At 42.7% G+C, this 141,337-nt stretch overlaps 1 protein-coding gene across 9 annotated transcripts; it reads left to right on the top strand.

Annotated features, from left to right (window-relative positions):
• The first annotated feature begins 96,832 nt into the window (after positions 1-96,832).
• NPL (N-acetylneuraminate pyruvate lyase) lies at positions 96,833-140,336 on the top strand. 9 transcript variants are annotated; one of them, XM_081492542.1, is made up of 12 exons: positions 96,833-96,863; positions 101,522-101,605; positions 107,902-107,975; positions 109,084-109,171; positions 112,911-112,968; positions 124,511-124,586; positions 126,073-126,165; positions 127,110-127,258; positions 127,895-127,941; positions 130,802-130,886; positions 135,105-135,144; positions 138,428-140,336. In XM_081492542.1, the coding sequence occupies exons 2-12, from the start codon at positions 101,538-101,540 to the stop codon at positions 138,610-138,612; spliced, it is 963 nt and encodes a 320-aa protein (XP_081348668.1). In that variant the 5' UTR covers positions 96,833-96,863; positions 101,522-101,537; the 3' UTR covers positions 138,613-140,336. The 9 variants fall into 9 exon arrangements, with proteins under 9 accessions (XP_081348668.1, XP_081348671.1, XP_081348667.1 ...); XM_081492545.1 differs by having other exon boundaries at positions 108,996-109,171; XM_081492541.1 differs by having other exon boundaries at positions 101,499-101,605.
• The last annotated feature ends 1,001 nt before the right edge of the window (positions 140,337-141,337 follow it).

Raw genomic sequence — 141,337 nt, 5'->3', positions numbered from 1 at the left:
CAAATTCTTCCTCGAGGCCCTGCCTCCCCACTTAACCCTGCTTGATCAACTCTCTATCTTTATTCTTTCTCTCTCCCATTACACTTACAAATAAAAGTCCTCTTTCATTTTAAAAAAATCCCCCTTGGGCACTCCTCTCTTTGTCAGCAAAGCTGTCTGACTGCATCTCCCGTTTCCCCACTTCCTATCCCATCCTCAGTCCTTCACAATTGGCTTCCATGCCCACCACTGCCCTGAAACAGGGACTCCCACTCTGTGAAGTCCAACGACTCTTGTCTTTAAGGACCTCTTCACTGCCTCCGCCACGGTGACCCTTCACTTCTAGCATCCCTACTCCCTTAGCCTCCTCGGCCTGACACTGTCCTAACTGCCCTTCCCCTTGGTCTTCTTTGCTAGCTCCTCCTCTTCGCAAAGCATACATGTTGATATTCTCCTGCTTTCTAACCTTGGCTTCCTGTTCTCCTCTCCTTAAATGCTTCTTGGGCAATCTTATCCTTGTCCACACTCCTAACTACACAGGTATACTGACCATTTCCAAATACTTTCCTCTAATTCTGGCCCTTTTCCCAACATGTAAACATTCTTATAGCCCATGGGTTGCTGAATATACCCCTCAGATATTCCCCAGGCACAACATATGCAGATCTATCTAAAAATTGAGCACATCATACCTATTTCTTCTCCTGACCCATTTCCCCCCACCCTTTCCCCCATATACCTACAAATCTTGGCTTTCTCCGCCATCCTTGGTTGCAGCTTCTGGCACCAACATCCACTGAGTAACTCGAGCCAAAAATAGGGAAGCAATTAGGGATGACACCTTTCCTTTCATCTCCTATAGTCAAGCAGTTACCAAACCATACTGATTAAGTCTCCTTCACAGTTTTTACACTTGCCTCCTCTCTTTCCTTACTACCATTGCTCTGGTTCACCTCCTGCTCTTGTTCCTGATTCTTGTTCTCTTGCTCTGTGATCCAGCCTACCTCCTTAAATTCAACTCCAGTCTGCAGCCATAATCACCTATTTAAATCACAAACATGATTATGGTCCCTTCGCCTCACAACCTGTAAGCCCGAGCCTCGGGATAAAGTTCAAGCTTTAGTAAAGATTCTGACACATAAACTCCTCAGGAGCTGGGTCCCACCTACCTGAGAGTTGCCCACCACCCCAGCGGCTGATGCTTCATGCTCTAGTAACTCCAAATTGCTCACAGTCTTGAGCACACATCACGGTTCCAAGTCTCTAGGCCTCGTTTCTGCAGTGTGTTCCGCCTCCTCACCCTTCTAGCTGCACTCAGGACCACTTCCTCCAAGCAGGTTCCCCGGCACAGCCAGGTTTGCAAGTGTCCTACTCTGTGCTCCCGGACATACTTCTCTACCTCAGCACTTGGCACGATTAAGTGCCTACAAGTCTCGGCTCCTACCCAGTCTCTTCAATTCATCAAGGACAGGAAATTGTATCCATTCTTTCATTCATTTATTCAACTAACCCTTAGGTATCTCCTATGCGCCAAGCTATGTACCAGGTGGCATAAGTCCATTTCATGACCTATACAGACAACACAGGTAAAAGATTTTTCCTCTCTACATCTCTAACACCTAGCCCAGCGCCTGGCACCAAGAAGATGCTCAGTAAATGTTTGTTGAACTTAACTGAACCAGACAACAGGTGGGTGAGTGAGGCTATTTGGAGCAAGGATGCTGACTGGAAGAGGCAGCACGGAATTACAGAAATGGTATGAGCTCTCAGGTCTGGTAAAAAGGGTTCAAACTCCAACTCATCCCCTTTGTTATCTTGGCTCAAGACCTTACTTTCTCCTCTCTGAAATCAGAATACCAAAGCAATGCCAACTTCCTGAGCTACTGTAAGGATTCAGTAGATATCTACGCAAACATGGATTATAAATTCTTCAGTCTTATTAAAACATGAAGTCACACTGAGCATCAGAGTCATAGAAGACGGAGGCCCAACACCACACAGGGGTAGAGGGGAGGCTGCAGAGCAGGAGATGGAGAAGCAGCGGGACCTAGTTTTCAAGGCCCGGGGCTGAGATGCGAGTGCACGAGGCCCTGCCACAACAGAAGTGTGGCTCTCCTCCTGTCTCGCAGTGCCAGGGTGCTGGTTATCAATCTCTTCCCCTTGGTAGACAGTAACAAAAGCTTTACCGTTTGCCATCAGGGTCTACAGCTGTGGGCAGAAAGCAGCTTCAGCACTCTCCCCCTCCTCTGAATATAAAATCAGCTCTCCCTAATCCTCCATTTTTAATGACTTCAGCCAATGGCTTTTATGTCCTCTCTGCCAGGTCCAGTCCAGCCAGCAAGCCAGATTCATGCAAAAAGGAAGCTCCACAGCCATCAGACCCGGGCATGGGGGCTGGCCACACCAACAGTGGCAGGAAATGGTGGTGTGGAGACTGGGGACAGCTCTCCCACTGGGATCTATTCCTACCTTCACAGATCCCCCTGGAAAATGAAATGCTTTGCTTTCAGGCCTGTGCTGGGTGCACATGAATGTCTGCACTGGGGGCGGGAGGAGGGACCAGGGCTGTGTGGGTGCGCTCTGATGCACAAAGATGCTGAGCAAATTATGACACTTTTCCTTGAGAGACAAGGCCCTGGTAGGAATCTATCTTAACCCGTTCAGCTTTTCTGAGATCCTCTTCTTTTTAGGACCTTTTATTGAAGGATTCAAAAGCTTTTAGGAAATTCCAAACAGAGAACCCTGATAAAGGTTCTGATGAGAATGTTGATGCTTCTTGACAAGTGAAAAATATTCTAATTTTCAAGACAGAGGAAAAGCAAGGAGCATTTCTAGTGGCTCTAGAGCTGTAAGTATTTGGACAGAAATGAAGTGAGCAAGCACATGGGACAGGAGAGCCTGGGAAAGGATCAGCAGGATAAATATCCTAAGCCATGAAGTCATGATACGCAACAAAACTTGTATTTGTATGGCACCACCAAAACCTAAAAATTGCTTTCACTTCTTTAGCTGATCAAGTTTCTTAAGCTCCTGGAGACTACATTTTATGGACGTTGGAAGGATTAAACAGCATCATGTAAGGAAAGTACCTAGTAAAGTTGCCCAGCACATCTTGATAACTGGCAGCTATCATCATTTTTTAGCTGATCCTCATAAAAGCTTTTGGAGGTAAGTTGGGCCCTTGTTATTGTACCCATTTTACAGATGATAAAAGCAAAACTGTACAGGATCCCTGAGTGAAGGACACAGGGTAATCCAATTAATGACCCTAGGGGAGACTCGAACCCAGGACCACCAGGACTTTTTCCACTCTATAAAACATTGTATCACATTCAGTACTGCTGCTGCTGACCCATCCCTGAGACCCACATTTGGAGGATTTTTAAAACGGTAATATGATGGATTTTGTGCAGCCAACCATCTACCTCTTACTCAATCCCTTGGGAGTCCCTGGCATTTGTGAAATGACTCTTGTGGTTGAAGCTCACTGACCCATAGGAGAAAGACCTTGGCTTCAAGGGAAAGTCTAATTCAACTGGACAAGAATATGAGAACTTTTTAAGATTCCTCTGTGCATAAAGCACTGTGTGAGGAAAAAATTTTAATGCCAAAATAACAGGGTTTCCAGGAGCAGCTTACCTCAGCCAGGCCACGGTGGACTAGGGGCCACCCAACACTCTCCACTCCCCATTCACCCCACTCCCATCAATCTTCTACTAGGACACCTATTCTAAGGACTGAGCAGAGAGCAAATGGTTAATAAAAACAGTTTGCCAGACTGATTGAGTGCTCCTAGAGATACCATTCCCAAACTAAAACTAAAAGCCATCATCAGCATAATAACACATTGCCAGTTAGAGCTTTGAACTTTCTCCCAAGCACTTAGATGCTCTCATGATAACCGTTATCTCACTCCCCCACTTTCCAGCACCTCCTGCATCTTCCCAAAAAAACCTGGAGTTCTCCAAAACTGTAGGAACAAACAATCCAAAAATAACCCAAGTTGCAAGAAGGGGTAGGCCTTCCTTCCCATTTCATTAGTTTGAAAGCATCCCAAGATAAACACCTATGAGGACCTTCAGCCAGGTTTTAAGTATGGAGTAAAACAATAGACTGAGATGGAATGACTCTAGCACAGAGAAAAGCCACTCTCCTCCAGGCCCCCCTGGACAGCTCTGAGAAGCTGATGCCAAGGACTCATCACCTCCTATATGTGTTTACTGTGTCTTCAACTCACTGCTTAGAAATTGGTGACCTGCCCTCCCCTAAAAAAACCAATTGCAGCTACATGTGGTGATGGAAATTAACTGGACTTATTGTGGTGATCTTTTCATAATACATACATATATCAAATCATTACACTGTAACCTGAACCAAAACAATGTTATAGGTCACTTGTATCAGTTTTAAAAAAAAACACCATCCCAGCAAGTCTCATTTTAAGACTATGTCTAAGAAAACGATCCAGAACGTGAACAAAACTTTATGATATTCTTTCAACATTATATTCAATAATAAAAATGTGGGAAAATATTTGAAACTAGAAGTTGGTGACCTGCCAGTGGATGTGTTGATTAACTCGATGGTAGGAGTCCTTTCAGAATGCATACATGTATCAAATCATCCCATTAGGCACTTTAAACATATTACAATGTTATCTGTCACTGCATCTCAATAAAGCTGAAAAAACAAAAATACATCAGCGACCTCCCATGTATTTTGATCTCCCTTGAACCCACTGTGATCGTGAGTTCTCCTGCATTGGAATGTGTCACCAGTGTTAGTCACCACCAGCACAGGAGACCTGCACGCTGTCTGGAAACAAAACAGATGCTGTGGGCAGCCAGACTGCTGTGCTGGCGATCCGCTTAACACAACAGCAAAGAAGACATGAATGAAAGGAACAGAGACAGTGTCACAGTCCAGGCAGCAATCTACCACAATCACAGAGCCCCCAAAGGGATCTGCGGGGAGATACTGCACCCCCTTGGACAAGAAAGGAGGTTTCAGGGAAGGAGAAAGAACAAAAACAGGATATTGACAGCTTAGTGCCCACTGACCAGGAAGAATGGACATGTTCCTGCACCCTTGCTCCTGGCAAGAGTGACCGGCTTAATCCAGTCTGTCTAAGGAGCTCTATTAGAGATTGGGAGGGTAGGGTTATGACAGGCAGACAGTGCCTTTTCTGCGCTGGGGTGTCCTGCACTTCCCAGCAAGACTCGTGGCTCAGGATGGCCGGCTGGGGAGGGCCAGTTCGGGGCCCTCTTGGGCCCTGCTAGAAGACCAGCTCTCTCTTACCTGTCTGGCGGAGGGCAGTGCAGCTGGGAAGGTTTGGCTGGCGCCGGCCCCAGCTGTGCATGGCTCGGTGAAGCCCTGAGGGACCGAGTCAGCCACTTCCTGGTACATGGGAGAGGGCGGCCGAGGGGCGAGGGGCGGCTCACCTCACCTTGCGGGGTAGGGGTGGGGGGGTGCCCCTAGCAGGGCGGCTGTAACATGCCGCTCCCGCTGGCTCCTCACCCGCCTGCCGGGCTTTGCATCTCATGAACCGGGAAGGCAGCGAGCGCCTGGGGAAGGGGGTGGGGAAGCGGAGGGAGGGGAGGGGGCACTCTGACAGATGATGCGCGCTGCCACGCAGAGTCGGGGGAGGATCGCAGACTCGAGCAGGATGGCACTGCCTATGAGGCTTTCCCGCTGACAGCGAGCCCACTGGCAGCTGCCTCCGAGGGGCCAGTGCGCTGGAGAAGGCAGGGAGAAGCAGAGCCCACAGGGGTCTGAGGGTGGAAGTGGGGACGGTGGAGGTCCCCTGGGGTTGCACAGCGGGGGAAGGAGGTGAAACAGGGTAACTGGCCTCGGGAGAGAGAGGAGAACCTGCCTTGGCTCAAAAACAGACCGGAATGGACGCAAAAGACAAAGGCTCAGCCTCAAAGAGGTCTCTCCTGCCCTAGCCAACAAGCAAGGACACTCTAGCTTGAGGAATTTGGAATGGCTGCGCAAGGTAGAGGAAGCCCAGTTCTAACTTTCTCGATGAGGATTAAAAATCAGCCAGGGAAGAGTGTAATGCATGCAACGTTTCGTGTTATTTGCCACTCCACACCACAGGCCAGCCTGGGTGTCCCCTCGGTCAGCTGCCCAACCTGTGATGGGGGTGTGGTGGCAAGAACAAGGAGCAAAAGAGAGGGTCAGGAGGGGACAGAGAGAGCATGTTGTGTGATGCTTCTGTCTGTAAAGTTCCATTTGGATGATCAGGAGAAAAACCTTTTGGACAGCTCGGGCCAGTGCCTGGAGCAGCTTCTGAGCATCAGGGATAAATAACCCTTGGCATCAGATTCTAGAGTCTTTGAGACCTGCCGCCCCCACGTGGGCGGCAGGTTCACCACACAGGCCCCGGAGCTGACAGGCATCGGCTCTATTTACAAGCACAGCCAGAGAAAGAGGCTGACAGGGAAACAAACAAACAGCGAAGCCAGAAAAGACCAGAGGAAGTGCAGCTGGGGAGACTTGACAAACACAGCTAATGAAGGGAAAGAGGTCTCAGATGAGGAGGGCCTTCTCTGGAGGGAGGGGTGGGGGATGCAGGGGCCAAGAACTGCGACGGATTTCCAGGGACCGGTCCTCCTGCTACAAGCTAGTTCCTTTCCTTCAGGCCTGCCTCCACATGCCCTGACAAGCGCTGCCCCAGATGACCCTCAGGAGACGGCTGCTCTGGTTAGGACAGTGTCGCTGTGACCGGTCATGATCACCGACCAGTTCACTGCAGCATCAGACATTGCCCCAATTCAACAAAATCAGGTCAATTCAGCCAACCATCCTTGGAGCCGACTGTGCGCCTTGGGGGTTGCAAACATGACTGAGACATCCTTGTCACATCTCAGGTGATCCAGAGGAGAGAGAGCTTTAAGTAAGTGATGCTAACTCATAGATAAGGGGACTAAAGACTCAAAGGGTGACACACAAACACTGGAGTGGGGAGAGACCAAGCCCACCAGCTCCTCTCTCAGGAAGCCTCATCTGACCTGCATGTTGAAGGTGATGGGTGGATTTTGACCCATGGAGTTTAGTGAGAGGAGAATTCAAGGCTGAGGAACAGCCTGGGCAAAGGCAAAGAGTCTAGAGGTGCCCGCAGGGGACTGGGGAACAGTGAGAACTCTTTCAAGGGAGGCTGGAGTAGAAAGTAGAGTGTGATAGGAGGCCGCAGAGGAGGATGTAAATTAATGGGTACATTACAACCAGATAGTGAAAAAAAAAAAAAGTTTAAACAAAGGAATGTTGGTCAAATCATTTGCATTATCATATCCAGATTTGAGGAAATGCTGAGCAGGGAAGGAATGGAGGAAAAAAGCATCCGTTGCCAACACAGGAGATGTAGTTTATATCCCTGGGTCAGGAGGATCCCCTAGAGAAGGAAACGGCAGCTGACTGCAATATTCTTGCCTGGAGAATCCCATGGACAGAGGAGCCTGGTGGGCTACAGTCCATGGGGTGGCAAAGAGTCGGACAGGACTTAGTGACTAAAAAACAACTAGGTGAAAGAGGATGAATAAATCACAGAGATCAGAAACAGTGAAACAATGGGTGTTAGGCTAAGTGAAATCAGTCAGATGGAGAAAAATAAATACCATATAATCTTATATGGAAACTGAAAAAACAAAAAAACAAACTCATAGATACAGAGAATAGATTGGTGGTTATCAGATGGGGGTTGAGTGAAATGGGTAAAGGGAGTCAAAATGTACAAATTTCTAGATATAATATAAACAAGTCATGGGATATAATACATACCATACACCATGGTGACAGTAGATCCATATTTTTAAAAATTTCATCGCAATCTAATTGACATGTAACACTAGTTTCAAGTGTACAACATACTGATTCGATATTTGTACGTATATTGAATGCACCGAGTCCATGACTTGATGGACATGAGGTGAGTAATTGAAATATCGATTTGATATTTGTATGTATATCGAATCCATCAAGTCCACCGACTCGATGGACATGAGTTTGAGTAAGCTCTGGGAGCTGGTGATGGACAGGGAAGCCTGGTGGGCTGCATGCAGTCCGTGGGGTCACAAAGAGTCAGACACGAAATAGTTAATGATACTGTGTTGTATATTTGAAAGTTGCTAAGAGAGTAAGCCTTAAACATTCTACTCACAAGAAAAAAAAAAATGACTGTGTGATGATAGATTTAAACTAGACTTACTGTGCTAATCAACTCACAATTCACAACTCACAAATATCGAATCAGTATGTTGTACACTTGAAACTAGTGTTACATGTCAATTATATTGCAATGAAATTTTTTAAAATACGGATCTATTTAGCAAAAAGATCAATAAGAGTTCATAACCTTCTCAAGACTTTTTTCCTTCTGAATCTCAGATTTTGCATGACTGAATAGCAATTTATGAGAACAATGAATCATATTTGCATTCAAAATATAACCCTTTTCTCTTGGGTGTCCTTTCTGCAAAGTTCTGATAGCATCTCCAACCTGTAAAAAATTTCTTCTTTGATTGTGTTACACTGATTAATTTCTGTAGGTTGTTTGATATAAATATATTTACGTTGGTTGTAAAAAATAAATTTTTTATGGAACACTGGAGAATGTGGGGTTCCAGCCCTGCCTCACTGCCCAAATGCTGAGGGAAGGAATATTTGAGCACATCGAAGTATACACTAGGCAAACAAGTTGGGAAGCTTTTGCTTAGAGGATGAAACAAACAGGATGCAAATAGAGGTTTCAAAAGCACTTGCAAACTGGGGTTTGCTCTCTCTCGCTACTTTGGAATCCTATGGTCTTCATGTGAAGAGCTTACTGGATGAATAGAAACATGTGATCCAGTCACTACTACTGGCCCAGTCAACTATCAGTCAGGTGAGGTCATAGTAGATAGTAGGTAATCCATAGTAGATAATTCAGCCATCATCCAACCCACAGCTGACTTGATACGTGAACAAGCCCAACCAAGGTTGACTAAACTGCACAGACCTGAAGGATTGTCCAGCTGATCCATGTAATTCAGTTCAGTTCAGCTCAGTCGCTCACTCATGTCCGACTCCTTGCGACCCCATGAACCGCAGCACGCCAGGCCTCCCTGTCTACCACCAACTCCCAGAGTCTACCCAAACTCATGTCCATTGAGTCAGTGATGCCATCCAACCATCTCATCCTCTGTCGTCACCTTCTCCTCCTGCCCTCAATCTTTCCCAGCATCAGGGTCTTTTCAAATGAGTCAGCTCTTTGCATCAGGTGGCCAAAGTATTGAAGTTTCAGCTTCAATATCAGTCCTTCCAATGAATAAATGATTGTTGTTTTAAGCCATTTAGCTTTAGTTTTAGGATATTATGTTACACAGCAAAAGCTCACTCATGCATGGAGTAGCCCAGATATCAAACCCATTCTGGGTATTTCCAGCTCCTTTCCTCGCACATCAGCCAATTTTAATGTATATACTGCCCCAACTTCATTTCTAATATTAATGAGTAAAATTGACGTTGGCAACTAATGAAACCCAGGTTTTATGAGAAAGGTGATTTGTGCTGGTTTCTTCTGAAACCTTCATCAACCATTTTTTACCTCAGATCAGGTATTTTTTTCTTGAATATAATAAGTATGTTAATTTACTCACCTATCATGACATAGTCTATTTACTGAGCGTAGCTTTGGAAGTTAACCTCTTGCCAGCTATTCAATATTTTGTCCCAATGTCTAATTGTCTCACAGGGATTGCTTGCTCTTAGAGAGCAAGGAGGGGCTTCCCACGTGGCAGTAAAGAACCCACCTGCCAATGCAGGAGACATAAAGAGCGGCGGGTTCAATCCCTGAGTCGGGAAGATCCCCTGGATGAGGGCATGGCAACCTACTCCAGTATTCTTGCCTGGAGAACCCCTTAAAGGAACCTGGTGGGGTACAGTCCACAGGGTCGCAATGAGTCAGACGTGACCGAAGTGACTTAGCCCAAACGCACAGAGAGCAAGGAGGCGTCCTTCTGTGTCTTTCACACTGCCTAGTGCAGACTTTAAGTGATTTCCAGACCGGTAAATCATGGTCCTGGCAAATTTATAAAATTCCCAGGCAGCAACCACAGGGTCATCAATCTTTATTTTTCCAAAGAAGAACATTAAAAGTGGCTATCTGCTATTACCATTATTTTAAAAAATAATCTTACTGCCAAAAAAGTATGAAGGACATCATCTTAGAATGAAGGATAATTCTTCCCATGAAAGCCCAATTGGAAACTTTTAATCCACTTTTAGGTACTTAGAAACTGATATAAAGAAATATATACACACATACACATGTATACACACAAGTACGCATGCATGCATACACACACTGGATCATTAGTTTTTCCTCTCATTTTTTTGTGATGAGTGATAACTGTACCATTGACTGGATACAGTCAAAGATGGATTGGGCTTTTTAAGTGGTAAAGAATCTGCCTGCCAATGCAGGAGATGCAGGAGACACAGGTTCAGTCCCTGGGTTGGGAAGATCCCCTGCATGAGGAAATGGCAAACTGTTCTAGTATTTTTGCCTGAAAAATTCCATGGACAGAGGAGCCTGGCAGGCTACAGTCCATGAGGTCACAAGAGTTGGACACAGCTGAGCAACTGAACACACATGCATGCATAGATGGGTTTTATTTGAAACCTACAGATGGGCTGCATCATTGCATACATGAAACAAATAGTAGAATAATAAAAGACCATAATCAGAGAAGGTGTTTGATAAGAACACTTAGGAGCTATCTCAGCATTCATTGTTCTTGTTGTTGTTCAGTCACTCAGTCGTGTCTGACTCTTTGAGACCCCATGGACTGCAGCACACCAGGCTTCCCTGTCCTTCACCATCTCCCGGAGCTTGCTCAAACTCATGTCCATTGAGTCAGTGATGCCATCCAATCATCTCATCCTCTGTCATCCCCTTCTCCTCCTGCCTTCAATCTTTCAATCTTTTCCAGCATCAGGGTCTTTTCCAATGAGTCAGCTCTTCGAATCAGGTGGCCAAAGTATTGGAGCTTCAGCATCAGCATCAGTCCCTCCAATGAATATTCAAGGACTGATTTCCTTTAGGATTGACTGATTTGATCTCCTTGCTGTCCAAGGGACTCTCAAGAGTCTTCTCCAACACCACAGTTCAAAAGCATCAAGTCTTCAGCATCCATTACCTTTGCTAAAAGGATTAGTCTTTTTCCATATTGACTCTGGAAACCTGCCAGGAGCAGGTCCCAACCCCTCCCATCACTGCAGTAGATCCCAGTGAGATACATTTGCAGCATCACAAAAATAAACATGCAATAACTAGCCACAATTCACATTTTACAGAACACTTTGAAGGCAAACAAACTTTCCTACATTTCAGCTCACTCAGCACTGTATAGCTCTTGGAGCTCAGGAATCCTATCTGAATTTTGAGCAACTGCGAAACTACCTACAATCATTCTTGAACAGCCATTTAAGAAAGCATTTGCTACATCCCAGACTAATATATGACATGAGTATCCTGGGACCCAGATATGGTCCATAGACTTTGCAGAAGTCGAAGAAAGAATAAGACAGCCTAGACTGAACAGAGAGGCTTCCCCCATGGCTCAGTGGTAAGGAATCCACCTGCCAGTACAGGAGATGCGGGTTCGATCCCTGGGTTGGGGAGATCCCCTGGAGAAGGAAATGGGAGCCCACTCCAGTATTCTTGCCTGGGAAATCCCATGGACAGAGGAACCTGGTGGGCTACTGTGCATGGGGTTACAAAGAGTCAGACACAACTGAGCAATGAAACAACAGTCTGAACAGAAGAGACATTTCCTAGTCTACACCCAGCCCTTTCGGAGGTAAATATCAGAACCCACCACTGCTTGATGTACATGTGCACATGCTTAAGATGAATGCTTAGTAAATTGTTTACATACATTTTGTGGTAGATATAAAACTTATATAGGATCATGCCCATATGTCTGCCCACTTATGAGCATGTACACCCATATATAGTGCTTAATATAAAATCTGTTGAAAGGATGAATGAAAGAACAAGTGAAATTTCTACTAGAAAGAGGATTTACTTATTAATTTAATCAATATATATTTATTTAGCACTTGCTAGGATCAGGCATTATGCTAAGGATACCAATGTTAGGCATACTTCTATAAACAAAGCAATCTTGGTTTCTTGTCTAGGTTTCATTCTCCCTACCCTGCCTCTGTCCTTGTATCAAAATTTATCTAATTTAAGCATCTATCTGCTATTTATGAAGTTAAGTCGTATATATTGCAAGGCTGTTCTCAACAATGGCCCTCTAAGCCCATCTTTTGTTTTTGAACAGCTGTTGCTCCAAACCTAGTCTCTGTTATTATTCTAGGTACCCTTAGGTCTGATGCCCTAATTTCAATCCTGTATTTGGCCTTTGTTGTCAGTTATTTATTGCTGTGTAACAAGCCACTCAATATCTTAGCAACTTAATGACCATTGTTTATTGATTATGGATCTCTGAGTCATCTGGCTGGTTCTGATGATTTGGGCCAGGCTTGGCTGATCTTGGTTAGGCTGGCTAATAAATCCAAAGTCAACTGGTGGGTCAGCAGGGCCTGGTTGGTCTAGGATGGTCTCACCAGCATGCCTGGCACTTGAAGGTCTGTTGGCTAGGGTGAAGGACACGTGTCGCTCGTCAACCGTGTGGCTAGCCAAGCTTTTCTTGGCAGAGGTAGGGTCCCAAGGAAAAGACAAGAAGTGTAAAGACCTCCTGAAGCCCAGGCTTGGCGCTGGCACCTTACTCTGCCATACTTTATTTACCACACCAAGCCATAAGGCCAGAAGAGATTCAAGACTCGATAAACAGATACCACACTTGATGAGAAGGGCTGCAAAGTCACATCATAACGGCACGAGAATAGTGAAAGGCTGAGGAATGGGGCCGTTTTTATGACAAATCTACCACAATCTTGATACTTGAATTTATTTCTGGAATTTGAATCTTGTTTTCCCTGATCTCAAACCTGGCTCACCTCTCTGCTATTTTCAATTCTTCGGCTTCAGATAAGACTCTCCACTTAACTTCTAGCCCATTAGGAAGGCAACCCCTGAAGGAGAGAAACTCAGACCCCTTCCGTGAGTCAGTTCTCTTATTCTTAAGTAATCCTCCTCTTGTCATGAAAAAAAAAAGAAAAAAACCCTTCAGCTATTGCTAAAAATAGATATCTGAACCAGGCTGAACTCCAGCTGAAAACTGTAATCAAAATTCTGATACCCAGAGAGGGCAGACCACATAAGAAGAACCTTTACAAAATGCTACCTTAACAAGGTTTATTCCTTGTTGAACGATAAGAATAAAATACTCTATTTTCTCAATTCTAAAACACATTCTTGCTCACATTTTAACATTTCTGCAGCTAAGATGTCTTACAATCAGCAAGTATGTCTAATGTGATAAGACTGGTAACCCCCACTCCCACCAACGCCCCTCAAAAAATAGATATATTGAAACATGTTTCCTTTTTCAATTGATGGGTGGAAACTTATAACTGAGAAAGCATTGTTGTGGGTCACCACCTTGTTTATGAAAATGATCCAAATGAAATCAGAGAAAAGTAAGGCCTGAGAACTGGTATGGTTTCCAAAAAGTTCAGCGTGCTGTTGTCTCTAATTAAGGGAATTAGACATACTACTGAAAAGGATGACACAAATTAACCAATTGTTTTCCTCACTTGACATTTGCTAGAATGACTAATGATCACTGAAAGTGATGGATTTGAGTTCCCTGTCTCTCCTTTGCCCTGCCACCCTCTGGTACAGGGGCTGCTCGACAATAGACAGGAGAAAAATATAAAATCAAGGAGAAGAAGCCAAACCCATGAAAATCTACACATGGGTGGATAGCCTTTGAATAAGGAGCTGCATCATCTGATCATTACACGGTTTGTTTTTTGTTTGTTTGTTTAATTGTATTCATTATAGGAGTTAAGAGGGCAGACTCTGGAGCCAGACTGCTTTGGTTTGCATCCCAGCTCTACCAATTCAAAGCTGTGTGACTTTAGGCAGGTGACTTAACCCTGCTGTGCCTAACTTGTTTTTGTTTTTAAATATTTATTTATTTGGCTGCGCTGGGTCTTAGTTGAGGCACTCAGGATTGTCACAGCATTAGAACACTTAGTCGTTGCACACAGGATCTAGTTCCCTGACCAGGAATCAAACCTGGGCCCCCTGTATTGAGAGAGCAGAGTCTTAGCCACTGGACTGCCAGAGAAGTCCCCGTGCCTCATTTTTTTTATCCATATAACAGCTCTCACAAGTGGTTACACTTGCAGTAATGCCTGCCAAACATAAATGTTCAATAAAGTTATTATTGTTATTATTACAATCTCCTTGAATTTTCCTGGAAGAGCAAATGATCCCTTCTCTCTGGAAAGCCAAAAAATATTTCCATAAAGTTCAAGAAGAAACCTAAGTCCTTCCCTGATGTGTAATTATTTTCCCCCTAAAATTAAAGCCATATATACCTTTCCCCAAGATATCTCCTTTTTGTAGATGTAAAGAATCAGCAGTATTATTTAGGTGAGGGTGAATTTACTAACTGAGCAGACTCTTTCTCCAGTGTTCAAAGTTGCACCAGTCCTGAAAAAGAAAAGGGCAGAGTCGTCCTGGCACTTGCCACAGGGAAAGGAAAAACCTTTTACAAAACAAGGCTAGATCCCCGCCATGCGCTATGCGGCTGTGTCCACAGAAACTCCCATACAGATCCCTGTGGGAGGTCCTTCTCCCTGGGCTGCCACTTCCCAAAGCCCAGCTTCCTTGCTGCGAGGACCCTGAGAATCAGAAGGGGATTCACAGAACCTGGGGATGGGGACGCGGGGACAGTCTCCGGAGCGGCCTGCAGTGTGCTGCCGACTTGGGGCCTTCCTGGCAGCACAGATATCTCTATTCCCAGAGCCAAGAGGTCTGGAATCTAGAGAAATGGATCCCTTGGGGACTATAATGAATGCTGTGCTCCAGCAGTGCCGGCTCGGTTCAGCAGCTTGATTGATGACACGTGAGAGGACTCGAGGCAAATGTAATGGGAGAGCAAACCTTTGCAGGGGGCCTGCCCTGGATAAGATCCGGCGCCTCACACCCACTGAGGAAACAGCAGAGGGGCTTAGGAGAAACTCCTCCTGGAGCTGTGGGCCAACGGCAAGAATCTGCTCTGGTCTGAGCTTCTGAGCCCTGAGTGCCTGCATGCCCTGAGAGCCAGCCAAGGGGAGGAAGGCCTCCATCTGCTCCTACCCAAGTCTCCGCTCCAGCGAGGGGGTCCCTCAGCTGCCAGGCCAGTCCTGACCGCCTATTGGCTGACATATTTTTCAAAGCTGTTCTCAAAGGCTTTGATGAACCGGCTGTTACTGGGCAGCAGCTGAAGTCATTTGCCCTGGAAAATGAAGGAAGCAGGTGTAACCACTCACCCCAACCCAACCCTCCAAAACACCCTCCCCACAAACACTCTACAAATCATCGTGTCACTTTGTCCCTGTGTATTTTAATGAGCACGCTAATCTCTGACCCCTTGGCATTTCTGCCCTAAAATGTAACCAAGAGCATCACTCTTTTCAGCTTCCCCTTTGAGAGAAAGATGTGCCAGTCCTGGGCGGTATTCTAGCCGAGACTCCAGGTCCCTCTTCAGGTGGACTCTGCCTACAGAAGATGCAAGATGCCTCTCTCACCCTCTAATTTCCATGTGTGTATGTATGTTTGGTCACTCAGTCATGTCCAACTCCTTGGGAACCCCATGAACTGTAGCCCACCAGGCTCCTCTGTCTACGGGATTCTCCAGGCAAGCATACTGGAGTCGGTAGCCATTCCTTTCTCCAGGGGATCTGCCCAACCCAGGGATCGAACCTATGTCTCCTTCACTGGAGGCAGATTCTTTACCGTCTGAGCCACCCTCCTCCACAAAGTAGCAGCATTCCTGGATCCAGAGATGTCTCAGGAAGACCGAATACTTTTTATTCGATTTCTCATTTTATCAAGTACGAAAAAACTGAAATAGAACTTCACATAAAAAATTAGTGAAATCTTCTAATTTTTGTTAACTGATGTAATTTTGTGTTTGAAAGTATTTTGAATTGAAATTTTATCACTTGAAAGGACTGTTTTGCACTCATCTGTTTTGATCACCACAACAATCCAGCAGGCTAAGTAAATACCTTTGAGGAAATTAAGACACCAGAAGATAATGAAATTATCTAAGAATTTATTGTGAGTAATACAGCAGAGTTGGGATTCATATTCAAGTTTTCCCAATCCTAGTCAAATATTCTTTCCAAGCTTCTCCATTCTAATAAATAAATTAATAAATATTGTGAATGTCAGAACTTTGTCAAGTACATGTACTCAATGTGCTTGTCATCTTTTCTTGACAATCTATTAAATATATCCCACATGACTTTCAGGCCTCTTCTTCCCCCTACCTGTTGCTCTGACCCAAATAAGATGACAAGTAAGTTTGACATTAGAGGCATAGAGTAGAAGAGGGAGCTCGAGCCGATTGACAAAAACAAACATTGGGTGTCTTTGAGCAGAATTATGTTATGTCTTCGAGCTGTTATGTTATAATATTATAACAGTTGCATTTAGGAACTTCACCCAGGTGTCAGAAGAAAAGGCAGAGTTGAGTTGTCACTTCTCTCGGGCCATATTCCAATCTTCCCTTGTGACAAATGCAACTTTTTGCCCCTCTGGGTGTACCATAAAAGAGGTTCCTGCCATGCTTACATTGGAGGGAGTGACTGCTCTTCAGAGGAGCTAAGATTACAGGGTTGACCTCAAGAATACTCTTAGATGCATTCCTCCTGTCCAGCAGCCTGGAAAATTGAATGTTACTTACAAAGGATCTTGACTTCCAGCTGGGGAGTGGGCAAAGTCTGGGTAAAATCAGAAAGCAGGACCCTCTATCTAAAGAGGCAAAGGCAAAGGTCGCCCCTTCAGTGTCCAGTCAACCTTTGAGCCGAAACCCTTGAGCTGTCTCTGTCCTCACATCCTTCCTGATCACTGCTGGTTTCTCTGCTTTTAAAGCTTTTGCCTTACATTTCATGTACTTGTTAACAAAGCGATCAACCAGCTAACCTGGGAGAGAGTTAAAAGTCCAATCCTAAGTGAAATATTTACATTATCTGTGTCTTCCTAAATAAATAAATGTTACAGTTTTCCAGTGACTTCCTAAAGAAATTCAACTCTTCAGCTTTGTTACCTAACCCCTTTGATGATCATAATGGGAATTTCAGACCAGGTCAAAGGAATGGATCAGTGGGAGATGACCCAATACTTTGAAGGAGATTAAAAACTTTTGTCCCTTGATTTACACCAAATAGACACCCAGCTAACATTAGAGCACATCCAGTAAGTGCAAGTACATGGCCAGTAAGTTAGCTCTGCTAAACGGGATGCACTGGGTCGCTGGAATGTGCAGGCCCATGACAAAGAGCAGGAGCACTTTGTTTCCAGCAAGTTCATTCATGCACTCACCTGTTCATTCATTCATTGTCAGTACCTGTCAAGTGCCATGAACTCTGCAAGGCTGGACAAGATAGAGGGGTTCTGAATGGTCCAGACTGAGTATCCAATTCCCAATCAGAGCCCTGACCTTGCCCTCCGGGCTTCAACCTCTACAGATGGTCCTCTGAAGGGGAAGGGACACTTTGTCCTACAACCCAAATTTCTGTGAGAGATGCTTGGGTGGTAGCAAAGGCATAAACCAGAACTGCTCCCTGGAGGCTGGCGAAGATTTATCGTCCCCAGAGGAGATTACACTAGTCTGGATAACAAACTGCTCTGGTCTCACAAACCCTACCTGCCAACCATGCCCCCTGCCCCAACCCTGAGTGAACCCGCTAAGACAGAAAATAGAATTAGAGTTTGTGACCGGGAAGATGAACATAAATTGGCATAGACTTCAGCTAAGAAAAATGCTATCCCTTTCGTTTTTGTGTCTTTGACTCCACACAACTCCGGGGTTTTTCTAACTTTATTTTCTCCTGATCCATGCTCACAGCATCCTCCTACCTTCCCCCTCTGTTCTGAAGTGGAAATACAGAACCAATATCAGCTCTAACCTGATTATCTGTAAAAATTGGGCCAGCGCAGGGTCAGGGATAATAAACGCAGGCAATTTGGAAAAACCGTTTAAATTTGCTTTTGGCCTACATTTGTTTGTGTGTGTGCAACTTTGCAGTAGATTTACCTTCCTAATTACGTTTTGTTTGCATTTCCTCGGCACACATTGACTGGGAAGTCAGGGCGGGGTTCAGAGAGTGGGCTGAGTGTTGAGAACAGCAGACTTGAGATTAAAATCTGTAGGAGTTAAGCCACAAATTGCATCATTCATTTAACACATATTTATTGAGCAGCAACAAATGGTGGCACACAGCTCTTGGTTTTGCAGGAGTTAGAAAGTAAGTATGAGAAACAGGGTCTGCCTTAAAGAAGCTTGCCATCTTCTCAGGAAGGGTATATACACATTTTGGTATTCATACAATTGAGATTTCACTACAGCTTTAAATATGAGCCTAAATAGCACTGATTTTAACCCAAATTATCAGCAGAACCTAAATGGCTTTTGATCTAACATGACTCAGATAAATAAGGATTCCTCCAGGAACTATACTATGATTTTCTTTGTTTCTCTGGTTGCATAAAACACACATTTTTCAGCCTGCAGAAGACAGCACAGGAATCACTTCCCAGGGTACACGGGCGTTCACAATAATGGGTTGGAGAGGTTTCCCCTTGAGACGGGGTGTCTGAATTTACTGATGAGTTAATCACTGAGGAAGCAAACATTCGATGTGTCACATGTCCTCAGTTCAGGCGCTTCCTGGCAAGCCCATCACAGTCACAGCCTTCCTTTGGGTGTACATTCCTAGGCCTGAAATCTATGACACTGTTCCTCAAAGGACAGGCACGCATGCTCAGTCACTAAGTCATGTCTGACTCTTAGCGACCCTATGGACTATATAGCCCAACAGGCCCCTCTGTCTATGGGAATTTCCAGGCAAAAATACTGGAATGAGTTGCCATTTCCTTCTCCAGGGCATCTTCCTGACCCAGGGGTCAAACCTGCCTCTCCCGCATTGGCCGGCAGGTTCTTTACCGCTGAGACCCCTGAGAAACCTTCAGGGGGCAGGAGCCTTGCAGGGAAGAAAAGTGTGCCAACGTGGGAAAAGCAGTGAGGGGCAAGAGCCATGTTGGACCCATATGCAAAGTGGGACAAAACTGTGGCTCCATAACACCAGCCCTTCACCCAGATTCTCCTAGTAAAACAGATTCCTTTCTACTCCCTTGCTGCCGTTTCCATGATGGCCAGAGGAACTGGTAAGGTGGATTGTGTGTGCGTGTCACTTGCTGGGTGGGAATCCCAGACCCATCCTCGCTGCCCCCACTCCTGGGAAACCACCCTGGCTGCCATGGTCTGTTGTGGGAGAGACGGGAGCCCGCTGTTAGGAATGAGCGAGGGACTCTCAGAAGGCACCTCTGGCCAAGGTTACCTGGTCAGGATCAGCTGCGAGGTCCGAGGCACCCAGCACACAGGCTCACTTGTACACGTGCCAGCCAGGTGCCTCCTCACTGCAGGTGACCTAGGGAGCCACTAAGCTCGGTTCAGAGGTCAAACAACATCTTTTACACATAGTAGAAGTAAGTGTTGTTATCTGAAATGACACATATGTTAGGTATATTAGTACTTTGTGTCACAATTAAAAAAAAAAGACTACTTTAGGACGTTCTGCATTCATGTGGACGGACTTGAAGCCAAACCCTTATAAATTATCCCCTAGTATTCATGAAATCAATTCTAAGGTAAGAGTCAATGTTTGCATTGTGAGCAGGCAAGTGACAACATAAATAAAAGGACCAGAGATGTGGAGAGTGAAGTCCCTTCTAAAACAAGGCGATATCTAGGAGGCCTGGCAAACCCTTCTAGTTCCTATATGAGTTTCAAGTTCCCAGAAATGCCTCTTGTAAAGCATCACTTAGCAAGGGAAAAGCCAACAACTACTTTATAGCTTCTCCTATAACTGAAGAGTTTTGGGAGCAAGGGAGGGAGAGAGGATAGGCAATTCGGTGCCCCAGGGTCCCTGAGAAACTTTTCAAAAGTGCATCTTATAAAGACTGATTCCTCTTTACAACTGGTGCTAACCATGCCACCTGCTAAGCTGAGCAGGTGGAGATTTGAACACCAAGATCGAGCAGGTAATTAACAATCTAAGTAGGAAGACCTGATATCCCCAGAAATGCCTTCTCTACCCTTAAAATTAATGTGGGAATATTTTATTTCCAAAACCAAATTCCCCTGAAGGGGTAACACTTTAGACTGTCATTTACATCTCAGTGTGAATTTGTTTCAGGTCCCATTCTAAAACTAAGTATTGGTAAGAACAGGAAAAGAACATGACAACCCCACATGGCTTGGAGCATGGGCCCCTAATCTTTCTGGCACCAAGGATGGGTTTCATGGAAGACAATCTTTCCATGGACCGGGGCGAGGGGTGGGGGATGATTGGGGGTTGATTCAAGCACATTAGATTTACTGTGCACTTTATTTCTGTCGTTCGTGTGTCTTCACTCCGGCCTCTTCCCTAAACAATGCAACCTGACCACAGAGTTTCTGCCCACACCACCTCCCAGGAAGTGGTGGAAAGGAAACCCTGGCCTGGGCCCCACAGTGCCCTTCAAGCAGAGGCACACAGGAGAGACTGACATGTCAGCTGTCAGCCCTGAGCCAAAGAGCTGCCATCTCCACGGAGGCATGCCTGGGCTCCCCCACCCTAGGATGAAATCAGGGCTCAGACAAGGGGTTTGAAGCCATCCATGGACTGACAGCATAATACCCATGACTTTCACAGTATGTGTCTTTCAGTTGCAGAAATAAGGGCAGGGTAATTTTAGCTCCGCATGTGTTAGCACGACTCCGTCTCTCCTACCACCAGACTGGCTCCAGAGACCCATGGTGTTCTTCTGCATCAAGGCACTCAGACGCTGAAGAATCACAGGCTGGGGACTTCCCTGGTGACCTAGTGGCTCAGACTCCATGTTCCCAATGCAGGGGGCCCAGGTTCAATCCCTGGTCAGGGAACTAGACCCCACGTGCTGCATCGAAGATCAAAGATCCCACGTGCTGCAGCTAAGACCTGGCATGGCCAAATAAATGTTAAAAAGAAAAGAAAGAACTACAGACTGCAAACCCTGGGGAGTCAATTGGGGCTCAGGTGGAGAACAAGGCTCAAGGATACCAGTGGTTCTCAGCTCACACCCCAGAGCTATGTGTCCCTGAAGTGATGACCTCTGAACATCCAAGGGGACATGGTGCTCCCAGCATCTGCTGGCTGACGCACAGCTCCCCTAAAAGCAGCTCTATGCAAACAGAGTGCAGTGGAAAGAGGACTCTCCTGTGCGGAACGCTGGGCTGGCCAGCATCCTGTGACCTAGAAAGGAAGAGTGACCTAACCGCCCTCCTTCTCCTCCTTTTTCTTTCTTTGGTTTGAGAGACAATTCTTTTTCCTGATTTTCTTCCTACTTCTGCAGATGTGCTTTTCTGTATAAGTTGGGTTTGTTTTTTTGTTTTTTTGTTTTTTTATTCTTTACAGGATATTGTCTACTCTCACTTTCCTAATTTTATAGGTCTTATATTTTAGTGGAAAAACCTAGGATCTCATCATTTCCACTCTAACCAATTTTGCCCTCCTCAGCTGTTCTCTCTTTGCACACCAAAAACCAGGCACAAGTGCTTAATGAAGGAAAAGATTCAAGAATCTGAACTATGAAGTATGTACGAGTGCACATGCACAACTGCACACACACACACACACACTCATGCACACCTGCACACATACTCATGCACACCTGCACACACACACACACATGCACACCCTTGCCACTTGGGTCAGAATGTACGCCTGGCTCAAACGCATCTGAGCCAGTTGAAGACAAAGACCTTTCCTCTCTCTAATTACAGTCTTCACATCTATGTGGCACCTCACATCTGATCACCTTTGGGATCCAAGGACTGCATCTCCTTAGCTCTTGGTGAACTGTAGGTTACTCCCAAGGGCCAAAGACTGTATGACATACCATGGGATGACCAGGCTTTGGCCCTGGATAACACTCACTGGCACTCCCCTGTCTACTTGGGACAAGCTACCTATTCCCTGACTTTAAGAAAAAGATAGAGTTGAAAACTATTGTCAAGTTAATTCTTATTTTTTCAAATCTCACCCCTGCCCCTTAATTGCTCTGTGAGCTCAAGCAACTTTGATATTTCTTTGCCTCAGTTTTCTCCTCTTTAAAATAGAGATAACAAATATCATGTGTCCCTTAAGGGTCATGGTATCCAATCAGCATGAAACACCTACAGCAACAGACTCCAACTCTGGACAGTGTATCCAACAAGATAGCACATAGGCTGATGGGAAAAAACTAGATGCTGAGGTCCTAGAAAAGGCTGGAAAACACCAAGATTCCAGGTTACAGAAATGAACAATGTCCTCAGAGCAGCCCTGTTGAGATTCATCAGCTCCATTCATTGTTCCCATTTTGTTTCACTCAACTCGGGTCTTGTATTTGCAAGAGAGAAAGCCTGATCGGTCCAGGACAGATCACACACCTGTCCTTGTTAGAGGTGGAGGACATAGAAATTACAGGTGTGGTATAAAGCCTAAAATTAAGATCCATGGATTTCCCCTGGCAGTCCAGTGGTTAAGTCTCCATTCGTCTAATACAGGGGTCACAAGTTCGATCCTTGGTCAGGGAACTGAGATCCCACATGCCATGCAGTGCAGCCAAAAAAAAGAATTTAAAATTAAGACCCAATATTTTATGTGCCTTGACATCTGGGGAAAATTGGAGGGCTTTGACTAATCTAACCACAATTCTCCTCCCTTTCTGCTCCTGCAAATAGGGCCCCCTAGCCAAATGACTTTTCATGCAAAGATGGGCATAATAAAGGACAGAAATGGTATGGACTGAACAGAAGCAGAAGATATTAAGAGGTGGCAAGAAAACACAGAAGAACTATACAAAAAAGATCTTCATGACCCATATAACCACAATGGTATGATCACTCACCTAGAGCCAGACATCCTGGAATGCGAAGTCAAGTGGGCCTTAGGAAGTGTCATACGAACAAAGCTAGTGGAGGTGATGGAATTCCAGTTGAGCTATTTCAAATCCTAAAAGATGATGCTGTGAAAGTGCTGCACTCAATATGCCAGCAAATTTGGAAAATTCAGCAGTGGCCACAGGACTGGAAAAGGTCAGTTTTCATTCCAATCCCAAAGAAGGGCAATGCCAAAGAACATTCAAACTACTGCACAATTGCACTCATTTCACACGCTAGTAAAGTAATGCTCAAAATTCTCCAAGAGAGGCTTCAATAGTATGTGAACTGTGAACTTCCAGATGTTCAAGCTGGTTTTAGAAAAGGCAGAGGAACCAGAGATCAAATTGCAAACATCTGTTGGATCATCAAGAAAGCAAGAGAGTTCCAAAAAAACATCTGCTTTATTGACTATGCCAAAGCCTTTGACTGTGTGGATCACAACAAACTGTGGAAAATTCTTCAAGAGATGGGAATACCAGACCACCTGACCTGCCTCCTGAGAAATTTGTGTGCAGGTCAAGAAGCAACAGTTAGAACTGGACACGGAACAACAGACTGTTTCCAAATCGGGAAAGGAGTACGTCAAGGCTGCATATTGTCACCCTGCTTATTTAACTTATATGCAGAGTACATCATATGAAATGCCAGGCTGAATGAAACACAAGCTGGAATCAAGATTGCTGGGAGAAATATCAATAACCTCAGATTTGCAGATGACACCACCCTTGTGGCAGAAAGTGAAGAGGAACTAAAGAGACTCTCGATGAAAGTGAAAGAGGCGAGTGAAAAAGCTGGCTTAAAGCTCAACATTCAGAAAACTAAGATCATGGCATCTGGTCCCATCACTCCATGGCAAATAGATGGAAAAACAATGGAAACAGTGACAGACTTTATTTTCTTGGACTCCAAAATCACTGCAGATGGTGACTGCAGCCATGAAACTAAAAGATGCTTGCTCCTTGGAAGAAAAGCTATGACCAACCTAGACAGCATATTAAAAAGCAGAGACATTACTTTGCCAACAAAGGTCTGTCTAGTCAAAGCTATGGTTTTTCCGGTAATCATGTATGGATGTTAGAGCTGGACTATAAAGAAAGCTGAGCACTGAAGAATTGATTCTTTTGAACTGTGGTGTTGGAGAAGACTTGAGAGTCCCTTGAACTGCAAGAAGATTCAACCAGTCAATCCTAAAGGAAATCAGTCCTGAATATTCACTGGAAGGACTGATGCTGAAGCTGAATACTTTGGCCACCTGATGTGAAGAACTGACTCATCGGAAAAGACCCTGATGCTGGGAAAGATTGAAGGTGGGAGGAGAAGAGGATGACGGAGGATGAGATGGTTGGATGGCATCACTGACTCAATGGACATGAGTTTGAGCAAACTATGGGAATTGGTGAGGGACAGGGAAGCCTGGTGTGCTACAGTCCATAGGGTCACAAAGAGTCAGACATGACTGAGCGACTGAACTGAACTGAACTGATCCAAATGACTGACTCTCCTTATCAAACAGACCAAATGCAATTCCTGCCTATCCCTGAGTTACTGATTTCAGTTCTCTGCCAGCTTATGGAATTACTCAAACAACCCCATCATATCCTCACATGGGAATCAGCGGGTACCTCATCCTCTTGAAATTATAAAGTGTGCCTCCCACAGCCCCTGCTGGATCACTCTCTTCCTGTGTGCAGCCCCTGTGTCACTCTGTGTGGCCTGTGCTGTCCTCCTCCCTCAGCCCATGAGCCCATGTTACCAATAAACTTCTGTCAGTCTCTCCTGTCTGGTATCAGACATCCTGTGTCCAGCCACCCCCATAACCCCGTGGAGGGAATTCCTGCTTCACCAATGGAGTGAAGAGGAGCCCCCTTGAGTACATGTTCCAGGAGCTGGGTGGGTCCCAAGAGGAAAATCAAGAGCTGTAACCAGAGACCAGGAGGAATGCAGGTCCAGCAAGAACAACAGGTGCCCAGTACATCATGAAAAGTGCTTAACACAGGGCTCGAAAACCAGAAAATGGTTCCAAAAATGTAGGCAGTGGTAATATTATTTCCCAAATTGTCCTGGAAATCGACAAAGTCTCTGAAAATAAACCTCCCATTGTAGCGTCTTCCACGTTTGTAGAGTACTCTCTGCCCCTCCTCTCCAGACCCAGCACTTCATGTCAGTACAGAGCATCAGGCATCAAAAAGCCAAAGGTAGGACTTCCCTGGTGGTCCAGGGGCTAGGACTCTGAGCTCCCAGTGCAGGGGGCCTGGTTTTGATCCCTGGTCAGGGAGCTAGATCTGGCATGCCTCAACTAAGACCCAGCGCAGCCAAAATAAATAAACATTAAAAAAAAAAAAAGCCAGAGACATCTTTAGAGCAACCACAGCTGTGGGTCCCAAAGCAGGAAGTGCAGACACTGGCAGCCACCACCTTGCATGGGATTCCTGACTTGAGGAGACAGACGAGGCAGTAGCACATCACACGAGCACCTTGCTCCTGCAAGTAACATCACTGCGTCAGATTGGAAGGGAACAGGTGATGAACCAATGCCCCCCTGCACAGAGCCACGTCCCTGATCATCTACCTCCTCCAGGTAAGAGAAACACAATTAAAAACACTACATTTGGTGAGCACTGGCCTTCTGAGCAGAAGGTGTAGCTAATGCCTGTTGGTTTATCCCAATCACAAACGCCACAGAGCACCTGACCCAAATACCAACCTGTTGCCTATCATTCTGCCACCAAAATGTCATTCTCCCAGTTTCTGAGAGTCTTTTTCAAAATAACACAGGTCCCACCTTTTTAGCAAGTACCTTACGTTTGCAGAGGTTTGCTCTCCTTAAGCTGAGAAATGAAATAGGACGCAGGCTGGGTACCTGACTGGAAGCAGAACACCTGACTAGGACAAGACCCAGGAGGGAGGAAAGGAGGCCTGAGCAGTGGCTGGGGACACACACCAGTGACAAATATCAAGACAGCTACTCAGTGGACCAGGGTCAGCCAGCATTGACCCCACCTTGAGCTCTGGGACCATCCAGCTAAGTGATGCTTCAGCCTGGCTTCGCCCTAAACTCTGTGCCAAGCACTTGGCCTCTGCCTCAACAGTCAGGAGTATGCTGGCCCCATATGTTGGCCAAATTCCCGAAGTCCCCAGACGCTGCACAGGACCTGGGATCTCAGCTCTCTGAGCATCAGAATCCTAAAGTGGACTTTTCACCATGCCAATCCCTATTCTCCTCCTTTGCTTCCCCCCATCCCAGAGATTTTCAATTGTGTTAGGTTTAGAAATCAAAATTCTTCAGTAGCTGCAAGCACAGCTCTCTGCTGTTTAAGAGTGGTAAGGATAATAATTAAATGCTTATTAAATGCTTATTAAATGCCAGGCACTTTATAAATATTATCTTCTTCTATAATAACCTTCAAGGTGGGCTTTGTTACTCCCACTAAACAGATGAGTCTGGCATGTTAAGGGACTTGTCCAAGGTCACACAAATAGTCAATGACAGAGCTGGAACTCAAATCTAATTGCAAAGCCTCAAATACACTCATTGCCTCTTGAAAACATTTTTCAAGGACATCATCACGCCATAATCATGATGGGAAACTTAACCATACACCCATAAAGAATCCATGAAAACATGACAAATTTTTCTGAAATTTTTACTCAGGCGTTCAGGATGTAAACTTCTTGGACATCCATTCCTGGCCAAAGTTGATCATATTACTCAGGTCTCAGAGAGCCAGACCCTGTCCTAGAAGCTAAATAAATAAATGTACCTTGTTACATCTGAATTCTACCATAAAATCCTGCTATCTTTTTGTCTGTTTCTAGAGTCCTTATTGATAAATCTTTTCAATGTGTTCACATATCACCCACAGCTAGAACATAAACATGTCCCTGGCTTGGAGCACCACATGAACAGCATTTACACCTTTTTAAAATGTGGGCATCCTTGAAAATATTCACATTTTACCAGAAACAATACCATTTAGGATGTTCCAACAGAAAAGCATTCTTTTCCTTCTGTTCTTCTATTGTAGTCATGGAGACTTCAAATTTGGTTGAAATGCACAGACAAAATTAAAACCTGCACAAAAAGCCGATATCAGAGCAAATAACAATGACAGTTTATATTTCAGGGGTTTTTGTGTGTGAGGAAATCAATCATTCTACAGACGTTACCTCTTGCTGGTCTCTCACTAAGGTAAGGAAAGGACAGGTATTCTTGCCCCCATGAGACCCCCACGGGAGCCACTGGTGAAGACCATGGTAAAGGGAGACTGGGTCTGTGCCTCGGGGAAACACACAGCTGCAACAGACACTTGCTCCCACCCAGTTATTTGGCATCAGACTGGTCAAATTAATCATCTGAAGTTAATGTTTTCATCAGTCAACTCAGCCACATTGATCTATACAGATGAGAATTGCCAGATTTATTAATAAACCATGTACTCATTCTCCCCCAAACCCCTCTCCCATCCGGGCTGGCACATAACATTGAGCGGAGTTCCATGTGCTATACAATAGGTTTTTGTATGGCTGAGTCCCTTCACTGTTCACCTGAAACTATCACATTGTTAATCGACTATACCCCAATATAAAATGTTTTTGGTGTGAAAAAAATAAATAAATAAAAATAAAATTAAAAAACAAACCATGGAGAAGAGCTAAGAATAAACCTCTGGTCGTTCCATCGAATGTGGGGCTTTAAAACACCTCCCTGCCCTGCCAGACATTGCTCACCTTGATGGCTGCAGTGTCCTACATGTCTCCACACTGTCACCCGGGGTGGTGGTGGGGTCACTAAAACACAGATCTGATCACCTTACTCCCTCCAGTGACTAGGGGATGGACTTGAAACTCTCCCTGGTGACACGGTCCCTCCTGATCTGACCTTGTGCCTAGCGTTCTGTCCCCTCGCACTTCCCATCCCCACTGCCATGTCGTAGTTGTAAGAAGCTATTGGCAACTAGCAGTCATTTATATATTCCAGACTGTTGCCTGGCCATACGACCTCTCAACATCAGATACATACACCCCAATCTTGACCCACCATCGCCTGTATGAGAACAACCATTTATCCCTCTTTTGTTACCTTTTTAAAACATTTTTATTGTGGCATAGTTGCTTTACAATGTTGTCCTTACTTTTTTAAAGTAACATCTTATTATTTTAGAAAAAAAAGCACATGGAAAATATGGTAAATGAAGAAAACTAGAAACGAGGAAACTAAAAGAATATATAATCCCATAGTGCACAGATAACATCTTGTTAGTGTTTTGGGTATATTCCTTACAATCTTCTTTGTATGCACAAGTGGAGACATTTTCTACCACACCAATTTGAACTTCTGAGACTCAGCTTTAGTGCCACTTCCTGTAAGATGATTTTTCTAACCTTTTCTCCCCCTCATCTTCCCAAACTTAATCATGCTCTCTCCCACTCACCCTTCAGGTCTCAGTTTAAATGTCATATCCTCAGACAGTCCTTTCCTGACCCTCCCCCAACTTACATCACCCCATTTACTCTCTCTCTGATAACACAGTCTTACTCTTTCATCACTTTGTCTGAATTTATAATTGTATATTTGTTTGTGTGTTTACACATTCACATCTTTCCCATTAGATTGATAACCCCATGAACGTTGGGAACGTATCTCGTCATGCTTATGACTGCACCCCAAAACCTGAAACGGCATCCAGTGTCATCAAATACACAATGAATATGTGTTTAATAACTCATGAATGGCAGCTCCCTTCTCCATACCCCCACGAACATCTCACCAATCTCTGCCATGTCTCTCCTTACGTATTTTATGATACCAGTTGCTCACCACTTAACTGAATGCTCCTGGAAGAAAAAGAGTGTGTTTAAGTCCATGACTTCATTCTTAACACATGACCTCATTACATCCATATCATACAATGCCCTGCTCATGTCACGTGTTCAGTTCTTTTGAATGATTTAAAATGAATGAATGAATTGCTATATAGGCAGGACAGCTTGCCAGTGCTGCTCTTGGGTGGTCCCATTCCTTATGTAAATTCTTTATTCCTGGTTTTGCTTAGTAACAGTTTCCACATAATACCAAAATATTGCTGAAAAGTGAAAACATTGCTTCTTGCTCCAGATGTTTCATTTTCAGAAGCCAAACATCCAGATCATCGCGCACATACGAGAAATTGAGTGTGTTTTCATCCAGGTGTTTGGCATCTTCTTGGACCATTCAGAGGCTCAGGGGGAAAAAGAAAAATAACAGATGCTTTGCCCCTCCACCACCAACAAAACTAAATAAATATAAATAGGTGTAGAGACAACTAAAATAATAATTTCTGTGATTAAAGCTCGCATTTTCAGTGCACCATAATCTTTCTACATTTAAAGAGCACTGGTTTACATAAGAGACAACTGTTATGTGGGAATATCAGTGAGTTTTCTTTCAGCCATAAATGAAAAAGCCCAACTGAAAATGACTTAAATATCAATAATTTTAGTACAGCACATAAGAGGACATTTGGAGGTTGGCTAATGCAACACTTCAGCAGCACCAACAAAGATCCCAGCACTTTCCATCCTTCTGCTCCACCTTTCTTAGAAAACATCTTCCTCGCGGTTTCAAAGTGGCAGGAATAGGACCAGGTGTCACAGACACAACAAGCGACTTCCTCCAAAGAAGGCCATCACTGTGACGTCCCTGAAAGTCCAGTGGTTAAGACTCTGCACTTCCAGTGCAGAGGGTGTGGGTTTGATCCCTGGTCAGGGGCTTCCCAGGTGGCGCTAGTGGTAAAGAACCTGCCTGCCAATGCAGGTAGACATTAAGAGATGCAGGTTCGATCCCTGGGTCGGAAAGATCCCCTGGAGAAGGGCATGACAACGCACTCCAGTATTCTTGCCTGGAGAATCCCATGGACAGAGGAGCCTGGCGGGCTGTAGTCCATGGGGTTGCACAGAGTCAGACAGGACTGAAGGACTGAGCACTCACGCACAGGGAACTAAGATGCCACAGGGGACAGTCAAAACAATAAAATAAAAAGGAAGGCAGTTATTCCCATGCACCTCTTTACACTGGAAAAGCAAACTTTAGTCCCTTCCCCTCCCCATCTCACTTCTAGCCCTAGAGATCAAGATTGAGTCAAATGTCCATCTCAACCTAGTTACTGGAAAGAGGAGTAAGATTAACACAATTGCTTTAGATCAACAGTTTTCAAGCTTTAGCCCAGATGGGAGTCATTCAGAGGGTTTGTTAAAACAGACTGCTGGACTCTACCCTAAGCTTTTGATTCAATAGATCCGTGGTGGGGCCTGAAATTCTGCATTTATAGTTAAGTTCCCAGATGAAGCTGATGCTGCTCAGCCTGGACCACATTTGAAAGCCTCTGGCAGAGAACAGACATGAACTATCTTCCAGGGATGGGGAGAAGGACAACCTGCCAAGTACCTTGGTTGCCTGAGAGCTATACAGATTCATGATGTTCTTTGCATGGAAGAGAGGAGTGGCTGTAGGCTGGCAATATTAGGGTCTACCACAGTGAAATAGAATAATAATAGCTAGAATGTATTCATTGTTGAGTCCTGCCCCAAAGTCACAGGTGTGAGGCCTTGCACCAAAACTGCAGAAGCGGAGCCCAGAACCAAGGTCACCTCCAAAGCTGACTGAGCCCCTTTGTAACCATTGCCAAAAGCCCCCGGATAATCCCTAACAAGCTTCCTAACTCCTGATTAAGCAAAGATGCCCACTCCAGCAAACACCTTATAGCGCCCCCACCAATCACCTAACACAACCTTCTAGCAGGAATTTTCTTTGTCTTGAGGCTATAAAAATTGGCTATTAACTCACAAAAACACTCGACTCTCAGGAGTTGTTGGCCCACTGTGCTCGCAGGGCCCACTTTATCTCTGCTCTTTGTTCTTGATAAACTCCCTCCTTTCTGAAATGCTCTGTGTCTAGAAATTCTTCTACAACCCATGCTCAGACTGCCTCTACATTCATTATTGTTGTTGTTCAGTCACTCTGGGTAACTCTCTTTACTACAACTAGCTTTCTGACCAGGACACTCATCTGTACAGAATTAGGGAGATGATATAAGCACCGAGAAAATGTCCACTGCATTTTTGTATTTGAAGAAATATATTTAGTTGTGTCTACATAGTTAGATGAGGGCCACATGATATCCTGTAATAAGAAAGTGAAAGTCGTGCTCAAGTTCAGCCTCAACTGAAGGAGAAAGCTGAGGCTATTTGGAGAGAGAATAGGTGGATGTAGAAGAGGCTACTGGAAACATCAGTAACTTCCCTATGGAAAAGAATCCGGCTCATCTTTCCTCCTAGAACCAACAGCGTCTCCTTCCCTTTATCTGCCAATGACTTGAACTGAAACTGGTGAAATAAAATGATGACTCTGACCTCAGCACACAGACAGAATCAGCTCTCTAGCTTATTTCACTGACAACACCCCAGATACAGGGTGTTTAGCCATTAAAAGGATTAAAAGTCTCATGTTTCAGCAGCTCTGAGAGAGAGATCTACCCTGATGGACCACCCAATCTCAAACAGTGCCCCCCAACCCACTGTTACTCTTTCTCTTAATTAATTTATTTATTTGGCTGTGTTAGTTTTTAGTTTCAACACGTGGGCTCCATCCGGGAGCACTCAGGCTCAGCAGTTCTCACACGGTGACGTGTGGGATCTTAGTTCCCCGACCAGGGATCAAACCCACATCCCCTGCGTTGCAAGGCAGATTCTCAACCACTGGGCCACCAGGGAAGCCCCTCCCACTGTTACTCTGGAGTTCCTTTCCTGTTGTACTTTCCTCTGAGAACTTACCAGGATCTGAAATTACATTGCTGCTTGACTTGTTTATTGTCTGCCTCACACATGAGAAAGAAAGTTCCAGGAAGGGAGGAATGTTGTCTGTCTTGATCGCTGGTAGGTCCTCAATTCCTAGATGTATAGTAATTGCTAACTAAATATGTGTTGAATGAACAAATAAACAAATACATAAGTGGAAATTTAAATAGCAGAGGCAAACCATCTCTGTCTCAAAACTGGAAATTTTATCAGTGATGAGACAGAAACCTATTATCCTAACAGTATATTCATTAACATTTCATCAAATAAGAGAAGAGAGATGAAAGGACTGTGAAAACTGTCATCCATGAAGCTGGGATGAGGGCCTAAACTGCATACTGAGATTTAGACAAGTCTAAGCATGACTAGAACTGTGACAAGCTTCACATGAGGGGCTAAAGCACCACTGGGGACAGAATATGTCCTAAGGTTAGGCAGAGTTGACCCCAGGACAGAGCAGCGTTGAAGGAGCATTTTTGAGGCTGGTCAGGGTTCTGCTTCTCAGGGTTCTCAGGTTCTCCTACAATCATGTTCTCATATCTGAGTCCTAGAGAGCGGGGGCTAAGGTAAAAACCTAAAGGGAACAGAATGGATTCAACAGCTAGTGCAGTGGACAACCAACAACTGCATCTGGAATGGGAAAGGCTGGAGATATCAAGGACAGGCAGCACCATGGTCCCTTCAGAGACATCACAGACATCTTCATAAGGTAATAGGGGCAAAGCCTTCACTTGATATTAGCAACATTTTCCAAGTCAGCCACACCTTGGATGCTGCTACTGCTAAGTCGCTTCAGTCGTGTCCGACCCTGTGCGACCCCATAGATGGCAGCCCACCAGGCTCCGCCGTCCCTGGGATTCTCCAGGCAAGAATACTGGAGTGGGTTGCCATTTCCTTCTCCAGTGCATGAAAGGGAAAAGTGAAAGTGAAGTCGCTCAGTCGTGTCCGACTCTTAGCGACCCCATGGACTGCAGCCTACCAGGCTTCTCCGTCCATGGGAGTTTCCAGGCAAGAGTACTGGAGTGGGGTGCCATTGCCTTCTCCGACACCTTGGTTGGATATCAGCAATGGAGCCTTGAGCAGACATCCTTGGCATGATGGTGGCCATAATACCTCAGTGGCTGGAGACATCACCTAAACTGATCAGAAAGGAGAAAATCAGTGCAGACAGCTGAGAGGACTAGCTCATGAGTACATGTTAAATAACACAGAATCCAGAACCCTAGAACAATATGAGAGGAACTAAAGAATAAAAACACAGTTCAATACCTATTATCACAACTCTCTTTTACAGAAAGTCTTTCTACAGTTTTAATCGTCATAGTAGGGTGTACTTATCAAAATAAAGTGACCCAGATAAAACTGGGCCATCTTAAGGAACTCTCCCCTCACCTGAATCCAGGTGACAAATTAGACAAATCCATTGATAAATTAGAAAGACACAGGCGCATTCACAAATCTGACTGTAAGAGCATCAGATGAAAACGAGATGTTGTTATGGGAAAGTGCAAGAGATTCAGAGGTAGGTTTGACAGCTTTTATCCCACATCAAAACTTTCTTAAAATTAGTTTTAAAAATCATTTTCCCACTCCAATTCCCTCCAGCAGTGACTAAAATGTTCCCACATGCGCCCCCAACCCAGGCTCTCTCGTGTCTCAGCAGCTCCTCACTTCCCATCCGTCCCTGGTGTCTCATTATTATTCCCAGCCCTTTGTTCTCTCTGTCTGCATCCTTTCCTGCCCTCACCACCACCAAGGGCAGGAGCTGAACAACATTGAGCAGCCTTCCTCCTGGGGAGAGAGTATTAACACTTATGGTCATTTTTCCTCTATCGCAGAAATCAAACCCAGAGAAAATTTCCTCTGACAAGAGAATTAAACATTAGATCCTTTCTAATAATTCATTTATTTAAAGGAAATGTACTTTTATAAGTGATACCAAAAAGAAGAAAATTGATGTAGGAGAAATAGGATACCTTGAAGCCAAAAATATAAAGCTTCTGGAAATTCTCAAAATTCAAAGGAAAAGGCTCTATTTCATTTATACAGATTGGGGAAAGAGGAAAAAATGTAAAGCAGAGAAATCAATATTAATGCAATATGTTTCTATAATTTACAGCTACTGCTGTTAATAGCAAAGGATATAAAATATGCTACATGCTCTAACTGGATTGCTCACAAAATTGTCTTTTTCCTCTAATCTCTCTGTCTAATTTGACCATACCACGCCCCCCATTCTTTCCAGTCTAATTTATTCCACTTACCCCAGGATCCAATCAGAGTAGGCATAATTGGTCTTAGTTTCTGTGCTATTCATACAGTTTCTGCTTCCTCAGATGTTTCTCTTTTAAATCATCTGATAGTTTTATCATTGTTATCAAAAATTTATCTTAAATATTTTATTCATCATTTTAAATTTTTTCCAAAAGATAAAGGAGATTTGAAGAGGAAAAAAGTCTTTTTTCACTTTCTTTGTTTTTCTTTCCTTTTTCTCCCTTTGAGCCTTTATAATTTCTATTTCAGCATCCCAAAAGTTGCAAATGGGTTTTTGAAAAATGACTGAATTTAACCTCAGATTATTATAGGAAAATGACTAGTCATAAGAGAGCAGTGGACCTACATGGTGTAATTTGAGACTGTTGAAAGCTCTTTCACAAATATCTTCACTAACCTGCTCTATGACCCTAAATTCCTATTATGTAAGAGTATAAATCTTTTTAAAGCATTAGGTTTTCTCCTAAAATGAAACTATCCGTGGAAAGGATAATGTCTCATTTCTCTGCTCAAAAATCACCCATTGATACCCCACTAGCTACTAAATAAATTCAAAGTTCTTCAACTGATCATTCAGGGCTCTCAGAGGTGCACTAACCCTGCCTTTTCAGCATCATCCTCACTCCCCTGCCAACCCCACTCAGAAACTCAACATCCAACAGAGTAGCTACACTGCCTCCATCATCACATGGCCTTCTTGCTTGTATCTCTGTATATCCTCTCCTCTGCTTATAAAGATACCACTCACTGGCTTAACGACTCATCCTACCCTGGTATGACCTCATCTTAACTAATTACATTTGCAAAGGGCCTATTTTCAAATAAGGTCACATTCTGAGGTTCTGAGTGGGCATGATTTGGGGCAAACACAGTTTTACCAATTACATGCTCCAAAACTTAATCAATATGTGTGATTTCACCTCATGGTTTCATGAGGCTCAGGAATCCAGGAGTGCTTTATCTGGATGGTTCTGACTCAGGTTCTTACAAATTCACTGTCCAGTTGTCGGTCCTCAGGCCTCAGTTTCTCACCACCTGGGCTTGGTTCCATTGGCTGCCTGAGTTTCTTCCTGACAAGGAAGCTGACTTCCCCCAAAGTAGTGATTCAAGAGAGACTGAGAGAAAGAGAGACAGAGACAGAAAGATAGAATATGAGTAAAGGAGTAAGAGAGTGCCCAAGGCAGAAACGGTGAGCTTTTATAACCTAAAGTCAAAAGAGACATACCACTACTAAGCTGGATTCTTCTGGTCCCACAGCCCGTCCCTCATCGTGGGAGGAGACGACACAGGATGTGGAAACCGGGAGGCTGGGATCCTGGGAGGCCATGTTGGAGGCTACCAGCCACAACAGTAATGAAACCCAATGTATCATGAGAGCAATTTTTAAATGTATGTAAAATTCCTTTATATAACGTGATTTCAGATTAATTTTGCATTATATATTCAGAACTATTGACGATTCTAAATTTTTAAAGTATTATAGAAGACTTCCCTGGCAGCCCAGTGGTGAGGCTTCACCTTCCAATGCAGGGGATGCAGATTCAATCCCTGGTGAAGGTGCTAAGATCCCATACGCTTTGCGGCCCACAAGCCAAAACAAAACAGAAGCAATAGGATAACAAATTCAATAAAGACTTTAAAAATGGTCCACCTCAAAAAAAATCTTAAAAAATAATAAAAGTATTATAGAAATATGTCCCGAAGTTAATGACTAAAACAGACCCCAAAACATGGCAGATGCTCACTATACTATCCCTACAGGGCCGTTGCTAACTTCTCTGGACTCAGACCCAATGTGTCTTAACACTTCTTTGTACACTTCTTGGACCAAGAAGAACATCTGAATCTTCCCACAGCTTCAAAACTAGCAAAATAAGCTAGTCATCCTGCAGAGTTCCAAGAAAGAACACACAAGAAGGGACACGGTGATAGGAATGCGGGTGAATGCTAGGTCGGGGATCCAAGAGTCCCTCAAATGAAGAGGAGCAGTAAGAAGGGCCAGGGTAGCTGTGGGACCCACTGACCCCTAGGAGTCAGGAGAAGGACATAAAAATGAACTTGCTGATACACAGCACCATGTTGTAGGGTTGAGCTTGTATGGCTGGTATTCTTGGGATTCTAGAAGTAGCGTATTTTCAACTAGTCTGTATGTCTAGAACTCTGGTAGCCTCAGCTACACAGTGATGCCCAAGGTTGAGATCATGTGACTCAGTCAGCCAGGCTTTCCTCAGGCCCAGCCAAAAGAAAGATACATTAATTGAGCTTTAAAAATGAACAACGCACAACCCCATTAAACTAACAGAACATTAAGGTTAACAATTCATGAATAACTAAGATTTGTACACATTTTAAAGGTTGCATGACAGAGAAACTAGTTAATAAATTGTGTTAGCACTGCTTGACTTTTCTCTGGATCTTTAACATCTGGGCCTGATACTCCTACTCAGTGGCTTCTCTGTAGCTTGCAGTTTGCACTTCTTTGTTAATTGCAGTAAGCTGGCATGGATTGCCTTTAGGAAAGAATTTCACTTGTGCCTATGTATTCAGTGCCAATCCTAGAAAAACCCTTAGGTTTCTAAACCTTTGTTTTAAAGAAAATAGCTTTATATTTTAAAGCTTTCTCTGCAGAACGCTTACAAGTATTCACCCAAAGTAACCCTATCTTCTTCTAGGGGTAGAGCAAGGTCTATGACAAGCCCCAAGGCCAATGCTAACGTGCTCCTCCACTGAAATTTCCATTCAGCTGTAATCCTTGCCAGCAAAGCCAGAAAGTAATGCACTCAATGTGAAAGAAACTCTTGCAGCCATCTGCATGGTCACCCTTACAAAGTAAGGAGAAAGCTGGTGAAGGAGCCCAGCCACAACAGCCTGTGCACTGCAGCAGGTCCTTGAACTTCAGGGGCCCTACAGCCAAGCCTGAGTCTTGTAATATAGGAGTTTGTTATTTTGGATCCTCCTGGCTGAAGCTGGCTTCTTGGATCCCTGGGACCAGGTACCTTCTTCTAGAGGCTGAGACAGTAAAAGGCAGATATCCCATTGGCTTTTCCCTCTCTCTCACTCCAGTATTCCCCATCCCATCCCAGCAACTGATGTTAAGAGTTAACTTTTATGGGATGCTTACTATGTGCCAGAAACCCCATCTAAGCAATTTTCAGGTATCTCTCATTTAAGAAATGACACATTGGTTAAGAGTATGAATCCAAGTCAAATTGCCTGAGTTCTGCTTTACCACTTCCTAGCTGTGTGACCCTGGATAAATGAGTTAATCTCTCAGAGCTCTAGTTTCTTTATCTGTAGAATGGGCTAATAATACCCATACTTCATAGGATCAGTGAGAGAATTAAATGAGTTAATATAGAGACAGTAATGTAGAAGAGTGGATTATAAGTATTGGATTGAAGATGGTTTATGATGAATTCTGTTTTTTATGATTTGAAGTTTTTTTCTTCCTGACATTTAAAGGCAATGAAATTGACATTCAGGTTTTTATTCATCCTCATAAAATGTGAGCAATTTCCAAATAGAACCTTTACTTGAGAAACTCATGACCTAAATGGAATTAAACAACTAAAAACTAAATGCTAAACAGTGGAGACCAGAAGAGCATTGTAAAGCAATTATCCTCCAATTAAAACAATGAATTAAAAAGCTAAATACAGTTCTTATAGGCTATTTTGTTGAATACTACTAATCTTAGAATACCAAATAATTCTATAAAAAGTGGAATTCTGACATATATTCTATATTTCTCCACCTTGTATTTTAATTTATTTAATGTTATAAGTACTTGTAGCTTATGAAGGCATATAGTTTTCTCTAAAGGAATTCAGCTAATATATCCCATTATTATAATACTGACATTCTTTCACTATTTGAAATTTCTTAGGAGTGTTTTTATATATAAAATTATAGTTCTCAGTCATGTTAGTTTTTCCAGAATTTTACTCTTGCAAAAATATATGTTTACACTTCATTTGACTGAGAGATTTAAGTGAGTAAAATGCATAAAGACATTTTTTACTCCAAGTCACATCTAAACTAAAAATTACCTTTATTTGAATGTTTCAATATCTCGGTATTTCAACATTAATAACAAATCTGAATAATATGATGTGTTCATTTTATAGATACTGTTATGCTGGTATTTTATGATGGTAAATAAGTGATTGCACAATCACTACTCACACTCAAGCTCACAGACATCAGAAATTATACTGACACAGACATACACCTATCAGGGCTTCAGAGAATAAACCTGAACCAAAGGTGAATAGCATGTTTGGCTAAATACCAAAGTCAAGGCTTCAGTGTGTTTCTAATATATTAGAATAGTCTTCAGGCATGAAAGATGATAATTTATAACATAAAGATATGGGGAAATGCTCTGGATAACTTCAGAGTACATAAGAAAATATGATATTTAATTATATACATAATATTAATATGATCCAAAGCATTTCCATTTGAACTCTTTAGATCCTGAAGAATAGAGACTTACCCTAGCAAGCACAGGTAAAAGAAGTTTCATGTAAGGGTTAACATTGGTCAATACAAAGAGTATCAGTGAAATCCAAACACTGAAACTTAATGGAGCTAAAGAAGAGGAAGAAAAAGCAGAAGGGCAGATGTGCTAAAATCTTCATTTAATATGCAAGGTATCAGGAAGTAGGGTTTAAAGTTGTCTGAACGAGAAAAGATGTAAGGGATATCTTTATAAAGATTCAACAAAGGAAACCAACAAAAGAACTAATAATTGCATTAAAATTAGAAGAGGAAGAGAATAGTATAATATTCCTTCTCTATAGGGGGTACTCAATAGATATATCCTAAAATAACCAATCACAAATTAGCAGGGCAAGTATATTATGTAGAAATAGAAAGGTAACTATCAAAAACACTAAAAACAGAGTCACTTAAAGATGGTTGTCTCTGGCAAGTGGGAATGGGATGAGACAAGACACTGTGGCCTCTTTTACAAGGCTTGCTGCATGAGTTTTTTCTGGTCAAGGATCAGGTATCACCAGGATAAAAAATTTTATATGGAATGGCTAATTGTATCGGAGACTTTCTTTCCCTCAGGCGTTTATGTCTGCACAGATGATAAAGATGTTGGCTTGTCATAACTTAATCTCTGTTCACCCCAGAATACCTTGAGATGAAGGAAAGTGGTCTGGGTGGGTGAGGTCCTGACAGAGATTTCTTCTATATCAGAAGGCAGCTCTTCTTTCACCTCTGTCCTGTCTCTCCCTTTCACTAGCTTTGTTAATTCTGATTATGGGCAAAAGTGGGAAGCTTCCATTTTTATTTAAAAATCATATTGTGTCTCCAAAGACAGTACGGTGAAATTGTTTCTCATTTACATTTCGTTAACTCCCTCAGTCACATAATAATTCATTATTCTGTGAAAATGTGCATTAATATGAATGGCTTCAAAAAGCAGCATTCTTAAGAAATATAGTGTCCTTCCTTACCACATAAATCAAACTCTGATAAAATGACATTAACATACTGATAAGTAAATTTTGCACATCAAAAATTTTATATAGATTTAACACTATTTTCAGCTTTTGTTTAATGAATATTTAATTTGGAAAGCTATGAAATAATAGGTAATTATAGCTCTACAAAACACATATTGACATGGAGTTTAAAAGACTGTGAGAGGTGCCTTGTGCTTGCAGTGAGTTTATAATTTGAACACAAAGAAAAATTTTAAGGCTGCCAATCAAATATTCATCAGAAGAAAGAATTTATGGAGTATCTCACTTCTTCAGGGCACGTATGCAAAGGAGGCACTAAAAATAACATAGGGCAGGTGTGGCAGACCATGTTTAGGCAAAATCCAAACACACCCAAAAAGAGCCGATGAAGAAAAAAGTTTCCCGAGCTTGAAAGCAAAGGCAACAGGATATAAGGGTCAGGTTTGGAAAAGATAGTGAGGACAGTCTCAAAGGCCTTAGAAGGAGGGAAAAAATGGGCAAGCCCAAGAGATTGAAATAGTTCCCCACCCTTTCTTTTAGCATCTTTTTCTTAACATGAACAGTCCTCCACTATCTTCAACCCTGACTCATGATAGAACCCATGTCACTCTTGCTGTCCATAAGAAAATCAATCAGGCTAATGGGTAGAGAGTTAACGGGTTATCCTTCTTAAGCAGGGTTTTAACATGCTTTAAAACTTTCTGGAATGCTACAACTAACCAGTCCCATTCCATTAAATTCTGAGATTTTGATTCAGTTCCAAAAATACAGAAAACTGTATTTTTAACCAGCACTATAGGCAAGTCTGATGTGACCCATCCCCTGACCCACATTTGAAAATCACTGCATTGCACTAAAAGACAGAGGGGTTAGAGAAACCTTCACTTATCTCTGCTGCAGGAAAATCCACCAGGGCAGGTCTTCTGCAGAATCTCTGTCCCGCATTCTCTCTTCCCGTCCTCACCCATGACTTGCTTTGAAAAATTCTCAAGGATCTTTAATTGTCCGTTCATTTCCAATCACAGGCACTAATCCTCTGGCAAGCTGGCAGTTCCTTCACACCCACTCAGAGATATTTGTAGCCTCTGGAGTTCTTAGACAGGTGCTAACCCAGTAATCCTTCATCTAAGAGACTTGACTCCACTCTAGTATTTTTAATTTCTCCAATTTGTTGCTTGTGGTTGACTGACTGGCAGTTGGATTCCATCCTGATTTCTTGTTGACCTGATACCATAAAGTCATTTCCTTCTTCTTATTCCCCAAGCCTTGTATCACCCATCTGTGCCCATCTCACCCCAAAGAGAGAGGATAAACCTACAAGCAACAGCTAATCCATGACCTTAGAGCTAGAAAAGATGGGAAAGTCTTTGTCCAGATTGAGATTCTTGAAATTACTGCTGAAAAAAATCATCAATCTGCCCTTTTTTCCCCAAAATCCATCCCAATTAAAGTTCACTATTTGTTCTCAGCATTACAATGAGCACACACACAGGTACTGAAACTGCATCCCAGTCCTCAGTCGTGAGATGGTCACTCCGGTGGTCTAGCACATGCTCATGGTTAACAGATTGTGACTTAAATGCAAACACAAATTTACTGAAAACTACTTGAGAATGTCTTTAGACTTCCAGGGTTCTACAGATCGGTTTGAAAACACCAGTATAATAGTATTCTTATCTCTGCCACTTGGTGCCTATGGGACTGTGTTAGTGGTACCTAATCTCTCTGAGCATCACTTCCAACTCAAGTAGATTGCTCAATAAAAGGCTGCCTATATTAGTACAGTACAGAGGATGTCCGATGGCTCAGTGGATAAAGAATCTGCCTGCAATGCAGGAGACACGGTTCGATCCCTGGGTGGGGAAGATCCCCTGGAGGAGGAAAATGGCAACCCACTGCAATATTATTGCCTGGAGAATCCCACGGACAGAGGAGCTGGCAGACTACAGTCCAAACGGTCATAAAGAGTTGGACATGATTGAGCTACTAAGCATGAAAGCACAGAGAATGCATTGCATAAGGGAGACAGTGAAGTTGGAAAGGCGAGTTGGAAAATGATTGCAATGGCTCAGTTGTGAGCAGAGAAGGGATATGACTAGACTACCAGCAGTGGGAATGAATAAGGATAACTCCAGAAGACTAATAAAGAAAGAACTGACATTTGCAACTGACCTGCATGTTTTCCTCAACTATACTCCCAGGATACGAACAGGTGTGTGTGAAAAGTATGATTCCATCTTTGAAGAAACCTGGGGGATTTCATAGGGGTTAGATTGTTTCATAAGGGTTAGTTAGAGCTAGCAAATAAGATTTATGGAATAAGATTTGTCAGGATTTCTTAGGTTATCTTATAGCCCAATTTCTTCAAAGTTGAAGAAATTATGCTATAATATGATTGACAAATATGGATGTGCTGTAACAGAAAAAAAGAAAGGCTACTTGAATAGACATCCCTGACAAACAAAAGAGCCTTTGACGATAAAAGTGGGATGGCAGCTATAGCAAAAGGAACCACAGTTTCCTCACCCTGGCAACTCCAAAGATGATTTCCTATGGCCCATGCCTCAGGTGGAGTCCTGGCTAGACAGCCAGTTGTTACTGTGGCTTCTCAGAAATTACCAAGTGAAGCCATCAACAGCCTATATAACCAAGTTGAAAGGTCAAACTAGGAACTTAAAAAATCCAATATATGGGACATATAGGAAACCCAAACTCAGAAGAAAGTGGATCTCATGGTTCTGATAGTCTGCTCTGAAAAAGGATTTAAACATCAAAGGTGTGAGTGAGGTGAATGGATTTAACAGAGTATAATCAGATATACAAATGCTGGGGTTTAGGCAGACTCCTCACAGTGTCTGATAACAAGTGTTTTATAGTGTTTTCTGTTAATTAAATCTCAACACAATTTTGTGGCAAGATTATTTGTCTTGTGTTTCAGACAGTCCCAAGTGCGTTGGGTAAGAAATGATATACCATGCTCAATATTCCAGGAAATGAATTACCTAGGGGAATTCAGTGAACACTGCAGAATTATGATGCTGCCTTTTAATATCCATCTGCTATTTTTTTTTTCATTGGTTTTGTTGACTATTTAAACTTGCTAGCTGATATAGGACATCAGGTATGAAACATGTAAGGAATTTTGGTGGGTTAGAACAAATACAACCACCAAATAGGGGTTAGGATACGACTGGGATTTGGGTCCAGGTGCAAGCTTGGGCCAGGACAGGACTGGGACAATGCACTGGAGTGAGTCTTACCTGTTTCTCTAAGCTGAGGCCACACTGAAGCACCAGGAGGCTGGAGACAGCTTGAAGATTAAGGAAGCAAAGGAGATATTGCTAAGGATGATGTCAAGGGTCAGCCAGGGGTCAAGGTAAGGAGGAAAGTAATGAAGTCAGATCCACACTCTCCAATAAAATTAGGAGTATATACAGTCACAACACTGACAGACTAACAGAGATGCATGAAGCCAATAGTATTCTATTTAATGGCATGGCTAGAACAAAAGATACAGCCTGAATACCAAATTATTTATTTTGGCTTCAGATTTGGGTAAACAAAAAGCAGATCAGTCACAATATAATTGGGCTTCCCAGGTAGCTCAGTGGTAAAGAATCCACCTACCAATGCAGGAGATGTGGGTTCAGTCCCTGAACCAGAAAAATTCCCCGGAGAAGGAAATAGCGACCCACTCCAGTATTCTTGCCTGGGAAATCCCATGGACAGAAGAGCCTGGCGAGTTTCAGCCCATGAGGTCACAAGAGTCAAACACGGCTGAGTGACTAAACAATAACAATACCACCACAATACAAACTGATTCTCTACATTCATAGATAGGTATTGATTTGACTGGAAGCTGAAGAATTCAATCATAATAATTATGGTTATAATTTTTAATGCCTGATTTATGATACATGCAGCAGAAAAAGCTTTATGATGTCCAGTCATCACACCAGAGAAGAAGGTGCTATTGCCAGCTAAAAAGATCAGAATTTGCTCATCTATAAGCCACAGAGAAATAATTGAAGGAATCTTGGTCTTGTCACAAACGTGTTTTCCAATAACCTGGTATTCCTACATCCTTCTCTGACTTTGTAGTTGGTCCAAATAATTTCTTGTGCATTTTAATGTTGTCTCATTATAATGTCTGGTTTTGTAAGAATTAGGCTTGACCAAGATGATCTCTCGGTAATAGAATCTACTAATATTAACTAAGGAGATGAGGGAATTGACCTAAATACCCAAGTTAGGAAACAAAGACTTAACTTTGTATTGTCAGCACTCAGAGGATGTCGTGAGGCTCAGAGCCTATGATCACTCAGTGTCAAGTCAATAAAAGATCAGAATTTATTGCAAGTTGAACTTAGTATTTTCTAAGGCAACGCTGTTCGTAGAAATATGTGAACCGCTAACATGCTAATATGAGCCACGTACACAATTTTAAATTTTCTAGTGGCCACACTGGGCTTCCCTGATAGCTCAGTTGGTAAAGAATCCGCCTGCAATGTGGGAGACCTGAGTTCGATCTCTGGGTTGGGAAGATCCCCTGGAGAAGGGAAAGGCCACCCACTCCAGTAAGAGTAGGACACAACTGAGCGACTTTCTTTTGTTTTTCACTTTCAGTGCCCACATTAAAAAAGGTAAAAAGAAAGAGGTGAAATTAATTTGCATGATATGTTTTAATATAATATAGCCAAAATGTTATAATTTTAACACATACTCAATATTTTAAAATTATTAATCATACATTTTACATTCTCTTTTATTATACCAAGTTGTTGAAATTCAGTATGTATTTTACACTGACAACATATATTAGTTCATACTAGCCCCAAGTTAGGGATCCAATAGCCCAATGTGATTAGTGGCTACCATAAGGCCGAGAGAGTCCTAAGATCTCAAATGGGTAGTGAAATTCAAATAGACCAGAAAAAAACACTTATTGAATATGTTGTATGACAAATCAAGCTTTCAAAAACATCAAATTGTTTCAACATATATCATATGACATAGATATTATAATTGTCTATGTCAATAGACATATTATAATTATCTGTAAGCAAAGTCACTGCTTTATTGTTAAAAAAGAAAGGGTTTTTTGTTTGTTTCCAAATTAAGGAAAGGTATCCATTAGTTAATTTTTGTGGTAGAATGCTTCAATCCAACAGGATTTGAAGACCAATGCCTTGGAATAACATGAGTCACACACAGCTCCGAAAACAATGAAAACTTGAGCACAAATTTGATGGGGACAGGGTGGGAGAGAAGGAAGGGGAAAGGAAAGAAAGGAGGTGCTGTGACAATGACAAACAGAGGACCTGGGGGAGGGGCTTCATCTCCACTGCATTTTGCCAAGAGCCAGTCCTGATAGTAGAGAAGTTTATGGCTCTACAAAGCTTGATTGCACCAGTTTGCAATTATTTATCGCTCTGCTTTTTATTCACAAGAGACACACCTGCAAGTGTGTCTCATTTATTCATCCTGATTACCTTGATGCCTGATACAGATTACCATGGCCCACCCCACACAACAGTATGGGCAGTGACCTACAAATATGCTTTCTGCCCCCAAATGCCTCCTCCACTTCCCACTGTAATGCCTGAAATCCACAGAGAGCCTTCCTCTGTGTAGAGAGAGAATTTCCCACATTTCAACCATTTGATTGATTATGTTGGTCATTATTTCTGCCAAATCTGTGTGTGCTGTGTTTAGTCACTCGGTCGTGTCCAACTCTTTATGACCCCATGGACTGCAACCTGCCAGGCTCCTTTGTCCATGGGGATTCTCTAGGCAAGAATACTGGAGTGGATTGTCATGCCCTTCCTCCAGGAGATCTTCCCAACCCAGGGATTGAACCCAGGTTTAGCCACCAGGGAAGCCCAAGAACACCGGGGTGAGTAGCCTATCTCTTCTCCAGGGGATCTTCCAGACCCAGAAATCGAACCGGGGTCTTCTGCATTGCAGGAGGATTCTTTACCAGCTGAGCTACCAAGGAAGCCCACCAGATGTGTATACCATCTGTTCTATTACTTATTTCATGTTTTCTTTAAACCAACTCCTTTTTTCCACTGAAACAAACTTACAAAGAAAAGAAACTCTATATTATTACCCAAAAGTAAAACCTACACAATTTGCCATAAATACTCTAAAGATACAAACACCACTTTTACACTTTACATGGTTACATATGTAGCACTCCAAATCATCACGCCTACCACCAGTGGTAAAAGACCACTTACTAGGAAATAAATGGGTTAAGAATTTCCAAATACTTTAAAAGGTGACTGCAAAAAAAATATGAATATCATAGAGCAGACGTAGCATTCATAAATAGCTAGGAAAGCTGCTTGAGGAAGGAATCTGGTTTATGTTAGCATTCTCTTCTTTACTGTGCCTAAGAATCACCTGGGAAGCTTATTTAAAATATAGGTTTCTAGGTCCCACAGCAGATTTCATAGATTTAGTAGAACTGGGTTGGGTGTGGATATATGCATTTTAATCAAATTCCTCAGGTGGTTAGGATGTAGTCGGTCTGCAAAGCACCCAAGAAATCCTGGGATGCTGCACTGCAACCCAGTAAGAGATGTGAAGCTATGTCACGGACAACAGTGCCCTGGGGGAGAAGCGGGACCTAATATAGAGCCGATGCACAAGGGCCGGGGTGGGGGAGGGAGAGATCTGAAGGCAGCTCCATCAGTTCTGCTGTTTTGTGGAATGTCTCTTTCCAGATGACCAGAGCTTAATGCAACCATCTATTCACTTCAGTATAAACCCAGCAACAACATCACTTCAATAGTTATAATTAAATCATATACATCAGCCCTGGATGGAATCTCTCTGCGGGTGTCTCCTCTTTTCCCCTCTCTCAGAGAAGATAAAGGTCATACATTTATTTAGGGTATTAGGAATTTATATAAGGCTTCCACTTGATCATGAAAGCCCACATGAAAGATGCAAGATTTCAGGTTGACGTAAAAAGGATAGGTAGAGAGTATGTGCTTGAACTTTTCCGGCAAAGTGAATGAATCAGAATGGATCCTATAGGAAATAAAGTCATTCCCAACAAAAGCCCTCCAGGGCCAGAGACAGAAAAAACCTCAGCAGGGGCCTGTCTGCAATTTGAGATACTTTCTGGTTTCCCCTTATCTCACATCAAATATTATGGTTGCTGTGTGGGAAGCTTCTAAGATGGTGCCCAGTGAGGCCTGCCTCCTGGTATCCGTGCCCTTGTGTAATCCTCTCCCCTGCAGTGGGGTCAGAATCCAGTGACTTTCTTCTAATTTATAGAATAGAGCCAAAGTGATGGGATGTACCTCTAAGATGATGATAATGGTGCCTGTGTGCTCAGTCGTATCTGCCTCTTGCAAACCATGGACTGTAGCCCACCAGGTTTCTCTGTCCATGGAATTTTCCAGGCAAGAACAGTTGAGCTGGTTGTCACTTCCTTCTCTAGGGAGGCTTCACGACCCAGGAGTTGAACCTGTATCTCCTGCATTGGCAGGCAGGCTCTTTACCAATGGAGCCGCCAGGGAAGTCGCCTCTGAAATTAGGTTGCACAGTGGTGACTTCCATTTTGCTCATGCTCTCTTTCTGGCTGTTCCTGCTTGCTCAGTCTGATGAAACAAACTACCATTTTGTTAGATGCCCTGAAGAGAGGTCCATGTGGCAAGAAACTGAGGGGTTATATCAGTTCCTATGGCTGCTGTAACAGATGAGAACAAACTTGGTGGCTTAAAACAACAGAAATGTATTCACTTCATTCTGGAGACTGGAAGACTGAAACAAGTTTCACTGGCTGTAATCAAGGTGTCAGCAAAGCTGTGGCTTCCTCTGGAGGCTCTAGGGGAGAATCTTTCCCTTGGCACTTCCAGCCCTGGTGGCTGCCAGCATCCTTGACTTGCAGCTGCATCATTTCTATCAACACCTCTATGGTCACACTGCCCCTTCCTTTCCTGTGTCGAGTCACCCTGCACCTCTCTTTTGTAAGGATACTGCTGATGGCTTTAAGGGACCACCTAGAGAGCCCAGGAAAATCTCCTCATCTCAAAAATCTTAATCTAGAACTTCTCTGGTGGTGCAGAGGTAAAGAATCCACCTGCCAATGCAAGGGACACGGGTTTGATCCCTGGTCTGAGAAGATCCCACAGGCCACAGGGCAACTAAGCCCATGCGTCAGAACTTCTGAGCCCCTGCACCTAGAGCCTGTGCTCCACAGCAATGAGAGGACCACACACTGCAACGGAGAGTCGCCCCCACTCGCCACGATTAGAGAAAGTCCTCACTCAGCAACCAAGACCCAGCGCAGTCAAAAATAAATAAATAAATATATTTTTTTTAAGTCTTAATCTCATTCACAAAAACTTTACCATATTGTAAATTTTATATCATGTACTTTACCACAATTTTTTTTTTTTTTTAATTTCAAGGTCAAAGTGTTGGGTGCTCAGTCGTGTCCAACTCTTGGCAACCCCATGGACTGTAGCCTGCCAGGCTCTTCTGTCCATGGGATTCTTCAGGCAAGAATACTGCAGTGGGTTGCCATTCCCTTCTCCAGGGGAGCTTCTCGACCCAGGGATCGAACCTGGGTCTCTCACATTGCTGACAGATTCTTTACCACCTGAGCCACAGGGAAGCCCTTTTTTTTTTTTTTTTAATTTTAAGATAACATACGCATATTTCAGAGATTAAGACCTGTTATCTTTGGGAGCCACGATTCCACCCACTATAGGTGATTCCTAGCCAACAACTAGAGAAGCACTGAAGCCAGTTCAACAGTCAGTGAGGACCTCAGTCCTGCCAATGACCACTTGAGTGAGCTCAGAATCAGATCCTTCCCCAGTCCAGCCTGGAGATGACTGCAGTCCAGATGAAACCCTGAAGACAGTCTGCAGAGACCCGAGCCAGAGAACCCAACTAAACTGTGCCCAGATTCCTGACTCACAGAAGCTGTGAGATAATACAGGCTCCTGTAACCAACTAAGTTTGGGAGTGTTGCTACACAGCACCAGATAGCTGACAGTTGCTTTGTTCCAGGCTTGTAGAATGTCAGTTCATTACATTGTATTCACATCTGTCACATGAGAATGGAACCAAAACTGTTTTGTTGATGGAGGCCACCTACCACCACAAGCTGCAGTGAAGAAAAGCTCACTTTTGGCACAAACTTAAGCAAGGTCTCTGAGACTTTGTTTCCACTTGTGTTAGATGGAGTTAATGATACTTTCCCGATAGTATTGTTGATGATACTTCGTGACATAGGTAAAGCAACCTCTTCAGGATCTGGCATATAGTAAGTGCTCAATAAATAGTAGTCTATGTACTATTCACGCCTTAAGAAAACATATGTGGTCTTTCCAGGTGGCTCAGTGGTAAAGAATCTGCCTACCAATGCAGGAGACACAGGTTCAATCCCTGGGTTGGGAAGATCCCCTCGAAGAGGAAATGACAACCCACTCCAGTATTCTTGCCTGGAAAATCTCATGGACAGAGAAGCCTGGTGGGCTACAGTCCATGGGGTTGCAAAGAGTCGGACATGACTGAGTGACTAAGCATGCATGCATGCAAGAAACCATGTATTTTAAAACAAAATAGAATTAAGTATATTTTAAACTTAGCATCTCAGATTTTTTTAATGAAATTATTGTTTCTCCAAGGCCAATGACTTGGTGTTCCATTTAAAACAAAATCTAATATCTCCTATAATGGATTCTCTCATCTCCATAGGCCGTGCCAGCTGTACTCTGGGCACCCTTTTGACGGCTGATCCTGTTTGAAACATTTAAAATAGTTAATATAAAATATGAACTCAGGAAAGGTAGGAATCGATAAATAAATCAAGACCAAATTGTTTCAGCTGGAGTCAGTGAACCATTTCTTGACAGAGAAAGATGATGCAATCACTTACCAGGAGAAAACTAACAGAGGACCTTGAAATCAAGTATGAGTCTGGAAAACTGCTCAGCAATGGATGGCAGGTCCATTTAGGTGGCAGGGACAGAATGAAAAGGCAGTAACATCCCTTGAAGGGCTGGGGAGATCATTTCAGAAGCAGTCTGTGGGGAAAGAGGCTGAAAGTTAATGATAGGGGACTCTGAAAGATGTGGAAGCCAGAGAATTATGGTAACATCCTCTCTCTTTCGCAAAAGGTTTGATCTAGAGTCTCATCCTTGAACTTGACCAGCACTTAACCTATGCTCTCTCCTCATCCTGAAATAAGGAATCATCTGGATCATCTCCCGGGTCTCTTTTAGCTGACATTCACAGCCACTGCCCATGTGAAAATGGATTATTCCCTCACACATATGCTCAGCTTACCGACGAACGGTGAAATACGCTGGGGACAGTCGGCTGCTACTCAGCTTCACTTTCTGCTCTTTTTCTAGTGTAAGTTATTACTTATTTAGGAGGAGAATCGGTGCTTAATATGTGGGAGAAAAAGCACCCAAGAGATGGCTTTCCAAGGGCCTCTGCGCAGCCTTGGAAAACAATTTATCTTCTCCCTAATGCTGACAGGAAGAGTCACTGGGGCTTCCCTTGTAGACTCAGGTGGTAAAGAATCTGCCTACATGGCAAGAGAACCAGGTTCAATCCCTGGGTTGGGAAGAGCCCCTGGAGAAGGGAATGGCTACCCACTCCAGTATTCTTGCCAGGAGAATCCCTATGGACAGAGGAGCCTGGCGGCCTACAGTCCCGGGTCGCAAAGAGTCGGACACGACTGAGCAACTAACACTTTCACTTTTCACTTTCAACACTGACAGTAAGAGCCGCTGCAGCAGCTGCCCTTGAGTACTGGGAAGACTGAGGTGGTTTGGATGGGGGTGGTTATGGCACCAACAGTCATGTCCATACACACACGTTTTCTGGAGTTCAGGGGCATTTGTTTTCTTTTTAAAGGAAAAAGAAAAAAGTGAGTCAAATTGTTTATTCCTTTTCCAAAATATTTTATATTTACTAGCTTTTTATTTGTGTCAGAGATCAATATGCATGGGAAAAGGAGGTGCTGAGGGTTTCCTTGTTATCTCCATGTTTCCAGGCCTCCCCTTCTTCCATAAGTCTAGAGGCTGTCTCAGCAGCCCTGGTTTATATCTACAGACACTGATGCTTCCATGCCTGTCAACCTTGACCTCTGCCTCCTTGCACCTCCCTCCCAGTCACCCAGCCAGCGGACCGCCAAGTGCAGGCCGCTCCCCAGAAGGCTTTGCAGTTACCTGGCAACAGCGACAATCTGCGAACAGGAGACAAAACAGCAGCAGACACCAGAAAGAGCAGCTTCGTCCAGAATCTAAAAGAGGGAAAGAGAAGGGAGGCAAATGGCTCTTTTTATCAATGGTTTTTATCCCCGCCTGTGCTGTTCTCCTGAATCCCCAACTCCCAATTTCTATCATCACCTGGTAAAAATAGCCTCCAATTGGAGAGTTTCATAAGAGCCATAGAGACTCACATGGAAGAGTGTACTTGGGTAGACTCACTAATCACTCCCTCCCTTAACCCCAGTGTGGAATGCTCAGGAGTTAATCAACCTAGTTTCCATCTGGGCACATGCTGCGTTTCAATCCAAGGATGTATTTTGACCACCTAATTATCTTTCCAAGATAACATCCAAAATTCTGTGTACTGAGAAGCACTGACAAGCAATTATCTCACATCTTGCCTCCTTAACCACAATTCTACAGTGAGTGGTCTTTGGTGGGGGTGGGGGTGGGAGGTGGATAAGCATAGTAGCTAACAATAGCTAACATTTACTGAAGGCTTACTCTGGTCCAGCCACCGCTCTGAACATTTTAAATTTTTGAAACAGTCCTATGAGATCAATAATATCATTATCTCCATTTTACCGATGGAAAAACTAGAGGTCAGAATGACTGCAAACGTCATACATCCATTAAGAGCAAGGCCAGGATTTAAATTTGCTTCAGTATTTGAACTCATGTTCTGAATCACCTTGTTAGGTAAATGAGAGGCGGAGACTGGAGTACTTGCTAAGAGGGAACTTGCCTGAATGGTAAGACAGAGGCGAAAAGAATGAAACTGTAAGAGTCAGTGGATAAAAATTAATTATGCTACAGTCACCTAATAGAATATGCTAATCAAAACTTACTCCTCCATTAAAGTGGGATTGTGTAATTATAGGAGAGGCTGATCAACCTTCTCGGCAGAGTTCTGGGAAGCTACGTAAACTCCCACAGTTCGCACAGCATGTAAATGTCAACCTACAGGGACAATGACCCCTGAGGACTGAGTCAGCGCAGACAGAACGGGGTGTGGAATGAGAAGACCAAGTCATGGCTTGCTCGTCCACGCGCTTTGTGACCTCAAAGAAGTCCATTCCATAAACATTTACAGGGCTTACATGCTGCACATCAAGTGATGATGTAGGGACTGAGGAAGTAGGAAATCCCAGCCACGCATCGTGTTCTGAAGTGGGGTCACAGGCTCAAGGAGCAGGGAGAATTGTGAACAGTTTCCCACATTTTCCTTTTCTCTAGACGGAGACGACTAATTGCACCTTCTCCTGTTGTTGTGAGCATCAGACTAGATAATGGCTGTGAGAAGGACTTACGGACTACAAAAAAGGTGTGCAAAGTTAGTAGTGATTATCAATGCTAAGACTGAGCTCTTAAAATAATTCACAGATATTATTACCATAGCTATTACCCTGCATGACCTGACCCCTGCCATCCTTTCCAACTTTATTTCTCACATGCTCCCAGTTTCTCTTCTTATTTGCACAGGCCAGAACTATCCCTGCCTTAGGGTCTGCGCTGTCTGAGATGTCCTTACTCCAGTCATCTAGATGGTTCATTCTTGGAGGCCCCAGAGAGGTCCTCCCTGCTCATCCTATCTAAAACATAGAGAACATGTGGGACTTCCCTAGCGACCCAGTGGTTAAGACTCTGTGCTTTCAATGCAAGGGGCATGGGTTCAATCCCTGGTCAGGGAACTAGGATCACACGTGTCCCGCAGCATGGCCAAAAAAGTAAAAACTAAAAAAAAAAATAATAATAAAGGGCTTCCTTGGTGACTCATTGGTAAAGAATCCACCTGCCAATGCAGAAGACACGTGTTCAACCCCTGGTCCAGGAAGATCCCACATGCCACGGAGCAACTAAGCCCATGAGCCACAACTACTGAATAGGTGCTCTAGAGCCTGTGAACCACAACTACTGAGCCCACCTGCTGCAACTGCTGAAGCCCGTGTGCCCTAGAGCCTGTGCTCCCAACAAGAGAAGCCACTGCAGTGAGAAGTCCATGCACCACAACTAGAGAACAGCCTGCACATCAAAGAAGACCCAGCACAGCCAAAAATAAATAAATAAAAATAAAATCATAAAAAAAAAAGAGATGGGTAAACTGGAGTCTGTCCCTGGAAAGTCCCACAGGGTCCTGCTTGGTTTCACTACAATGATCATTTTAAAAAATAAAATAGAGAACATGTGTGCACACACAGACACATACATATATATACAACGCACACATATACATACGCACACAATAACACATGCACACAGATGTGGACACACACATTCACATTTGCGTGCACACACATCACTCTCCTTCCTCATCCTTCATTTTTCTTCAGCGTACTCTCTCGTCCTAAAATTGTGTTTTTACATGTTTGCCCACACACCTGTTAGCTGACTCTCCCACTGGAATGTAAGCTCTATGAGGACAGGGACTTAGTCTCCTTAATATTCTATTTCTAGTGCACAGAGCAGTGTCTGACTCATAACACAGTTCTGTAATTGTTGAGATATAACTCACATACGACACAATTTACTTCTGGTGCTCAGCAGTTTTTAGTATACTCACAAAGTTGTGTAACCATCACCGCAACAGGTTTTAGAACATTTTCATCCCCTCAAACAGAAACCCCATACCCACCAGCAGCCACTTTCTGTTCCCCGCAAAGTTCCCACCCCCACTAATCTCCTCCACCCTCCTGATCTACTTTGTTTCTATGAATTTGCCTATTCTGGACATTTCATGTCAATAGAATCATACTATGCATGGTCTTTTGAACATTAAAGTTTAATGAATGAATGGGAAAAAAATGTTAAATCCAGTTGTTGTCACTCCATCTAGATATCTGTAGCTCCCCAGATAGTTTCCTTCCCTGAGTTTTGAGCGATCTATTATTCAACCTAAGAAACCGAGAATCCTTCTGGCAAAAATACAGCAAAAAATTTCATTTATTCATAGTGCACTTTGGTTTGTGTTTTAATTGTGACATTTTGACAGGTGTTGAACAGAAGCCTCCCTTTGCACTATCAACAGAAAAAAAGGAAAGGCTGACAGCAAATAAATACTTGAAATGAAAGTCTGAGGGGCCTCTTTATTTACTTAGGAGACCAACTGTTTTCATACACTCTGAATTACAAATGATTTAATTCTAATCTAAGCAGAGGCCAGAGAGTCTGGTGCTCTGATATGTTGATTACAAATCATTCTCTATTCATTAAAGCAGGACCTTGATCAAGCAACTTCAGCACCCAAAATTCCCCACAGCCATGGACTTGAAAGTCGTAAAATGGCCTTTTATTATTTACAAGCATTTCATAATCAACTTCACCAACCAAACTGGCTTTCCTGTTCAATTATTTTAAATTAGTGAGGTTTTAGTGCATAAATACTCTTTTCCAACATACACTGGCAAATGATTTCTCATATTTGATTCCAGTAAGAGTAACTGATGTTAGTATCTCAATCAAACTGTGAACCGGGTTTCCCAGGTAGCTTGGTGGTAAAGAATCTGCCTACCAATGCAAGAGACACAGGAGTCACGTTTTCGATCCCTGGGTGGGCAAGATCCCCTGGAATAGGAAATAGCAACCCACTCCATTATTATTCTGGAGAAGGAAATCCACTCCAGTATTCTTGCCTGGAGAATTTCATGGTGATTGCATATAACTTCTCACCCAATGCTGGAATCCAAACCATAGCTCCCCTGGCTTGACTGCACCCCAGTGAAGGGAGCACACCTCTACTGGAGGTATCTCCCTCCACCATTCCAAACATTAATGCCCTAGAGTTGTTCCTTAGAGTAAACTCTCCACATATCCTAACTTAAAGATTTCCCTCCCGTGACTATCTCCCTGCACCTACTTTTTTTTAGTGAAAGTTCTTTTAGTCCAAGAGGAGGGGCAGCCTACTTTTTCCTGGCCAGGGCAAGTGAGTCCCCCGAATATCTGAAGACAGATTGCCTCCTTCAGAATTCTTCCCTGAGCTTAAGAAAGAAAGAAAAAGAAAACCCAGGCCATCTCACAACTTGGTTTCTCTCTGCTGCCACCTCCCACCGCCACCACCTTTCCGACCACCCACCACTGAAGCAATTCATCGCTGTCCCTCACTGTGTGTGCTCAGTCCCTCAGTCGCGTTTGACTCTTTGTGGCCCCACAGAATGTACCCTGCCAGGCTCCTCTGTCCATGAAATTTTCCAGGCAAGAAAATGGGGGTGGGCTGCCATCCCCTTCTCCACGGGATCTTCCCAACCCAGGGATCAAACTCACGTCCCTTAGGTCTCCTGCACTGGCCAGTGGATTCTTTACCACTAGCGCCACCTGGGAAGCCCATCCCTCACTACAAATATGCAATATAGGCACTTCACTGTAAACCTTTCCAGTTAAAAGGGGGTCACACATGCCTCATGTTAATTGCTAAAACACCCTCTTAAATGCAAACACACTCTATATGAATTGCTGAGATCATACAGATAAAACGATCCATATTGAGGGACGTCTATGGACTTTTCATATTCACGTGTGGGTCAAGGGCTGCTTTGAGCTAAAATGAGCAGATCCCATTGAAACAAAGAACAATATCCATTCAGGAGCTCTGACCTGCAAGTCCTATCTTTAGACACATGTAATTTCAGCCGAAGTTATCATGAATCAAACCAGGAAAGCCAGAGCTATTTCAGCAGCTGTGAAAACAAAAGCCATAATATCAAGCTACTTGTATCCATTTAATTTGGAGCTTTCCTGTGGAGGAAAAAGTAAATTTCAGCATGCTTCCCATTTAAAGATGCCACACAGAGAATGTTTTGTGTCTTCACAAGTCCTTCCAGAGGGTAATCGGTGCCAAAATATAAGGGGAAGAAGCGACAGCCTATTTTTGTCAGGGCCGCTTAGACATTACCGGAATGAGAATGCTGCAGTTCAAGGTCTGATCTGTTTCCGTCCTCTCCATTCAAACCCAATAACAAGTTCACCCAGAAATAACCAGTTTGAAGGACTTGAGTCCCACCAACTGTGGCCATTTCCAGCCAGGGAGACAACTCTGGTGCAAGATTAGAACCAACCAGAAGTGTCAAGCAGTTTCTTTCCAAGAGGCAGCAGCATACAGAAAAGAAAGAAGGCATTGAAAGTTAGTCCAAGCAGCATTGAATCACAGCTTTACTGTTTCTGATGAGTAACTGAGGAAATGACCTAACCACCCTTAGTCTTTAGTTTTTCCACTAGTCATGTATGGATGTGAGAGCTGGACCACCAAGAAAGCTGAGCACCGAAGAACTGATGCTTTTGAACTGTGGTGTTAGAGAAGACTCTTGAGAGTCCCTTGGACTGCAGGGAGATCAAACCAGATAATCCTAAAGGATATCAGTCCTGAATATTCGTTGGAAGGACTGATGCTGAAGCTGAAGCTCCAATACTTTGGCCACCTGATGTGAAGAACTGACTCACTGGAAAAGACCCTGATGCTGGGAAAGACTGAAGGCAGGAGAAGAAGGGGATGACAGAGGATGAGATGGTTGGATGGCATCACAAACTCAATGGACATGAGTTTGAACAGGCTCCAAGAATTGGTGATGGACAGGGAGGCCTAGCCTGCTGCAGTCCATGGAGTCGCAAAGAGTCAGATTGAGCGACTGAAGTGAAATGAACTGAACTGAATCCTTAGTCTGTTTCTTCCTCTAAAATTAGAGTTCGTGATACTTACCTCAAAAGGTTGCTATGAGTAGCCATGTATGAAAATGCACATGAAGTGTGCCATGAAGTGTGTCTATGAAGACAAGGCCAGGCACACAGTGTTGTTTAGTCACATAGTTGTGTCCGACTCTTTGTGACCCCAGGGACTGTAGCACACCAGGCCTCCCTGTCCCTCACCATCTCCCGAAGCTTGCCGGAGTTCATGTCCATTGCATCAGTGATGCCATCCAGCCATCTCTTCCTCTGACGCCCTCTTCTCCTTCTGCCCTCAATCTTTCCCAGCATCAGGGGCTTTTCCAATGAGTTGGCTGTACACAGTACACAGTAGGTTCTCATTAATAGTGACTAACAAACAAATTACAGATCAGAAAGTTGTTTGGTGAAGACAGAATTACAACAGAGTACATGGAATGTGTTTATGCTCTTTTTCTTGGGCTATGAGAACTTAACGAATTGCCCCCTTTCCACTCTGTCTAAAGAACTGGGACCAGTCAACTAAAATGGCCTGCCTGCTTCCCTGGACAACAATGAAGACCTAGTAACACTTCCCAAATTTTCTATTTTCAAGCTCTGTGCAGACCAACACCCTTCTATGGCACTTGTCATGGTAACCCTACCCTCTTGACATCAACAATAGTTTCAGATCCCTGACTTTACAGAGGATTTTTCTTTCTTTATAATCAGTGGGAAGATGCTTAGGTCCACTGGTAAACCATTCTTTATATATTAGGCTGAATTCCTTCTGAAGATTTTCTAGATAAAATTTTTAATTGTCACTAGAATTAATTTTCTAATTAAAGCTGGAATCAAGATTGCCGGGAGAAATATCAATAACCTCAGATATGCAGATGACACCACCCTTATGGCAGAAAGTAAAGAAGAACTAAAGAGCCTCTTGATGAAGGTGAAGGAGGAGAGTGAAAAAGTTGGCTTAAAGCTCAACGTTCAGAAAACTAAGATCATGGCATCTGGTCCCATCACTTCATGGGAAATAGATGGGGAAACAGTGGAAACAGTGTCAGACTTTATTTTTTTGGGCTCCAGAATCACTGCTGATGGTGACTGCAGCCATGAAATTAAAAGACGCTTACTCCTTGGAAGGAAGGTTATGGCCAACCTAGATAGCATATTTAAAAGCAGAGACATTACTTTGCCAACAAAAGTCCGTCTAGTCAAGGCTATGGTTTTTCCAGTGGTCATGCATGGATGTGAGAGTTGGACGGTGAAGAAAGCTGAGCGCCACAGAATTGATGCTTTTGAACTGTGGTGTTGGAGAAGACTCTTGAGAGTCCCTTGCACTGCAAGGAGATCCAATCAATCCATCCTAAAAGAGATCAATCCTGGGTGTTCATTGGAAGGTCTGATGTTGAAGCTGAAACTCCAATACTTTGGCCACCTCATGGGAAGGGTTGACTCATTGGAAAAGACCCTAACGCTGGGAAGGATTGGGGGCAGGAGGAGAAGGGGAAGGGGACGACAGAGGATGAGATGGTTGGATAGCATCACCGACTCGATGGACATGGGTTTGGGTAGACTCCAGGAGTTGGTGATGGACAGAGAGGCCTGGCATGCTGCAATTCATGGGGTCGCAAAGAGTCGGACACGACTGAGCAACTGAACTGAACTGAGAATTAATTTTTAATTAATTTTTCCTTGGAGTATCCTGTTCTTTGCTTTTTCTTTTATTGGAGCATTCTGTTCTTTCACCAAACTCATCTGTTTGGGAATTCCTCAGTGGAATGATGGCCCCCTTAAATCCACCATCAGTAGATAAATATAGGCTGTCAGTTTTATCAGTCAACACAAAGGCCTTGGATGCCTTTATGCTAATGAAATAGGCCATATATTCCAGGCTTTTCAGTAAGTTTATCCTTTCTAATCCCTTCCCAGCAGTTCCAGGTCATTAACCCCATAGATAAGAAAACTAAGACCCGGAGAGTCCCAACCCACCTAATGTCACACGTCAAGCTAATGTCCAGTTAATATAGAGACAAGAGGTCCAAACAGCACTCCCTCCACTCCATCCCACCTCCTGCCCTCACAGCAGAGTCTGGGCTGAGCCACCTGAGGACGTTCTTGAGGGATCACCTTGTCTTCTTGGTGACCAGAGGAGTCGGCACATCATTAAGGTGTGCTCAGAGATGGCCGATAATTCAAGGCCCTGACTTGGAATATCCGCAGGTGGTTCCTCTCAGGAACTGTTTCCTGGCAAGGGTAGCCTGTTATCTCGGGGAATGCTTGGTCAGACGGGACGGTGGCAGCTTTGTCACCTTCATTAGAATTTCCTCCTATTGTGCATCTACAGGAGAGAACTGACTATGCGGCGGAGTGACTAAAGAAAGATGCTAAAGTTGGAACTGGGGACAATCCAAGTTGGCAGCCACTGAATCATGAGGAGATTCTATGCTGCCACTTGCTCCTCCACCAAGCAAAGTGACTCAGTCATTTAAATCTTGCAGCAAGACACCTGGAAGCTGTTTGTCTTTTTCTGAAGAACTCATTCACGGGGTAAAAATGTAATGATGTTCATTTACCATCACTCTGTTACCCTGAAGACCAGATTGCTGCTAATTCAATGCGGTGCTGATTCAGTCATCGTATCACTGAGGCAACATTCTTTTGCAATAGCTATTTATGTCCCAGCACCATTTGAAACACCCTCCTGATCTTTTTTTTGAAATGTCTGCACCCCAGAGAGGCAGCCTGATCTGAAGAGAATCACATTGGATGTGAGTCCAAGGAGAGCGTGTCTGAAGGTCAGCCCACCACCTTGGGGTCATGCCATCCAGCTTGAGTGATACCTGTCTTTCATCTTCAGACTTGTTTCACGACAAACCCAGCTCACCTGGGCTCTGAAACAGTCCCTGCTCACTACAGGCAGGAAGAAGGTGGAGAGATGGGTTGGTAGCCGAACATTTGATAACACTTGCTCCGGAATGGCCAATGGCCTGGCATAAGAATGCAGTCATTCTGCGTGGCCTCTCTGTGCCCCAGCTTCCCTAACCAAGAACAAGGATAATTACCACAATGAAAGGAGGCAAATAAATGATGGAATAAGGATAATTAATTACACAGTAGTGGTTAATTGGACACTCACCCAGCATGAAGCCAGGGAAAGGCTAATTCTGTGAATCTATTTATACACTGAGAGAGTCGTTGGGTTTGCTTCTCCCATGCTCTGCTTCAGAGGGCCTGTAGTCTTAGCTAAAAGACTGACCATGGAAAGAAAGCAAGCCAAATCCTGTCCTCACTTCCTCCATCCTTCCCAGGTACCCCGGGTGAGAGCAGCTGATAAAATGCTTATGAAGGACTTCAAGCTCCTGGGGGATCAATGTTATATGAATAGAAAGTTTTATTATTATGCAAAACACCAGAGAACGGCTTCCCCGGAAATCATCACACGCCAGGCAGAGAATAGATGAAATAATTTCATTTCCTTTCTTCTGATCTCTGGCTAAAAGCTTCTCAGTCATTTAAGGAGGATTTAATCCACTAGTGGACTGTCCCCATTTGAGGACTGCAGGGCTAAAGTTAGTACTGACCTGAACACGACAACCACAAGGGGAAATAGACCAGGGTCTGTCTCTACTGCTGCAAACCAGTCGCCTGCCAGTTTGCACACGTCTTCCTTCCCCAGGGTCTGGGGGACAGTCTTCCATCAGGATTTTTCCTCTGAAATGCCTTCAAGCCAGAGCAGGCTTAGGAAAAACTTCTCTCTAGACTTGGACTTTCTCTCCGCCCTTGATTCTCACCCCTTTTCTTCAAAGGATTTACTCCTACTCATTGGCACAAAGCTTGGCCCTCAGCAAGTTGAATTGTAGCCCCTTTAAAGACCCTCTTGTAAACAGAACCAATTTTAAGACTCCAGGGAAGAGTCTTGCCAGGGGCTAAGGGAGATCTTTTGAGGCTAGCTGACCTAGCCTTCAAATTTTCCCTTTAAATTTCTCCATAAAAGGAGCTTCCAATTCCAGTCTTCATATTAGTCCATTCTTTGAAGGCTGCAACTGTATGGTCCAGAGAGGAAGGACCAAGAGAGGGAGTGGACATCAGGCATAAAGATTAACTGATTGAATTGGGGGTCTTTTTCTTAGAGAGGGATCTCTCAAGAGATGCACAGGTATTTTCAGATATGTGAATACATATCATTGTAGCTTGTTTTTTATAATAATGTTGTTGCTGTTGCTGTTGTTTGGTCACTAAGTTGTGTTTGACTCTTTGTAACCCCATGGACCATTGCCAGCCAGGCTCCTCTGTCCACAGGATTAGCCAGCAAGAATGCTGGAGTAGGTTGCCATTTCCTTCTCCAGGGGATCTTCCTGACTCGAGAATCAAACCCATGTCTCCTGCATTGCAGGTGGATTCTTTACCACTGAACCACCAGAGAAGCCCTTTTATGATAATGGACAACAGTAACTCATTCAAACTAGTTCAGGTAAAAAGGGATTAGTACAGAACTAAGAAGGCTCCTGGGAATCCAAGAGATGAAGCCATAATAGACTTGGGCCTCCTAGAAAAATGGTGGGAGAGTAGATTTGAACTTCAAGTGGTCCAGACACTACAGGAGCAGAAGCTCAAGTGCCTTTTTATAGAAAAGTCACCTTTCACATGACTCATCTGGCCCCCATCTGCTTCTTTCTCTAACAACTAACAAATTCTTTCCAAGTGGCTTCATTTAAATACCACTGAGTGAGAATCTCAGTGGTCTGACTTTTTTTTTTTTTAAAGACTATTTTTTAGAACAGTTTTAGGTTCACAGCAAAATTGAGAGGAAAGTACAGAGACTCCCCATATGCCCCCTGCCCCCACACAGACGTAACCTCCTCCATCATCAATATTCCTCACCAGAGCCGTACATTTGTTACAATTGATGAGCCTACACTGACACGTCATAATCACCCAAAGTCTGTTGTTTCCATCAGAGTTCACTCTTGGTCTCATGCATTCTATGGGTTCTGAAAAATGCATAATTACACGGATCCATCATTATAGTATCACACGGAGTATTTTTACTGCCCTAAAAATCCTCTCAGTTCAGTTCAGTCGCTCAGTCATGTCTGACTCTTTGCGACCCCATGAATTGCAGCATGTCAGGCCTCTCTGTCTATCACCAACTCCCGGAGTCCACCCAAACCCATGTCCATCGAGTAGGTGATGCTATCCAACCATCTCATCCTCTGTCGTCCCCTTCTCCTCCTGCCCCCAATCCTTCCCAGCATAAGGGTCTTTTCCAATGAGTCAGCTCTTCACATGAGGTGGCCAAAGTATTGGAGTTTCAGCTTCAACATCAGACCTTCCAATGAACACCCAGGATTGATCTCTTTTAGGATGGATTGATTGGGTCTCCTTGCAGTCCAAGGGACTCTCAAGAGTCTTCTCCAACACCACAGTTCAAAAGCATCAATTCTGCGATGCTCGGCTTTCTTCACCGTCCAACTCTCACATCCATACATGACCACTGGAAAAACCATAGCCTTGACTAGACGGACTTTTGTTGGCAAAGTAATGTCTCTGCTTTTAAATATGCTATCTAGGTTGGCCATAACCTTCCTTCCAAGGATTAAGCGTCTTTTAATTTCATGGCTGCAGTCACCATCTGCAGTGATTTTGGAGCCCCAAAAATAAAGTCTGATACTGTTTCCACTGTTTCCCCATCTATTTCCCATGAAGTGATGGGACCAGATGCCATGATCTTAGTTTTCTGAACGTTGAGCTTTAAGCCAACTTTTTCACTCTCCTCTTTCACTTTCATCAACAGGCTCTTTAGTTCTTCATTTTCTGCCATAATGGTGGTGTCATCCACATATCTGAGGTTATTGATATTTCTCCCGGCAATCTTGATTCCAGCTTGTGTTTCTTCCAGCCCAGCGTTTCTCATGATGTACTCTGCATATAAGTTAAATAAGCAGGGTGACAATATACAGCCTTGACGTACTCCTTTTCCTATTTGGAACCAGTCTGTTGTTCCATGTCCAGTTCTAACTGTTGCTTCCTGACCTGCATACAGGTTTCTCAAGAGACAGGTCAGATGGTCTGGTATTCCCATCTCTTTCAGAATTTTCCACAGTTTATTGTGATCCACACAGTCAAAGGCTTTGGCATAGTCAATAAAGCAGAAATAGATGTTTCATTGGAACTCTCTTGCTTTTTCGATGATCCTCTATGTTCTGCCTATTCATCTCTCCTCTCCAACCTCCAACCCCTGACAACCACTGATCTTTCCACTGTCTTCTTAGTTTTGCCTTTTCCAAAATGTCATATAGCTGGAATCATACTATATAATTACAAGTACATAACTCTTTCAGTTGACTTTGTTTTTTACTAAATAATATGCATTTAACTTTCCTCCATGTCTTCATGGCCTGATTGTGGTCATTTAGTTGTCATGTCCAACCCTTTTGCAACCCCATGGATTGTATCCCACCTGGCTCCTTTGTCCATGGGATTTTCCAGGCAAGAATACTGAAGTGGGTTGCCATTTCCTTTTCCAGGGAATCTTCCTGATCCAGGGACTGAAACTTCATCTCCTGCATCGCAGGCAGATTTTTTTATGGCTTAGCTACTGGGGAAGCCTCATGGCCTGATAGCTCACTCCTTTTTAGCACTGAGTAATACTCCATTGTCTGGAAGTACCACAGTTATTTATTCATTCATTTACTGAAGGACATCTCAGTTGCTTCCAAAGTTTGGCAATTATGAATAAAGTTTCTATAAACATCCAAGTGCGTATTGTTGTACGAACATAAGTTTTTCAACTCCTTTGGATTACATCAAGGTGCAAGATTTCTGAATCATATGGTAAGAGTACATTTCATTTTGTAAGAAACCATAGGCTATTTCCCAAAGTGGCTGAATCATTTGGCATTGTTGTTGTTGTTGTTCAGTCACTAAGTCATGTCCAACTCTTTGCGACTCCATGGACTGCATTCCCACCAGCAATGAATTAGAGTTCCAGTTGCACCACATCTTCACCAGCATTTGGTGTTGTCAGTGTTCCAGATTTTGGCAATTCTAAAGGTGTATTTAATTTATGTTTCTCTGATGATATATGCTGTAAGCATATTTTTGTATGCTTGCCATTTGTGTATCTTCTTTGATGAGATATCTGTTAACGCCTTTGGCCCATTTTTTAACTGAGTTGTTTGTTCTCTTATCCTTGAGTTTTAAAGTTCTGTGTATTTTGGAAAACAATCCTTTACCAACAGGAAGAAATGTAACGAAAAATGTTGCCTTTTTCCTTGTAAACACATGAGCTTATCTACTTGGTTCAAAAGGAGAATATTGCTGAGAAAATTGACACTATTTTTTAATCACCTAAGTGTAAACATATGGGGTTTTAAGTTTTAATAAATCCATTACATAAAAAAAAGAAGCCAATCCTTTACCAGATGTGTCTTTTGCAAGTATTTCCTCCAGTCTGTGGCTTGTTTTCTCATTCTTGTGACACTGTCTTCACACAGCAGATGTTTTTAATTTTAACAAAGCCCAGCTTATCAATTACTGGTTTTTAGCAGACCACCAAAATAATGAATTATAGTCTAGCTGTAGATTGCCTGGCGATGAATCAGGGATTGGTCTCTCCTCCAATTAGCTATAGCGAAAGAGTGGGGTTAAGTGGTATAAACAAATTGCTCCTGCCCTGGCAATCTGGGCATGAGATAGGAAGCAACAAATTCTTCTTGAAAGAAGCACAGAAGGGTGGGCAAACTAACAGGAAGATAAAGAGCATATAAGAGGTACAAACTAATTAGGTATAAAATAAGCTACAAGGATATATTGTACAACATAGGGAATATAGCCAATATTTTATAATAACTATAAATTAAGTATAATCTTTAAAATTTCAAATCACTATATTGTACACCCGTAATTTATGTAATAGTACTGTACAACAACTATCCTTCAATCTGGGGGAAAAAAGCATAGAGGTCCCATTTGAATTTCTGCATACCACTTCCTCATGGATAAACCTAGAGCAAGTCACTCATCTCTGTGCCTCAATCTTCCCACGTGTAAAATGGGAAAAATAAATAAGGTTATTGAAAGAATTAATTAAGCAATCCACATAAAGCACTTAAAACAGTGTCCAGCCTAGAGCAGCAATCAATAAATGCATGTTATTGTTTTTCTTGCTAGTATAGCACTTCCCCAAATTTAATGTGAAAATCTGAGGAGCTTCTAAAGTACAGATTCTGATTCAGTTATACAGGGTGAAACCTGAGATTCTGCATGTCTAATCAGCCTCCAAGTGATGTCAGTGCTCCTGGTCTATGGTTTACATTTCATATAGCCAGGCTCTGGTACCTAGAACATGAGGAAGAAGGAATAAACTATTTCTAGGGAAAAGAAATAGAATAAAAGTCTTTAAAGGAAAAAAAAAAAGCAAACTTCTAGCTCAAAATAAGAACGAACTTTCTATTAAATTAAATTGTCCTTAAATGGAATATATAGGCTGCTCCATAAGATAAACAGTATCCTCTTCAGAAGCATGGCTGACTTCTTTAAAGTACAGGAAGCAAGTGCCTAAGGCCTATGACTCTTTTGCTGCTACTGCTGCTAAGTCGCTTCAGTTGTGTCCGACTCTGTGTGACCCCATAGACGGCAGCCCACCGGGCTCCCCCGTCCCTGGTATTCTCCAGGCAAGAACACTGGAGTGGGTTGCCATTTCCTTCTCCAATGCATGAAAGGGAAAAGTGAAAGTGAAGTCGCTCAGTCGTGTCCAACTCTTCGCGACCCCATGGACTGCAGCCTACCAGGCTCCTCCGTTCATGGGATTTTCCAAGCAAGAGTACTGGAATGGGGTGCCAATGCCTTCTCTGTATGACTCTTTTAGGAACCCGAAAAATGTTTTCATTTTTATTTCTTTTAAAATCATAAGAAAAATGTAGGTAATAATAATAAATATATGATAATGAATCCAGCCTGGTCTATAGTTGGCTTTATTTCAGTGGAGTCACAAAATGCAATTTTAAATATTTTTTATGAAGCAAAAGGCCAACAAAAGCAAATATACCTGGGACTCATGAAAATGATAACATGCCCCCGACTGGCTGTTTTCACAAGGATTCAAGCATGAAAGCATGAGATAAAGAATGGAGATGGAGGATCAAAAGGTTCCTTCCAACTTTGAGAGTCAATATGTCTTTAAAATTCTATGACCTTGCACTAGGTCTGCTAGACACAAACCTCACACCTGCAAAAGTTCCCTTCCTGCCTGTCCCACATTCTCACACGTAGACTAGCATTGCTTATTATTATTAATACAATAATGATATTTATGATTATGATTATTTACCACTGTCAATGAATTAGCTTGGAAAGACAAACCACCCCTGGAATTTATCATCTATCATCTGTCTTCTCCCAGTCTGCTTCCAAACTAAAGTATGATTTTTATTTTTACAGAATACGTTTGATTCCAGAAAGATTTTGCAGACATTGCCTCATTTATCCATAACTCACTCTGTGGGAGGAGGTGGAGTTTTGTTTTCACTTTTAAGGAGAGAAATGAAGCCAAGAAACGATTAAGTGAGACCTGTGCTTTGAGAATCAGTGGGAGAAAGAAAAATGCCTGTCTAAAATGATAGCTATGTTTATGATGATTATTAACATGGCTGTGGGTGTAAAACATACATTAAGCACTCATCAATCACTTGGGAAGTGATTCTCAAACATTGGTACAAAACAATGGAATTATCTGTGTAGTCTGGACCCTCCCACATCCTTCTCAGAATATCCAGAGAACAGAGCCCCAGACCGCTGTTTTGAAGAGTCTCCCTAGGGACCTCCTTGGTGGTCCAGTGGTTAAGAACTCACGTTCCCATGCAGGGGATGCAGATTCGATCCCTGGTCAGGAAACTAAGATCCCACACACCAGGGGCAACTAAGTCAGGCGCGTGGCAACTACAGAAGCCCACGCACCATGATGAAGAGCTCAAAGGCTGTAACAAAGAGTCAGTGCACCCAAAATAATAGTAGTAATGGTAAAATTTCATAAAAAAGAAAAGCTCCCTGTGTGAGGGTTTAAAACCACTGTGTTACAGCCATAGAGAAGCATACTGCAGAAGCCCAGGAAGGAGAAAGTTCCAAGGAGAAAATGGCTTGGTTTCCTGGGGGTGCACAGGGAAGGAGTGATAATGCAGATAGAAAAGTGCCCTTTGAATTTGAGAGGAGATTTGTGACTTTGGTGAGAATAAAGACTCTAGGCTAAGGGAGTCAAAGTCAGATTACAAAACATTGCTTGCCCTGTACACAGTCGGCACTCAACAGATATCTGAGGAATCATAAACTTGAGAGATGAATGGAAGATGAGGAGGTGGGCAGGGAGTAGAGACTTTAAACCAGGGCTTTTAATCTGGGGTCCACAGATGCCCCCAGCAAGGGATCCATTCATCAAATTCAGGAAATCTATGAACTTGGAATGGAAAAGAATATCTTGATTTTCACTCACCTTTAGGTGAAATTTAGCTTTTCCTTTGATTATGATTGTAGGTATCACACTTTCATAGTAGTAGTAGTAGCTGCTACTTTGTCACCTGTAACAAAGCTACTTTTTAAAAAATTTTTTGGCTGTGCCAGTTCTTAGTTGTGGCACATGTGGCATGCAAACTGTTAGTTGCAGCATGTGGGATCTAGTTCCCTGACCAGGGATCGAATATGGGCCCCCTGCACTGGGTGCACAGAGTCTTAGCCACTGCACCAGCAGGGAAACCCCGACTATTTTAATGTCACATCACAGTTGATACAATGTTATAAAATGTTGTTTACAGTTATTTTGACATTACAAGAACTATTAGACCCATTTCAAGGTTTGATTATTTAATATATTAATAAAAGACACATAATAAAATGAAAAAATAAAATATGAAACAAATGCACTCTATGCCAGGACAAGCTTAACTGACAGAAACCTCCTTCAAGACCATCCATCCTGAGCCCTCAGACACGAGCCGCGATATTCTGTGCCTACACTACCCAAATGGTAATGTTGTATTCAGTCACCTTATTCCTTGAAAGCAAGGGATAAGGAGCAGAGGAGCAAGAGAAAAGAACTGGGAAGAGGGTTGGTTTTTTTTCTTCTTTAAAAAAAAGGCGGGGGAGGGGGAGGACTTCCCTGGCAGTCCAGTGGTTAAGAATCCACCTGCCAATGCAGGGGACATGGGTTCAAACCCTGGTCAGGGAACTACGGTCCCACATGCCATGGGGCAACTATGCCAGCGTGCCACAACTACCGAGTCGGTGTGCTCTAGAGCTCGTACCCTACGATGAGAACCCAGGGCTCAGGGGTGGGGACAAGCGAAGTAAATACAGGGCAGGGAGTAGCGAACAAGGAACTATGGAGGAAGGAGGAAAGAGAAGCAAAGGCAACCATAAATCTCGAGGGCTGACAACACCCACCCTCCCAACTGCTGCGTCTCCGCCCTCCTCCAGGCTTACTGCAGCCACCGTGCACCGTTCCCGTCCCTGCCCACGGAGAATAAAGCCACCGGACGAAACAGCAAGCAGACAGCATCGCACGGTGCTCCCCAGAGGCCAGACCCAGTGGGATCTGTTCTGGGCAGAGCTTTCTCAAGGTCCCAGTGAACCAGGAAAATGAATGACAAGCTACTGAGTACGTTACAAAACTAATATATCCCATTTCAAAGAATGTTCTTTGTTCTGAAATTATGGCTTTTCTATATTTTTATATTAAAATGTCTTTTTATCAAACAGTACTGATATTAGATAACATTTGGTTTTATATTTCAATATTCTTACTTGGAAGAATAAAGTGTCATAAGCCCCGTGTCTGTTCCCCAATTTTTAAAACCATTTTCATTGCTCTTGAAATCCTCAAGACTGGAAAGCGCTATCTTATGCATTCTGTTTAACTCACTATTCTTCTTTTAGAGATGAATTTTCAACAAGCAATGTGGCTTCTGCTCCAGCATGTGGGTTTAGCAGCATATGATTTAGGGTCAGTTTACTTTGGGTTTGACCTCTGCCTCGCCCTTCTCTACCTCTCTGACCTTGGGCAAGGAACTTGATCTTCCCAAGCCTCAGTTTCCTCATCCATAAGTCTGAATCATTTTTATCTCACGAGATTGTTGAAGGATTAATGAAATAATGAATGTAAAGGTACTTTGTATATTGCTGAGTAAAGTTGTTATTATCACTATTATCACCATCACCATTTTTATTATTATAATTCAATATTACCTGATTAATAGCAGAACTTGATTGCACACGGGATTTTGGCTTCCACACTGGGTTTTAGATTCCACACTGGACTGACTCCTTGCCCAGTATTCTTCAAACTGTCCAGTGATTGACAATTCACACTTAGAGAATCTATGTCAGATTGTGTCTTCTATTTAGCTCGTGACACATTAACCATTTATTTAATATTCCTGCCAAAATTTCATAATCTGACTCCAGTCATGAGGGAACATCAGACAAAACCCATTTGAAAGACCTCTAAAAAATCACTGGCCTAAATTCTTCAAAAATGTCAATGTCATGAAAATCAAAAAAAGGGCCAGAAAACTATTCCAGATTTATAACTCTACTGAATTCTGGACCAAAAAAAAAAATGAAAGCATCTTGCAAAATATGAGCTGTGTAATTAGATAACAGTATTCATCGTCAAATATCCTGGGGTGAATATTCACCTTAGAAAACATATGCTGAAGTATTTAAGGACAAAGGGGCATGGTTTCCGAAACCTGCTGTCAAAAGGTTTGGAAAAAATATAAATATATATCATGTGCGTGCTAAGTCGCTTCAGTCGTAGAAACCTCGAGGGTCCTAGCTCAATGCTTGACGAGGACCCGGTGCGCTGCAGCGCCTCCTGGGGAATCCCGAGGCGGCTCCCTCCCCTCGCCGCTCCAAAGGAGGCATCCGACTCTTTGCGACCCTCTGGACTGCCTGTCCATGGGATTCTCCAGACAATAATACTGGAGTGAGTTGACATGCCCTCCTCCAGGGGATCTTCCCGACCCAAGGATCAAACCCAGCTCTCCTGTGGCTCCTGCATTGCAGGCAGATTCTTAACCACTGAGCCACCAGGGAAGCCCAATATAAAAATATATGATATATAAATAATATATATAAGAAATATATATACAGAGAAAGATACATAGAAAGAATGATAAAACAAATTTGGCAAGGTATTAAAAGTAGCTGTTACATGTAAGGCACCATGTAGGACAATAACGGGGCTTCTCAGGTGGCTCATGGTAAGGAATCCGCCTGAGAATGCAGGAGACGTAAGAGACAAGAGTTCAAAATCTACGTTGGGAAGATCCCCTTGAGGACGGCATGGCAACCCACTGCAGTATTCTTGCCTTGAGAATCCCATGGACAGAGGAGTCTGGTGGACTACATACCGTCCATAGGGTCACAAAGAGTCAGACATGGCTGAAGCAACTTGGCACTTAGCACGTAGCAGTTAATATAATGAAACCGTGCCTGCACAAACTATGTGAGGATGCCTCACAGAGACCAGCCTCAATAAATAGTAAGTTCTCAAATTATTATCCCACAACTTCTCTTCAGGAAATTAAAGCAAACTTTCCTTTGTTATCAGTTCATTTTTCACTTCCTAAGGCAAGAAAGGGAGGGGAGGGCTCCAGACAGAAATGAATAGGTGTGATGTTAATGCTCCAGATTCATTCATGATGCATAGGGATTCAAAAAACATGCCGCAGGAAATTTAACCAGGAGCAGGGGCTCAAAACCCAAGTACCCGTAAACAAATGCTGCTTCTATCTTACTTCTGAAAAGATGAAAGAAGAGATAGGTAGATAACAGAGTTAACATTTACCCAACATATCAGCCTCTTGCTCAAATTTCAGAATACATTTAAGAGATGAGTAACATTATCACCATCTCCTGGGTGAAGGGACTCAGGCTCAAGATCACTCAGCTATTAAATATCTTAACCAGCTGGAGGAAACAAGTATCCCAGCCCAGGCTTCTCCAAGTTCATAGTCTATTTCTTTAACCATTTGCAACATAATGCAGCTCTCCATAAGGTGAATGATTGCCAATATTTTTTCCACTCCCCAAAATAGTGTTTTCTAAGCTGAAATAGACACCCATTGATTAAACCCAGCAGCCCTCGTTATTAATCGGTTTCTCGAGTGAAAAATAAAACAGCAGGTTCCAGCATTTTTATTCTTAGCCTCCCTTACTATGAGAAAGGAGAGACAGAAGGGGAAAGGAAGGAAGCTGGCATCCAAATCCAAGATGGCTGACTCAAATCCATTTTTGGCTGCCCCTGGATTCCCAAGTGCACAGCCCTTGACCGGTTCCACAGCAACAAAACTTCTGCAACTCACTTTTGAATCCTGGAACCATTTATTCCTCCACAGTGACAGGGCCATGGCATTTTGTGTCCCTATTGTTAACAATGCATTTTTCCTCAATGGCAACTGGTTAAAATTCGAAGGTTAGAATGACAATGATCTGTCATGAGAGCCCTCTGACTGCCTCACCCGCCCATCACTTGTCCAGGTGTTCCCACTGCTGGTCATTACAATGCCAAAGTTTTGACATTCCTCCCCGCCACCACACAAATGCCCGGTGATTCACTCATAACTGACACTCAAGCCTTCACTCCTCACTGTTGGAAAAAGAATTTCGAATCTCTGGGAGTTCTAACCTTTCCCCATTTTTCTTTTGTGCTGATAAATTCTGGAGAGCAGTAGGGATAACAGTAAGACATCCGTCATGTTGCAGGATTTAGAAGCTGCTGGTGTGACATTCTCAGCCAGTATACCCGCCCGCTAACTTTAACAATGATCTGTGGCTCTCAGCTTCCAGGAATATTGCCTGGATGCATCATTCCATTCCTCCTCTATGCCAAATGCTCTAAGGAAGGCATTCTGAGTCTCACCCTCTACAACCCAGGGAGGAGGCAAGCTATAACTAAATCCCAGTGACAACAGTATATTATTCTGCGGGGATGCAGAGAACTCTTCTTTCATTTGCAAAGGTAAGTGGAAAACACTCGGGGCTTAAAAGTCCATGGGCCTTGAAAGGAGACAGTTTCAGCTAAAATCTGAGGATATGAAAGTATTTGCAAGTGTTAGAAAAATCCGTGCCAAACAAATGTCCCACCTTGCTGAATTTCAGTGGTTTCTTCCTATAAGGTTCATTATTTCCACATTTTCTATTGTTTTTAATTTTTGGTTGCACTGGGTTTTTGTTGCTGTGCTCAGGCTTTCTCCGGTTGAGGCAAAGTGGCAGGCTAGAGGGGCTACTGTTTGTTGTGGTGCTCGGGCTTCTCATTGCAGTGGCTTCTCCTGTTGCTGAGCACAGACTCTAGGCACATGGGCCGCAGTAGTTGTAGCTCCCAGACTCTCAAGCAGGGTCTCAGTAGTTGTGGATGTGGGCTTAGTTGCTCCGGAGCATGTGGAATCTCCCCAGACCGGGGATCAAACCCATGTCCCCTACATTGGCAGGCAGATTCTAATCCCCTGTGCCACCAGAGAAGTCCCACATTTTCTAGCACCATCCTTGGATCACCAATAAGGCTACTCGCTTTTTGTCATTGATGGCAACCTGAGTTTGTGAGTCTCCCTAAAAATTTCAGTTCTTCAAAAACTACTTTCAGTTCCTCAAAAATAAAACTCAGCTGACTTAACCATCATTCCATGATAATTAGAACTTCTGATTATGTGAGGGGATGGCTTAGAAATGGTGAGCTGCTATCTCCTGAGTCTGACAGGATAAAACAACCCTGACTATTTCATTAGCATTTAACTAGTCCTTAAACCAGTGGCCTCCAAATAGTTTGCACGTGTGTTCCCCACCCCCCAAAAATGTTAAGCATACTTTCTGTATGCTAGGCTGTAATAGCAAAGAGACCCAAATATGTAAGAGGGCTCAAACACACTAGTCTCTTTCTTGGTTGTATAATAATAGCCTGAGCTGTATGTTCCTGGTAAGTGAGTGGCTACCCTGGTAAGTGAGTGGCTACCCTCCCATTGCTCTATCAGAGATGCAGGTTCCTTTCATCTTGGGCCTCCAACATCCCCAGGACCTGGCCACTTTCTGCATCTAAGCCAGCAGCGGGAAAAGAGTACAAAGGAGACGTGTCAGAAGCCTTGGCCCATAACTGATACACATCCCTTCTACTCACCTCCCACTGGGGAGAACTGGGACCTGTCACTTACAAGCGGTCTGGGAAAGTTGCTTCTGGCTGGGTGGCAGCTTTCCAGCTACTGTATTTTCTGGAAAGAAGGACAGATTTTGGTGAACGCTAGTTGTTTGCCATAACTCTCAATTTACTCCTTCCTTTATTCAGTCACTCTTTTTTATTTATAAATGGTATGCATGAGTGCTCAGTCACTCAGTCGTGTCTGACTCTTTGTGACCCTGTGGATTATAGCCCACCAGGCTCACCTGTCCGTGGAATTTTCCAGGCAAGAATACTCAAGCGGGCTGCCATTTCCTTTTCAGAGTATCTTCCTGACCAAGGGATCGAACCCACATCTCTTGCATTTCCTGCATTGGCAGGTGAATTCTTTATCACTGAGCCACCTGGGAAGCCCATAAATGGTGTACATATGTGCAAATATATGTAAAGCATTGTAGTAATATGTATACTGTAAAGCATACACAGAAGTGTACATTAAAAAGATGAGAAGAAAAGTTTAAATAGAAGTATTGAATGTTCTTCCTGCAGACCATTGAGTTATGAGGATTCACCCCTGGATTTATTGCTCAAGACTCTAGGCAGTCCTAGAAGTTAGGAAGTGCTCTTCTAGGGGAGAGATTGAGGGAATGAAGGACATCACCCTCCCCTAGTCTTTCCCATCTCTGTAGATAGCACCACCCACACAACTGCTCAAGTCCCAAAGGAAGAAATCATCGTCAATATTTCCCCACCGTTCCCCTCCATATCCAGTCCCCAGCTGCTCCTGCCCACTGACCCTCCCAACCAGACCCAGAATCCCACTCATCTTTCCACCGTCAAGACTCCAACCCTCCCCCAGGCACTATCATCTCCTATCTGGACTCTATAGTAATCTCATGTCCCGAAAATACACCCTCTATGGGACAGCCAGCGTGATCTTTAAAGCCGAATAAAGATTAGGTGACTGCCCTTCAAATTCTCCAATGGGCTGATATTTCATATAAAATCTAACCTCCTTATCCAAGCTTACAAGACATTGTAAGAACTCAATAAATATCTCTTGAATATTGTTAAACGTATGCATGGAAAAAAAATGGCTGAAAAACATTCGCCAAAATGTTTTTGGCAAACAAAATGTAGTCATCTTCACTCTTCATTTGCTCAATGGCATCTTTCCTAGTTGAAAACAAACATATTCACGTTTTGTAAAGAAGAAAGAGGAAAGGGAGAGGAGGATGATAAAGAAAAGAAATTAAGGGTGTCTGTTTCCAGGTAAATTCCAGCTCAGGGACCAGTAATTCTTTGGATTACTGTTTTCCCCTTCTAATTCAAGCTGATTCTTACTAACTTGCCTTGCAAGAGATTAGTAGCAAGAAAGAAACAGAAAAGACAGTTTATTTCCCAGCTTTCCTTTTTTTCCTCCTAAAGAGCAAAACCCATTGAGGAGAACAGAATTTAATGAAAGAAAAAGCCTCAGAGGGAAACTAAGGAGGGGAGTTTCCTCCAAGAAAAAGAAACAGCTCTGGGTTGAGGGAAGACAGACAGATCTAGGGACCTTGGAGAAAAATGCCATGTGTGGGCGGAAGAAGCTGGGAGGCTGTGTTCTCCCTCGAAGCTCCAGATTCCTCATGAGTGTCAGGACTCCAAGAGCCAAAGGGATCCTGTAAGCTCAAGACAGCAGTAGTCTCAGTGAAACCAGCATAAAGACTTGTCCAATTCAATATGTTGGCACTGCATAAGACCTGAGAATCTTGGCACAGCTCATGGGAAGTGAGAGAGGTTAGACCAAAATGACAGAGGTTAAATTTTCTGTCAATTCAAGAAGCTAGGTGTCCAGAGTCAAAATTAGGTCGATTTATAGAAACAAAAGAAACGTCATTTCTCTTGAATAGCTTTATTTGTGTCCTGAGATTTATACCCACCATATCCTTGTACGAAAATGTGCAAGATTTATCCCCTTCATAATGAGTTCCGATTCAATGTCATTATTGTAATAATGTCACTCTTACTCATATGCATTCTAATATGCTTTCCTGGAGCAAACGTGTGGAGTAAAAGGGTGGCAGTAGGGGGTGGGGGGAATTATGAAGAATGCTGATGCTGCCCCAAAGGATGCATCTCATGCGTGCATCTTAGCTGGCATGCATTTCAGTGGGCAAAGGGCTGAGAACCGGTGCTTGGCCCCTGTCTCATTCTGACTTGATTACAGTTTCTTGTTTGCATCGCTAACCAGGCTTATTACATAACTTCGGACAGGATTAGGTGACATGGCTTGGAAGGTTGTGGACCAAGACTCTCTGGGATGGAAATCAAGGTCTGCCAGCTCAGTAAACTATGTATGTGGAGCAAGTTTCCTAATCCCTCTGTTTTATCACCTGGATAATAACATTCTTACTTTATCGGGTTACTGTGGATTAAATGTGATAATTTTAAGGTGCTTAGCACAGTGTTTGTTACATGATAAGTTCTATTACATGTACATGTAAACTGAAGGGCACACAAATCACTTTGCTGTCCACCTGAAACTCATACAACATTGTTCATCAGCTACGTTTGTTGTTGTTGTTGAGTCAATAGGTCATGTTTGATTCTTTGCAACCCCATGGACTATAGCCCACCAGGCTCCTCTGTTCATGGGATTTCCCAGGCAAGAATACTGGAGTGGGCTGCCATTTTCTTTTTCAGAGGATCTTCCCAGCCCAGGGTTTGAACCCATGTCTCCTGCATTGGCAGGCGGATTCTTAAGCACTGAGCCACCAACTGTAAAGTAAAAAGTTATTAAATATGATAATCATTATTACTAGCTTTTACTATACTGGCACTGGAAAAGGCTGAGTGAATGAATGAATGAATGACCTACCCTTCAATGCATTAAGAATAGAAAATTACCAAGAAATACAGAATAGTGCTGTCCCAGGCCAAATACCGTGACATTTAGTTCTGTGGCTAAAGCACACACATTTGGTGCTTGTCACCTATCCTGAGGTGGCCTTGAGCTAATGTATGGGACACATGGTCTCACTGATGATCACCAGCCGACATTGGCAAGAACTTCAGCCTTGATCAGGAATACACTTCATGATTATGCCCAATAATTTCCTCCTGGAAATGCTGTGTTCAGTGGAAATCAATCTTGCAATTTTAGCCCCAAATAGCAGTAGAATAAATCAATTTCAAGAATAATGGGAAATCAAGAAATGTGTATCCTTCTAAGGGAGATATATTTAAGACAACCTTCAGCCAACAACTCAGCAGGGTGAATAGTTGGAGAGCAGCCATTTGAAAACATTCAGATTTTAAGACATGGTGTTGACAAATTCCTTTCCTAATATCCTCTGGGGAAAAAACAAAAAACAAAAAACCCTCTGTGTTGAAAGAAAAATGATGCATGTGTGATCAATGGCCCTGTGTTGCTTTCCCATTGAAACACAAAACAAAATCACAAACATGCCATGTTCTCGAACATCTCTGGGCCTTTGCCCATGCTGTTCCCTGAGCCCAGAATGTCCTCCACACACCTCCTGTCCCCAGGCAGTCCCATAATCCCAGCAAATCAGGGTTAACAGCATGGGTTCAAATCCCAGCTCCACATTTCCCTGGATAGGTGACACTGAACAGGTTACTTCTTTATTACTCAGTTTCCTATGGGGATGAGAACTGTACCAACCTTGTAGGGTTTTGGGAAAATTAAATAGGTTAATATATGTAAAATACTTAGACTAGGACAGTTCCTGGAACAGAGGAAGCACTATATAATCTTGTTTTTCACATCCTCGCTCTAGCTCTGACCTCTTGTGAAGGTTCCTTCATTCCCCTGGGCAGAATGACACACCTCCTTCTCCAGGCTTGCACTCATCTCTGCTGTAGTATGTATCACCTTCAATCACAACAGCCAGTGTGTATGTCTGCCTTGCCACTCTGCAAAAATATGAGGAATAGGAACACCATCATTTGACCCTGAGAGTCTTCAGGCCTTTTACCAGAGCCATGAGCGTGATAGATGCTCAGTAAATATTTGGTTACCATAGGAGGCATTAGTTAAATGCTACTTAAGCTTTTCAAGCTTCCTATGCAATCTTTTTCCTTCCTTTCATGAAACCGTTGAAGAATTGTTGTTGCTCGGTCTGCTTGGAAAGTCAAATAATGTAAGGTTCTGAGTTTGTACGACTATCACTGATTTCATAAAAATTCATTCTCAGCACCATTAATAATGGTGGATTAATGTTGTTACTGAGAAGACAGAATGACTTGACCTAGCACATGTTATCTCTAGAGGTGACCTTTAACATGTCCTCGGGAAGCCTCAACTTCTCTGCATTGCTGGGACATGAGACCAGTCACAGTCCTGTGCAGAGACGTGGGAGTGGCTACTCACAGCCAATCAGCAAGCGGGATAGGACCTTGGCCAGAATGTGATGCAAGGAGACACTGAAAATAGCAAGTCCATGGAAGGCTAGGGGAATTTCACCCTGTCAAAGTGAGACGGGGATGATGAAATAAGAAGCTTCCCAGCAGTTGAGTAGAAAATATCCTGACTTGAGTAGGAAGGCAATGAGGAACCAGGGAAGGTTCTGCCCACCTTGGGAAGGCAGTGGAGCAGTCAGGAGAACACCAGATATGGGATCCCAAGAATCAAATCTCTCCTACTGCACAGCACAGGGGACTCTGCTCAGTGTTACGCGGCAGCCTGAATGGGAGAGGAGTTGGGGGTAGAATGGACACATGTATATGTATGACTGAGTCACTTTACTGTCCACCTAAAAATATCACAACATTGTTAACTGGCTATACTCTGATATAAAATTAAAAGTTTTTTTAAAAAAAGAATCAAATCTCAGTTCTTCCATTGGATGAGCTAACTTTCTCCTCTTCAAAATGGAGAATTAAGTGAAGAAAACTGCAAAGTGCTAGATAAATGTGAGAAATGGGGACTTCCCTGGTGGTCCAGTTGCTAAGACTCCATGCTCTCAATGCTGGGGGTCCTGGGTTCAGTCCCTACCCAGGAAACTAGATCTCGCATACCGCAACTGAGATCCAGTGCAGCCAAACAAATGAAAGTAAACATTTTTTTGTTAATATAAGAAATGATTCAATATGTTTGAAGAAGTCCCCTTCACTCAAGAGCTCATGGAAAGAGCTTCCACCCTGAACAGAAACCTCTCCATCTTCTTCACTCTATGGGTTGGAAGAGAGGTCTCTGCCTTCATTTAACATAAATTAGCAACTTTTTAAGAAGTTTAGAGGGACAAGAGGTTTAAAGGTTTTATCTTGGATAAAACATTATTAGGAAGCTCCTCTTTTGGCTACTATACCTTTGAAATATATTCAACTATACAGTATGATTGATGGCCTATGTAATTTTTTACCTTAAGAGCAACCATTTAAGATGCAAACTTGCCGTGGTGTATATTGGGAGCTGGTGCCTCAAGGTAGCAAGAACTTATTTTGCATATCTCTTCCCAGTTTTGCGTTTTGTGATACCATGTTGGTAACTTTAAGTTAGCCATAGTGCATGTATTTAACCCTGGCATTTGACCAATGCTATAAATTAGTTGTTGGGCTTTTTTTTTCCTCTCTCTAAAATTTGGCTGACCAGCACACCACTGACTGAGCCCCGAAGGACTCAAGATTGCCCTGGCCATCGCTCTCCATCCAAACACTACAAAAAGGAAACTGCAACCACGTCCACAAATACTAGACAGGGATACAACACTGTGTGGATAGAACAGTAAAAACAAAATGAAAACCCCTGATGTATTAACTGTACATTCATATCACGTGAGATTCTGACAAAGAGATGTCTTGAGTTTTCTTCTTTTTTAACTGAGAGTAACTGTAATATGCCAGAGAATTTTGAATCAGCCTTATCTGGAGCTTCAAATGAATCTACTCAAAAGACACCTAACAGCTGAAATTCAAACATCTCCATTGCACGTTGCAGGTAATATAATGATAGAATAACTGGCTTGTCAAAATAGGTAATCTCTCATTTTTCCCAGTGAGCTAATGTAGTGTTGCATTTATAACCTTTCAATCCATGATGGTCAACTGAACACATAGTCTTTGTTTTCTATTATCTATTCTCCTAAAGTTTAAATAGATAGTTCCTTTTCTTCTGCAACTCCAAACATTATGCTATGTTCCCAAGACTGACAGGGGAAGAGGGAAATGCCTCCATGTATAGACCATTGATGCTTCTCAGGGGTCCTTTTCACATGCAATTCTCACTTAATTCTTACGCACACCCTCTAAAGTAAGGTGCACCCACTTTCAGATGAGGAAAAAGATGTTCCTCATAATAAGAGGGGTAGACTCCACACCCTATTGTCATTATTGCTACTGGCCATTGGACACTGACTATCATAGCCATCAACAGTCTGCCACTAGAATGACTATAGTAAGGGAGCAAAAATTGCCACCCCAAATTCTGCCTCTTTGGCATGAAAATTAATCTAGGCTGGTTATTTTTCAAGCCTAAAAGACTCAGGAAGAGCCACTGAATTTTCCCTAATAGCCTAAAAGAGTGTAAATAGAAGACCAATTCCAGGAAGGCATTATCATCATTGATACCTGTAGTATGAACTAAGGAGGAACCTGGGAGATTTCTGCACGTAAAAATTCCTCCCTGTGTCCCACTGTCTCCATATGCCCTGCAAATATATATTTATCAAATATTTGCTTTTCCACTTCCATATATATAACCTTCCTCCCTTTTGCTGGTCCAAACCATTACCCCCAACATCTTCTTTTATCTTTAGCTAAAAATGGAATTTATGATGAGGGCTTTGGCCATTTTGGCGAGTTATTGAGTTTTCCTGGGTTTCTCCCATGTATACATGTTACAAAACTTTTGTTTGACTTTCTCCTGTTAATCTATCTCCTGTCTACATAGTTTTTTAGACCAGGCAAAAGAACCTAGAAGGGTAAAAGAAAATTTCTTCCTTCCTGACACTACCAAACTGCCCCTGCTTGTTAGGGTCATAAAGCATAGGACAAGAACTTAAGTCTCATGTTCAAATACTGTTTCATGTCAACATTTCAAGCAAACCAGTATCTGGTCTTTTTTTTCCCCCTCCCTTTTTTTGGCTTTTGCCATAGGAAGATTCTCCACCTAGAAAGACTTACAAAATGGTAAATTCCCCAAACATAGGAGAGAGTTCAAATTCAGGACAGTAAATATTAAGATGATGGTCATGGGCATCTATCCTATTCACGGCAGTCTATTAGCTTTTGAGTCTCCTTCTTTATTTGGGAAAATAACCGAATTCTGATTATCACCATTCCAACATAAGAAAGAATGCAAATTCCCAGCTTTCCTGGCAGCTAGGATTCAGGCATGTGCTTTCGTTAAAACCGATCAGGGATGCCATGATAAGACTTTGATTCAGAAGTAAGCCACAGGGAAAGATGGTCTGGCTTTCTGTGGTGGCAGCAGCAGTTGTGGCTATTTCCCAGGGATTGCAATGGTGTATTTCTGATGTAGAAGCAGCTGCTGTGCAGCAGCAGCAATGTTCTATTAGATCTATGTCCTGGTTTACGGTATTGCTCCTCCAGGCTTATCCTAGAGTCCAGTTTTCCAGTCCACTCAACAGTCCTGTGATCCAGCCAGTATTTTTTAAATAAAATGCTTTCCCACTTATTCAGCAGGAGTCAGCTTCTACTGCTTAGAGAACTCTAACACAAGAACAATTATTTTTCTATTTCTCAGATATGGAAATGGAAGCTTTAAGAGGTTAAATTCCTCAAGATCACAAAGGTAAACAATGACAGAGCAATGATTTGAAGCAGGACTATCATAATCCAAAACTCACATTATAAACCAGGAAAGTTACACCACAAGGATGTAAAACTAATGAATCAGAGTTGAGTGGCTGTTGTTTTTTTCAAGTTAGAATAAATTATAGAAATACCTAGTCCTAACCTGAAGTTCTGAGATATAAAGTGAAAAAGCAGAGGCCACAACCCAGATCTTCTGATCTGACGTGCTTTCTATGGTACTTCTCATCCTCATAATCCTATCACATTGTTGCTTTATACATTTTGAGATGAAGTTTTAGCAATTATTTATTTATTGGTTGCACTGGGTCTCTGTTGCTGCGTATGGGCTTTCTCTAGTTGCAGCGAGCAGGGGCTGCTCTTCATCGCAATGCACAGGCTTCTCATTGCGGTGGCTTTTCTTGTTGCGAAGCACAGGCTCTAGGCACACAGGCTTCAGTAGTTGCAGCTCACGTGGGTCCAGTAGTTGCAGTTCTCAGGCTCTAGTTGCCCTTGGCATGTAGGATCTTCCTGGACCACAGATTGAATCTGTGTCCCCTGCATTGGAAGGTGGATTCTTATTCACTGTATCACCAGGGAAGTCTTTTGAGATGCAATTTTAAGTGCAGTTGAATTCAAGACTTATACAGGGAGGCTTTCCATTGTTTCTTGCATCTCACATTTCCCTTCTATATCCAATGCCTATCTTACCGAAGTATATACCAAAGCTTTGGTAGTTCTTTCCATAAAAGTCTATTTTTTAAAATTATTTATCATTAAAAATGTTTATTTCCCTCTCATTTTTGAAAGATAACTCAGTTGTATATAGATTTCTGGGCTTCCATGGTGGCTCAGATGGTAAAGAATCTGCCTGCAATGCAGGTGACCCAGGTTTGATCCCTGGATTGGGAAGATCCCCTTAGAAGGGAATGGCTACCCAGTGTAGTATTCTTGCCTGGAGAATTCCATGAACAGTGGAGCTTGGTGGGCTTCAGTCCATGGGGTCACAAAGAGCTAGATACGACTGAGGGACTAAGCACACATAGATTTCTAGGTTGAACATTATTTTTCATCAAAAAAAGGATGGAGAACCTCTCCCTGCCTCTCTAATGGCTTTCTGATATGAGAAGTGATGGTTGTATCTTCTGGATAGTGCTTTTAGGGAAATGGGCATCCATGCCATTTTTCTCTTCCCTGCAATCTCCCCACAACCATCCCTGCCTAGGATGCAGACCAGTAGGCCAAAGCTAAAGAAGTCATGTGGGATCCTGAAATAGAAGCCACAAATTGAAAATAACAGAGCCACTCTAGCAGCCTTTGACATCTTACATGGGAGAGAAGTAGCTTTCTATCTATGTTTTAGGGTATCTTTTTTAAAACCTTTTATGTCATATTGGAATACAGTTGAGTAACAATGTTGTGTTAGTTTCAGGTGTACAACAAAGTAAAAAGTGATTCTTTTATATATATGTGTGTGTATACACATATACATGTATCTGTTCTATTTAAAATTATTTTTCCATCTGGTTTGTTACATAATATTGAGCAGAGCTCCCTGTGCTATACAGTAGGTCCTTGCTGGTTATCCATTTTAAATATATCAATGTGTACGTCAATTCCAAACTCCCTAACTGTGCCTAGCCCCCAACCCCTCCCCTCTGGTAACCAAAAGTTCATCCTCTGTGAGTCTGTTTCTGTTTTGAAAATAAGTTCATTTGTATCATTCTTTTTAGATTCCGCATATAAGTGATATCATATGATATTTGACGTTCTTTGTCAGACTGACTTCACTCAAGTGGTATGACAATCTCTTGGCAGGACACTCTGTTAAATCTGAATTTCAGATAAACATTTTTTACTTTAAGTATGCATTCAACTCTTAGGACATACTCGTACCTATATATATATATATATATTGTTTATGCCGAACTCAACTGTAACTGAGCATTCCATATTTTAGTTTGCTAAACCTGACAAGCTTAGTCACCCTGCCTAAAACTGGCCTGAGGCCACATATCCAGTCTCTACATGGGCCTCAGCACCCCAGCCCCCAGATTCTAGGACATACATGCAGGTCCAGGAATATTAGCTACAGTTAACACATTGACTCTGAGTTCCTTTTCCATAATGAGAACTAGATTGTTTCACTTACTTTTTCAATACCGGTTATATATATTTTTAATTGCTGACATGTTTTGTCCAGACCTCTACATACAGGTATGGGGAGAGGAGGCTTGTCCATGTCAGCTGTTGGCCATTGTCAGAAATGCTTTAATTACTTGCTATATGCCTCTCACCCTCCAGCAGAGCACTGTGCGATGCCATCCAATTGAAAGCCTGGAACACAGAGGGTTGATTCACCCGAATTAACGGGAAGATAAGGGAATGTGCAGGAACAAGCCTTCGCTTGTACTCCGGGGATGCTGCCCTTCTCAGCAAAAGGAATTATTCCTACAGGATGCACTCTTCAAAAGGGAGGCAAACATGCCCCCGTTTTAGCTAAGATTTGACTTTCCCCAAACCTGGGTATCCAAAGATTTCTTCTATATTTGGGAAACACGGAAAAAGAAGCAAAATTTTGACTTTGCTGGGTTTTATTTTCACTGGGCCAACTGAAGATGAGATACTAGATGGTGAGGTAAAAATAGAAAATTATTAACTAAACGGGGTTCAAACAAGTATATTTTAAGACCTTAAATTAGTCAAAACCTAAAAAATGTAAGACACCAAGTCATAGGATGAGAAAATAAAGTACTTTTGTGTTGAAATGTTTCAGAGAAAGGCCCCTTTCAAAACAGTTCTAAATCGAGTTCTCGGAACTGAAAAAGAGTATTTTGTTTTGACTTTAAGACATGGAAAATCCCGTGGACCAAAAATTCCAAAATCCTTTCCAGAATACTCCAGTATTCTGGCCTTTTTTCCAGCAATTCCACATCCTCCATGTGGTTTCAAGGCAGGGCCTAATTTGTCTTCGACCTCATAGTCACCAAAATTCTCAAATTCAGGCCTTTGACCTATCTCCAAATGAAATTGTACTTTCTGTTCTTGTACTCTGTGTTCAGGGTATTCATTTGTTCAAGATAAACATTTAAAATACAACACGACTTCTCAAATTCTGTTTTGGCGTGTTTTGTTTTGTTCTTTTTTTTTTTTTTTTTCAGTATTTCAGACACCTTAAAAATTGATTCATGTCCTAGGCTTTCTGCCCCCTTTAAGGTTTTGCTGTTAAAAATTCATGTTGTATGGGCCTTAAAAAATGTGCATACCTCCAAAACATCTCCTACTTGATATGAGCTCAAGAAATAGGGTACACATTCTGCTAAATAGAAATTATTTATAATCCAAAGGAAAATGGAATAGTCCTTTTGATGTGTGTCTCTAAGCCCAGAACTCCTCTGTTGCATGAATTCTTCAGTTCCAACAACCTCCACTTCCACCTCCAGCCCCTAGGTCTGTAGAATTCCTGTAGGACAGGTCTACTCCACGCTAAAAAAAACTCACAGGATAACAGTTCAGTGTATGACTACTCAAACTCTCAAACTAAATCAAATCAGGAAACCATAGGATTTTAATATATATTTTACTACAGAGCAAACCATGTAGCTTGGGCAACATTTGGAAGTTATGCAAAAACATAAAGAAGTGGAAATTCCATATATCTCCGCCACTCTGGTAAATTTTTCTACACAAAACATTTTTAACAAAAATGAAATCCTACTCTAGAAGATGTAGAATTTGCTTTTTTCCACTTAGCTACATATTGTCAATATTTTCCACCATATTAAGTATTTTTCTACAGCATTTTAGTAATTACATATGCCATTTTCTAAATGTGTTTTATTTCATTAGTCCTTTATTTGAGGACTTTAGGTTGTCCCCAGTTTCTCTCAACTCTGTAATACTTATTCTTGTAGAAAAGTTATCCTTGCAGTCATCCATGATTATTTCCTTAGGATAAATTCCCAGAAGTGAAATTAATAAGCTGATGACTAAGCGCATTCTCAAGATTTGAGGGACACATTGCGAAATTACCTTGAAATAGGTTTGTCAGTCCCACCAGCATTCAAGAGCATCTATTTGCTTGCTTTAAGGAATCTTGTATAAACTAAAAGTACTCTTTACTAATGAAGAGGACTTACAACACAGTTCTTTAAACACTGAATCTCCTAGTACCTGTAAAACATTATTCAATTTAAAATAAGACTTTAGGAACCTCCTTGGTGGTCTGGGGCTTCCTGGTGGCTCAGACAGTAAAGAAGCTGCCTGCAGTGCAGGAGACCTGGGTTTGATCCCCGGGTTGGGAAGATCCCCTGGAGAAGAGAACGGCTACCCACTCCAGTATTCTGGCCTGGAGAATTCCATGGACAGAGAAACCTGGCAGGCTACAGTCCATGGGGTTGCAAAGAGTAGGACACCACTGAGAGAGTTTCACTTGGTGGTCCAGTTATTAAGAATCCATGCTTCCAATGCAGGGGGCACAGGTTTGATCTCTGGTCAGGGAACTAATTTCTCACATGCTATGCAGTGGGGCTAAAAAATAATTAAAAAAAAACCAAACCTATCACAGGAGCAAAGACCATTAAAAAATAAAATACAGGAACTTCCTTGGTGGTCCAGTGCTTAAGACTCCATGCTTCCAATGCAGAGGGTGTAGGTTCGATCCCTGATCAGGGAACTAAGATCCCACAGGCCTCGGGGTGCAGCCAAAAAAAATAAAAATATGACTTTATGTTTCTGAGGAAATTTTCTGTAACACAATTAATAAAGAAAAGAAGGCATTTTCTACTTGAATTTTTTTAAATGGAGAATGCCACATGTCAAAGAACTCCTTCTCTTTCTGTCCTCACCCAGCCAGAGGGGAGATGCCATGGTACAGCAGAGCTGTTTGGCTCTATTCCGTCTCCTATTTTACATTCAGTTTCCCATCATGCACTGGGGGAACACGGCAGCCTGACATGATGAGAAGCCTCCCTGAAGACTACAGCCCACACTCATCCATCCCTTCACTGAACTCCTATTATACTTATTGTCTGTACCACACAATTAGCACTTTATTATATACTGTCTTGTTCTCTAATTGCCTCCACCACACAATTTAGCACTCTATTACATTCTGTCAGATTCTGTAATTCTGTCATGTACTTTTGTCTTGTCTTTCCACATAGATTGCGAGTACCAGGGTGGCAGGGACCCTGCCTGGTCTTGCTTTTGAGTTTCCCACAGCTCCAGACCCTGGTCCAAGAATAACAAAGTGGGCCTTTGACAAATGCTGGCTGGTTTATTGGTTGGTGGGTGGTTTGGGAGACTGGTTGGTTTTCTGAGGGGCTTTAAGCCAGCATCTGAGCTATCTAGAACCTGGAGGAGAAAATAGAGAAGGTGCTGGGCTACAGAACATGGCACCAGGGTCATCCCAGCCACCATCCTTCAGTTCAAACTGCCTCATCACCGAGCAAGTCATTTCGTTTCTCTTTACTTAGGTTTTCCATGTATGTAGAATAGGGAAACCAAAACATGTCACCAGATAATACCATTTTTTAGATCACATGATGTTTTTCATACAAAGATTTTACATGATAACATCCTCCCATGGGACAGGCATCACCACGTAGAGGAGAGGTCATGGTTTGAAATTAGAGAGACTTCTTACCAGCTATGGGATCATTAACAAATAGTTAAATAAACCTCTCTCTCTGAAACTAAACTCTCATCTCTGAAGTTACTTAAGTGACTGTAATTATTTGTAATATTACTACTGTCCATAAGCTTGTTGGAATATTCTTATTTTTTCCAATTTCTGCAAGTGCCATGCCTCACAGGAAGTGTTAAGAATTATTATTATCAAAAAAAAAGAATTATTATTATCATAATAAGTATAACAAACACCTCTGTTTGTCTCATACACTAGTTAAAGAGTGTCTGCTTCAGCGGTGATTCAGGGATTTGCTTCTTAGAGAACAAAGTCAGGTAGTTACACAATTTCTTTATCTTTCTTGGTTGAGGAATTGTGTACGCTTAATGGTCTATCACATGACTTCAGACTTATTCAACTAAATAATAAGTGAAGAAATACCCGCTACATGGCACTAACAAATCCATTCCTCAGTCTGTCACTTTCACCTCTGCTATAAATATGTAGGTGAATGGAGCACTGAGTTAACCTCATCTCTGTGAACTAGGAATGATACAAATAAAACATTCTGTCCCTGTGTGTCATTTGCTTTTCCCCCTTTTGATCAATATGTTTGCCATACTGTATCCATTTCTGTTTTTGTCTTTGTTTTCTGGATTGGTAGGTACACAATACAATGCAACTAGTCACATAGTTGTGACATGTTATTTTCTTAAAACAAGATCAGTTTAAGCCTCCCCCAAAGTGCTGCTCTAACCCTGGATCTTCTCCACCTGAGAACCCCAGGAGTCTAAAGCGCTTTGAACAGCTACTTTGTAGGATAGAGGACCCCCTTTTTTTTAATTTCTTTTTAATTGGAGGATAATTACTCTACAAAGTTTTGTTGGTTTCTGCCATACAACCATGTGAATCAGCCATAAGTATACATGTGTCCTCTCCCTCTTGAACCTCCCTTCCACCCCTCATCCTATCCCCGCCTCTAGGTTGTCACAGAGCACTGGGCTGAGCTCCCTGTGTTATAGAGCAACTTCCCAGTAGCTATCTATTTCACACAAGGTAATGTGTATGTTTCAATGCTACTCTCAGTTCGTCCCACCTTCTCCTGGCCCCGCTGGGTCCACAAGTCTGTTCTCTATGTCTGTGTAGAGGACACCCTTTAAGAAGAGTTTTCCTCCCTCTTCGTGGGTTGCCTGAGTATCCCTTTGGGAAAGATGAACGGTTTCCTTTTGTGTACCTGTGCTAAACAACTATTCGATTATTCTCTCAAAAGTATTCATCAAGGTCTGCCGTGTAATGGGCAGGGCCTGGGTGCTGGAGAGACAAAGGTGACTACCACTCTACCACCCAGAGGTGGGGACTCCCACTGTAGGAACCCACAGTTTGATGGGGGAAGCAGAAAGCCTGAAAGATAACCACCACACAGGGAGATGAGTGTGAATCGAAAGTGTGTGGCCAGGCTGTCGGGCTGAGGCCTGTGTTGCCCACCACTAAGAGTCAACTTTGTCTGATAAAGCTAAGGAGCAGCTGGCCTGGTTAGGAGCTGATTAGACTGAAGGGAAGGAATGGCTTGAAGATGCTCAGGACGGAGGAACGATAGGAAGGAACAGTTCTGGGGCGCAGAATGGGGCATGGGAAAGAAAAAACGTCTTCTCTCTGACTTTGGCTCCCTGCCTAAGCTCTGCAGACTCATGTCTGAGCCTGTGGACGGAGAGCCTGCAGGCAGAGAGGGTAGGGCTCAGTGAGCCGCTGGATACAAGTCATGTCACTTTGAGACAAGGGTGAAAAACTGTGGCAAAGAAGAAGGGGCTTTCCTCTGTGTCTTTACGCGCCGAGAGAGCAACTCTGGCTGAGAGCAGCTGTGACAGCGGCCGAGAGGAGACACTGCCCCCCAGTGGCCTCATGGCAGGGGACACCAACAAGGAGCAGGAAAACTAGCAGGAAAAGATGGGCGGGAACACATCAGAGGTACCATGTGCTTCCCAGGAACACTGCGGGAGACGTGGAGGGAGGGCTGCCCACTCCGCAGGCAGGTGGAGGCACAGCCACTGCGATGGGAGTTCTCACCACAAAGACAATAACCATTACCAGCAGTGCTGATGCACAGGCAAAACTTCAGGAAACAGAGGTTCAGTTCAGTTCAGTCACGCATGTCTGACTCTTTGCGACCCCATGGACTGCAGCACGCCAGGCCTCCCTGCCCATCACCAACTCCCAGAGCTTACTCAAACTCATGTCCATCGCGTCAGTGATGCCATCCAAACATCTCATCCCCTGTCGTCCCCTTCTACATGTACAAAAGTTATGTGAATACCAAAAAAAGCCCTTACTTTCTGTCCACAAGATTAAGCAGAGTGGTATCTACCCTAGTTAGTAATGGGTCCGATAGGTAGAGCTATAGGAAGTCCAAGATAAGTAACAAGAGGAGATTCAGACACAGCTTTGGGGGTGGGAGTGGAGACTGGGTGACGGTAAGCAGGAGTTCAGCCAGACACGAAGCTCTGGGTGAAGGAGCTTCCAGGAAGATGGAACTAAAAGAAGATGGCCCCGAGGCTGTACACAGACTAGAGTCAGATGACCGGACAAGAATGTTCAGAACTAAATTGAAAAAAAAGGACTTCTCTCCTGAACTAAAGAAAATGAAATTCTATCCACAAGTACACGGTTCAATGGAAAAACAAAAAACTTCAAACAGCATTAAAAGGCATGTTGAAAAATAAGTCCCTCCCTTCCTCAATCCCTGTTGCCAGGAGAAATGACTGATAGCTGCTGGCATACACTAGTATAAAACAACTAACAAGTTGTTAAAATTCTTAAATATTTCCCTTCAGGTTGGTAAGTAGCCACTGCTTCAAGTCCATAAAATGCTGCCTGCCCAGAATTTCAATCAATCATTAATGGGCTAAAGCTTAGATTCTAGGGGATCTCCAGCATCCTCGCAGTTTGAAAGCCAGCAGCCATCCCGCTTGTCAATGCCGAACCAGTTCAATATTCTGAACATCACTGTTATCCTTCCAGATAACTTATTTGCATATATGGGCATATCCCTACACACATCTTTACTTCTTTTAATACAGATGGAAGAATTGAACACTGTTCTGTGTTTTGCATGTTTTTTACCCTCTGGGCCCACCTTTACAAATGTAGACTGTATGTATTTCTTTCAGAGCTAACATAATTTAGCTATAACTAAGATATCTGACCTGAGAAATGGGGCACAGGAATAAAGAGTGAGATTCTAGAATAACTTATGGAAGCTTTTCAGTAGACCCAGAAGAACTTGGCCGGTGGATACAGTGGAAATATCACTGAAAGCTGGAATCCGAGACTGCTGGCTTAGGATAATGATGCCCTGACGGCTTGGGTAGAGAGAATGAGGAGGGACAGGGCCAGCAAAACCTTCCTGAGTCTCCCTCCAGGGACCATTTGGGCTCCTGCCCCTGCTACCAGCTGACAGAGGGGACCTAAGCTTTCCAGAGGTTGAACTACTAGCACCTAAATTCAGGCCTTACCCAGAAACAAACCAGTCTTGGTTACAAATATATTAAACTTCAAATTGCACTTACCTCAATGAATTCCTTCCAATGAATTTCCTTTCTTTCAAAAGGGACACATAATAAATTTCCCTCATAAAAGAGTCAAAATATATTTCTCCTAACTGCTCTATCTTCATCTCAAATGTGAAAAGAAGCATAGAGCTTTTTTATTCATGAGGGAGAAAATACTTACAAACTAAACTTGAACCACATTTTTAATTATCCTCTTCATATCAAAAAATCAAGACCACTGAATATACCTCTTCTTATAGTCATCTTTATCATTAAAGCACAAAAGACTACTATTTGCGGGGGGAGAGGGGATATAATTTTTCTTGTCTAGCTTTTGTGTTTCTATACATCTTTTTTTTAATATTAAGAGGTAAGGATTAAAGAAGATTTAAAATTAAAGATGTCATCTGCATCGATTAAGGGGAAAGGAGGATGACGAAATGGAAGAAGGAAAGGATTAGCTAATATTTTTATTGTTTACTGATATTCCCAGAAACTTTCAGTCAGAAAGGATTCATCAAAAAAGTAATTTCCGCTGATAGACTGTCACCTAGTGGCGAGTTTTTACTTTACTCATAGTATTGGGTTGGCCAGAAAGTTCTTTCGAGTTTTAACTTTTTGGCCAACCCAATATAAGCAGTTACTGAGTTCTGGGATGTTTTGGAAGACACGCTTATTTCTCTTTGAGATCCCTGGGGAATGTTATAGACTACTGTCACAAGGAGAATGGACTCACTTGTATGCTTCCCAAAGACCTAATGATTGGGTGGCACAGTGGTAAAGAATCCACCTGCCCATGCAAGAGACAGAAGAGACACATAAGATCCCAGGGTTGGATCCCTGGGTCAGGAAGATTCATTGGAGTAGGAAATGGCAGCCCACTCCAGTACGCTTGCCTGGAGAATCCCATGGACAGAGAAGCCTGGTGAGCTACAGTCCATGAGCTACAGTCCAAAGAGTTGGACATGACTGAGCACAGACATATGCAATCATCAAGTAGACAACCGCAACGCAGGCTGAATATCTTTCAAAAGGGAGTCTGGCCTTTGTAATTATTTGACGATTATCAAAGAAGCCCAGCCAAGTAAAATTAATATTATTACATTTCTCTTCTGCTAGCAGTCAAACAAGGCCCAAATTTTCAAAGGGTTTTCCTATTATTAGGTGGTGACAAAACATGTGTGCAACCCACTGGTACATCAGTCTAAAGACAGAACAGAGAATGTCCAAGTCAGCAACAAGGCAATGTTCCCTGGGTTTAATCCACACCAGGAATAATCCCCTCCCCACTTTTAGAGGGGCATGACTGTTTTTGTCCAGCTCCTGTGTCCATCAGGCTCCCTAGTTTCACATCTTCTGTGCTGACATCATCCCTCTTAACCACAAAGGTCCCTCAACAAAATATTAGCAACAAAATTTGACAAAATATCAAAAGGATCATACACTACGATCAAGTGGGAGTCATTCCGGGGACACAAGAGAGTTCAACATCCACAAATCAATGTGATACACTACATTAATAAAATGAAGGATGGACTTCCCTGGTGATCCAGTGGTTAAGAATCTGCCTGCCAATGCAAGGGACATGGGTTCAATCCCTGCTCTGGGAGGATTCCACAAGTTAAGGAGCAATTTAGCCCATGTGCCACAACTACCAAGGCCCATGCACCCTAGAGCACACGTTCAACCACCACCAAAATGAACTCCAGCTTTTCAACCAGGCCCTCTGACATACCTGAATGGCCAGAACTTCCAAGAGAATTTTCATAACTGTAAGCTGGTTATACATTCTTTCCTCTGAATGGAAACATCTCCAGCTCACCTAAGGACACACCTGTTTCTGGTCCACAATGGATAGCAACACTTTAAGATCCAACTTACACTCTTTCCTTTGTGGATGTGCCCTAATGTAGCACATTCAGACAGCATGTTAGTGTCTGAAATCCATTTCCTCTTTTCTAATAAGGCAACAGTGATATTTTGATCTATAGTAAGAAATATATATTTGGTCTTCATTCAGTTCCTGACATGGAGGGCCTAACACCCTTGGAATTTCCTAAGTGATAAGAGCAAATCACTGCAGATGATGACTGCAGTCATGAAATTAAAAGATGCTTGCTCCTTGGAAGAAAAGCTATGACCAACCTAGACAGCATATTAAAAAGCAGAGACATTACTTTGTCAACAAAGGTCCATCTAGTCAAGGCTGTGGTTTTCCAGTAGTCATGTATGGATGTGAGAGTTGGACTATAAAGAAAGCTGAGGGCCAAAGAATTGATGCTTTTGAACTGTGGTGTTAGAGATGACTCTTGAGAGTCTCTTGGACTGCAACCAGTCAATCCTAAAGGAAACCAGTCCAGAATATTCATTGGAAGGACTGATGCTGAAGCTGAAACGCCAATACTTTGGCCACCTGATGTGAAGAACTGACTCATTGGAAAAGACCCTGATGCTGGGAAAGATTGAAGGCAGGAGGAGAAGGGGACAACAGAGGATGAGATGGTTGGATGGCATCACCAACTCGATAGACATGAGTCTGAGCAAGCTCTGGGAGTTGGTGATGAACAGAGAAGCCTGGGGTTCTGCAGTCCTTGGGGTTGCAAAGAGTAAGACACGACTGAGCAACTGAACTGAACTGGCCTCTGTTCACCAGTGCTAAACAGAAACGAGAAGACAGAATCTGAAGGGGTAGAAAAGAACAGCTTTATTACTTTGCCAGGCAAAGGAGGACACGGTGGGATCCTGCCTTGAAAAACTGTGTGTCCCTACCCAGGAGGATCTGACTTGAAGTCTTGTAACTCCCAAGGGCGAGGTCTCTGACAAGCTGAGGGTGTGCGCAGGGCCTCAGGTGATGAGTCTCCTAATCTTCACAAACTTCTCACTAATCTTGCCTCAGGTAGATTCCTTGGCTGCTTCTCCCTTGATTAGCAACTGTTCACATCTGCCCTTTGGAACTCAAGGAAGGTCATGGAGGCTGGGCTCTTGTGCTATGTGCTTAGTCACTCAGTAGTGTCCAAGTCTTTTCGACCCCATGGACTACAGCCTGCCAGGCTCCTCTGTCCATGGGATTCTCCAGGCAAGAATATTGGAGTGGGTTGCCATGCCCTTCTCCAGGGGACTCTCCCTAACCCAGGGATCAAACCCAGGTCTCTCACAATGCAGGCGGATTCTTTACCATCTGAGCCACCAGGGAAGCCCAATTTCTTTTGAGAAATGGGGGACAAAAAAGAGGCCTCCATGCCCCGGGGCCCTACAGGGCCCCACTCCGTTTTACTTGGAGAGTGGTCAGCCTGTGAGGGCATGAAAAATCTCCTTACCCTCTTTCCATGCTTTGCTGTAAATATCTCTTCCATCTGGCTGTGCCTGAGTTGTATGTTTCTCTGAGTTCTGTGAGCCATTCTAGCAAATTAATCAAACCCCTCCTGGCACAAATATGTTGAAATTGGCATTAGCACCTGTCAGCAACCTCACAAGAAGAAAAGGGCAACCTTTTGGGGAAACTGCCCTTTACCCACAGTCAGTTCAGGAGCTTGTGATATGACTCCACATCCTGCTCCAAGGATGGAGCCTGTGGCCATTCTGATCAATTACAGTGCTCCAGAGTCCCGAGCTCTTTTCTCTGGATCACCAAGTTTCAAACCGGAGTTACAGTGAACAATATATGGTGCAGAACCCCAATATATTTTTTAAAAACAAAGAAGGGTTGAAGGGAGTCAATGCCTCCAAGCCCCACCCTTCTGGCCTCCAGGTGGACAGACACTGTGCTCCCTACACCGCATGAAAAACAAAGAAATGGGACCTGGTGCCTGCTTGGAGCACCTCACAGTGGTGCTACAGAGCAGAAAATAAAAGCATAAAAAGTTAATGAAGGTGATTAAATAACACTGGATAACAGGAGACAAAATGTCACAGAGTCCTTGCCACTCATCAGAAAAGTGTCAGGGTAGGGAGTGAGAATTAGGGAGTTTGGGATGGACATGTACACACTGCCATATTTATAATGGATAACCAACAAGGACCTACTGTATAATACAGGGAACTCTGCCCAATGTCATGTGGCAGCCTTGATGGAAGGGAGGTTTGGGGGAGAATGGATACATGCATATGTATGGCTGAGTCCCTTTGCTGTTCACCTGAAACTATCACAACATTGTTAATTGTCTATACCCCAATACAAAATAAAAAAGTTTTTAAAAAAGAAAAGTGTCAGAGGACTTGAGGCTTGCAGTGGGGCTTTTTTTTGCCTCTCCCTTCGTCTAAGGCCTACTCAAGTGTCTAAGACTGAACTTAGGTGTCACCTTCCCCTAGGGAGACCTCCATGAGACTCTCTTGCCTCATCATACACACACTTACAAACACACACGCATACTCAACCAATCCACATGGAGTTTCCCCTCAGTGCTTCTTAATATCTTTACACGGTCTATATATATATTTTTTTTTTTTTTTTAAATAAATGCCTTTCCCACAATTCATAGTTGAGGCTGTGAGTTTTTTCAGAGCGGTTAGTGGATATTGGGATATGCACACCTCTCCCTCATTCTAATGAGACTCTTCCTACCCAGCCCTCTTTCTTTCCTCCTCCTTCCAGGGGTATCAGAGCTCCATGACAACCTAAAGGCTCTCCCTGCCTTCCCTTGCTACCTCCCTCCGAAAATCTCCTGCACATCAAATTCCACATTAGCATCTGCTTCTTAGCAAACCCTAACACATTATAATAAGGAATTGCCAGGTGGCCCTAGTGGTAAAGAACCCACCTGCCAATGCAGGAGATGTGGGTTCGGTCCCTGGGTTGAGAAGATCCCCTAGAGGAGGGCACGGTAACCCACTCCAGTATTCTTGCCTGGGGAATCCCATGGACAGAGGAGCCTGGCAGGCTGCAGTCCATGGGGTCACACAGAGTCAGACATGACTGGGGTGACTTAGCACATAAGTAACTTAGCATGCATGCACCAAATTTATATAAACATTTATATATTTATGTAAATAAACATATGCTAAGTCACCCCAGTCGTGTCCGACTCTCTGTGACCCTATGGATTGTAGCCATCCAGGCTCTTTTGTCCATGGGATTCCCCAGGCGAGAATACTGGAGTGAGTTGCCATTTCCTTCTCCAATAAATAAACATAGTTATTTATAAAATATTTATATCAAATATATTCAGAATATTGGCTTATTGGCTGGCAATATTAATCTTACTGATTTACATCCTTTGAGTACTGAAGTACTTAATTTTTCATATATTAAAATGTGACTTTGAGAGCTTCCTTGGTGGCTCAGTGGTGAAGAATCTGCCTGCCAACGCAGGAGACATGATTTCGATCCCTGCACTGGGAAGACCCCACATGCTGAGGAGCAACTAAGCCCGTGAGCCACAACTGCTGAGCCTGTGCTCTAGAGTCTAGGAGCCACAACTACTGAAGCCCGTACACCTAAAGCCCGTACTCCGCAACAAGAGAAGCCACTGCAATGAGCAGCCCACGCACCTTTAGAGTTGTGCCACTACAGAAAAGCCCAAGCAGCAACAAAGACCCAGCACAGCCAAAAATGAAAAGAAATAAAATTTAAAAAAAATTTTTCAAGCGTGACCTTGAAAAAAAAATACTAACATTGTCCCATTGGGATATAATATTCTTTTTAACATAATGAAACAAACAGATGTAACTAGGACTCTTCCTTCCTTCCTTTTTTGCAGGATAACACAGAGTAGCAGTTAATAGTATCAGCTCCCAGATGACTTGAGATCAAATCACAACTGCTCACTGATGCTACAGCCTTTGGCAAATCACTTAAGCTTTTTAAACTCCTGTTTCTGATCTATAAAATGGGAGGATGCGTCCTCATCTGTAAAGTATGACTTTTAAAAAAAATGGTACCCACCACATAGGATTGTTTTATGAATTCATTAGCGAATTAATTTCTGGTGCAACGTGCAATGAAAGATCTATCTTAATGGACTTAAAAGCACTTTGCAAACTAGAAAGCACTTCAGGAAATTCATTTTTTCTAAGTGAAATAAGCATTGCCTGTTGCCTTTTATGGAAAACTGAGCTTAATTCACATCAGCAAGAGAAAGCTGAGGGACTTGTTTATGTTTGTGTTTCTGATTTATTAACACAGAACTTGATATTAGAAAAATAAACTCTTGACATTTCTATAGGTGGAGATATTTTGGTTTAAAACACTTTTTCCTTTCAAAATTCTTTCAATTGTTCTCCAGAAAAAGCCAGAAAAGCTTTTGCATTAGTAACAAACCCGCTTTTAATATCCGTTGATCTCTTTTTAAAAACTGGAATATAGCGATTCACAACATTGCGTTCGTTCCAGTGATTCAGTGATACATGTACATATATCTTTTTTTTTTAAGATTTCTTTCCCATTTAGGTCATTACAGAGTACCGAATAGAGTCCCCTGTGTTATACAGTAGGTCCTTATTAGTCATTTATTTTATATATAGTAGTGTGTATGTGTATGTGTCAATCCCAATCTCCCATTTTACCACTCCCCCCTTTCCCTCCTGGTAACCGGCAAGTTTGTTTTCTATACCTGACTCTGTTTCTGTTTTACAAATTACTTCATTTTACCATTTTTTTAGATTCCACTTATACGCAACATCATATGATATTTGTCTTTCTGACTCACTTCACTCAGTCTGACAACAATCTCTAGGTGTATCTCTTTCCAACAGGAGAACCTGCGGGGTTGGGGCAGCAGCTGGAGCTGGAAGAGCAAGGAATCCCCAAGGGGCAGGCAGTGTTCTCAGCACGCTTCTAGAACAGCAGCCCGAATTTCCAAATCCAGAACCCAAAATACTCGTTGTTGCAGGGTCTCGGGCAGAAGGCAGGTTAACACAGAAAGGAGCCCAGGAGGGGAAGGACTGGCCCAGCAGAAGAAAAAGAAAAGATAGGTGTGGCTGCACCCGAGGGGAGATGCGGGATGAGCGCGCGGTGCACGTTCCGATGCTCACAACTGTTGTGGAGCCGGAGCCGCGCGCCTGTGCGCAGCCAGCCCCCGGCGTTGGCGGGGACACCCCGGGAAGGGGGAACTCCACCGGTGCGACCGGCCTTGGGCTGCGGGCGGCACGGGCGGAACTGCAGCTCCCGGGCTGGGCGGGGCGGGCACGTGGTGCGCGGCCGCTGGGATGAAGAACGCGCCTGGGAGCCGGAGCGCAGCGGCGCAGGCGAACTCGCGGCGGCTGGGTGAGCGCGCCAGGGCGGCGTGGACGGATGGACCGACGGACGGAGGCATGGAGACCGACAGGGCATGAGCGCAGAGGGGCGTGGGGGAGTGGACTCGGGGGTGGGTGAGACCGTGACGGCCGGACGCAAAGGTCAAGGCCGGGGAGCTGGGAAATGGAGCCTGGGGAAGTGTGAACGCGACAGCCACCCGGCCCGGGGGGAGTGTCCGAACGGACGGACGGACAGACGGGAAGAGGGACCCACTCCGCTAGATTCTGTCCAGACCGCAGAGCCGGGCCTCAAGGATCCTTTTTTTCAAAATGACCAGTCAGCCACTGGGGAGAAGAGAGTTTAGGGATTAAGTGTGAAGCTGTATTTCTGCATTTTTGTTTGTGTGTTTAGTTTCTCTATTTCTGTTTGTATCTTTCCAAGTATTTCTGTCTTTCAGGTGATTCTCCACGCCTAAAACTGCATCCTTCTCGTCCTCCCCCAGCGATTTTTTTTTTTTTAACTTTGTCCTTTTAAGAGAGCTTGACTTAGGCGGCTTGAATTCTTTGCACTAAGGATTCTTGTCCTTGGATAGAGGTGTTAAGATTTCGAGAGTAATAGGCCCTCCCCAAGTGTTTAACTAATGACATTCTAAATACTCCTATTTACAAAATATGGATGATTCTCGGTTACCATGGTTGTGTGTTTTTTGGTTTTTTTTTACTCCATCTCTTCCTGAAGCAGTTTCACAGTTTACAGCACCAGCAAACTTTGCTCATTTATTTTCCCTTGTGACTCAGCTGGTCAAGAATCCTTCTACAATGCAGGAGACCTGGGTTCCACTCCTGGGTTGGGAAGGTCCCCAGGAGAAGGGAAAGGCTACTCACTCCAGTATTCTGGCCTGGAGAATTCCATGGACTGTATAGTCCATGGGGTAGCAAAGAGTCAGACACGACTGAGTGGCTTTCACTTCACTTCACTTCCTAAAGCATTTTCACGGTTTCCAAAGCCAGCAAACTGCTCATTTATTTAGTGTATTGCTCCGCACAAAGACAGACTTTTGAACCGTTCTTGCCCCCTGATGGCTTACACTGGAAAAGAAGAGCCAGAACTACCTATCTCTGATGTAGTTTTTCGGAGAAGGCAATGGCACCCCACTCCAGTACTCTTGCCTGGAAAATCCCGACGGAGGAGCCTGGCGGGCTGCAGTCCATGGGGTCGCTAGGAGTCGGACACGACTGAGCGACTTCCCTTTCACTTTTCACTTTCATGCATTGGAGAAGGAAATGGCAACCCACTCCAGTGTTCTTGCCTGGAGAATCCCGGGGACGGGGGAGCCTGGTGGGCTGCCGTCTATGGGGTCGCACAGAGTCGGACACGACTGAAGCGACGTAGCAGCAGCAGCAGCAGCAGATGTAGTTTTTAGTGAAAAGCAAATGTTTGAAGGAATTCTAAAGAGTAAGAAATTATTTTCATTAAGGGGATCAGAGAATGTCCTCTCATATTTAAGGTGAGTTCCAAAAGTTGGTTATACTGAAGGGGCTGAAATGGGAGATGCTGCCATTCTGGGTGGGAGAACAGGCGAGCCAGGACAAGGTAGGTTGCAACAGAGCACCAGGAACCAGATGGATTTGTGCGCTTCAGGTGTGGAGAGATCTCTACAGAGACAATAGACCAGGAAATTGGGTATTTGTCCTGTGGAAGCGGGGAAGAAGTTAATTAGTATTTTCTGATCAGGGCAAAATCAAGATCAGAAATGTCTGAGCTACTAGGTTGGTCTGGTAGCCCGACTATGTTGAAGAAGGGAGTCGGGGTTAGGACAGTGAATCCCAACTCTTATCCCAAGCCCCATATTTTTTTAACAAAGCAAGCTGTATTTAAGTGCACTTAATTTGAGACATAGGTAGATAAGTCTTTCTATTTTGCCAGTCCAGGCTTTTGACCATCCTAAGAATATCCTTTTAATTGCCCTAAATATGAAATAAATGCAGCCAAAAGGACAAGAATATGGAAATCTAGAGTGTATGGCCTCTAGGAGACTTGATATGGAACCTAGCTCTCTGAACTCTTATCTCTTGAACCTTCTTGAGCCCCTTTAACATGGACTTGTGCCCATTGGTCTAGATAAGATGTAATTTACGATGTGTAAGTTATGAGAGGGACAGTAAGGGGAGCGGGAGGGATTGCAGGGAAAGAAGATAACAGATGGAAAGGAAATGACTTAGTCCCTGAATAAAAAAGAGTAGCCAGTGTTGGGGAGGTGGTATCGAGGGAGCTGAGATGACAGGAAACAGTGCTGATGAAGGAATGCTACCCATTCTCTCCTATAGTCAGCAGACAAGACTTCATGGAGGGGGCTGAACCTGTACTTACTATGTGCCTGGCAGCCTGGCACTGTTAATCACTTTACAAGAATCAATTCATTTAATTCTCTCAGCACCCCTATGAAAAGTGATTACTGTTATCCCTGTTTACAGAAGGGGAACCTGAAGCACAGAGAGGTTAAATAGTTGTCCCGAGGTCACCCAGCTGGTAAATGGTGGAGCCAGAATGTGGATGCAGGAAGCCTGACTCCAGACCTAGAGCTCTAACCCCCCTACTGTAAGGAGCAAACGAAGACATTGTTTAGGCAATCAGATGGCAGGTCTGATTTAGGCTGTCCTGAGTTGAGATGCGTGCAGGAGAACCAGGTGACGGTGTGCAGTGGACACAGAGTCAGCCTCATTTGGTGCTCAGATCTTCCTCTGGGGCAGACAGGGTCCTGTTGTTCCTGGCCTTGCATTTTCCCCATGGGCCAGGTGATTACATTTCTCTTTCAAAACTTCCAACAGGATTCAGTGTCGTCTTCAAACTAGTAAAAGTCAGAGAAATCCTAGTATCCTTTATATCTGGTAAGGTCCCCCTTTATTGCCCTTCAGTACAGAGCAAAACTACTCGAAGGCAGAGCTCACCAGGGATGTATCTGTTTGTAATCGGAGGTATCACTGTTGGCCAGGCACAAAAACACTATGTTTTGCCACCTGTACCCTTTCATGTTGGTGTCCTTGTTCTGCCCTGTTTCTAGCTTCAAGAGCTCACTTGAGCCAGGATCTTGGGGGATACAGAAAAAGTAGAAGAAATGATCTCTGTACTCTGAAAGTTTATGCTCCTATTTGGGGAGATGAGATTAACAGTTATAAGAAACGAACACAGTGGGATAGTCCATAATATTACATTACGTGGGTCAAATTTAAGTATAGTGGGCATTGGTATTTGGGGTTTTCTTTGTTGCTGGGCGTTGGGAGCAAATGGAGGCTACTCTTCCTTGCGGGTTTGCAGTCTTCTCATTGCAGTGGCTTCTCTTGTTGTGAAGCACAGGCTCTAGCTGTAGCTTTGGGGCTTTAGAGCACAGGCCCAGTGGATGTGCACAGGCTTAGTTGTTTCGCAGCACGTGGAATATTCCTGGACCAGGGATCGAACCTGTGTCCTCTATGTTGGCAGGTGGATTCTTACCCGTTGCGCCACCAGGGAGTCTGGCATTGGGTTTTTCAAAGTGACTTCAGAACTATGATGTACTCTCTCTTGTTAATTATAGACATCACTAAATTTTCACCAAGCCAAACATCTTTTGTACAATTGTCACCAAATACTGTCTGATTATGTTTTATTTTCATCTTCAATTGTTAGACTTTGCATGTGAGGCTTCAAATTTTCATGTCCTCCAGCTCGAAAGTTAATAGTGCTTCTATAACTAGTTAAATGGTAGAGGTGGGAAATGAACCAGGCAACCTCCTGTGGAATCCAGGCTATTAACCAGGATGCTTGATGCCTCTCATTGCCTGTTTGGGGCAACTTCTTGGCTTTTTTATGCTGGTTATGAGCAGGTACATTCTCTGCCAGGTGGTGAAGAATCCTTTTACCCCAAATGAGTATTTGCTAGGTTCATGGTCTCAGCAGATATCTCTGTGGAAGTCATCATCCAACAACAATCTGGACACCTCATTCAATCACTCACATATCCATCACTTTTTAACTGAACACAAGGTGTCCAACAGAGCACTCAGTTCAGGGAAAGCAAAGACAAATGAAATCTATTTCCTGTCCTGGGGGAGCTTGGTCTAGTGGGGAAGAGGTGAATGTAGTATTTGTGATGTGATTTACTAAAGCCAGAGAAACAGGGAAAAACTGATCAAAACTAGAATATGAAAGGATAGTTAGGTAAATCTAAAGATAATTATGTAGCTCACACTGAAGCCTTTTAAGGCTTAAATACTGGTCTTAGGGGAGATTTTTGCTCAACCATATGAAGTGATGAAAAGAGATAACAATGTCCCTTTTCTCCTGACCATATTTCAACTTGAGTAATGTATTTGACCTTGCTGAATTCGGCTCATATTCTTTCTTCTGCTGTTTTTCATCCCCGCTCTCTGAGGTTTCAGATTGCCTTGGTATTCTGTATAGATGAGCCGGGAGTCCTTTCCAATGGTATTTTCCTAACATTACTCTCTTGTCTCCATCTCTCCTGTGTTTAAAATATGGTTTCCTCCTTTATAGTTTGAAGCTCTCACATTTTACATCCCTCTCACTTGCTCTGTGTTTGTACACTTGTAAGCATTTTTCACAGTTCTAAACTGTAGAAATGGACTTTGCCCCAGAGTTTTATTATTAATTGACATTTCTTGAAGACAGGAAGGACATTGTATGTTTTCCAGACATTTCAGCAACTCGATGGCCTCCCCAAAGAAGAAGCTTCAAGGTCTTGTTGCTGCGACCATCACGCCGATGACCGAGCATGGGTAACTATGGTTTGGGACTAAAGGGATCTCCCTCCACCATAATGATCAAAAGGTCTCTATAGCAGCGGTGGCTTGGACTCTGCAGCTTCCACCCCTACAGTGTCTCTGACCCCAGGTCAGAGAAGAGGTCTCTATATCACAGGCAGTGCAGAGGGAGATGAGATAACATATGGCAGCTCACCTTCCTCCCAGTGTCTGTAGCCCCACCAAGCAAAATTCTGCTTGGATTTCATCAGAGCCCTGCCTGTCCCAAATAAGACCAGTGGAGTTAGGTGAGGAAAGTCTCATTTTAGCAGAATTTGATATCAAGCTCTGGCCTCTAGAAGCTGTGTCTAGACTGTTCATGGACGTGATGGAATGTCCTACCCTGAAGAAAGTGAGGAAGGTTTCTGCCAGATGGCCCCCTTAGGCATGTTTTACAGACTCATTTCAACATTCGTTAAATGATGGGGAGCTTGCAAAAGGGAGGTAATAACAGATGATTGCTGAGAAATTGTTACCCAAGCAAGCATTTTCCAGATGAATAGTATGGTGGTACTAGCAGAGAGTGGTCATGTGCCCCGGGCACCCATGAGCAATATATAAATCCTCCCTGAACATTACCATTAACACAGTGGGGATTTGTCCACCTTCTGGATCTGTTTTTGACATGTTAGAAGAACAGCTTCTCCTTTCTTCCTCTATTTAATTGCAGCCATACCTACATTATGGAGTTATGAGTATTAAAATGAGATAATCCATGTAATAGTGTTTAGCACAGAGTCACCATGTGCTTAGGTTAATTAGTTTGAATTGCTATTGTGGCATAAGGGATAAATGAAAGATGATGTATTCAATAGCCTTTAAATAAGACTTTTATGTTTTTGGTCTTCTAATACTGAATTTTTGCAAACCTTAACCCTATCCCTTTAAAACGGATGACATTTCTTATGACTTTTACTGTTCTTAATTCAGAGTTGGCCGTATCACAGTTTTCCCTTAGGTCATTGGATTTCAAACATTTTAACTTCTAAGATTCTCAAAAAATCACATCTTTACTAGGTCTAAGTAAAATTCTTGCTGAGATGGCATGGTGAATAGCAATTTTTTTTTTTCTGTTGCCTCTCCATTTCCACAAGCTCTAAGAAAGACTGAAGTCAGCTGTTTCTCAATGTGTCAGCTACTTGTTGGGCAGATAAAACAGCAGTCATATGACTTCATGAGCAGACAGAATTTACTTCCTGTTGTGGAGTAAGATCCTGTTTGCGAGCTCAGAACACTGCATCTGGTTGGTGCTACTTTAACCTTTTTAATCAGATCCCTCTTAGCCTAGGAGTGGCTTCTTCGAAGTCCTGCTTGTTCATCTGGAGTGTCACTGTATCCTCACTCTATCCTGCTGTTTTCCTGGGACACCAGGACCCACGCATATTAGAGATAACTAAAATGACTCTGCTGTTCCAGATCCTCCTCTGTTTCCCAAATACTTCTAGCCCTGTTGCCTCCATTACACTATTTCCTCTTTTTTTCATGAGTTCTTTTCTCTTTTAGGACCCTCACTTTCCTGAGGTGTGAAATAAAAATGCGTTTTTATAAGGGCCTTGTAAGAATTTAAATCAAAATGTGTGTCAGTACATGGTACCTAGTAGGCATGTAAGTTTTGTCACTTCCCTTTTCTGTCCATCTTTCTGCTCCATCTAAACATTCCTGTGGCTACGAAGCAGGTCTGGAGCACCCACCAAGAGCAGGGAGATATTAACCTACTTGCCCACAAGAGAATCTGTTTTTCTGACATGTTTCTAAGAGACAGGACAGAAAGAAGAATCACATGGAATCTAACACCTAGAAATTCTGCCCGGTGACCTACCAACATAGAAGTTTTCCTAACCTGGCTCTTAGAGTAAACCACGGCCTCCGTAATTCAGCATGGCTGAAGATCCTTTTTTCTTCATAATTCTAGTGATTCAACTCTGAATATAAGTTGATGTCCTAAAGTGAGGAAGTTGGCAGGAAAAAAACATGGTTAAATAGATTTTAGTTAGAATATCTGAGTTCCTAACCGCCAGCTCTGACACCACTAGCTTTCTGACCCTGGGGAGCTCTATTCACCTTGTAAAAGTTCTCTCATATTTTGTAAGGAGACAGAATTCAACCATATAATCTCTAAGTCCCATTCAAATGCTAAGAGTCCACAGTTCTCTGGTGTTAGGTTATTAGGGATAGTGTTGTGATTTCCATTAAGTAAGAATTTTCTGAGTACCTGCAACTCCAGTCCATCATCCACACTGTAGTCCAGTGAGTTTCCTCATAAATAAATACAATCATTTAATGGACACGAACTTGGACAAATTCCGGGAGATGGTGAAGGACAGGGAGGCCTGGTGTGCTGCAGTCCATGAGGTCACAGAGTTGGACATGACTTGGCGACTGAACAACAACAGCAAATTAGATTTACTCTCTAAGAATCTCTCTGAATTCCATTTTGTCTAAGCCTTGCTACTCACATGGTCCATGGACCATTAGCTCCAACATCACATAGGAACTTGCTAGAAATGCAGTATCTCAGGTGCTACTACATACCACTGAACTAGAACCTGTATTTTAACGGTGTCCCTGAATGACTCTTTAGCACATTGAAGTCTGGAATGAACTGGTCTGAAGGTTAAAGCCCAGAACCTGGGATGACATAGGAAGTCCTTTACAGTCTACCTTTCCTACTACATTTCTTTTCCCCAAAACACCTCATCCCCTTTCTTCTCTGTGTGCCTTTACACATTTTGTATCCTCTGCCTTTTTCTACCACCATCCTCACCTTTCTCTGCTCCATTTGAACTTGTCTGTTCATCCATCAAAACCATCCCCTGGTTATTCTTCTCCAATTTCCCTAAAAAGAGTTATAGAGTCCTTTCTCTGTGGTCTCCTAGCACCCTGTGCCTACCTTTTCATATTATATCACAATTATTTGTTTATGATAATTATTATAATAACTGTTTATTACATGAGTGTTTCTACCAACAGATTTTTTTTCCTTCAATCTGGCTGTGCCAGGTCTTAGCTGTAGCATGTGGGATCTTCTATCTTTGTTTCAACATGTGGGATCTTTAGTCATGGCATACAAACTCTTATGTTGCAGCATGTGGGATCTAGTTCCCTGACCAGCGATCAAACCTGGACTCCCTTCATTTGGAGCCTGGAGTCTTAGCCACGGGACTGACCAGGGAAGTCACCCAACAGGCTTTGAGCTGCTTACCCTTATATATAGATATTTAGTGGGTACCAGACACTGCATAAGAACTGAGCATATATCTTATTTATCTTTGAATCTTCAGCATTTCACACAGCATATGGTAAATTTAGTTAGCTGTAATTTCATGAGGAGAGGAAGTTAACATTGATTGGCTGAACACTCTGTGTTAGTCTTCATGTGGGGCATTTTAAGGGTCTTTCTTATTCCACTTAAATCTTCCTAGCAACTCAGAGAGCTGTTACCTCTATTTGTGCAGTTGATGGCACCAAGATCCTAAAGATTAATGCCTGATTGGAAAGGAAGGTCAATCTCTACCCAGCCCAATTCATGTCTTTTTCTATACTAGAGTGAAGGACTTTTGTTTTCCTTAGTTATTTCAAGAAGTCACCTTTTCCACTGGGCAAGTTCACAGTTGTTAAAACAGAGAGTCCATTTCAGACTGGCCAAAATGCTTGGAAAAAAGTTGTGTTTTCTCCCTCGAAGGCCCTGGACTTCCTCATGAGAATCTTTACAACACCCTCTACTAACAACAAACCTGTTACCCAGCCAGTCAAAGGGCCCGGCCTGCTGGAGATGGATTTGTGTAGACTCTTGTCTTTGTAACTGTTGTGGGAGACTGAGTGACCCAGATTTCCAGAATAGGATGCTTTCCACCTCTGGCAGGGTGGGGTCGTTATAGCCCCTGCATGCTCCTCTCCCAAAGGAGTTTTTAAGTAACCGAGTCGTTATTTTGCCAAAAAGGATGAGTAGATTCCATCTGATTTTGAAAGCTGAAGTATACATGGAATAGTGTTAGAGTGAAAGTGTTAGTCACTCAGTCATGTTTGACTCCTCGCGACCCCATGGACTATAGCCTATCAGGCTCCCATGTTCATGGGATTCTTCAGGCAAGAATACTGGAGTGGGTTGCCATTCCCTTCTCCAAGGGATCTTCCGGACCCAGGAATCGAACCTGGGTCTCCTGCATTGAAGGCAGATTCTTTACTATCTGAACCACCAGGGAAGCCCAGGAAAACATTAGATTAAACCAAATGAAGCACATCAAAGTGAGTACAGTGCCTACCAGGCCTCGGTCACCTGGAGCTCTAGAGGCTCCTCCTTGCTGAAAAGGCCAGGCCTGCCCTTGGTGTGTGAGTATGTGGCCAGAGTGGAACTGGGAAGATGTTGAGACTTCAGTGAAAGTCTGCAGGAGCCACTGTGTCTGAATCCATGACTCCAGCATAAGCTATTGCCCAGAGACTTTATTTCCAGTTTCTAGTCTGTGATTGGAAAGTCCCTGGGGCCTGCCAGAGGTGTTTCCTGGTTGCTTGCATGAGTAGGTGGACATCATTGGTCAAAACTAGAGCTACTGTCACACAGACAAAGCCCCTGCTGATGGTTCCTGCATCTCAGGACTTGTTCCAGGTGGGGAAGAGCCAACGGAAGCAGCAAGGGGTGAGTGTGTTGTAAAGGTGTGGTTCCAAGTGGTCAAAAATGTCTGAAGCAGAGAGACTTCAAGAAGTTGAGCAGGTCAAGCTGACCTAAACGAGGGTCCTGAGATGAATTGTCTAGGCAGCCCACTCCCCCATCTTAGAGTCTTGCTCAGTGAGACTGAGAGGCCAGGATTTGACATTTGAGCAAGTGGGGCAGAGAGGGGCAGTGTTAACGATGCTGGAACATGAGTCATTATGGAAAGCGCCTGCTCCCCTTGCAGGCCTTTTAACTACAGTAAAGCATGCCTTTGCCCAAGTGGCAGCTTGGACTGGTTGTCTCTTGCACATTGTGGGCAGTGGTTGCCTAGGCATTCTTTGTTTTCATCTCTATTGTTCTGTTTCCTTTGACAAATACCCTTTGATGTCTTTGTTTTCTATATGCCTCAGATATTTTGGTTTCTTTTTGCTTTTTTAAGGACTAATAAGATGAATGTTAATAAGGTTAAAATTAAATTAGTGTTCTCTGGCCCCACTGACAAAAATGCAACAGTACTAGCCAACTCATATCAATACTTAGTTTTCTTGTCAACCATGCATTCTGCAACATTTAACACACCCTTGCCCCACTGTTTTCCTTTGTGTTTTCATTCTCTACCCTCCCCACCTATATTTTGATTGAGAACAGGTCACTTTATCTGATCTGTCTGTCAGTTTCTAGATTTTTAAACTCAATATGATTTTAAGGAAAAGAGCCCTTATTGCCTGAAGTATCAGATCTTTACAAGGTCAGTACTTTTCAAACTGAGAAGTGCATACAGATCATCTGGAGATCTTGTTACAGTGCAGATTCTGACCAGGAGAACTGTATGTGGCCTGGGACTCTTCATTTCCAGCTAATATCCCCAGATACTGATACCTCTGTCCCACAAATGACACTTTGAAAGACAAAACCAATGGCAAAGTTCCTTTCCAACTGTTATTCCCCTTCAGTTTAATACTAACACATTATAAATGGCTTTACGCTTTCCTTTATTGTCATAAATATTAAGTGCTAGAATTCTTCAGTTGTAAAGATTGGATTTTCTTACTTCCTAAGAAATGATTGCTTCTGGCCACATGGAAAATGTTAAGTTCTCATTTAACCACACCCCGACCCATCACTCTTCCCCAAAAGGGCAAAAGATAATTAAGTAATTATTTTTAAAATATTACTTGTGATGAAGTTTAAATGTAAAACCTTTGTGGATAGCTAATAAGGTTTTGCTCACATAATTGAGGCACATGTGGCTAAGCAGAGAAGAAAAAAACCCAGGCATCATTCGGAGCAGGCTAAGAATTTCACAGTCTGGTTGGGTGGATTTGAATAACGACTAGCAAGAGAGAGCAGTTTATAGTCTCGGTGGCTCAGCTGTTAAGAATCCGCCTGCCAATGCAGGAGATGCAGGTTGGATCCCTGAGTCAGGAAGACCCCCAGAGGAGGAAATGGCAACCCACTCCAGTATTCTTGCCTGGGAAATTCCATGGACAGAGGAGCCTGGTGGGCTACAGTCCATGGGGTCGCAAAAGAGTCGGGCACCACATAGCAACTAGACAATAACATGGATTGAACAATCCAGAAAAGAATAAATGCACATTCTTTTCTGATTTTTTTTGTTTTTCAGAGAAATCAACTTTTCAGTCATTGGTCGGTATGTGGACTATCTTGTAGAGGAACAGGGAGTGAAGAATGTCTTTGGTAAGTCATCTTTAGGGATTTCTCTACATATCTTGAGCTCAGTCCTTGGAAAGCAGATTACTAGCCTGGAGGTCACAGTGTTATTGTGTTATAGGTTATGGTTGAGCCTGGCTAAGCAGTGTAAAATTTGTGAATTTTTAGGCTCATCAATTTTAGACCTAAAAGATGATCAAGAGATTATCTGATTCGGTAGTGTGCTTGAGATAAGCTGGGAACTGGGACCCTTTACCAGAGCACTTGCTTCTAGAGCAACAGACTATAAAGAGACTATAAGGGACTAAAATTCGCTATGCACATGTGCAGTTGGGGCAAATTATGAGCAATAAGATACAAAAAGGCCACGAGCCAGCGGCCACTTCTGAGGTGCTGGGAGCAAAGCAGGGTGCTGTACACAATCCCTGCACACAGCACATCGAGGGAGTGGGAAGACCACCTATGTCTCCTGCCCAACCCACGGACCCGCCCTCTTCTGACCACCTTTAAGGACTGGCTTGCCACTTTGGGGAGCGAGCAAGGGTGCCTGTTCATGGTTCTCCTTCCCTCAGGCTGCAGCACGAGCCACCATAAAGCCTTGCCTGAAATTCTCATCTGGCCTCTTATCAATTTCTATTGATTAAAGAGTCCAAGAACCCAGGTCTGTAGACAGAGGTCATTTCGGGTCTGCAGTACCCACCATTGTCTTCGTAAGTAAACGCCACTTAGGACCACTGGGACATCCCATTACTGGGTGGTATTAGTTTTCATGCCATTAAACCCAAATAGAGAACTTGCCTGGTGTGTTCGGAGACTTGCCTGAAACCTGAGCAGTCATCTCTGTCTCTATTTAAAATACTCACTCTCTATCCCTGAAAACAAGGACAGATTTGTAATTACAAGTCATGCCTAAGCTTCCCGGTCCTTTTGATAAGATGAAGATGCACAGAAAACTGGGTCTGAAGTGAAAAATGGAAGCATGGCGTCACACCGCTGGCTCCAGACTCTACCCTCGGATGTGTCTCCGTGTCCCTTCCTCTTGAGCAGGGGTTTCTGCCCCTGCTCTGCCAGCGTTGGTGCTGGAGGAATGACAGGTGTCGGCTGGTCCCCCTGACTGACTCTCTGTGTGGAACAGTGAACGGCACGACGGGAGAAGGCCTGTCCCTGAGCATCTCGGAGCGCCGCCGGGTCGCGGAGGAGTGGGTGACAAAGGGGAGGAACAAGTGAGTGGCTCCATCGAGATAAACACCCTTATCTGCCAGGGCTGGAGAGACCACAGCTCTATCCCAGATGACACAGCGTCCCTGCCTTCCGGCCACAAGTCTGACCCACGGTCAGCTTGTGGGGCGAGGAGCACCCTTCCTTTCCATGTGAAACGGCAGCAAGACACACCCGGCTCTCAGAGATGCCATTGGGTTACCGGAAACTGCCTCTGGTCTGTTTACCAGGCCGGTCCCTTGGAGGGGGGGCGGTTCCCTGTCCTTGGACTGAGGGGCAGAGGGTCCTGGTGATTGGCTGCTGGCCCTTCCTGGCCCTTCTGCTGAGCAGCTCAGCATCCTTCCCATCTCAGGGTGGGTTCTGTTGCTTCCATGAGGTCTTGTCTCCGCACATGACTCCGCGTGCTCTCCGTGGAGCTTCCTCTCATAGTCTTAGGGAGCTTTCTGCATCCTCTAAACTTCAGTGCAATGATGGATTTTTGTCATAACACTCAATTCGTTTCTCGGTAAAACCAATAGGACTGCATCGATTCGATAAGCGCAGTGAACCAGGTTTGATTCATTGTCTGTTACTTTGTGTGGTGCACTGTGCTGGCACTGGGAATATAAAACAGGATCTCTGCACTCAGGTTGCTTACCGTCCAGTGGAGATGTCAGACCATGAAAACTAACACTGATCCTTCTGATAAATAGTGTAAACAGGGATCAGAGAAGAGAGTGATTGACTAGGGAGTTTGTTAGATTGGAGGTGAGTCTCAAGTGAGCCTGGAGCAGAGCTTATCACTGCAAAGCCCATAAATCCTTAAATGGCTTTAGAGCACCTTGCATGCGTGCTAAGTTGCTTCAGTTGTGTCCGACTCTGCAACTGTAGGGACCATGGCCTGCCATGCTCCTCTGTCCATGGGATTCTCCAGGCAAGAATACTGGAGTGGGTTGACGTGCCCTCCTCCAAGGGATATCCCTGACCCAGGGATGAAACCCAAGTCTCTTATATCTCCTGCATTGGCAGGCGGGTTCTTTAACACTAGGGCCACCTGGGAAGCCCTTGGAGCACTTTGGGCACTCTGAAATTGTACGCCAAATTCGAATGTCCACATAGGCATTTTCTGTCAGTTTTCAGCTAATTTTCAGTCAGATCCTGGGCCTCAAACAATTAAAGACCATGGGTGGAGTGAGAAAGGAGGAAGGCTAAGGGTAAGCATTAAGAAAAGCACCAGAGGGAATTCCCTAGTGTTACAGTTGTTAGGATGCTGCGCTTCTACTGCTGGGGGTGCAGCTTCGATCCCTGGTCGGAGAACTAAGATCCCATATGCCTCCCAGCGTGGTCAGAAAAGAAAAGCACTAGAAACGGGGGGATAGTAAAGTGGGCACAGACAGAAAACACTCAGAAGGGTTGGAGGGAGATTAGGAGAGAGTCCTATCACTGAAGGAAGGATGGTCTTGTAGAGCGTCCAGAGAACATGGGAATTAAGAGCAGGGCTTGAAGGCCAGACTGCCTGAGTCGGGTGCTGGCTCTGTGTCTTAGTAGTTCTGTGAGCTCAGGCTGGTCTTAAATGCCCTGTGCTCTTTCTGTAAAGCAGGAATGTTAATAGTACCCATCCTATAAGGTGATGGTGAGGGTCCAAGCAGTGCCTGACACATAGTGCTAAGTATTATATAAGAATTCACTGTAATTATTTGCAGTGGGTGCCGTGTCCATTATAACATTTGTTTTAATAATTGTTAGATGTTGTGAGAGTCCACAGATGGAGGATTGGGAAGGCAGGAAATGACCAGTGACCTCAGAGAGAGCAGAGCCCTTCGAGTCATTGTCACAGAAGCAACTGCAGAGAGGGTAGAATGCAGCAGACACTTGGAAGGGGGACCAGTAAGGACAGCTTATTCTCACACTCAGAAAAATGTTTGCAGGTGGGGACTTCCCCGGTGGTCCAGTGGCTAAGACTCTGAACTCCCAATGCAGGGGGCCCAGGTTCAATCCCCAGCCCGGAAACTAGATTGCACAGACCATGACTAAGACCCAGCACAGAGAAACAAATTTTAAAAATACTTATTTTTAAAAATGTAATGGGATGAAGAGAAGGAGAGAGGGAATAATGGATTAGAGAGGAGGAACCAAGATTAAAAGAAGGGTAGTTTCTTTCTCTCAGAGTAGGAAAGTCTTAAACACATTTCCACGCTGAAAGGACAGTGCCATTGGAGAATCAATAAAGAGAGTAGAGAACCGATGCCTTTGATGGAAGATCTTGGCGGGGCTTGAAATAAAACCAAATGTAGGTAGAGTACCTTTAGGAGACAGGTAAGAAGCTGGGAGGAACACATAGAAGGGGACACAGCTAAGCACAGAGGTGAGAAGGAAAAGGGAGTCTGTGTGCAGAAGTGCTTTTATCTTTGGTGTCTTGGAAGTGAGGAGCAAGGACATCTGCCAAGAAAAAGGGGTCATGGGGTAGAATTTAGAGCTTGAGGTGAAAAGTCAAGACTTGGAGCAGCCTCTGCAGGGACTTGGAAAAGAAAGTAAGTCATGGTGACTAGAACACTTTGGGGAGTCTTTTCCTCCCAAACTGAGAAATTGCAGGTTTGTACTAAAGCCACAGAGTCAGCAGCCTGGTGGAGAGGAGAAGGAAATGCATGATTGTTTTAAGCTAAGCCAGGAGATGGGGTAGTTAAAGGTTTAAGGGAGTCATGGAGTAAAACTGCTGGTGAGGGTAAAGAGCCAGCCACCTTTTCTCCTTTCAGAAATCTTCTGTTATCCTTTACAAATGCAGACCTGATCTCAGGACTTCCCAGTGAGATCCCGTATTACCTAAGACAGAACAGGAGGACTCAGTGCTCGGGCCTCAACGGGGATATCATGTCTCCATCCTGTGAGAGCGGCACACGTGTCATTCAGAGTCCCTGGAAGACTCACCAGCACAACTGAATTCACAACTGAGTTTTATTGATCCTACCCACAGAGGACCAGTCTAAGTGTGGCTTCTTCCCAGGGGGCCCTGTGGCACACATCCAAAGATGAACATTGGGGTCTCAGAGAAAACCTCTTTCGTGGCCAAATTCTGAGGACTTTCAAGATAGGAAACTTTTTGCAGCGAGTTCCTTTCTTGCCGGACTGATTCCTGGATGTACTCCTTAAGGAACCTCTTTATTTTTATCTCCAACCCAAAATATCTCAGTTTTACACCTATCTTCATGTATACTGTCACCATCAAATGCAGTATCTCTAACAAGGCATAATCAAAACAAGTTCTCCAGTATTAATTAATCTGTTATTGCTTTCAAAATTCTATTGCTTCAGTTCAGTTCAGTCGCGTCTGACTCTTTGCGACCCCATGGACTGCAGCATGCCAGGCCTTCCTGTCCATCACCAACTCCCGGAGTTTACTTAAAGTCATGTCCATTGAGTCAGTGATGCCATCCAACCATCTCATCCTCTGTCGTCCTCTTGTCCCTCCTTCAATCTTTCCCAGCATCTGGGTCTTTTCAAATGAGTCAGTTCTTCACATCAGGTGGCCAAAGTGTTGGAGTTTCAGCTTCAACATCAGTCTGTTGCTTGGTTGAATCTTAAATTGTATTCCCTGGACTTTTCAAAAAAATCCATGAGCATATTAACTTTAAGTAGACCACAGTAGAATTCACTAGTCTTAAGAGTGAGACTAGCCAAATATTAGCTAACTGGTAAAACCAGCACAAACTAGAATAGCACAGCCCTTTGTAAACTTCAAGTGATGCAACAGAGTTTTCTCTTTCGCAGGTTGGATCAGATAGTAATTCATGTGGGAGCCTTGAGCTTGAAAGAGTCTCAAGAACTGGTATGTATGTGGGTCCATCTGGGAGAGACCACTTGAGGGGCCTCCATCTTTATGCTGGAGTTAAAGTCAGTATCATTTTTGCTAAATATTGGACGCTATGCTGGTGTGTATAAAGTATAGGACCTCAGGGAAGCCAGCACGGAGCTATGAAGAGAGCAGCCCAAGGTGATAACTGCTGTAGCAGAGTGTCCAATAGGACACCTCTTCTATTGGGCAAAGTAAGGATGGGTATGGAGCTATCTGGCTTGCAGGTAAGGAACTTAACTTGAGCCAACCTCAGTTTTCTCTAGAAAGTAAAAGGCAAGACTATCTGCTGGGCCTAAAGGCAATGGAGTGAGGGTTCAGACGTGAGAAGTGGTAAACACTGAGAATTGATGCCTGGAGAATGGAAGAGAAAGTTTAGACAGAAAAAGCTTGCCCCCACCCATGTTTATAGCAGCACTGTTCAGGAGGTCAAAGCAACCCAGATGCCCATGGATGGATGAATGAATAAAGAAAAGGTGGTATATAGTATATACGTACAATGGAATATTATGCAATATTGAGAGGAAGCAAATACGTCTTGTCACATGCTGCAGTATGGATGAACCTCTTTGAGGACATTGTGTTAAGTGAAGTACACCAGTCACTAAAAGACAAATACTATATTATTCCTCTTATGTTATGAGGTATCCAAAGTAGTCAAATCCATGTAAACAGAAATTAGGATGGTGGTTACTGGGGACTAGTGAGAGGGGGAAAGAAGAGTCGTTTAATGGGAATAGAGTTTGTTGTCTGAGAAAAAGCAGCAGACTATAAAATAAAGAAATGCATTTATTTGCCATCTTGTTTTAAATAGAAGTATAGTTGATTTACAGTGTTGTGCTAGTTTCTGGTATACAACAAAGTTATTCAGTTTTATATATACACACACACACACAGACACACACACACACACATCTAGATTAAGCAGGTATTACCTTCAAAATTCTGTTGCTTGGTTGAACCTTAAATTTTATTCCCTGGACATTTACTTAAATCCCTGATTAGATTAATTTTAAATAGACCTTGGTAGAATTTAGTAGTCTTGAGATTGAGGTACCTTAGGTATAGCTAACTGCTCAAACAAGCACGAACTACAGTTAGTGTAGCCTTCCTGTGTCACTGTAAACTTCAAGTGATGCAACTGTTTTCTCTTTTGCAAATTGTATCAGATGTATATATAAATATAAAGAATATATATTCAGATTCTTTTTCATTATTGATTATTACAAGTTCCCTGTGTTATACAGTAGTCCTTGTTGTTTATCTATTTTATGTGAAGTAGTATGTATCTGTTAATCCAGCGTGGATGGACCTAGAGAATATCATACTAAGTGAAGTAAGTCAAATTTATATGTGGAATCTAAAAAAATGATACAAATGAACTTATTTACAAAACAGAAACAAACTCACAGACAATAGAAAACAAATTCATGGTTATTTGGGGTCTTAGGGTTACAATTCAGGGAGCACAGATTCCAGCAGCCACCAGAACAGCGCCCCTCTGGGAACCAAAAGGCAGGAGTTTTTAAAGGAAAACAGAGAAGTACACTTAGTTTCCATAAGTTATTTGCCGAGAGCTCTGATTGGGAGGTCTATATCTTTTGTTTTTCTGTTACAATTTATTGACTGGTCAAATGTGTCTCAGATATGCAGATGGCACCACCCTAAGGGCAGAAAGCAAAGAGAAAGTAAAGAGCCTCTTGATGAAGGTAAAAGAGGAGAGTGAAAAAGCTGACTTAAAACTCAATGTTCAAAAAACTAGGATCATGGCATCCAGTCCCATCACTTCATGGCAAATAAATGGGGAAAAATAGAAACAGTGACAGACTATATCTTCTTGGGCTCTAAAATCACCACTGACAGTGACTTGCAACCAGGAAATTAAAAGATGCTTGCTCCTTGGAAGAAAAGCTGTTACACACCTAGACAGCATATTAAAAAGCAGAGACATCACTTTGCAGACAAAGATGCATCTAGTCAAAGCTGTGGTTTTTCCAGTAGTTGTGTGTAGATGTGAGAGAGAGAGCCTTCTTTATGAAGGCTGAGCACTGAAGAATTGATGCTTTCGAACTGTGGAGCTAGAGAAGACTCTTGAGAGTCCCTTGAACTGCAAGGAGATCAAACCAGTCAATCCTAAAGGAAATCAACCCTGAATGTTCATTGGAAGGACTGATGCTAAAGCTGAAGCTCCAACTCTTTAGCCACCTGATGCAAAGAGCCAGTTCATTGGAAAAGACCCTGATGCTGGGAAAGATTGAAGGCAGGAGGAGAAAGGGGTGATAGAGGATGAGATGGTTGAATGCCATCATCGACTCGAATGGAGATAAGTTTGAGCAAAGTCCGGGAGACAGTAAAGGACAGGGAAGCCTGCCGTGCTGCAGTCCATGGGGTCACAAAGAGTTGGACATGACTGAGCGACTGAACAACAAGTGTGTCTTACTTGTTACCAGTAAAGGCACATTTCTGCACAGTACCCCACGATGCCTTTCTCAACAAATAGCTGCTACTGCTTTTTTTTTTTTTTTTTGTCAACAGGGTCAGCACAGTTCACAGTTTAACAGGATGGAGCCCTAAAGTACAAAATAAAGTTCCCATTGACAACTGCTTCCACAAGTTTCAGATTTGTAGGATAAATAAGTTCTATAGATCTGTTTCTCAACAATGTGAATATATTTAGCAGAACTGAACTATACACTTAAAAATAGTTAAGATGGTATTTTTTTTTTTTAACCTCGCTGTGCAGCTTGTACAATCTTAGTTCCCCGACCAGAGATTGAATGCAGGCCACAGCAATGAAATCCTGGAATCCTAACCATCAGGCCACCAGTGAATTCCCAGTGTTGCATTTTTCTAAGTCACAATTTTGAAAAATAAATTTTAAAGTAATTAAATTTTTTTTAAAGGATTGCCTAGTGGTGCTAAAAACCAGCTAAAGTTGTAAGTCTTAAGTTTGTCACGCCACCACTCAACACAGCTGTGGAAATTTTCTTCTAGCTACACTCTTCAATTAGAACATAGGAACAAGAATGCAAAGAGTTGGATCGCTCTGGGTTTAGAGGTGAGCAGGTTAGGTGGAGTAAAACTGTGGCAAGGGAGGAAGGAGTTAAAAGTTGCTTCGGAGAAGGCAATGGCAACTCACTCCTGTACTCTTGCCTGGAAAATCCCATGGACGGAGGAGCCTGGTAGGCTGAAGTCCATGGGGTCGCTAAGGGTCTGACACGACTGAGTGACTTCACTTTCACTTTTCACTTTCATGCATTGGAGAAGGAAATGGCAGCCCACTCCAGTGTTCTTGCCTGGAGAATCCCAGGGACAGGGGAGCCTGGTGGACCGCCATCTATGGGGTCGCACAGAGTTGGACACGACTGAAGCGATACCCAGCTGTGGAGGTGACTGGTGATGGACGCAAAGTCTGATGCTGTAAAGAGCAATATTGCATAGGAACCTGGAATGTTAGGTCCATGAATCAAGGCAAATTGGAAGTGGTCAAACAGGAGATGGCAAGAGTGAACGTCAACATTCTAGGAATCAGCGAACTAAGATGGACTGGAATGGGTGAATTTAACTCAGATGACCATTGTATCTACTACTGTGGGCAAGACTCCCTTACAAGAAATGGAGTAGCCATCATGGTCAACAAAAGAGTCCGAAAGGCAGTACTTGGATGCAATCTCAAAAACGATAGAATGATCTCTGTTCGTTTCCAAGGCAAACCATTCAATATCACAGTAATCCAAGTCTATGCTCGACCAGTAACACCGAAGAAGCTGAAGTTGAACAGTTCTATGAAGACCTACAGGACCTTCTAGAACTAACACCCAAAAAAGTTGTCCTTTTCATTATAGGGGACTGGAATGCAAAAGTAGGAAGTCAAGAAACACCTGGCGTAACAGGCAAATTTGGCCTTGGAGTACAGAATGAAGCAGGGCAAAGGCTAATAGAGTTTTGCCAAGAGAACTCACTGGTAATAGCAAACACTCTATTCCAACAACACAAGAGAAGACTCTACCCGTGGACGTCACCAGATGGTCAACACCGAAATCAGATTGATTATATTCTTTGCAGCCAAAGATGGAGAAGCTGTATACAGTCAGCAAAAACAAGACCAGGAGCAGACTGTGGCTCAGATCATGAACTGCTTATTGCCAAATTCAGACTGAAATTGAAGAAAGTAGGGAAAACCACTAGTCCATTCAGGTATGACCTAGGTCAAATCCCTTATGAGTATACAGTAGAAGTGACAAATAGATTTAAGGGATTAGATCTGATAGACAGAGTGCCTGATGAACTACGGACAGAGGTTCATGACATTGTACAGGAGACAGGGATCAAGACAATACCCATGGAAAAGAAATGCAAAAAAGAAAAATGGCTGTCTGAGGAGGCATTACAGATAGCTGAGAAGAGAAGCGAAAAGCAAAGGACAAAAGGATAGATATTCCCATCTGAATGCAGAGTTCCAAAGAATAGCAGGGAGAGATAAGAAAGTCTTCCTCAGCGATCAGTGCAAAGAAATAGAGGAAAACAACAGATTGGGAAAGATTAGAGATCTCTTCAAGAAAATTAGAGATACCAAAGGAACATTTCATGGAAAGATAGGCTCGATAAAGGACAGAAATGGTATGGACCTAACAGAAGCAGAAGATATTAAGAAGAGGTGGCAAGAATACACAGAAGAACTGTACAAAAAAGACCTTCACGACCCAGATAATCATGATGGTGTGATCACTCACCTAGAGCCAGACATCCTGGAATGTGAAGTCAAGTGGGCCTTAGAAAGCATCACTACGAACAAAGCTAATGGAGGTGATGGAATTCCAGTTGAGCTATTTCAGATCCTCAAAGGTGATGCTGTGAAAGTGCTGCACTCAATATGCCAGCAAATTTGGAAAACTCAGCAGTGGCCACAGGACTGGAAAAGGTCGGTTTTCATTCCAATCCCAAATAAAGGCAATGCCAAAGAATGCTCAAACTACCGCACAATTGCACTCATCTCACATGCTAGTAAAGTAATGCTCAAAATTCTCCAAGCCAGGCTTCAGCAATACATGAACCATGAACTTCCAGATGTTCAAGCTGGTTTTAGAAAAGGCAGAGGAACCAGAGATCAAATTGTCAATATCCGCTAGATCATCGAAAAAGCAAGAGAGTTCCAGAAAAACATCTATTTCTGCTTTATTGACTATGCCAAAGCCTTTGACTGTGTGGATCACAATAAACTGTGGCAAATTCTGAAAGAAATGGGAATACCAGACCATCTGACCTGTCTCTTGAGAAACCTGTATGCAGGTCAGGAAGCAACAGTTAGAACTGGACATGGAACAACAGACTGGTTCCAAATAAGAAAAGGAGTACGTCAAGGCTGTATATTGTCCCCCTGCTTATTTAACTTCTATGCAGAGTACATCATGAGAAACGCTGGGCTGGAAGAAGCACAAGCTGGAATCAAGATTGCCGGGAGAAATATCAATAACCTCAGATATGTGGATGACACCACCCTTATGGCAGAAAGTGAAGAAAAACAAAAGAGCCTCTTGATGAAAGTGAAAGAGGAGAGTGAAAGAGTTGGCTTAAAGCTCAACGTTCAGAAAACTAAGATCATGGCATCTGGTCCCATCACTTCATGGGAAATAGATGGGGAAACAGTGGAAACAGTGTCAGACTTTATTTTTTTGGGCTCCAGAATCACTGCTGATGGTGATTGCAGCCATGAAATTAAAAGACGCTTAATCCTTGGAAGGAAGGTTATGGCCAACCTAGATAGCATATTTAAAAGCAGAGACATTACTTTGCCAACAAAAGTCCGTCTAGTCAAGGCTATGGTTTTTCCAGTGGTCATGTATGGATGTGAGAGTTGGACGGTGAAGAAAGCTGAGCGCCACAGAATTGATGCTTTTGAACTGTGGTGTTGGAGAAGACTCTTGAGAGTCCCTTGGACTGCAAGGAGATCCAATCAATCCATCCTAAAAGAGATCAATCCTGGGTGTTCATTGGAAGGACTGATGTTGAAGCTGAAACTCCAATACTTTGGCCACCTCATGCGAAGAGTTGACTCATTGGAAAAGGCCCTAATGCTGGATAGGATTGGGGGCAGGAGGAGAAGGGGACGACAGAAGATGAGATGGTTGGATGGCATCACCAACTCGATGGACATGGGTTTGGGTGGACTCCGGGAGTTGGTGATGGACAGAGAGGCCTGTCGTGCTGCAATTCTTGGGGTGGCAAAGAGTCGGACATGACTGAGCGACTGAACTGAACTGAACTGAACTGAAGTGACTTAGCAACAGCAGCAGCAGCAGAAAAGTAAATGGTGTGGTGATTTTGAAGCCTTTGTGAATGGAGTAAGTAAAGAAAGCCCAGAGATGTTGTAGACTGGACTGCTGTCAGTTAACTGTTGGCTGAAAAAAATGTGCAGCCTAAAAGGCAAGAATTATATTTTAATCAGTGTACTTAACTGAGGACTCGGACCTGTGGTACAGCCACTCAGCTAGCTCTGAGGGACTGTTCCAAAAAGGCAAGGGAAGAACCTGGATATGTAGGAGTTTCTGGCTGGAAAAAAAAAAAACAAACATGTAGTTGAACATCAAAAGATTATAGCTTATCACAAAAATACATTTCAAGTTAATTATTTTAGTGCTTTTCTTTGTATGGGAAAGTGTATGCAGGCTTATTGAAACCATTCCTTTGATATGCATGTTTTTCCCCATCCTCAGGGCACACTGACCTGGTGGCTGCAGCAGCTGATGGCAGTTTGGCCAAAACACTGTTTACTGAAATGGCAGAGACATTCTTTGTCCACATAACTTTGATACTCTAATTCTAAGGAGCACAGTGACCCGATCTAACTCCAGCATCTTCTTGGGGGTTTTGTTTGATTCTATGAATGCTAAGTCGCTTCAGTTGTGTCCTACTCTTTGCGACCCCATGGACTGTAGCCTGCCCGACTCCCCTGTCCATGGGATTCTCCAGTCAAAAATACTTGAGTGGGTTGCCATGCCCTCCTTCAGGGGATCTTCCTGGCCCAGGGATCCAACCCATGTCTCCTGCGTCTCCTGCCTTGACAGGCAGATTCTTTACCACCAGAGCCACCTGGGAAGCCTTTGTTTGATTCTATTTCCTGTTATTTGAATTAATTAATCAATTAGGTTTTATTTGTTTATTTATTTTGGCCCTGACGTGGTATTTGGGATCTTAGTTCCCTTACTACAGATTGAACCCGTGCCCCCTGCAGTGGAAGCCCAGAGTCTTGACCATTGGACTGTTGGAGAAATCCCTGTTAGTTGAATTTAGAAATGGGGTGCATACTGTATACTTGCAAAACTGCAATTCAACACTCTTAGGCAAGCCACAAGTGAAGGCATTATTAAATGATTGCTTAGGAAGCCTACAATCAGAACTTGAAAACTTGATTTATTCTTTTTGATTTGTTGTTTTTATAGTCGGTCTTTCAAATAAGGTAGTGTAGTGGAGGAAATTTTTTTTCTCCCCCTTCTCCTTGAAATTGCTGTTTTCTCTGATAGAAGAGGTGCTAGTTGCTCAGTCATGTCCAACTCTTTGAGACCCTATGGACTGTAGCCCACCAGGCTCCTCTGTCCATGAGATTCTCCATGCAAGAATACTGGAGTTGAGTAGGCATTCCCTTTTCCAGGGGATCTTCCTGACCCAGGGACCAAACGTGGGTCTCGTAAATTTTAAAATATTGTCATATCATGATGTGAGAGACAGTGTTGTTCATTGGGCTCAATACTAGAATAGTATAAAGATAATCTTAGCATGAGGATTAATCTGCTGCTGTGATATAATCTTGCCAAAGAGACAGTAATATTGGCATCTGCTTAGACATAATTCTCCATTGGATGATGCTTGAATGGGCACTGCCATCAACTATCTATGAAGTGGTTTTTGTCCTTCCTTTCAGCTAAGGTTACCCTACTTACTGCTCTTGTCCTAAACAGTGTACTGAATGATTCAAATATATCACATTTAAACCCTGCGTTAATAAAATTCTGTCCAATGTCCTTGACTGGTCGTTAGACTGTATTCCAATCTCTTTTTGACTCTTCTGCTTTACTTCTGCAGAAAGTTAATCATATCTATTTGATACAGATATCCATAGTTAATTTGATGCCCCTTTTAGGTAATGGGGCGTGTTTCACACATCTACTGGGTACTTACTTGCTATGTGTTCAGCACCGTGACTGATCTGAACACAAGAGTCAATAAGATCTGACATCCTACCCTCAGGGAATTAACTCTAGTTGGAGACCAGTAACCATATGCAACTATCTTACAATGTGGCAGTCTTAGATACTCTACTTGAAATAGATAAAATGTTATGAGGGCTCAGTGGGAAGAAATGTTCATTTTTTTCTGAAATAATGTGAGAAAACATTAGAAGACTAGCACTGTATCTTCTGTGATGTGTATAATCTTTCTACTCAACCTTTCTCAACTGCATTGCTGAAACCATGGTGGCATTTCAGGACGGTGTGAGGGGTACTCCGAAGAGCTTCAGTCCTTTATGTCTCAGTGCAGAAAGAATTCAGCAAGAGGCAAAATGATAGCTAAGACGTGATTTATTCGAATAGGATGCTTGTAAGGCTTACAAGAGAGTGGGCAAGAGATTACCAGGCTCTAGTTTCATAATCAGAGGAGAAGTGGGGAGGGGGAGAAGACCTTCTTTGTCTTTCTTAAACAGACGCCATGCTTCCAACATCAGTTCCTCCTTCAGGTTGGGCAGGGGAGTTTTCTTGTTCCTTCATGGTCACGCTAGGTACACAAATTATTATTTTTCATGGGTGCAAAGAGTTGTGCTAACTTAACTGAGCTCACTGGGCATGGCGTAGGTCTTATGCTTGTTGTTATTCAGTCGCTCAATCGTGTCCAACTCTTTGCTACTGTTGCAGTTGTTTTATTATTTTGGACCATGACTCATGCTTCTGCTGCAAAGCAAGCATGCTTGGTTTTGTGGATAAGCAAACCTGCTTTCTGGAGCAATCATTAACTTACAGAGGTCTCCCATTTTTTGTCTACTTATAATCCACTAGTGGCATTAACTATTTAATCACCTGCTTTGTCCCTTTACTCTGTCCCTAACATTTCCAATCTGTAATATAAATTTTGAAATGTGACTATTGTATCTTCGGAGAGGAAAGTCGGTATTATCCAATGGGCTGAACACTGGAAGAGGAATGACGTTTGCAAGTTTCTCTATCATTAACAGTTATAGTTTATCAAAACAAACTGCTCATGTCTCCATAGCAAGTTTTTTTTGTAGTGACAAAGCCTGTGAAAGGTTCAAGTTAAATACACAGCTTACCTCCTCCAAAGGTCTCTACTTTGCAACCCGGGATTTTCCTGATAATGACATCATTCAGTTCAATTCAGTTCAGTTGCTCAGTCGTGTCCAACTCTTTGTGACCCCATGAATCACAGCACGCCAGGCCCCCCTGTCCATCACCAACTTCCAGAGTCTACCCAAACTCATGTCTATCGAGTCAGTGATGCCATCCAGCCATCTCATCCTCTGTCGTCCCCTTCTCCTCCTGCCCCCAATCCTTCTCAGCATCAGGTTCTTTTCCAATGAGTCAACTCTTCGCATGAGGTGGCCAAAGTATTGGAGTTTCAGCTTCAACATCAGTCCTTCCAATGAACACCCAGGACTGATCTCCTTTAGGATGGACGGGTTGGATCTCCTTGCAGTCCAAGGGACTCTCAAGAGTCTTCTCCAACACCACAGTTCAAAAGCATCAATTCTTTGGCGCTCAGCTTTCTTCACCGTCCAATTCTCACATCCATACATGACTACTGGAAAAACCATAGCCTTGACGAGACAGACCTTTGTTGGCAAAGTAATGTCTCTGCTTTTTAATATGCTATCTAGGTTGGTCATAACTTTCCTTCCAAGGAGTAAGCGTCTTTTAATTTCATGGCTGCAATCACCATCTGCCGTGATTTTAGAGCACCCAAAAATAAAGCCTGACACTGTTTCCACTGTTTCCCCATCTATTTCCCATGAAGTGATGGGACCAGATGCCATGATCTTAGTTTTCTGAATGTTGAGCTTTAAGCCAACTTTTTCACTCTCCTCTTTCACTTTCGTCAAGAGGCTCTTTAGTGCCATAAGGGTGGTGTCATCTGCCTATCTGAGGTTATTGATATTTCTCCTGGCAATCTTGATTCCAGCTTGTGCTTCTTCCAGCCCAGCGTTTCTCATGATGTACTCTGCATAGAAGTTAAATAAGCAGGGTGACAATATACAGCCTTTACGTACTCCTTTTCCTATTTGGAACCAGTCTGTTGTTCCATGTCCAGTTCTAACTGTTGCTTCCTGACCTGCATACAGGTTTCTCAAGAGGCAGGTCAGGTGGTCTGGTATTCTCATCTCTTGAAGAATTTGCCACAGTTTATTGTGATCCACACAGTCAAAGGCTTTGACATCATTAAACATGGCTAATTTCTCACTCTAGTGGTACATCGGTTGGCAAATTTGAAAAGTCTGTTGTTAACCTCTAGTATCTAAGTTAGAAGTGAATATAATAAATCTCTTACTCAGGATAGTTGTGATATTGTGATTTATAACAAGAAATATATTGAATTGGCAAAAAAATCATTTGGTTTTTTCCATAAGATTTTATATATTTGGTTTTTGTCCCATTTCTGGCACAGAGCTCCTAAAACCCTTGGAATTCCCAGAGATGAGAACAATAAAAGTGTCTCTTGTTATGTTAATGAGATGAGTTTTGGAAAGCACTTAAGGTTGGAAGCTGGTTGCCAAGAACACCAAGCAAGCTAATTCAGGGGTTGGAATTTTCATTCTCAGCTCTCTCCCTGTAGGGAAGGAAAGGGGCTCGAATTTGAACCAGTCACCAATGGCCAATGATATAACCAATAATGCATATGTAATAAAACCTCATTAAAAATACCAAAGGATGGATTTCAAAGAGCTTCTAGTTTGGTGAACATGTAGAGATTTGGGGAGGATGGTGCATGTCCACTGGAAGATGATGTGGAAGTTTTATGCCCTACCCGCCCCTTGCCCTGTGCGTCTCTTTGGTCTGGCTGTTCCTGAGTCATATGCTACTTTATATATATAAAGTAGGCAGTGGTATACTCAGTCAGTTGTTTCTCTGGTTCCTGTGAGCCACATTAGCAAATTATTTGATCCTTGGAGGGGATCACTGACACCTCCAATCTACAGCCCATAGGTCAAGAGCACAGCATTTGAAGTGAGGGTAGTATTCTTGCCTGGAGAATCCCCATGGACAGAGGTGGCTGGCAGGCTACAGTTCATGGGGTTACAAAGAGTCAGACATGACTGAGCCACTAAGCACAGGAGGCTGGTCTTATGGGACTGAGCCCTTAACTTGTGGAAGCTGACTCCATCTCCAGATAGGTAGTGTCATAGTTGACTTAAATTGTAGAAAACTCACTGGTGTTTGAGAATTGCTTGTTGATGTGGAGAAACCCCCACACTCACCCGCATTGGAACTGTGACCAATGGTCTTTTTTCTCCAAGGCCCAACATGCAGCAGAAATAGGAGCTGATGGCATCGCTGTCATCGCACCTTTCTTTCTCAAGCCATGGAACAAAGGTAGGTAGAACAAATGCCTCACATGAACCATTTCTTCATGCCATCATTCCAAATGGTTGTATTTAACTCATGAAAGTAAAGTCCTATGAACTGGAGGCATGAGACTGCCATGGCATAGTAGTTCTCCAGAATTTTCCGCCTTCCTGGATCCATAGGAGAAAAGACTCCATTAAAGGACTTGAGTTCTTTTGCCAAGTAATCTGATTAGGTCATTCACCAAGCCCGGGGTCAGCCTACAGGTGCCCTATGTTTGGGTCAGGTATCCACTGCTTGTCCGGTCAGTTGTGTAGAATGTCAGAGTTACATGGCAAAGCAGGAGAACATTTTTCTCAAAAAAAAAAAAAAATAGAGGAATATAAGTGATGGGCATTTTGAGACTACATGTACTATTCAAGTGAGTAAGTGATGAACTGGAAAAAAGATTTCACAGAAACATCCACTGGTTTCAAAATATCAAGTTCTTGTTTTCTCTGTGGGAACTATTTGTGGTTTCCAAGTATACTGAGTTCTTTTAATTCGCAAGAATGTAATACAAATTTAAAAGAATTAAAAACAGACAAGATGTTATTTGCATGCAGTTAAGTAAATATTTATTGGTAGAGAATAGTTGTTAATATAAATAAATAATTCAAATACTGCAATTTGGAAATTTAGAATGAATATTTTTAAAGTTTTTTAACATGGTTTTTAATTTTTCTTGTGTAAATACTTTACACAAAAGACAAAGAAAAAACATTACATAACTTTGTCAGAAATATTTATCATAGATAGAAAACACCATCACAGCATTCAGATGAAGTACGTTGGATTCCTTCTCCCACTATGCAGTGGCATCCAAATGTAAGCAGTCTTGCTGGATTTTTTTATCATAAATACCTATATAAACAGCAGTGAAGTTGCTGCTGAAGCTCAAATTGGATGATGTAGGAAACCCCAGTTCTTCAGTAAACCAAACTGAACTCTCTTCTGAAAAATCTAAATTTCTCTCCAAAGGGGAAAAGTACTAAACTCTGGTTGAAATGTGCCATTACTTCCATGTCTTCCCATTTTGAGCAGATGTTTTATCTTTTTGTTGTAGGATTTTCTCAATTACAACTTTATTCTGATCTTAATGCAAAGTCTTTGCTATTCACTGACCACAATTACCCTCCTGGGTAAGAGGAAGAGGACCCTGTTTGATGGGCTCCTGGTTTTTGTAAGAGTATTTCATGACTTCTCTTAGTACACGGGAAGATTTGCACCAGTTTTTTGTTAGTATTTTAGTATAGTAGGAAGGTGAACCTCTTATTTTGGCCTTTCTGGAGAGAGGAAAATAAAACTTTGCATGAAGTGAATTGCAGTAGCAATCTCAGAGATAGTAAGAGTGGTCAAGAATTTTCAGCCTCCGAAATAGATGGTTGCATGTCATTCGATGGCTCATTTTTTACTGGGGAAAGGCAGTGTTTTACACCTGTTCACACCATGACTTTTCCTGCTGTTCTTTCAGATGTCTTAATTAATTTCCTAAAAGAGGTGGCTGCTGCTGCCCCTGCATTGCCATTTTACTACTATCACATTCCTGCCTTGACCGGGGTGAAAAGTAAGTACTGCTTCTTTCCATGGTTCTTTCCCTTCACCTCTCACATCGTACCCTATTTCACTAACAAACTCCCACACTCCATCCCATCCCACCCCACCCCATGTCATGAAAGCATAAGACTGTTGACTAAGATAGTTCCAACTGCTCCAAAGTAAGTCTCTCATCAAAAATAAGTCAGCCTGGGACTGCCCTGGTGGTCCAGTGGTTGAGAATCTGCCTTCTAAAGCAGGGGACGTGGGTTCGGTCCCTGTTTAGGGAATTAAAATCCAACATACTACCAGGCAACTAAGCCCGTGCACTGCAGCTAGAGTCTGGGTGCTGCAATACCCAGCACAGCTGGGGGGGAAAAAAAGTCAGTCCTTATCAGTCATCAACACTACCTTATAATGGAATATTTTAAGTTTGAAAGACAAATTGACCCCTAGGCACTTCTAGCAGACATCTTGTGTCTGTGTCACACACCTCTCCTTCTTACATGGGAAGATACAGCCTGCAAACCCCACTAGGACAGTTGGCTTTGTACCCTACCACATACTCGGTGCCTGGCACAGAGGAAGGTACTCAGATCTCTTCTCACTTTTCTTCTAGCTTTTCTGTCATCATTATCATACTTTTCCAGCATGCAGATTGTTAGATGAAATTGCTTAGGAGGTTATTTTAAAAATCCTGCTCCTTTTAACTTCCTTAAAAGAAAACACTGAAGGTGCGTATTATAAATATCCATCTATTGTTCAAGGAACAGAAGATTTAGATCTATAATTTGACAAGTAGAGATGAACGAGGAGGCAAGGGCAAGTGATTATGTTCAATCTGCAGCCAGTTGCAGCTGAGAGCAGCTCTTGGCAGCTCCATGCAGATGAATGGGGCTAGATGGGCTGTCCTCTGATACTTCGAGGGATGGGGTGGGGTGTGTAGATGAACAAGACATTTATTGTTTTGAACAGTTCGTGCTGAGGAGTTGTTGGATGGGATTCAGGATAAGATCCCCAGCTTCCAAGGGCTGAAATTCAGTGACACAGATCTGTTAGATTTCGGGCAGTGTGTGGATCAGAATCGCCAGCAACAGTTTGCTTTCCTTTTTGGAGTGGATGAGGTAAGTCACCTCCTGGCATGTCCCAGCTGGTTAGTTTTCCCTCTCAAACAATTGACGTAGCTGCTTATATAGTAGCATCTCTTTTCCTTTTTCATCATAGTAAATATGTTCTTTGTTTCTGTTTTTTTTTTTTTTTGTATTTTAAAATTTTATTTGCTATTTATACCTCAGTAAAACTGAAAAAAGTCTATCATAGCCTCATGATGAGGCTTTTGCCATAATCTGTTAGAAGCAAGTTACTGGTCCCACCCACTCTCAAGGAAAGGGACATATTCGGGAGTAACACTAACAGACAGAGATCAGGCAGGCCATCTTAGAATTCTGTCCATTGTAATGAAATAATTCATCAGGTTACTGAACAGTATCTGTATTATTGGCCAACAGCAATTTGGATGTCCCTCTCTAGCATGGGGAACTAGGGTAATGGGGAGAAAACTGCTTTATGTGACTATTGCTTGCAAACACTGCACAAATTTATTGATAAAAGTTATAAGAATATATAGTAAAAAAAAAAACTATCATTAAGCAGAAGTTGAATGTAATTATGTAGAGTATGTTCGATGATGTTTATATTTTACAAAGTATATATTTTTATCTGTCAAAACATAATGGAAGAAAATCTTTGTTTCTGATCAGCAACTGTTAAGTGCTCTGGTGATGGGAGCAACTGGAGCAGTGGGCAGGTAAGCAGGACTTGTTTTTCCCAATGATTATAACTGTAAAATCCCCCCCAGAGCCATTCATCACCTGAGTAGTTGTATTTCTTGCATGTAAGCCTTTTCTAAGAGAAGTTGCCCTTCTTTGCCACATTCTCTTAGTGAAAATGAATTAAGTAGGGCTTAGCACTTCGGTGGGCTTCCCTGGTAGCTCAGATGGTAAAGAAGCTCTAACTCTACCAATAGTATCTTAGACTAATCACTGGATTCTTAGAATAACCAGCAAGGCAGGAGGTTCTTGAAATTCAGAACAAGGATGTTTTCCCAGTTTCTCATACAGTAACTCAGGATCAGAAAAGTTTTATCTTGTTGTCCTGGGAACAGCAAGTTCTTACTTCCTCCTCCTTTAATGCAGGAGACCTGGGTTTGATTCCTGGGTTGGGAATATCCCCTGGAGAAGGGAATGGAAACCCACTCCAGTATTCTTGCCTGGAGAATTCCTTGGAAAGAGGAACCTGGTGGGCTACAGTCCATGGGGTCATAAAGAGGCGGACACGACTGAAGGACTAACTTTCACTTAGCACTTTGTTAGTGACTCAGTCATTGTTTTAAGAAGCAGCTATTGCAGTTAGAGATGAGGCACGCAAGCTGAAAGCATGCACAGAACTTCTTTGTCAGAGATTACCTGGTTACAAATAACAGAAAACCATTCAAACTAGCTTATGTGAAAGAAGGTAAGTTATTGTAAAATACTGGGAAATTTCATACACCCCAAGGGGAGGGAGTGCAGTGAGGTCTCAGAGAAGATGAGAACCCAAAACTGCAAAGCTCTCAACTGCAGATTGTTCTCTATCTGTGGTCCTTTGGACATCTCTTTATTTCCCTTCTCTCCAGACGGGCTTTCTCTGCTTCAGCATGCACGTGGCCAGTCGTGGTGCCTTATTGGGGCATCTCAGGCTATCACTAGATAGCACTGCCAAGTCAAATGTCCGTGTAAAGCCCTATCAGTTGCAACTGGGAGGGCAGAATCATGTGGCCTGATGTCTACTCAGCAGAAGGCCCTGGGACATTCGATTGAGCGTGTTCACTACACGTTAACCTAATTCATTAGAAATGTGCCTGCAAGCAGATTGATTGAACTATTTATATTAACTGAAAGTGTATTTTCCCCCTGTGGGAAAAGAATAGGGGAAGCAAAGTGATAACTCATAGCATATCTTGGTGAGCATGGCTTTGATGAAGAGTAGTTGAGTTGGATAATCTTAATGGCTCATTCACCGAGCCAGAATGCCCAAAACATCCATTGTCACACAGGCTGTTTCTACTGAGGAAACCTGAATGCCTGGATCTGCTGACCATGGAAGTTCTTACTTTTTAGACTTTTTTTTTCTGACATTCATACTAGGTGTTTTTATTCTGTCAACATAATCTGAAGGCAAAGTACATTTGGTTACACTTCATTTCTTCTTAATTATGACCAGCATTCCTCTCTAAATGAAGACATAACCTAGGACTTCCTTGGTGGTCCAGTAGCTAAGACTTCCATGTTCCCAATGCAGGGGGACCCAGGTTCAATCCCTGGTCAGGAAACTAGATCCCACATGCTGCAGCTAAGAGTTCAGATGCTACAACTAAGACCCGGTGCAGCCAAATAAACAATTATTTTAAAAACTAAAATTAAAGCATTTAAGAAAAAATTGCATTATTAAAAACATTTTTTAATAAATGAGAATATACCTGAGACCCCTGGGATTCAACTGATAGTATTCCAAGACCCCTGAGACATTCATGTAACATATTGTGAACTCTGGTGTTTCACATCTGCAAGTAACTTACCTCAGCAATTATATTTTATTCTTCCCTGTTTTATTACTGGGAGAAAATGTGAATTTCACATTCTTGGAATCCCTTGTATGGACTCCAGGGACTACATATTTGAAGTACCAGCAATAAGCTATTCTTGGTACAACAAGATGAAACCCTTCTCTGATCCTGAGTTACTGTATGAGAAACTGGGAAAACATCCTTGTTCTGAATTTCAAGAAACTCCTGCCTTGCTGGTTTCTCTAAGAATCCAGTGATTAGTCTAAGATACTATTGGTAGAGTTAGAGTTTCTTTTTTAAGATGGCAAGAACATCGCATCAGATCAAATAACTAACTCTCACCTCTGTTTTTGTTGAAGTGTAATAGAAGGCGGTACAAAGGAATGGAAAACCTTCTCAACAACTCTGTAACCTTTCTTTGAGGCATAGCATCTTCATGGCGAAATGGAGACCACATCTCCTTCACAGGGTTTTGAGAGGATCAGACATGGTTTATGTCAGGCAGTGAAATATAAAAGTCAATAAGAGGTCTCTCGTATTATTATTATAATCAGTATTAATATTATTATTAGAAACTAGTCTCCAGGTAGCATATAACTTGACAAAGAATTGAGGTAATCTGCTAGGATTTTCCCCCTTTACTGTGGTGCTCAATTCACCCTGTTCCTCAACTTAAAGTTTCTAGGATGCACTTTAGACATTGCATTTTATCCACAGTTCTTATCTAGCATTGCACCTCTGTGTGTGCCCTGGGCCAGGTGTTGCCCTCATTCACTCTTTGCCAAATATACCTCTGTCTTTCACTTTTTTCCAACTCTACCCTTTTTGTATTTTTCCTCCCTTTTCTTCATTCCCTTTAGTGTTCTCTGCCTCCTCTGCACTGCTTAGTATTGCTGGAAAATTCAGAACTAAAGACACCTGATCCTTTAATAGATTAGGGCCCAAGAATAGGCTTCTGGAAGGCTTGGCGTATTTTTCCCTTTTAAGCTTCAGAGGGGTTTGTAGAGTTGGGTCTTCCTGCTGAGTTACTGATCCTACACAGGGTGTTGTTTTCTCTTTCTAGTACCTATAACTACCTGGGAAAAAAGACAAAGCAGATGTTGGAGGCTTTTGAACGAAAGGACTTCTCTTCAGCTCTGAACCATCAGGTTAGCTTTCTTTTTCCCTTTAGAAACCACAGCCTTTTTTCTTTCCCACTTGAGAATTCTTATTCTCTCTCATCGGCATTCCTACCATGCCTGCCCTCCTTAAAACTGCCCAGTTGCTTCTTTCTGTATTTTCCTTCTTTTTTTGTTTAAAACCAAATCTGCCCCCATTGTCCGTGCTCCCTACATGTCTAATCAGGACAGGCCCCATACGGGAATGACTCCCTTCTGTTCCTCCTAGAAATGATCTTATTTTTAGTCTACATTCAAAGTGTTTTTATGACTGTGAAATAATAGTGATGGATTTCTGGGTAAGTGACCACATGCCATCCCCTTGAGAACTTCACACTTGAGTCACTAGAGTATATAAAGAAGCTATGAAGCTGGTGACCCAAAAATGGGAGACTTAATCCAAAATCACAGCAGGTCGGTCTCCTTTGTCCTGGAAATGTTGCTGAGAACTTTATCCACCAGGCAGGAAACAAGAGCTGAGTAGGTGATCCAAAAGGAAGACAGCAACTTTTGAAACAGGAAGAGAAAAGCATCAGGAACTGGTGTGTCTCAGGGAAGACCCCTGGGGGAAATGGTGGCTGCTGTTAATGTTACAGGGAGGACAGCCTAGCTGTCTAGAGAAGGAAGAACCTCACCAAAGGCTAGAACCAGTAGCAGCAGCTGGTAGTGTGTATACTTTAGGTAAATAGAATAACTGGAAAGAAAGAGTCAGCACAGCAGGGCGACTTCTGGAGGCCCTAAGAGGTCCAGAAACTTTCAGGGTCATAAAAGTGACCGAGAGGAGTAGCCCAAGAAAATGAGTGGGGATGAAAGGCATAAGCAAGATCAGAGCAGGTGGTTGGTTCCAATATGCTCAGATAAGGGATCTTCTGAGTAGGACAGGCCACCATCCTGTCCAAAGAATGGACTCATTGGAAAAGACCCTAATGCTGGGCAAGATTGAAGGCAGGAGGAGAAGGGGACGACAGCGGATGAGATGGTTGGATGGCATCACCGACTCGATGAACATGAGTGTGAGCAAGCTCCGGAGTTGGTGATGGACAGGGAGGCCTGGCGTGCTGCAGTCCATGGTGTCGCAAAGAGTCAGAAACAACTGAGCGACTGAACTGAACTGAACTGGCCACCATCAGGGCAAATCAGGAATTACAGAGCAGAAGCCACGAAGCACCCTGAAGGTTTGAGGGGGTGACCTGAGCTCTAACCAAGAAGAGAACAGGAGGAAGCAGTTGCCAAGAGTGATTAAATACATCCCTCCTGGGACTTCCCTGGTGGTCCATTCCTTAGGAATGTACGTCGCAACGCAGGGGGCATGGGTTAGATCCCTGGTTGGGGAACTAAGATCCCACATGCCACAGAGCAACTAAACCTTCGTGCTGCAACTGTTGAGCCCATGCTACAGGGAAAGGTCCAAATGATGCAAAGACGACCCTGCATGCTGCAACTCAGACCCAACGCAGCCAAATTAATTAATTAAAAAAAAATACATCCCTAGCCTTTAGCCCTGAACGTTGAGCCAGCCTGAATCTGCTTCCTACTTAAAGTTTAAAACAGCTTATTTAATATTCATCTTTGTTCAGCCTCAGACCAGGTAAGGCTGAAAGCAGGAACACCGTAAGGACCTAGGAGGCTATGTCAACTAGATTAAGCATTGGCAGGACATTGGTTTTAAACTAAGACATGAAGTCTGAATTGTGCGGACTCATGCCATCTCTTTTCATTTATAATTTTCTTCTTCCTAATTTTCCCAGAAAAGAAAGTATTTCTGAAAATTTCAACCTGTTCTGAGCTGAATGATGGGAAAATCATAGAATGGTGTAAACTGTGAAATAGATGCAAAATGGACCCTTTCATTTAGTGGTTTCTTTTATGGGCTGACTCAGCTTCCATCTCCATCCCATTTTTTCTTTTAGTCTTACTCAAATAAATCATCTCACTTAAAACATTATTGGGAAGGAGTTTAGTTCATCACATTCTATTGTTTCTTACAGAAAGCCAGTGTGAGTGGGTCTCATTTAGTTATTTGTTAATATACCAAAGGCTGAACTAAATACATTATTTCAGTAAAGCTGGTCTCTGCCCTAAAGGAGTTTGTAGTCAAGTGAAGAAACAAACAAGTAAAAAGTTAGGGCTAAACTTACTCATTCTCATAGATTTAAATGCCATCCATTATATTTACAAAGTGAAATGATGCATATACAAAGATATTCCTTATAACATTGTTTATAATAGAAAAAGATGAAAACAGCTCAAATATCCACCCAAGGAGATGGTTAAATACATTGTTATTGTTTAGTCACTAGGTTGTATTCAGCTCTTTTATGACCCCATGGACTCCGCTGTCCATAGGGTTTTCCAGGCAAGAATACTGGAGTAGGTTGCCATTTCCTCCTCCAGGGGATCTTTCCGACCCGGGAATCGAAGCCATGTCTCCTGCATTGGCAGGTGGATTCTTTACCACTGAGCCACCTGGGAAGTCCAAAAGACTGCTGGGCACAGCCTAAAGGGAAAGGTCCCACAGCTATGTTTGAGTTATTTAACGGAATTATTTACAGCCCTTTAAAAGTTTTATATGCACAGATGTGAAGAGATCTCTATGATATATTAAGTGTAAAAAAAAAGCAACAAAGTAGAGACTTTGGGGTTTTTTTATATTTAATTTTATTATGAGTAGCTAACATTATTAATGAATAGTTTGATTAAATTATTTCCACTGAGCACCAAGCTAAGACAAGGTTGGATAGTGTGATAGTGAATAGGAAATAAAAGCTTAGAACAGAAGCAAAGTGAGACTTTTGAATGTAATATGCCATAGTTTGTGTATCAGGAAAAAAAGAACATATGCATATATGTTCTTGGTATTAAAATTTTGTTCTGCATTGAATTTTTTATTGCTTGTATACAGTTGATTAAGGGCTTCCCAGGTGCCACAGTGGTAAAGAATCCACCTTGCCAATGCAGGAGATTCAATCCCTGGGTGGGGGAAGATCCCCTTTAGTAGGAAATGGCAACCCACTTCAGTATTCTTGCCTGGAAAAATTCCCATGGACAGAGGCATCTGCCAAGCTACAGTCCATGGAATCACAGAGTCCGACATGACTGAATGACTAAGCATGCACACACACACACATACGATTGATTAAAACAACATAAAAAGCGAATGTTATTGAAAATGCATCTCAACTGAAAATAGTGAGATGGATGGGAATCTCTTCTTGTTAAGAATTGCTTCATGAATTTGTGGATGAATATCTTTTAATGCTAGAATGAGTTACGGTTCAGCATCAATACTATTTCTGGTTTTTGTTTTTATAGAAATAAGTGCTGTGAAAGCATGATCATATATATTAGTAGATAAGAATGGAAGAAACTTTAGTATAAGCAGTGTCACTCAGTTCTTTGAGCAGTTTTTGAGTCATATGCCACAAATCACAGAATGCTTGATCATTTAATGATTTTCAACTGACAATGTGAATCGCAACATTAAAAGCAATGTTGAAAGGAAAAAATTGAAAACCCTATGATTTTTAAGAGGACTTGTTATCCATTAATTAGAGGAATCACTCTGCCAGCTCTCTTTGTGGATGCCAATACCAACATTTGATTTGCTCCTTTATTTGATTCCCAGAGGTGTCCCAAGGCAGTGATATAGGAGGTATGTCTTTATTTTTTTCAAAAGTAGGAGAAGGACTGTGAAAGGGAAAATAGAAAAGGACAATCTACACCTCCATTATGTGTGAACCCTCTCTCTGATCAATTTTAGAAATAGCACTTATGGAATTTGAGTATCTAGAAATTGATTTCCATAAATCAGCCTTGGCCAAGTCCTCCCAAGGTGTCTTGGAAAGTAATCCAGAAGTTAGAGCACCCCAATTTGGAAACAACTGCACTAGCTAGTAAGCTTACCTATGTAGCCTAGATGGGTTGAGGTTACCTTCCCCACCCTAACTCTGTACTGAACAGTTCCCTCATTGGAGCTTCTTTTCTTCATGGGCTCAATTCATAAAGCTTATATATACAGAAAGATCCTACCTTATCCTAGATGGATCTCGACCATCCTCACTTGGCTGTTTTTCTCCATTCTGTCAAACCTTCAGAAAACTAAGATGTGTGAACCTTTGGTTTGAGGTTTCTGTAATTTGACTTCCAAATTCTTTAAATTGTTATCACCATTCAGTAATACTGACTATAGATTTGTTTGTTTCTTTCCAGTTTTGTATTCAGAGATTTATCAACTTTGTGGTCAAACTAGGTAAGTTTCCCTCTTTGTCTGCTACTCGGAAGGGTTTGGGGGCTTCCCAGGTGGCACAGTGATAAAGAATCCACCTGCCAGTGCAGGAGATGCAAGAGACTTGGGTTCGATCCTGGGTGGGGAAGATCCCCTGGTGTAGGAAATCGCAATTCCGCTCCAGTATTCTTGCCTGGAAAAAAATCCCGTGGACAGAGGAGCCTGGCGGGCTACAGTCCATGGGGTCGCGAAGAGTTGGACACAACTGAGCAACTGAATGCACACACTGGGAGAGTTTAAGAGAAAGTGATGAGGGACTTTCATCACTTTCTCCGAGGGTTCAACAAGAACACCTTTTAATCAGTTGTAAACAAGGTTTTATTCCTAATGCTAACTTTCAGAGCCAATCCTATAAAACAGTGAAGTAAACCCAGTTGGAAGGTCTTGGCACACTTCTACAAACCTCTCTTCTCCATCTTAGCACTTTCCTCACCTCCCTACTCTGTGCACACACCATTTTTTACCCCTTTTCTTCTAAACCATCAACACTCCCTCCCTTCCCTTGCCTCTGCTCTTTAAAATTCTGCTACCACACTATAGCTGATTTCAGCCTAAGTATTTGGAAGAAAGCAGCTTGAATATAGATCTTACTAAACTGTGAATGACCGACAGCTCTCCCAAGAGTATCTGCAATTTATAAGGAGTTCATTAACACAAGGAAGCTTGAATGGATAGAGGTTTGAATAATATGACAATGCAAAGTTTGAGGGAAATACAGTGAATCTGAGTAGAGAAACCTCTCCACAGTCTCCTAAGTCTTATCCCATAACAAATGACAAATGCCACTATTCACTCCACTTCTGCAAGAGCTTGGCCCCTCCTGAGAACCTGGGTCAAGTCCAGGAAAAGTTTTAGGTTTTTTTCTTGGCAGACCTCCTCCCTTCCTTTCAGAGCCTTTCTGCCTCTTCCTGGCAAGTCCTCCCAATCCCTAAGCACCTATTACGTATTATGTCCCTCATTCTCACGGGTTTTCAGCCAGCTCTCTTTATCCTTCCAAGACAATGCTTCCCATTTGCTTTTCCGCTTCGATGATTTTTGTCATATTTGTGTTCCACCAGTACTAATGGATCCACCAAAAAGTTCGTTCTGGGTTTTCCACAACTAAAAGGAAACTTTTCGGCCCACCCAATATTGTTAGCGTTATTATTCCCTTGTCCTAAGCAATACTTTTCACAAACTCATGGGTTGGTATATGTTCCTAATGTGCATAAAAGTAGATATTGAACTACTAGTAGTTTTTTTCAGTTTTTAAAGAACTAAAAGTTTACCTGTATGTCTGAGATCACTTTGCATACCAGCAGTAATACTGCAAAGAAATATTTTTCTTCCTATTTTATTGAGATAAATTTGACATACAGCACTGTATAACTATTTCTGTCTTGTGTTTATTTTTTGTATTTTAGATTCCACATATAAGTGAAATCATACAGTGTCTTTTTCTGTCTGACTTATTTCAATTTCATTTAGTTTAATACTCTCTAGGTCCATCTGTTATAAGCTTCAAGATTTCATTCTTTTTTATGGCTGGGTAATATTCCATTGTATATAAGAGAGACTTAATAAACATGATAGTCTTATCGTGAAGGTAGCTCTCCCTCTTCCACCATTCATAATAAGCATACGAGGGCCACTTTGCATTTAGCAAAGTATATTCTAGGTATTTAGCCAAGCTGGTATTTTCCTTACCAATGCTCAATTGTTACTGTAACTAGGTTACCTTAGGAAAAGCAAGTTACTGCTCATATCTTTGATCTAAAAGCAATAGCCAGTTGAGAAAACAAATATCTTCCTGTGCCATATTCTGGATTATTTCCTTAGATCTACCTTCAAAATCACTAATATTATCTTTAGCTATTTTCTATAATTTCATTTTACTGGTTATATATTTTTGGTTATTTCTTCCAGATCATCCCATTCTTTATTTATATGCCCTTCTCTTAGCCTACGGCTTCTATTCTTAAATATTTTTATCTCTGTGAAATCTCTTTCAGAATTTTGTGTTATCTTTTCTCGGGATGTAAAATTTGTGAGTTGTGTATTTGCTGGCTCCCTTGCAGCTTCTTTTTCCTCATGTGCTTTGTAACTTTTAACTCTGAATTCATCTTCAGAGACAATTGTTTCCTGTGGAATTCATTGTACTCCAGGTTGTGAGGTGTCTTATCAAGTGATTTTACATCTGCCTCTGCAAACAGTTTAGTTTCATCAGTTCTAACCAAGTCTTTAGGTATATATTTTAGTATGCTTCCTGTCCTAAGCACATAATACATAGATCCAACATTTATATATGGCACAAGCTTGGGATTTCTTTTACTGCCTCTTTTTCCAGCCACAGCCCTGTCAGAAGTCAGGCTCCCTTGCCTCTCAGGCCAGTTTTTTTGTTTGTTTGTTTAATTTGGTTTGGTTTGGTTTTTTCTATTGCTTTTCATATAAGACTGACTACCAATTTTACACTGGGAGTTTTAATTCCAGCTCCTTACTATGTACAGACTGAAGGCTTTATCTTGCATTGTAACCCTAATCTATAACACCAGCACTGAGTCATAAACTATTACCTTAATTAGTGCGTTTCTCAGGGACTTCTTAGATGTGCTGGAACTAAATTCTGTCTTAGTGATTAAGTCCTCCATCTTTCAATCCACAGCAGTACATGTCTGAATCAGATTATCTTCATGGACCATTGGCTTCAGCGTCTCCTTACCACTTTGACTTCTTTATTCCTGATACTTCTTGTCCCTCCTTCTTGCTTTTGAGGTTGACTTTGAGTCTCACTTTGTTTTATTTTATAATTTATCAATTTGTTAAAAAAGCTTCCCAGCATTTCTGTGTTCATAGCAGGCCTGGGAATTTCCTAAGATGCTTCCCAGGTGGCGCTGGTGGTAAAGAACCCTCCTGCCAGTGTGGGTAGACATTAAGAGACACAGCTTCAACCCCTGGGTCAGGAAGATCTCCTGGAGAAGGCTATGGCAACACATTTCAGTATTCTTGCCTGGAGAATCAGTCCCATGAACAGAGGAGCCTGGTGGGCTGTAGTCCGTAGGATCGCACAGACTTGGACATGACTGAAGTCACTGAGCATGCACGCAGGGATTTCCCGCATCTGCTCAATCTGCCATATTGACTGGAAATGCCCCATCTTTTAGTTCCATTTTATCCTGTCCTAGGAATCACTATAAGAATATGATCTCTTCTCTGGAATGTTTGTGGCAAGGTGACTGTCCTAGCCATGTTTCCTTGTTTATTTTTCTAGGTTTTGGAGTGTCGCAGACCAAAGCCATCATGACCCTCGTCTCCGGGATTCCAATGGGTCCACCCCGTCTTCCACTACAGAAAGCCTCCAGGGAGTTTACTGATAATGCAGAAGCTAAACTGAAAAGCCTAGATTTCCTTTCTTGCATTGATTTAAAGGATGGAAACATGGAAGGTTGTAACTAGTGTCTATCAAATCAGGGTGTGTACATTGAAATATAATGCACCTTGAATACTGCATTTATTTCTCAAAGACTTTTTAGATGAGCTTGAACTCAACCTCCCAAGCAGATGAAATCTTACATCAGTCAACAAGTATTTAAATACCTACTATGATCTTTTAAAAGTTTTAATTTGTGAAAGGGCAAAAATTTCAAAAGGAGTCATAGCCCTAAATCATTCAATATTTCACAAAATTTTTGTCGAGAAATTTTTGCATATATGGATGAGATCAAATCAAGAGGAAAACTGTACTTGATTAATTCCATTTGCCTTCAGGAGCTCCCATTATCTTAATTCCTGGTTCTTAATTCTATTTTAAAGCTTTCTGATTTTAAACCACCACAATATACTTTCATTTTAATAAATATTCATTTGTAATCTAGGACAACTCTGAGTGATTGCATTTAGGCAGATATTCTAACTGTAATGCCAGATTAATACAATGTAACTCAACTATGCACAACTATTAATATATCAGTTCACTTGGCTGCTCAGTCTAACTCTAGTATATCTGCTTTCAGATTAATTACAGTGTCACAGTTTTCCCCAAAAACTTTGGGTTAGGTGAAGACTTGCTTCAGTTACTATAAGTAGAGGGCTATTTGGGTGGTTTTCACATAACAAAGGAGAGGCCTTCCCCAAAGATGAATTCGTGTCTCTACTTGCTGCTGTAGAGAACTTCTCAAAGCTCAGAGCTTCGAAGAACCAAAGATCTCTCTGCTCTGGGCACCGCAACTTCCCCCTTTCCTCACTGGGGAGAAAGTGTCCCCCAACAGTGCACTGAATTATTGGAAGTGAAAACCAGAGTCCCTTCTGCAGTGAGCCCAGTGGCTACTTACTTTCATTTTCCAGTTGCATTTTCAACCAGTAACTTTTCAGTGATAAAAGGTTTAGGGAGGATCCAAAGATCTCACTTTAACTTTCTCTACGCACCCTCTTTACTTTTTTCTTTCTCTGGAATGTATAACTGGCTGCTCAGCCGCCTGTGTAACAAACCCAGGTGTGTGCTTTCTAGCAACAAAGTCTTTTGATGGTTCATCCTTGCTGATTTTAAACTTGATCATCCAATCTAGTAACTACCTAGGGTTTTATTTTGTTTCCTGTCTGATTAGTTGGCAGAGGAAAAGTGTTTGAAATTCATATCAGTTTACTCTGTTTTTTAATTTTTTAAATTAACAAACTTGTTCAAAATGAGAATTCGAAATGACAATGGATTCAGTTATCTTTGCTAACCCTTTTTAAAATTGGTAGGGTAGGTAACAGTTGTTATATTTATATCTCCTAACTCCTTTTACCAACTCAATGGACATGAATTTGAGCAAACTCCAGGATATAGTGGAGGACAGAGGAACCTGGCATACTGCAGTCCACGGGGTCACAGAGAGTCAGATATGACTTAGTGACTGAACAACAACAACATTCCTTTTTGCCCAGGAATAACACATGCTGTTTTCTCATATTTCTGTCTTCTTTAGGAATGAGGTATCTGAATTAGAAATTGAACCACGGTGGCTTATGTGAGCTTATATTCTACCTCACAAACTTCTCTGTATATAGCTGTTAACTTCCTCAAAGAAGAAAAGTGAGGTTTTTTGTTAGTGTTTGTTTCTGAGGATGTCATATCCCTATTTAATGATACTAAGGCCAAATTAATTTTTCAGTGAAAATAAATACTGGATATCCACTAAGCAAAGAGCTCTGTTTTTTTTTTGCTCATCTGAAATTAGCACTTGGAGAGCTTTTAACGTGATTAATGAGATCTTGTGAACACCAAGAGAAATATGATGGTTAAACAAATGACCAGGGCTGAGTTTAAACTTTTGTTATGTTGGGGTTATTTTAATAATTTTTATTTTATTTCTTATTTTTGGCTGTGCTTGGTCTTTGCTGCTTTGCACACGCTTTCTCTAGTTGCAGCCAGTAGGGGCTACTCTTTGTTGTGCTGCATGGGCTTCTCATTTCAGTGGTATCTCTTGTTGCAGAGCACAGGCTCTAGGCATCCAGGCTCAGTAGCTGTGGCACACAGGCTTAGTTGCTCCGAGCCCATGCGAAATCTTCCCGGACCAGGGATTGAACCTGCATCTCCTGCATTGGCAGACAGATTCTTTACCACTGAGCCACCAGGGAGGCCCCCAGTGTATGTTCTTTATACATCAGAGAGAAACATTACATTGCTGCTAAACCTCTAACTCAATAGCTGGCAAAGTAAAGTTGAAAATGATACAAAACCCGAGAAGTGATATAGAAATTTCCATTTTTTATCATCAGAGATCATATCACAGTTCCACTCTCAGATTTTTTCCTAGGTTGCAAACTTTTGACTATGTTTCTAACAGTAGCAGATGGGAAATGGAAAATATCTACGGACTCGCCAATGATCCGTGTATCACTGTTTGGAACAGTGGCAAATACAATGAGAGAATGCCTTTTGCTAAGTGACTTTAGAGGAACAAGCAGGTCAAAGAGACATAGATTAAAAAAGTTACCATCACTGCAGTATTTGAAGTATTTATGTGTTTATGGGGCTTCCTTATATGCAGAGTACATCATGGGAAACACTGGGCTGGATGAAGCACAATCTGGAACCAAGATTGCCAGGAGAAGTATCAATAACCTCAGATATGCAGATGACACCACCCTTATGGCAGGAAGCAAAGAAGTAAAGAGCCTCTTGATGAATGTGAAAGAG

Source organism: Giraffa tippelskirchi, chromosome 5 (genome assembly GCF_054371585.1).
Source record: "Giraffa tippelskirchi isolate mGirTip1 chromosome 5, T2T-mGirTip1v1.2.pri, whole genome shotgun sequence".
Lineage (NCBI taxonomy): Eukaryota > Metazoa > Chordata > Mammalia > Artiodactyla > Giraffidae > Giraffa > Giraffa tippelskirchi.
Note: the sequence above shows the minus strand (reverse complement) of the source record. Positions and strands in the feature narration are given on the sequence as shown.

Bases quoted from the DNA above. Each gene is read 5' to 3' on its own strand.
- NPL (XM_081492541.1), top strand. From the start codon at position 101,511: ATGTTTTCCAGACATTTCAGCAACTCGATGGCCTCCCCAAAGAAGAAG. The intron at 101,606-107,901 runs GTAACTATGGTT...TTTGTTTTTCAG, and splicing joins ACGCCGATGACCGAGCATGG to AGAAATCAACTTTTCAGTCA. The intron at 130,887-135,104 runs GTTAGCTTTCTT...GTTTCTTTCCAG, and splicing joins CTTCAGCTCTGAACCATCAG to TTTTGTATTCAGAGATTTAT.